The following is a 127,956-nucleotide window of genomic DNA, read 5'->3' as shown; positions in this document are numbered from 1 at the left end:
TGCTCTCTCTCTGCAAATCACAGGGGCAGCTTCTGGCGTGGCTGTTAATAATCCTATTTCTGGTCATGCCACTCCAGGCCCTTTTGTTTGTTTTTTTTGCAGGGATACTTTGCAGGAGCCATTTGACTCGTACCATTGTCTTTCCATATTCCTAACAGCCTCACCAGCCCCCAGACTTGCTTCTCCTCAGGTCTTGCCTCAAACAAAACCCTCTTTCTGTTTAACAGCGTGAATTTTAATGTGACATTTCAGCAGCAGGGCTGTCACTCGGCCGTTGCCAGCATTGCATGCTCATAGTGTGAGCCCCAGTCAGAGCAATGCACAAAAAGAAGTGTAAAAGCATTAAACCTCAGATGTGGCAAATTTATCACTTCTGTGTACTGTCACAGCACGAGCATAAAACTTGACAGTAAAAAATAAAACAATTTTGTCGCTGGCGTTTTTTATTACTTTTAGTATGCTGCTTTTTTTTTTTTTTGTTACTGGAAATTTAAATTATAATGGCATGCTTCACTTAAAAAAATATATAAAAAAGTATCCATAGCAACAGGAACATCTAAATTATTGTAGGCTGATCACTTCTCTACTTGAGTCACATTACGTGCCTTTCAAAGATAGTCCCAGAGGTGCAGGGTTTTAATTGATTTTTTTTTTATTATTATTATTTTTTCAAATAAACAACTGTATGCACAGCACTTTCCCCATCAATATTCTCCTTACAGAAAGATCCAATAATTGCCAGCATGCTTCATTACACAGAGAGTTGGGAATTCAGGCTTGCTCTTACAATCCTCACTTCATGTGAGTTTTTTTTTCAGCTGAGTCGGAGCCTTCTGGTTAAATCATGTAAAACTGGAGAATTTCCATCAAGTTCAGCTGATGTTAATTCTGCCTGAAAGTGTTCAGGGAAAGTACAAGGGGAGGGGAAGGGTTCCTTGGCTTGCTCTGATGGGAGTCTGCCTGTTAGACTGCAACTAGAGTCGACCTTATCTGTGTTCTCTTCTTGTAGAATTCTTATTGCTATCCCTACAAAGTCACACCATCAGAGCTGATCTTTAAAAGCCCATCAGTGTAAAACTGCACCCAGTCATTTTTTGGACACTGTCCCTTCATCTGAGTCTCCTTGATCGCTTCTGATCTGACGCAGCTCTAGCTTTCCACTCTTCAAAGATCCTTACATCTTATTTGGGAGAAAAGCCCCACCAGTACACACTGATGGCCTTCCTCTAAGCTCATCATTAATTTATAATTAAAATTGTGGTAGTAAACTGTGTTTACATGCTTAGAAATCTCAGGCAAAGAATCAAGACTTAGTAAGTGCTCACGTACACAACAAGAAGATCTTAAACCAAAGCTTTGTATGTATCTGATGTTTTTCTCGTGTTCAGCAATTTGCTTTTGACGTCTTTCATTTCCTATTGTCGTGCAGTTTGTTCCTGGGTCATAATTTCCTGCATCTTTCCCCAGGGGAGGCTGCAAATTCAAGGATGATATATTTGCAGAGCAGAACATGCAAATTACTGTTGAATTAGGCAATCTTTCGACACATAGAATGTTACTTACCATTTAACCTCTGCAGAAGAACAGCTGATGTGCCAACGAGTGGATCACCAAAAGAAACAAGAGAATGTGTTGGGGTTCTTTTTCTGTTTTGATTTACCTGTAAGGAAGTGTCATGTAAGCATGAAAATGAGCAGGCTCGGAGGAGACAGCTTTCAGGTTTTGAAGATGGCTATCATCAAGGTGATGCCAAGCAAATGCTGTTACAGGAACTCGGTGTCGTGGCTGTCAGTGACTTCCAGATCAAATTGGTTTTGTATGCAAGTTTAAAAAAGAAAGAAAAGGCAAGGTGGGTGGTTAAAGAAGGCAGAATGATGCAAAAAATATGTCAGACCTGCAGATCTGGCTCATATTTTAAAATCGCATTCTTTCCTTTATGTCTGCTATGAAATCACAGGACTCTTCAATGGTCTTAAACAGAAACCTGTAATTTTGTGATTGATGCACGAGCCAGAAGATAATCCAGTTCACTCTCACGTAGATTTATTACAGCCCTGGGTCCAGCAGGAGTCAGAAATATTCATTTCATGTTGAGGATACAAAGTCATACCGAAATTCTGAGCCCTGACCTTTACCACCAGACCTCAAGTTAAAGCCATCAGTTCTCTGGTCTCACCTCTCAGCTGTGCAGCGTTGGGCATAGGATCCAGCAGGATGTTTTCCCTAATCTGTAGGTGGAGCTTATTGACTCAGAGTTTCTCTGAGCTCATATTCTCATTGCTCAGAGTAATTAAATGAATCCCAGAGGCTGTGTCCTCAGGTACCTGGGAGTACCTTTGCTGGTAAGGTGGGTGTTAGCCAGCAGGACATGACTGTCCATGGCTACAAACAGCACTGAGAGGGCAAAGCCTTTCCTTTTGAGGGTGACATGCAGGTGGGCCTTGCTTTTTTCATGTTGATTGTAACTCTGTGATCCAATTGATAGCTGGCATTGTATAAATTGAGACTGAGTTGTGGGGGAGTTGTCAGAATTGAGTTGCTTGCTCTGCTGTGGCCTCGCATTTATGGTATTGTGCTGACCTGACACCTGTGGGATGTGATGGGAGAAGATTCTGGTAAAGCTATTGAAGGACTTCAAGTAGGTCCTAAATAGGGTAAGCACATATAAGTTGCTTTACAACTACAATGGGAGAATCTTAGCTAGTGCAGCTCGTTGTATTTCACAGGTGTTTCCCTCTGCCCTTGATGCCATGTGCCTTTCCAGTTCTGCTTTTTATGCTCTGAAAATGAGGGCACAGTCTCTTGGGACCAGGAGTAATGAAGAGACAGTAGAAGCTGGAGCAGAACTGTTCAGTTACAGGCGTTCTCTTGTCTCATTACCCGGATTGCATAAGGAGGTGCATTCCTGCTGAGCTCAAAATTGCATCTTTTTACTTCCTACCTGACAGCAGAGTCACAGAGATAGCTGCAAACAAGCTTAAAACTATAGCATCCTCAGAGCAAAGCTCAGGATACAAAACATCAGGCTAACCAAAAAAACCCATGAGGAGCTCTGGGTGCTTCTGCCCAACATCTGTGACTTGTGACAGTGATTCTGAGCAGGTCCTGCTTTGAAATAATGAATTTCCTTCCTTGCTTTCAGCCTGCCAGCCTGCTCCTTGGCAGCACAAGATGATCAACAGATGACGACAAGGTCATTTGGAGGGGCAGGTAGAGGAGGGCAGCTCCAAAGCACCATGCATTTGAAGTATCCTACTACATCTTTATCAGCTATTTTATGTATTGGTTTTCTTGTACCATGCATGGGTTGGTACTCCATGCTGTTGTTGGAGGGAACTTGTGCTGTTGGCTGAACTCGGTGTGTATCTGTACCGCTGTGGTGACATTGCCATGGTCTGACAGTGTTACAATTTAACCTTTCTGGTGCCTTTTAGAATAGCTCCTACCAAACCAATCCCAGCAATGCATCATTACGTAACACAACCTAACAGTGCTGTTGTGCTTTGTGCCTTAAGGTAAAAGCAGACTCCGCTGGCACTCTACTACATGTATTGTGCATCTGCAATTCCCATTCACAAAGCAGGTAACAAAGTTTCTAATTATCTAGGCTTCTCAGGAACCTTATGTCCTCACTGCTTGCCTTTTTAAAACCTCGGAATAATCAATAGCAGATGGATTTCTTCTGTTCTGAGTGATTACAGGCCGTCAGGGATTACTGTGCTCATTCTCATCACGTGCAGATGAGCCCCACTTCAGGAAAGTTTCGGGCTGTTGCATGCATAACACACCTGCCAGTTTGACTGTACAGATTCTCCCTTTTCTGATCACAGCTAGATAAAGTGATGAGAGCTGCAACAGCTTACGCATAGCTAAGTGCTTAAATAGACACCAGCCTCGCTGCATGCAGGTGAGGACAAGTGGTTTGAGGTTAGGTTTTGTTGTTGTTTTGTTTGCTTCCCTCTGTTTTGTTTTGTTTTTTTTTGCAGAGCTAACCACGTTAGCTCAAGCTACCCACCAGCAATACGGAGCCTCTCTTCAACCTGCCCGTTCTGACCTGTCATTGCTGTGATACTAAAAATCACAGAGTTTAATGGCTCTTCTGAGTTGAAGGCTTTCTGGCTATGGATGAGTGCTGTTGCAGCCCAAGAGAGGCATCCCAACCTCCTGTAGCCAGAAAGGGGCCATTTCCTACAGTAAGAAGAGGGAGAGAAATCAAGCCTACTTTAACAGACAGGCAGGAGGCTCGAGCATAATTATTTTGCCAAACTTTTGCCTTCAGTGTTACCTATTGCTTTGTGCTCTTCTTCCTCACAGAGAAGGAGATGCTATATTCTCTTTTTTCTTATGGCCATAAGAAGTGATTGATTTTCTCAAAAATTATTTCTTCTAGCCCTGCTAAAAACCAGAACCAAAAGGCAGCAGGACCCCTATCTCTCCAGTAATTACACTCCACTCTCCTAGCTCCTTCAGCACCAAGTCCTGTGACTGTTTTGCTATGTCTGGAGCTCTTCTTGTACACGCAGGCTGAGTTTTTTGCCTCATTACAATTTTTTTAAAGTAATTAAACATTTACCTTGAAGACAATGCTTTGTTTTCGTTAAGAACAACGATATTCTAATTTAACCTCATTCAGAAAGCCTTTAATGTGTAAGCATTTGCCTTTAAGACAACATCATGCTGAACACAAAGAAAAAAAATCTTAATCTAGCATAATCATAATATAAGCCTTCAACCTTTCTATTACTGCTGCCTAAAAAGAGGAGCTCAGCACACTCCCTTGGTTTGTTCAGAACTGTTTTACTATCCCTTTGATTTCTTCTCAGCTGTGTATTTTCTTATCCTCCTTGATGCTGCCAGATCCTCTTAGCAAGCAGTGCTATCTGACCTTTATGGTCCTGGGGCCATCACTAAGAAGATGAAGGGACCACCACAGTAGTGGGAATGTTGTTGTTCTGTTTGTTTGTTTTGGTAAGGCTGAGGCAAATCACAGTCTTGTGGCCTCTCCAGGGAAGAGATCTGGAGGTGAATGCTTTTTTTTTTTCCTCTCTTCAGTGTGAGGCTGAAGCTGGGTGTTAAGAGATCAGAGAAGGAATGATGGAAGCTCATGGAGCAATAGTCCCTAGAGGAGTGCTGGTAAGTGGGTCTCTGATAAAGGCAAGAGGCTATAAAAGCCTTCCCAACTGAACCAGTGCTGAAAATAACAGAGCTGGCAGGTGGCTGGCAGGTTTCCTCCCATCTTCTGAACTGCATTATGAAGGTGTACAATGAAGCAAAACCAAAATATCCTTTGCACAGAGCTCCTCTGCTGTTCAATGAGCCTTTGGAGTGTTTGCTGCACTCAGCATGCAACCTGTCCAACATGTACCCCCCCTCTCCCCAGTATAGCTATGGGGCAGGGAAGCAAGAGCACTGAGCACTCCTCAAGCAGCTGCTCCAGACAAAACAGCCTGCAGGAAAGTGGCCTGCATGCGCTCCTTGCTCAGGCTGAACTGGTCCTGCCTGTAAACCACAGGAGATGGCACAAATTCAAAACCAAATCATCAAGATGCAGTTTTGCCTCTGAGGCGGGGATGAGTCCAAGGTTCACAGGGCAGCCACCAGAGATCTAAAAGCACAAGAGCTACTTATTATTTTTATTTTGACTAGATGAAGACCTGCGGTAGTCGTGTGGGTGTAAGGAGGTTGGTAAAGCAGTGTGGTTGCAGGCCTTGGGTCAACAGCCTCCTTGCAGCCCTCCTAGAGCTGCTCTGCCTGCCTGCTTCATAGCACCGTCAGCACCTTGAATAAGAAGATGTCAGCAGAACCAATTATTGGTTGAACAGCTTAAAACATGGGCCCCTGCTAGACCCAGAAATCAAAGTGCTACTTTTTCTCCTGTGGTTTTAGTTATTCATGAGGAAGGAACGTGCTCCTGTTTCCCTGAACACAGGAAGATGCAAACAGCAGATGATTTTCTTTCCTCACAGCTCCTCTGCAGCCTACAAAATGTTCTCTTTTAGCTTTTCTAAGTTTAGTCGCATCAATACTTCCGTGGCTGTGGTTTAGCCTTTCCTGGGAGCTGCTCTTACAGTCATAGCACAGAATGGTTGGGCTGGAAGGGACCTGAGACCCATCCAACCTGCCCTTGAGCATCTCCAGGGGTGGGACACCCACATTTCTCTGAGCAGCAAAGAATAGCAAAGAATTTCCTCCTAATGTCCAACTTAAGCTTTCCCTCCTTTAGTTTAGAACCTTTCCCCTTCATCCTATCACTCTTCACCCTCTGGTGCTGCTCCTCAGCAGCCTCAGAGGGCTTTGGGTTTGAGTGGGAGCCTTTTTTCCACTCTCACTGCTCTTCCTGTGACAGATGTGTACTTTTTATAAGCATTTATGAGCAGAAACATTTCAGCCTGCTGCCCTCAGTAATAGCTCACAAGGTGACCATCAGACTGAGTTGCTGTTTGTGCAGCGTGCTGAGAGTGAGCACAGAGCACAGTGAGGATTTAAGGATTTAGGGCTCAGGTGTGTTCCATGCTAGGAGTTGATTTGGGGTTTATGGAAACGAAAAAAGGCAAATGTGTCTATAGAAAGGTGGCTGTCAGCCCATAGAGACAAAGCTCCTTCCAGGGGTGCCTCGACCAGGACAGGCTGTAATGGTCGTGCAGCCCCTCAAGCATCGAGCCCGCTTCCCCACACGTGTTCCCTCAGCCTAAGGTATCTCAGAGCCCTCCGCCACTCGCAGCCGACACACAGCCAGCAAGAAGCTCAACGGGACAACCGCACACCGCCCCTCCTCGACCCCAGCAACTGTGGTAAACAAGCGGGCGGGCCTCCCGGCTTTCCTGACGTTCAGACGAACCAGTGGACGAGGCCGAACTCCACTCGTTAACCAATAGCAAGCGAGGGCGGGGCGAGACGGTGGGCGGGGCTAACGTCACGGCGGGCAGGATACGGGCTGCTGATTGGCCGGCTCCAGAATGGCCGTTGGGCTGGCGCGGTGACCGAGGGCGCGGGCGGGAGGAGGGGCGGGGCTGCGGGAGCTGTCGCAGTGAGCGGCGGTGGCGGCGTGCGGTGCTGCGCGGCTCTGCACGGATCTGCACGGCGGAGCTCCTCGGGAGGGACGGGGCGGAAAAGTCCCCCCGAGCGGCTCGATGCGGTTATATCCATCCTGAGCGATGGGTGGGCGGGAGAGCGGAGCTGCCCTTGTGAGCGGCGGACTGCCCCGTGCCTCCTCCTGATGTAACGGCGCCCGTCGGCGCTGACAGCAGCGGGGCTGCGCTCGCTGTCACTCGGATCTGTCGGAGGGGTGAGTGAACGGGGTGCCCAGGGGAAAACACCGTGATGACAGGCTTTAAAACGCGTTTTGGAAACGCTCCTGCTTGCTTTCGTGGTCTGAAAGTTAAGCTTTTCCCGTAGACCCAGGAGGGAGCGAGGGGATGTGAGTAACAGCGAGCAGAGATTGGAGAGAGCGATGATGCGCCGGGATCTGAGCGAAACAAAACGCTTCAGCTCCTGCCCGGAGATCCCAGCCGGAGCGCCAGAGCTGAGCGATCCGACGGCTGATGGGAAGCCCGGAGGGAGAGGGCGAAAGCGAACCGGTGCTGCTGGAGGGTGGGGGAACAGCCGGGGGGGCCGCAGCTCCTCCGTGGAAATAACGCGTTCTTACGCTCTTCCCCCCCTTCCTCCCCGCAGAAATGCCGCAGCATGAACCCACCGCCTAAAGGGACGGGATCGCGCCTGCCCGGCACCTCTCCCTGAGCCGAGTCTGGAAGCCGCCGTCCGGCGTCCGCCCCGGGATGCGCTGCCCGCCGCCTTCATGCCGGGCGGGGGGACCCTGAGCCGCCGCCCCGCGAACCTCTCGGGCAGCGCCGCCGCCCCGCCCCGCAGCGCCCGCCCGCCCGCAGGACCTCCGGGCAGCGGCGGAGCCCCGCGGCTCATCGCGCCCCGCACCCACCCACGTGCGGCCCCGTGAAGGCGTCCGCGGCGCCGCGTCTCTGAGCCCTTCGCTGCGGTGGTGGCGGCGGAGGGTCCCACCCGTCGGCCGCGATCCGCCGCCCCATGGTGCTGCCGCGGAAGCTGCCGGGGATGCCGGGCTGGCCGGCGGCGTTGGGGCTGCGGCTGCCGCAGAAGTTCCTTTTCCTGCTCTTCCTCTCCGGCCTGCTCACGCTGTGTTTCGGGGCCCTTTTCCTCCTGCCTGACTCTTCTCGTTTCAAACGCCTCTTCCTGCCCCGCCGGGCCACCTCTTCGTCCTCCTCATCCTCCTCATCATCATCATCCACGCGGGACACCGAGCTGCCCCGCAGCCCGCCCGCCGCCGCCGAGCCCCGCCACGCCAGCCCCGCCGCCCCGCGTCGCCTTCGGGAGAAGCTCCGAGCCCGCAACGCCGCCCCGGCGGCACACACGGCCCCGGCATCCCGCCCGCAGGGACCCGATGGCGAACGCCCGGCCGAGGTCGGCACCGGGGCTCCCCGCGAGTCGAGAGCTCCGTTCCACTTCGACTATGAGCGGTTCCGTCAAAGCCTTCGGCACCCGGTGCGGGGCGAGCGGCCCGACCAGGACCCCGACACCCGAGCCCGAAAGATGAAGATCAAAGAGGTGAGGACTGCACGAACCGCTCTCCTCGCAGCATCGTACCCCAGCCCTGCCCTCACCTCAGAGCCTCGTGTCCCCTGTGCTGGCTCCTACCCCTCATCCCCCTGCCATGGGCACCCTCACAGCCTTGCTTCTCCTCCTTCTCCTCCATCAGGCTTCCTCCTCACCTCACAGCTGCGTTGTCCCACTCACAGCCCTGCCCCTCTCACTCACTCCATCCATCCCCTCACAGTCCTGTCCTGATCACCCCTTGTCAGCCCACGCTCCTCACATCTCTCATCTTGCAGTTCCCAAACCAGTCCCCATCACCTTCACTTCTCCATTCTCCATCTAGGGAGGATGATGAGTTAGGGAAGGGAGAGCATCTCTGCCTGTGGGCTGCTCCCGTGACATGTTGGCAGGTGTGATGTTTGTGTACACACACACACCTCTTGGTCTTAGGGTAACGTAGGGTAATGTAATAGCGTGAGGCTGGAAAGCACTGAATTCAGGCAAAAGGGAGATTTCAGCTTTAGTGTTATGCCAGGGAAAAAAATGAGAAGTGCTTGTGTGGTTGTTGAAGAGGTTCCCACCCGAGATGTGGTGTTTGAAAACGTGAAAGCTGGTGGGAGATGATGGAACTGTGCCCGACTGTGGGGATGTGCAGATGGATGCGCCTTCGTGGTCATGGAGAAAAGGCTTTGCTGGGAGATGAGCTCCTTGAGAGCAGCCCTGCGGAGAAGGATGTGGGGGTTCTGGTGGGGGAAAAGCTGGATGTGAGCCAGCAGTGTGTGCTTGCAGCCCGGAAGGCTGACAGTACCCTGGGCTGCATCAGCAGAGGGGTGGCAATGGGCAGGGGAGGATTTACCCTCTGCTCTGCCTTCGTGAGGCCCCATCTGCAGTACTGTGCCCATTTCTGGGCCCCCAGCACAGGAGGGATATGGAACTGTTGGAGCGGGTCCAGAGGATGCCAGGAAGATGATCAGAGGGCTGGAGCACCTCCTATGAAGGAAGGCTGAGGGAGTTAGGCTTGTTTAGCTTGGAGATGAGGAGGCTGTAGGGGGACCTCGCTGTGGCCTCTGCAGTATTGAAAGGAGTACAAGCAGGAGGGGGACTGACTTACACAGTCTGATAGTGACAGGACAAGTGAGAATGGCTTTAAACTGAAAGATGGGAGATTTCGGTTTGGTGTTAGGAAGAAATTCCTTACTCAGAGGGCAGTGAGGCGCTGGCATTGCTGCCCAGAGCTGTGGATGCTCCATCCCTGGAGGCACTCAAGGCCATGGAATGGATGGGATGGAATCCTGGGCAGCCTGAGCTGGTGGGGTGCACCCAGCCCATGGCAGGGGTTGGAATTAGATGATCTTTAAGATTCCCTCCAACCTCAGACAGTCTGTGATTCAATAAGGCTTGAGGCTGACTGTCCTGTAGGCTGTTCTGTCGCTTGGTACTGATGGAGTTGTCCTCAAGGCAATGCTTGCAGTCCTGAATCTGTGCTCGTTCAGACCCCGACGAGGCTGGTACCATCGTCAGCAGGGTGACGTGGGTGTGATGGAGGGGAGAGCTTGGCCCCGTGCCCACATTTGGTGCGTAAAAGCCTGGCAGCCTTACAGACATTGCACTGCAATCCGTGACCCAGTTTACCAAGAACTATAGATTCTGTTTTTTCACCACAGTGGGGGAAAAGGGGGAAGAAAAAAAAAAAAAAGAAAGTGATAATGCATGCTTGTTCTTGTTTCTCTTTCCTCTGTAGATTTCTTACCGATATCCAATTCCAGCATTCCCATTCTGGCTTGAGATGAACAGGCATAATGACTTAAGGCTACTGAAAACTTCCATCAGGTTATTCTAGTCCATTGAACTGAAGAGTGCAGCCACGCACACGTGTGATTAAGATAAAAACTCATTGATTAAAGGTATTCTGATAGTATTTCTTCAGGAGGAAATGAAATGTGATGATGAAGCTTTGGGCACAGGAAATATGCAGGAAATGTGTTCAAATTGCTGGAAGAGCAATTCTGTGTTAGAGGAGCAGGGTAATTTATAGCAAAAAAAAAAAAAAAAAAGTACGTGTTAGGTTACTGTGTTACTGTCTCCAGAACATGTTGTTATAAATCAAAGTCATGGACAGGCACAAAGCTGTGATGCAAGAAGTCCTGGGAATTCATCAGTAATGCAGCAAGGAGGGGTTTGGTCCCTTTTCTCATTTATCAAGACCCAATGAAACAGCTTCAGATTGCATCAAGGAGCTTTGCTTTGGGTATCAGGAAAGATTTCTTTGCAGAATGGGTGCTCAGGTGTTGGAGCAGCCTGCCCAAAGAGGTGCTGGAGTCCACCCAAGAGACGTGTGGCCACGGTGCTCAAGGATATGGTTTAGCAAACTGGGTAGCGATGGGTGATGGTTGGACTTGATGATCTTAAGGGTCTTTTCCAAGCTGGATAATGATGTGATTTAAGAATGTCCTCCTCACCACCCCACGCCTAAACTTCTTGGTGCTCTACCAAAGAAGAGGATGTGGTTGTAGTGTTGAGGCTATGTGTAAACTGCCAACTAATGTGTTACTGCTAGATTTCATTCTGCTTAAAATATAATGTTGTCTGGAGCGTAAAATTCACCTCTGCAGCATCTTCTACTTGGCTGCTGTCTGGGAGAGCTCCAGGCAGCAGTAGGAGCAGCAGAGCTGTCTGCAGATTGATTCTGAGTAGGGGGTACGTATCCTCTTTGACTCTGTGCTTTGAGTGCTGTGTTTTTAATAGTGGTACAGAATGGAGAGGAAGTAGATTAGTAAGTTTAAATGAGGTGTTGAAGCCCTGTTAGGAGAAAGTACTGCAATTAGCTGAGCTGACATGTGCATGTAAGTGTTCTCGTTTGCACTGGAGGGTAACTTAGCAGAGTTGTAGGCTTCTTAGGTTCAATTTGTCTTGTTAAAGACAAGTCTGGCATCAATAAGCAGTTGTTTTTCCTGAGAAGGAAAATGAAAGCACCTGTATTGCACAGACTATTTTCTGCAAAAGGTTGCTGGTCACCTGGCAGAGTGCCTGGGAGGTGCAGCTGTGTGTGACTGTGGGCAGCTGAGTGAGGTGGGCACTCTTGCAGAAAACTTCAATAGAAGCAAATAACCATCTCCCCACCTTGGAGGTTGGGAAATTTTGAAGAGGTCTTTGATTATTCACCTCTTAAACTGATGTCTGAAAATGTGTTAGTTCTGTAATCAGTCGTGCATGGCTTCAGAGGGGATTGTACATCATACGTGTCAATAGCACGTGCCAAAAACCAGCTAATAACTGGTATTCAAAAGACAACAACAACAACAGGCTGTTTGTAGTCAGAAAGTGACTGCAGAAACGCCACAGTGGGATTCCATATTTATTCACTCTCAACAATTTTCAGATCAAATTGCTTCAGTGAAAAGTCAGAATGATTTCCCCTCCAACTGCCGCCACTGCAAACTCGGCCTCAGATCTGGGAAAATCATACTGTGTGGTTTCTGCCTTTCGCATCATAACAAGTAATAAAGGTTTTGCTGTTGGAACTGAGCTGACAGTTTTGCTGATGATGGATGAAGCAGAGCAGACTGTTTCCTGCAGTCCTGCTCCTGTGCGTCTCGTAGGTGAGGAAGCAGTGGGGAGAGAGAACAGCATTACTGTAAAGTATTTTTATACCAACCCTGTTAATACCATCTAGTGCTTAAGAGCAACCACTGCAAGCAGCTGGACCAGAAAGTGTCTGTGGATGCACTGGAACAAGCTGCCTTTCTTCCAGTCATGAAGATGGAGGAAAAAAAATGTGAATGGTGAAGTCGATTTAATGATTCTTTTACTCTTCAGGTACAAGAGGAAAGTTTCTTTGTCTGATGTCAGAACATACCTCATACTTTAACCTGGCAGTGTCCTTTGTCCCTTTGGAATGGGGAGATATGCCAAATTTGGTCAGTTTTTCTACTCCTCTGGAGTAGTGCTCTAGGGTTTGACACGTGCCTTCATGTCCTCCAGGACTGGTAATACTGAAACCCATTTGTTTTACGCAGCAAGTCCTTTCATCCTGGCTTTTCTTCTCGTCCTCACCTGCATTTGCCTCCCCTTGCTGTCTGCTGGCCTCTTTTAACGCTGCTCTAAAGATGTGTTTGCTTTTGATAATCAGATCCCAGGGGAGAGAAAGCTGTCAGAGCCCATGCACGCAGTTATTCTGCATCGCTGCAGATTAGCAAGCACATACTAAGGTAGATCAGTCTTCTAAACGCAAATATCTTGACAGTTTGTCACTAGAGGTAATTGACAAAAATAGAAACGTTCTCAGGACTTGCATTTTGATGGGAAGCGATTTGCTGTTGCTTTGCTGCCTTTCCAATGTGTGGTTCTGACAGTCCTGAGCAGCATTCCCTTCCTCACCGCCGAAGAACGTAAAAGAGGGCAATGTGTTGCTGTCAGGTGCTCCTTCAGCTGTTGTGTTTTTTTTCTTTTTGTTTGTTAGTGTGTAGAATGATGCAAGAGCAAAGCTGCAAAGAGTAATTGATGGAAGAGAGTCTGAAATTCTACAGCATTTCTCTCTCCCACAGCACTTGCATACTTGCATGGGGTGATGCTGTACAGTGAGGCTGTACGGTCAGTTCCTCCCAGAGGACGTCTCCTCTCTAAGAGCATCTACAGAAATCAGTGACCTAACTCCCACACATTTATGGAGCAAGATGGCTCTGGGCAGTCTGTGCTTAGAATTGGAGCCATAATAGTGTCTGTGCAGTGCTTCAGAACAGGTTGATTTCTCTAATTGCATTAACGTGATTTTTTTGGTGCTGTTTTGGCTTTCTTGAAAGCCTTACTTTCCACATTAAGGTTCCTCAGTCTTGAAACGTCATAATTGCGTTTGATTATCTTATCTATCAGACATTTGTTCTGAGTGTTGTGAGCCTTCCAACAACCAGGAAGTCGTTGCCTGCTGAGTTAATGATGCTCATGTGACAGCTGACTGAGGCAGTGTTGGAATGGTGCTGGGGCCAAATTCTGGTCCCTCTTGTGATGGGAGGCTGTGTGTAAGTGATTCCTCTTATCCTGCCAGCAGCATTCTAACATCCACTCCACCAACTCTGTTTCTATTAAAGATCCAGTCTTTGTGAGCTCATTTGTGTGATTTATTGTTCACTGAGGGTCTCTTGAAAGAGTTTATCAGCTTCTGGCTAATCAACTTGCTACCGTGGTTCAAGAATTTCTTCAAGTACTTTTGTACAAGAGGCTATAGGAAGGCTGTGACTGAGTTTCTTGTACGTTTTATTAGCTATTACCTTTGATAAATCATTGGACTAATCTCTACTGACTACTTAATGCTTAAGAATTGCTCTGTTCCTCTCTTCAGAAGTTCAAATCACAAGTAGCTCTTGGAAGGGGAGGAGGACGGCAACACTTCAATCTGTCCCTCTGAGCAAGGACTGCAAAGACAGATGGACAGCAGGTGATCAAGCAAGAGATGATGAAACTCAACTCTTCTCCCAGTCTCTCCTGTTAAGCCATCCCATAGTGAGATAAAGCACCAGGTGTGCCAGCAGCTCTGCACTTCCCTCTTCTCTCCTTTTCCAGTGGTTGGGCTGAGACGAAGACAGTTTTCAAACACGTTTCTTCTGCTCCTGTGTCAGTTCTCCCAGTGCAGAACATTGTGTGCAGTGATGCAGGGTACCTCTTGTATTTACCCTTTGGTTTTTTTCTTTCCTCCTTCAGCTCTCTCATCTGCTTATGACTCTGTGCATTTTGGGCTTCTGAGTCATTTGTGTGTCAAGCAATTCACAACTTGCTAGTGCTGGGAGGAAAGATCAAATACTTGGTCCTGAAATGGAAATAATGAAATGTGTGTTGAGCCATTGAGTGAACCTGTGACTGTGCTAACCTTTTTTTTTTTTTTTCCCTCAATGTAGAAGGACTCCTTTCTTACAGCGTGGATCAAAGCTCCATTCAAAGCTGTGATTTGCGTTTCCTGATTAAAGGGTGTGAAAGGTTCAGTTATTTTAGATTGTCATTGGCTGAGACTCTGCTTCAAGCTGTGGTGTAAATCAGTTCTGTTTATCACCTGGCTCCCTATGCTGACTTCCACCTCTTTCCTGTTCAAAAGCGTTTTGTTGTGTCCCAAGCTGAGAATCTCCTCTTCCTGAGAGAGGATGTGCTAAATTGTAAGGATGGGCTTCACTTTTTATGAAAACACTTTGGATATGTTGGCTTCAGCTGCACTAGAGCTCTGGGCTGCTGATTTCAGAGCCTTCTGGCGCACTGTAATTTTCATAACCATGCTTCACAGTGACTATATGGATATTTTTGCTGTGGGCAACGAAGGCTTTATTGACTGACTTCAGTATGGCTCAGGGGCAGATTTATGCACAGATGCTGGCCCCTGTTCAGTCATTCTGGTGGCAATTATATTCCATACCAACAACGCACGCCAGTTGTGGTCGCACATCCAAAGCTCGGGAGTACAAAGCCTTGTGTTTTCTGTTTCTTTTTGTAATTTGTCTGTTTGACATCTGTCCCCCAGGCTGTCCAACAGACAGCCCGGTACCTTCTACAGATGAGTTTGGTTTTTTTTGTTAGTTTTATTATTTTCCTTCTAGAAAGGAAAAAAAAGCATCCCTGCCATTTTTTTCCCTTGCAATCTGCCCATTTTTGATTAGTGATGGCAGCAGCATCTTTTAGAGCATCCCCTTGGGCTCTGTCTCTCCAGAAATGAGAATCTCTTTCAGATGGTGTCTTTAGGGAACGTGAAAATGGCTTGCCTTGTTGTAATGCATGTCTGGAAAAGCAGTCTTGCTCAGTGTTTGTGGTTCCACCCACCTTGCCCACAAATGTGGGGATACTTGGTGAGGAGCAGATGGATTCTGGCTTGGTTCAGCTGCTCGTTGTACATAATCCATCTGGAATGTTGGTCACTTCTGAAGAGAATTTGTAGTCTTTGCGTGTAACTGGGATTTAGGAAGACTTTGTGTGTGTGAAGAGATGAACTTGAGATGTAGGAAGCCTTAGGGCAGCCTGCGGGTACAGCACAGGGCTGGGGGGTTCCTGCATGACTTGTACTGCATGCAGAGAGCTCTGGAGGGGAACTTCAAGGTGACATTTGTAGAAGTACAATTACTGCCTAACTCAGTGCTCAGGTATTCCTCAAAGCATGCTGGAATGAAGTAGTAGTCACTAAGAAAAGCCATTACCGAACGGTCCAACCTATAGTTAAAAAAGAAACCCAGGTAACATCATCACACAAAGCACATTGCTCACTTTTGGGTTCTGCCTGCCTGCTTTCGTACATCCACCCCAGCAGCAGCAGTGGAAATAATCGTTGCTTGTTTGACAGGCATCTCCTGACACGTGACTGTTAGCAAAATAAGCTTGTGAGGTGAAGCATCACATTAGCCTGTAAAGGTAATGGTTTCTGACGTTGCAGTAGTGCTGGGCAAAACATTTGCTTGCTATGCCTCTTTGTGCATGAAAGTCTGTATGCATTCATGTGGATATACGGCACCTTTCCTCTTGGAAACAGCAGCACACGCAGTAATTCCTGAGCCTAGCATCACAGGGAAGCATTGCACAGTGTGGTGTGGCTCATAGGTATGTTCTCACAATTTAAAATACCCTCTTGGTAATGGATGTCCTGCTTTCTGCTGTTACTTCTATGCATTCTGCTATCTTCTGCCTCTGAAAGCATTTTGTTGTGCTCCAGATGGGCACAACTAAGAGAGTTGGTTCCTCTGGGTGCAAATTGTACATCACAGAGTGCGATCTCATGCGAGTTCTCTGACATCCTGACAGCAAGTGTCTGAGCAGCAGCCTAAGTGTAGGGCCAGAGGAATCTTCATCACTGCTATTTTTCATAGAACGGCCTGGGTTGAAAAGGACCACAACGAGCATTTAATTTCAACCCCCTGCTGTGTGCAGGTCACCAACCAGCAGCCCAGGCTGCCCAGAGCCACATCCAGCCTGGCCTTGAATGCCTGCAGGAATAGGGATCCACAGCCTCCTTGGGCAACCTGTTCCAGTGCCTCACCACCCTCTGTGTCCAAAACTTCCTCCTCAGATCCAACCTAAACCTCCCCTGTCTCAGCTTAAAACCGTTCCCCCTTGTCCTCTCACCATCCACCCTCATAAACAAAGTTTGCCTTTGTTATTACAGCATCAGCTTTGATTGCATTGTGGAATATCAGGTGTTTGATCTGTTGTAGAAGCTTGGAGGAAATAAGCTGGTGCTATTGGAAGGGCCAAGAGCACAAGTAACTTTTGTTCCTGGTGGACTTTCTTACAAGCTTTGATTCTGTGAAGTGAAGAAGATGAGACTACAGCTTTTCTCTTCTCTGTACAGTGCCCTGTGCTTTGGTCCAGGCTTGCAAATTTGTTTTCAAACCCATTGTCATCCTCTCACAGCCCAGCACCTCGTTAAGGGACTGTAACTGCAGAATCAGCTGCTCTTGCTGAGATGCTTCCAGATTTAGATGCAGCTGGATCCAGCTGGGTCTTAATGCCTGAGATAGTCCCATCAAATGATTATTATTTTTTCTTCCCTCTTGACATGGTTAAATCTAGTTGCATTAAGAGTTTAATTAGGAGCTAGTTTGGTTCTGTTTTTCTGTTCTCTCTCCCATTCAGCTTTCCTAGCAGCAGAAGCTGTGCGTCAGGAAGAGACTCTTGAGTTCTATTTCTGTCCTTGTTGCTGACAGTAACAGCACTGGGCTACTCTGTGCTGTTCTCCCTTTCTTCCAGGGCAGAGCAGCCTGCTGGCCTTGCCTTTGTCCTGACTTAACAAATAAAATAGAATATCTGTTTACCATCCAACGTGAAATGATAGGCAGATAAATGTCCCTCGGTGGAGAAGGGTTTGAGTTGTGCTGTTGAAGCTGTTAGGAGGAGCTGGAGCACCTGGCTGCAGTTGTGTGCTCAGGTTGGGGCTCTGGTTATGGAAACGTGAGGATTTAGCTTGTGTTTAAGGAAAAGCTGGGTAGAACGATGGCAAAAGCAGCTGTCTGAGAGGTAGCTCAGCTTTGTTGCAGATTTGCAGATAAATTCTAGCTGCCTTCTAGTGTTCCAACGTGGTTTTTATGTGGGTATTTTAAACTCGGAAGTAATACTGAAAAAACAGCAGATAAAAGTGGTCCCTGGAGACTTTCAAGGCTAGGTTGGATGTTCTCTGAGCAACCTAATGGGGCTGTGGATGTCCCTGCTCATGGCTAGGGAACTAGATGGCTGTTAAAGGTCCCTTCCCACTCTAAGGATTCTATGAATCTGACTGTTGTCATCAGTCAAATGATCTTTTTAACCCAGTTGAATCTATTTGACATTGTATAGCAGGGTTTGAGCAGGGCTGTGGGGCAGCTGGCAGGAAGATGGGGAGGAAATAGGAAAGAGCAGGTCCTGGGTTTGGAGCTGGTGTGACAACTGGCCTTCCTGCAGCTGCAGAGAAGGAAAGAAAAGCTGAAAGAGGGTGGGTTTAGGTTAGATGTTGGGAAGAAACTCCTCTCTGTGAGGATGGTGTGATGCTGGAGCAGGCTGCCCAGGGGATCTGCTGATGCCCCATCTCTGGAAGTGTTCAGGGCCAGGTTGGATGGGGTGTTGGATGGGCAACCTAATGGAAGGTGTCTGCCTAGAGCTGGGGGTTGGCACAAGGCGATTTTTGGAGGTCTCTTCCACCCCCAGCCATTCTCTGATGATTCTGGAAGCTTCTGCAATAAATCAGCTAAAAGCTGGGACTACTGCCTGTTAGATGGCAGGCAGCATAGTAAGAACAGAACCTAAAATTACAGATCAGTCTCTGTGATATTCGTGGTTCTGGTGCCTTTTTTCACATCTAAAATGGCATCATGTTAATGCTGATGTGTGGTGATCTATCATGATTAGAAAGGCATAAAATATGCCTTGTTTACGAGGATGTACCATGCAGTTTTCCATCTTGCACATCTCAGCTCCATCCCCTTCTGTTTCAGCTTGATGCTTAGAGACTTGGCAGGAAAAAAATCCTGCAAAACACATCTCAGTCCCCCATACAGCTTAGAAACATGAAGTCCCCACTTCTATAAACGTGATGAATCTCTTTGGTGGTTTGGAAGATGTACTCCTGAATTTGGAATGGAAAGACAACTGCAGAAAGCAGAAGGAGCAGAATGACACAGATGCTTTTGTGCTTTTTAACTTCTCCAATTGCTGCTTCTGGGTCACTTTGGTCGCAAAGTGAAAGCTGGATCCTGGAAAATGAAAGCACCGTGTTGTGCATCTTGCCTCTCCAATGCATGGGGTTAAAAAGCAGTGAGCAAAGGAAAACTGACAGCCCCTTAGTACGAGTAGGCAGCACATCCAGCCTCATCCATCTCTGTGTGCCTGATCAGCAGTGCGGGACAGAACAGGGCAGGAAGGTTGAAGGCACTACAGCCAGCACAGCCCAGGGAACCATTTCATAGTGGGACTTTTTGTACCTGAAAAACGCAGCTTGGGCTCATTGTGTGCTTTGAGGAAGAGCCTTCTGACCTTCTCAAATGAAGGGGTTAGAACTGGCGAGGGAAGGAAATAATTTGAAATTTCCTACTTGGCTTAAAATGATGCTGACTCAGAATTACAGTGTGAGGAGTTCTGTGCAGCAAAGTAGTCGTTTCCACATCCTGTCCATGTGCGGGAAGGGTGAGTCCTCCCTGGGCTCTGATTTAGAAGAAAAATGACCCCAAAAGATTGCCCACCTATTTCCTTTCTTGTCTGCAAGCCCCGTCAGTCATTTCTATGGAAAAAAACAAAACAACTTTCCTGCAGAAAGCTGCAGTGTGGAGCTGAGTCCAGGGTCACACTTACAATCCTTACAGATTGGTTCTGTTATGATGGTAAAGAAAGAAAACTCCCCATTTAGAATAGTGCTGCCACTGAAGAAAAAAAAAACAACCAAAAACCAACCAGATCTATAGGAAATGAAATGAATATCCTGAGGCAGATGGTTGGTGTATATTCAAGTGCATTTTATGGAGGGTTTCTTCCTTTCCCCACCATTACTTCTTTTCCTCGGGGCAGTGAATGTGAGCGACTGATTCACACCCCCTGTGAGTGCTCAGAGCCCAGGCTGACTTGGTTTGTCCCCCATTCCTTCTCCTGGCAGCGTGGCAGTCTGAATGTTGTCCATCAGTGCGTGTTTTCCATGAGTTCACGTCACCAGCTGGGTGGAATTCTGCTATGAAACCTGGAGATGGGCGTTCTGTGCGTGTGCTGATGAGGGAGGGCTGTGCCTGAGGCTGTGTTGGGTTTGTAGAACGCACAGCCAGAGAGAAGGACAAATGCAAGAGCTGAAATGACAATGAGAACCTCAGACTGAAGTAACCTGTGTATTCTGGTCCTGAAATAAAGCAGTGAATGCTGTTACAGCTGCTGGGCAGCATCACTCCAAGGTTTGTTTTAAACTGTTGTGTTCTCTCACGTTTCCTGTTTGCCCGAAGGATTTTGGAAGACTCTTTAACTTTGTTGAGTGATGCTGGAGAAGAATGTAGTTGGTTTTCTGAAGCTGCCTTCTTCCCTTTGCTATCTGAATCAAAGAATACGTGGGTCAGTGAGATGCTGGGGCTGAACTTGCTCAGAGCTGGGCTGTGTTATAAAAGGGAGCTTTATTTGAAGCAGTCCTTAAAAGCTGACAAATCCTGGTCTCTCCTAGCTGAAGAGAGGTTTAATTTTTTCCAACGAGAGATGAAGCCAAAGGGGCAGGAGGAGAGGAAAAGCTGTGCTGGTGCGTGTGTTGGAACACACACAAACCTTGCAGTCCTCCAGGGAAGGTTCATGTGCTGAGCGTGGGCAGGATGGCTCATATAGCCCAGAAGGAGTTGCTTGAGTTGGAAGGGGTCCTCAGAAAACACCCAGCCCATCTGCAGGCCTCTGGTAAGAAAACACTTCTGAGTTTTGACAGGGAGATGCCCAAATGCCCTGGATTTCTCCTTTCTTCCTTGTGAAGGTGCTCTGTTAATAGAAGGAAAGCTGCTCTGCAGTCCTTAAAGACCATTTTAGTTTTCTGCTTGCTCAGTATTGATCACATTGTGTCCCTCTTTGCCAAAGCTGTACATGTCACTGCTGTCAGGAGGGCAGGGGTTGGGTGGGTTTACACCTCAATTGACTTTTGTTGTCAGTATCATAAAGAAATGTGAAAGCTCAGAAATGAAATCTCTGTATTTAGGTGTCCATCAGGTTCAGCCTTCCATTTTTAGCCCATTTTAATTACCATTCCAGAACGCCAGTGCTCCTCCAGTACACACTGACCATTGAGAGCCTGAGGCACGTTTACAAAATTCCTGCTTGGTTTGCATGGCGTAGGGTAAAAGCAGGCTCTTGGTGTGTTAAACACTGCAGTACTTCAGAAATGCACCAGGAGAGCTGAGTTTGAGACCACTCAGCACAGTGCTGAATGCAGCCCCATTCATTCGGTGTTCCGTGAGGATTAAGGATGTTATAATTAACGAGCCGTCGGCTGCCAGTTCTAGCAGCATCTGGGAAAATATCATTCCTTCCCAGAACTGTTCTGAAAACTTTTAGTTCAGTGCTATAATTCAGTTTTTATTTTTGCAGATGATGAAATTCGCTTGGGATAACTACAAGCAGTATGCACTGGGAAAGAATGAGCTGCGACCGCTGACTAAGAATGGCCACATTGGTAACATGTTTGGTGAGTTCTGCATCCATTTCAGTGTGAATTCGTCTCGTTTTTAAGGTCACACATCCACGTCACTCCTTCCTCAGAGATACAGTGAGGTGTCTGCGACAGATTTGATCTTTCTTCTTCCATTTTTATAGAGTGATGCTCCTAGGAGTTCCCTGCCGGTGCCTTTTTGCTGGCAATCTCCTTCCTATAAGCAAAGTGCTCAACCTGCATCATCTCTGTGTGCAGATCTGGCACCAAACACATCCAGGAGTAATGTTAAAACCAAGCTGTATGTTTATTAAAACATAAAGTCGGTACAAATCTGTCACTGTTGCTGTTTGCTTAAGTTTATACACATCAGGACCTGACCAAACTGAGTGTTTCTTCTGTCATTGCTCCACTGCTGAGCAAGATGTGAATTCCATGAAATATTGAATGAGTGAATGAATATTTCAGGCTCTTTATGCCATGTGGTTACTTGCATAATTCTACTCTTTAGCAAAGTACTTTTTTTCTTTGTGAGCCACTTGCATAACTGCAGTGCTGTTCTTATGCTCATTCTGACATGATGCTCTCCAGGTGTCCCAGCCCTTCTCTAATGTGGGTCGTATGACATGCAGCCTCCTGGAGGAGCCTCATTAGCTTAGGGGAGCTTGAGATGTGTGTGAGTGGATGTCTGAAGGAGGAAATAGTTTCATGTGTCCCCCATGGTGTTCTTGAAGAGCAGCAGTGCTGCTTGGTTGAGGAGATCCCCTGGGGAGATGGCAGAGGAAGAAGGGCTGCACTGCAATTCAACCACAGCTCTGGGAGGAGAAACCCGTGGGTTCTGCTTGTGGCATCACTACCAAGTCCTTCTGTTGCCGCAGATGAGGCATTTGTCTCTTTTGTTCCTGCAGAGATACCAGAAGAGTTAATTACATCTGGTTGTGGTGTCTGTAAGTTGCATGGAAGCTGTGTTAACAGTTGCTGGGGGGCCTGAAGTATGCAATTTGGGAAGTGAGCACTGTGTTGCACAGGCTGCACGTGCCCAGATGCTGCACTTACATAGTCTCACTTCTGTCAGGAGCAGTGATTTGGGGTTTGTTCTTCCTTTCCCTTCCTCTTTTTCCATACCAAGAATACCCACAGTTGAGAATTTGCATTAACTTCAGCTCTTTGCAACTTCTTTCTAGTAAGCATGTCAAAATTCCTGAAGAGCTTGAAGACAAAATAGTGAAAGCTTTTACGTGTTTATTACAGCTTGAAATGCTCATTTGAAAAGTCGGAACAGGAGAAAAACAAAAGCACTGTTAATGTCACATCCTGCCCTGTGGGCTTCTTCAAACACCTTTGCTATTAACATCCTTATTCTGGGGCTGACGTAGATCAGATCTGCTTTGCTGCGTTCAGCAGTTCCTGAAAACGTTTGATTTGGACCAAATAGATTCAAGTCCCTTCAGAGTTGAAGATTGAGATTTAAGTCTTGGAAAAGAGAAGAGAAGAGAAGAGAAGAGAAGAGAAGAGAAGAGAAGAGAAGAGAAGAGAAGAGAAGAGAAGAGAAAAGAAGAGAAAAGAAGAGAAAAGAAGAGAAAAGAAAACAAAACTTGAGGGAAGAGTCCTGGCCTAAGATGCAAAGCACAGATGCACGTTCCAGTATCTGTGTTTGCATCTGCAGTCTCTCTTCAGCTCTTTGGATATGAAAGCAGCTGCAAAGTTTGGATGGCAGGGGTTTGATCTGGGCCTGTCTTTGCTGAGAAATGGAACAAATTTCACATTACCTCAGTAAAGCTGTTAATCATCCCGTGCTCCTTCACGAATTTAATGAACTTCCCATTGACCCCGAGCACAGTTTTGAGTTTAATGAGGCCTGAAAGTAGGACAGCGTCTTGGGATCTGTCCGAACAGCAGGAGGGAGGATAAGGAAACAAACAAACAAACAAAAAATAGGAAAAACGGCCAATAGAGCATCAAATAAAAACAGAAGGGAAAAAATCCTCTGGAGTTGATGTGCTTAGAGAACGTTCTTTGGGCCTTCTCTTCAAGATGCTGGGGAGCACAGAGGAGCTGTGGATGCAGCTCCCTCTCACTGTGTGGATGGGCTGGGACAAATTCTTGTTTGTTTTCTCCTTTTTTCACTCACTGGGGAACATATTTAAGGATACAACGAGCTTGTCTTGAGGCTCTTTTTTAATGCTGCCCATATATGTGTTGTTTGCGCCTCGTTCCAGGCATTAATTATGCAGAAATAATTGTCTCATCTGCAGAGTTATTGAGCGTGTGATTAAAAGGCGGCCAACTGAGAGTGAGCATTGCTGGCCTGCCCTGCTGCTTCTCTGGGTTATGGAGGTGTTGGTGGCAACCCTACAGCAGATGCAATGTGGAGGTTGGCCTTTCCAGCTGGCTTGAGCTGACATCCAGCATCCAGCCCAGGTATTTCCATGGCACCTCTCTGTGCCAGCTGGGTGATGATGCTATACAGCATTGAATACAAACATTGCAGCTCCTCTGCCTTGGAAAGAACACGTCTTGCAGAAGTGCTGAGGACATTTAGTCATCTTAGTATCGTCGTTAGATACTACGTGTAATTCCTCCTGCAGACATGAACCTGCAGACACGTTGCCACCAGCAGCAGAACGAGTTAAAAATTAAAAGCCATGTTTTCAGTGGCATCTCTTTATGTTTGAAGTATCCAGAGACTTCTGGCTTTCTTATCTTATCCTCCTGTGTTTGGTTTTTCCTCATTTATTCAGAGGGGATGGGTAGCTCTAAATTGTGTGGCAGAAAACCCATTTATTTTCTTTGTTTTTAATTCACTCTTGAAAGTTCTGCAGAGATTAGACAGGTTCAGACCTGGCTTTGCTGTGTTGGATTTCCCACTTAGAACTAAACTGCTTTATCACACACTTCCTCGTGCTGTTGCTGAAGTTTCTTGCCGCCTTTGTTTCCTTCTCATTGGTTACTCATCCGGATTACTGCTAAACCTTGACAGCTTTCTGTTTGCCTTTGGGAGATTGCATTTAAAATAGTTTCTGCTGCAGAAATTCCTTTTCTATAATTTTGCCAAGTTCTCATTTCTGGTATTATTAGTTTTTCATCTCTGCTGCCTTTTGGGACGAGGGAAGTCTCTTACCTCTCTTGATCAGCCCATCATCTCCTTACATCATCCCATAGGGCATCAGCTTTCAGGTTTCAGTGTTCTCAGAGTTGGTCTGTGTGTCGGGGTGGGCATTTTTCATTTGAGGACCTTTATAATTTTTAAAAATATTCTTTCAGCCCTCCAGATTGTTCTTCTCACCAGGGAGGATTTCTTTTTTGTAAGTTCAGGAAAACTGCTTAGCCTTTGCTGGAGGCATCAGTGTGCAAAAACTGGGAGGATTTTCAGGGCTTAGTAAAATCATTCATCCTTCTTGTGATGTTTTATGATCCAAAAAACCCAGCCTGCTACACCCCGAAACTGTATTTGCAGCTCCCAATAGAAATAATGAGAAAAAGATCAGTGCTGGAAAATAAAGGTGTTTCGTGAGAGAGTTCTAAAGGCAGAGATTGTTTCCATACTAATTTAAATGTGCTCAGCATATCCTTGCTCTGATAGAGCCTCGCAGTTAAGGACACCGAAGTTATGCTTAATTCTAGCCACAGTGCTTTAATTTGAGTGTCTGATTACATAGGAATACCCTTTCTTCATGGAGCTGGAGGACAGGAAGGCACCAGACAGTGAGCACTGCAGAGTAGCGTGGTCCATGAGCACAGCATTCCAGGTGATGCTCTTCACACCAGCCTTGATTTCTCTGTGTCGTACCTTGATTTCTAAACTCAGATCTGTGCTGTGTTCTGAAAGCAGGAGCCGATAATTCGAGATCAAGGAAACTAAGGATCAAGCTTTTCCCGACAGGTGAGAGTAGAGAACTTGCATTGCCCTCATTGAGACCCTCTTCAGGCACCTGGAAGTGGAAGCTGCCCTGTGTAGGTGTTAAAATTAGCGCTTTCTGACTAGGCTGGAACATTCCTTCTCTCTTGGCAGGCTGCATCCTGGTTGCTGTGGGAACCAACCCTTTTAATTTCCTGACTTCTGTGTACATCCAAAATTGTACTGCAATGTGCTCTGTCACTAAGATAGCTTTGGGGGTTTGCAGGGATCAGAAAGCATTCTGTGTAGCACTTCCTTTCTTCAGCATCGCTTTGGTGCATCTCCAGGAGGGCACCTTCACGAGGTTTCCTGCTCACCTGCAATTCCCATTCACCTTAGTGAGTAATCACAGGATGAAAAGGAACGTTTAGTTTTTCCCTTCTTAAGCCATTCCTAAGATACCGGATGTTGGGAACTCAGTAGAGCCATTCTACCTCCATGCTTTAGTTTTAAGACCCGTGCTGGTGTCTGACCTTGCTCTCCTGCTCTTTTGCTTCCCTCCAAACTCTCCACATGAGCCCATGTGTTTCTTGACCTGGCTTCTGTTCCAGCTGAGGCTCCACCAGCGTGGTGTGTGAGAGCCCTTCCATGTCTCACTTGCAGCAAACACCAGTTACCCATCCTGAGGTTTGTTCCTTTTGCAACATTACAACGTTGACTTGAGCTGAATTTGTTATTTGCTGTAGTCCTGGCATCGTTCTTTGCAGAGTGCTGTCTAACCATTTATTCCTTAGGCTTTGTTCTTCTTCCCTCTGGGTGAAATATTTTGTGTTCCAATTGGATTGCATCCTGGTTATTTCAGAGGATTTTCCCAGTTTTCAGGGCTGTCTTGAAACATAATCCTGTTCTGTAAGACACTGAAGAGCATTTGGAGCCTTTCAGCTGTAGACTTCTTGGTGTGACTTTCTCCTAATGGGAGAAGAAAGGAATGTGGACAGATGGTTCCAAGTTGAAGTGGCTTCGTGTGTTTCTGCTCATCAGCTTAGATGTGGTAATGGGCCATTTGCATTCTCCTGACCCACTGCACTCACAAGCAGTATGTATTTAGATCCTTTCCTTGCTCACCTAGCTCATCTCATGACCGGTAATGAGAGCTTCACAGTATCTGGTCTGAAAGCAGGTGTCCAGGTGCAGATCCTTGCATTCAGTTTCATAACGAACAGCATAAGAAATCCTATTAAACCCAAGTTTGAAGCAAGAGGCAATTTCTTATCTCTCTGAAGCATGCTCTCACAACGGGACTTTGTTAAGGGCCAGAGCATTTCTGTGAACACACTATAGGAACCGACGTTTCTTCACCTAGACTGTAGGTGAAAACCCAAACTATAAGATTTTAGAGCCTTACCCAGAAAGGCAGTGTCTGTTTTGCAGAGCCTCTCCAGGACGAGTCTCATCTGCTGAGGGGAAGTGCTACCTTGACTTATCTCTGATCATCTCCCTCTTGTGTTGTCACAGTGCATCTGCCATAGACACTTTCTGGGCTGTGTGATTGGAAGGTAGAAGGGCACCTTCTCCTTTATTACAATGAAGTGTCTCACCTTTGAATTCTAACATCAATTAGCAGTCTCTGCTCATTAACTGCTGCCTATATCTCTGAAGGTTCATGGATAATAGTTGCAGGTAGAATGTGTGTGTTTATTTTAATAGGCCTGTTGGGGCCCCTCATGTAAAATGATGCATGTCCTCAAGGAGGTACATGACGAAGCAATAAATAAAACATAATCAGGTTACCTTTAACCAGCCTGAAATTAATTTCAAACATCCAGAAGAGAAGAGACTGACAGTGTTTTGCCCACTGATATTGCTGCTGTCATCTTCCCTTTAACCTCTTTGAACTGTTTTACCCAGAATTACTCCTTGCTTGTCAAATTTTTCCCCAAAACAATCCCTGCTGGATCACCGACAACCAAAACAAAGGAGAAAATCTCTTTTCCCAAAGGGGCATTTGAGCAAGTATTGCTTTCCATTTTCCACTGAGCTCTCCATAGCCAACTTAGTCTGCCTGCAATGGAATCTGTGCCATGGGAAACTGAATACACGCAGAGAGTGGATTTGCAGCATCTCTTCTGTATTGAGAATTATATTCCTGAGGCTCAGGCAAACCACTTCTTCCTCTGTGGCACTCACAAGCAGACACAGTTTGGTTTGAGCACTGGGGAATTTGGAGTTGCCTGATGATGGGATGTCACCTGTTGGTGGAGGATCACTAAATGTCAAAAGGTGGTTGGAGAAATCAAGGGAAAAATATTAACTGGGTGCTGCCAGGTATTAAATGCTTAATAATCAGTTGGCAATAGATGCTTACTATGTCATTCCTTCCACTGCAGTAAGTAACTACCTGAAGGGCTGTTACAGTGATGAGCAATTCATTTTCGTGCCAAACACCTTTATTTTCTTCTCCTCCTTTCTGTGAAGTACAGGTGCAGTGCTTTATTTGAAAAGCAAAGAAACATGAGGTTGTCTGAAGGCCTGAAGAACCTTTCATTTTTAAGCTTGCTTGACAACGTGCTGATAAAAAACAGATCGTTTCTAATTCTTGAACTAATTTCATGTCCCCTTTCTCTCTCTTTGCTGCTTCCTTGTTGCTCAGATTTAGTTCACCTTAAAGAAAATAGAGTTACTCTGTGTTACAGCTATCAGGTTTACAGGTTAAAAAATAACAGTGGATAATAAGAGTGGTCCAGAGTGGGTAGGGAGCTCTGACCTAAATACAGATCAATACCTCAGAAGGACCAGGCTTCCAACCATTCATTTTGTCTGATCCAGAGCAACCCCACAGAGAGGACTGGCAGATCTGCACCGCAGAGCACATTTCCAAGGAACTGTTCACCGTGGACCTTGTTGCTGAGATCACCTTGAGGTGTGTAGAAGGCTGCACGAAGGTTCCCCCAGAAATTCTGCCTTTGTCCACCACCCAGAAGCTGTCTGGTGGGGGAGTCAGCATCCCTGGAGGTGCTCGAGATGTTGTACTGAGTGAGGGATGTGGTTTGGTGAGGGGATGTTGGCGGTCGATGGATGGTTGGACTGGGTGATCTTAGAGGTCTTTTCCATCCTTTGTGACGCTGTGTGGCCACAGCTCCCTGCCAGCACAAACCTCCATACAGATGTCAGACGTTGAGTCTGGTCTCCAAGCTGTATCAGTGTTCAAAAAGAACCAAAGGGAACGAGAAAAGGAGCGCTCAGAGACGGCTGCTTGTCAGACTCCTGTTTTAACAAGGCACTGATTTTAATCAAAGCTGGTTCAATCTTTTGAAGCCTTCACCGCCAGCATGATGAGAAGAAGGGATCTCAGTGTTTTTCGTTCTTGTTTTGCCCTGCGTTGCCAACCCTCCGAGAGGTGGAAATAAATAGCCACTAATGACTGGAGTCTTCTGTGCCCGAATAGTTAACAGGTTTGTCATACTTGGTAAGGACTGAATCCTAATTTTTATTCCTAACAAGATTTCAGCACTAATTTTTGTTCTGACAAATGTGATGTGACATGGGAACAGTGGGAGTCGGGGCCTTTCGTTTTCGATCTGGGTCTGCGTTGCACTGATCTGAGTTCCATCCCCTCTTCCTCTTGCCTTTCACTTGCAAACTTGGTGATTAAAATTAGCAAAAAGCTTTTTGACACTCTCTCCTGTAGCACTTACCCAACTCTGCTATATGCAGGGTGAAGTACGATGGCTTCCTCACGATTTGTACCTTTCATTTTAAGCATTGGCACAATACATTCCTGTATGGATATATATAATTTTAAATGGCTTTGTTGGAAATGATCTGTTTTTTCTTCACTGAGAAATTTCATAACGAATGATGTGCCACATGGCATGGCAGGGCCCCCTGGGTTCTGTCTCCAGCACTTTAGAGACAATATTCTTTAGCTTCTTGGCTTGCTGTAGTGTCTTGGTGCATTGGCTCTGCCTCCTGGGTGGTTGTGATGCTGAGGTTAGCTGGGGCTTCCATCTGTCTCACAGTTTGCAACAGTAGGGTGATAGTAGGATGGTTTGGGTTGGAAGAAACCTTAACCTGCTTCTGCTCTGCCCCTGGCAGGGGCACCTTCCACTAGATCAGGCTGCCCAGGACCCCTCCAACCTGGTTTTACTTTTAATTCATTATCTTCTGTTCCATCCTTATGTTCCCTGAAAAAGAGGCCCCTACTCAGCTTTCCTGTATGCCCCATTGGACCACACCACCACTTGTTTGGGCAAATGGCTGCTGTTTGACCCCTGAATGCACAACTGCAAAGTGATGTCCGTTAGCTGGGAGAGCCTTTTGGAGCTGGGAGTGCCCTGGGGAGGAGAGCATGCAGGAGTGTTTTATGCAATTCTGGAGTGAGATCCTGAAATGTTAGCTGCTGCACCAACTGTCCCTTCTCCTTGGGCCTGCTGTTGTCCATCCTGCTTAATACCGAGTCTCTGAGGATGGGTGAAGGTGAATGAATCATGCTTTGTTGCTGGTGAGTCACTCTGTTGCCTCAGTATCCTCTCTTCCCTTCTCAGTGAGTCACTGACACCTTGTTAGAGCAGCCATAGGCCACAGGCCCTGCTCCCACTTGCAGGTGTGCAATGGGGCTTTTTTGGGATGGCAGCTGACAAGATGGGATGAGGCTCAGGGTCCAACACCAGCAAGCTGAGAGGTTGCCTCGCTTACAGGCAGCACTTGGCAGGTGGAACTGATGGAGCAGCAGCACAGCCAGAAAAGGTGAACCACTTTCTGAACACGGTCAGAATTGCTGTTTATTTCCTGGTGCTAAGGGAATGCATTGAAAATATCCTGGATGCTTTTGCAAGTGCCCTGCAGTCTGTTGGTCATTTTTCTTTCTTCGCAGTCCACTTCTGACCCTCTTCCCTGACTTTTGTCCTTTGCTCTCTGCTCCTTGGTCACAAAGTTGCTGTTAAATCTGCGCAGTGCTGTGTGCTTCACCTTGCACTGTAGGGTGCAGAAGTGGAGACTGAGGTTGTTCTGAGCTGAAGGTTTTCGCCTTGGCTGCAAGAAGCTGTATGAAAACTCGTGGCTGTCTCTGATGTGACTGTGTTCTGTTCTGCATAGCTTGCAGTGAGGCTGAAGGAGAGAACAGCCGAGGGTACATCAAAGTCTGCTGATAGGAGGTGATTCTTTGCCTTCTGTACAGCGGGTTGTCTTGCCTCTTAAAAACTTTAATCCTGTCCTCTTTGCAATGGAGCAGCTCTGCTGTGGTGTGAGAGCAGCACTTGGACCTCTCCCAGCACAAGCAGCAGCAGTCCCACGGTTGGTCAGCACGGGCAGGTGGGATGTGGTCGCTTCAGTTGGATGACACGTGTGGAACTGCTGGTTTTTGAAAGCTTCACCAAGTCAGATGTAAACCCTCATTAATCTGCTAATGACCAAACGTGAAGTTTCCGTTGTGGGTGTGTTTCACAGGTCTGTTTGTGCCTGAGTTGGTGGGTTTGATTTGCTGATAACGGGTAGCTGTAAGGAGGTTCCCAGATGCAACAGCAGTTGAGTTCCCACCTTTGGTGTAAGTCCCAGCTTGGTGCTTTGCAGTGCTTTTCAGGTCGTAAGTGGTGTTTGCATGCTTGGCAGGTGGTGGGCTGGTGTTCTCCACCTCTGACTGCCTCTCATGGCCTCCCTTTAAACTACACGTTGAGAAGAAAGGTGTTGTTTCCTTTTCTCTTCCCCACACGGGTTTGCTGGGAGCCTGAAAAAGGAGCAGGGCTGTGGGATGTGCAAGTGGGTGAAAACCTGTGCGTGTGTCAGGGGAGCCTGTTTGTTGAGATTTGATGCGTGTCTTCCAAAGCATTGCCCTTCTGAGCGTGTGTTGATCCTCATAGTGAATCTTTGGGAGCGTGCTTTGTCCTGCAAACTCCTGCTGCTGGTGGCTTTAATGGGTACCTGAGCTAGCAGGCACCAGAAAGGAGTTAGGGATAGAGTGGGAGCAGGGGATCCCGAGACCTTCTATTCAGCTGATGCACCTCAAACTGGAAGGAGCTGCTGTGGGCTTTATGGGTGGTTTCTAAAGGCCCCCCTGAGATAGAGTCAGTTGAACAGTCTGGCTTCTGTGATGGCCGACATCACAGTGTGTTCCCACAGAGGCTCCAGGGAGGACAGCATGCATACAATGCCTCCTCCTCTCTGCAGCACGCTCCACTCCGCACCTTTCACAGGCGTTATGTTAATTAATGTAACGTTTGTTTGTGATTTCTGTGGCAGTGCTCACAAGTGAGGGGATGGATGGCGATCGCCCTGGGTGGGTGGGAGTGGGAACAGAGCGGCCTTGTTGCATACATGGCTGTCTCCATTCTTCTCGTGCATAAAGGAGCGAATGCTCGCAGCTTGGGACGCGGTGGTACGGGACCTCCTTCAGTCTGAGGGGCCACAGAGATGAACGTTTGTGTTACTTCCATGAGCTGCTGCATTCTCCCACAGATGGAGCTCCAGGCAGAGCCCCCGTTGCTTGCTGCCATACTGCAAAGTCCTTCAGTTAAAAATACCGTGATGCCCATGCAAGCATCACCGTGTTCTGCCTGTTTTCCCCAGTTTTCCCTTGGTCTCACCAAAAGGTTCCTCCTCCCATTCACGATGGCCATGCACTCTCATGGGGCAATGTAGGAGCTCATGAGGATCCCAGAGCTTTGTCTGCTGGGCACTTGCTGTCCTGTTGGCCACCAGCTATGCCATGACCTGCCTCTACCAAGCAAGGTGTAGCTCTGCTCTGAGCCAGCTGTGCAGCAGGATCAGCAGAGTGGGAGGATTCTATTGGCACACAGGACCTGAGATTCATAGAGGCAGGCAGAAACTCAGACACAGAGTCTTGTTAAATGTCATTGCTACCTTTTCTGGGCACTTTTGGAAGGTTTGCATGTGAGGTTTGTACTTCAGAACTCTCTCAGCGGGAGTGCAGTGAGGATGGAAGCAGCTGCTGGGCAGGGGAATGTCAGCAAAAGTCAGAAGTGATGCTGGGTTTTGATTCCTCCTCCTTCCAAACCTGTTTCCCCTTTGGTTATATCCATCGCATTGCACTGTACAGATCTTGAAAGGGGATTCTTTTTTAACATCTCTCAAAGCAATCAGCACGGCAAGCAAATATCCCTGTTGTTATCAATGGCTGAGTGTGTGATCTAACAAACGTGCCAGGATGTGTACAGCACTGCCCTTGGACAGCCGAGTGCAGTCCCAGCCATTGGACGCTGTGTCGTGAGCTCTGTCGTGATCTGATGAAACAAAGTCCAAGCAGAGACCTGGAAGGAATATCATCAAATTAAACAGCCCCAATTAGTGTTATTAGAATTGTCGCAGTAGCAGGCTGTGCCTCCAGCAGTACTGTCCTTCCTTCTCTTTTGCTTGTGTCCATGTTGTTTTTCTCCTTTATATATATATATATCTTTATATAAAGATTTATATATATATTTATATATATATAAAGACATAATCCTTAATACTGAAGAATCAGTACGGTTGATAAAGAAAGCTCTGACTGCAGCAATGCTCTCATCACTGCTTTTGGAGAACACACCACAGACCTCAGCTCAGTTGACTTTTTTTGTAACCATCAGTTGATGTAGTGGCTATTTGATTCCATCTACTGCATGCTGGAAGATAGCTTCAGTTAGATGAACATTTTGCAAGCCTGGTAGGAATAAATGGATTTCTAGAGGCTGCCTTCATCTCTTCTCCACGGTCCCTGTTTTTTCATGCAGACAGCATCCGAAATCCAGCAATCTGTAGCTGAGCAGTGAAGTCTTGGTTGGGTTTTTATTAAAGCAATGATGTGCTGACTGGCTGAAAAGTGTCAAAACTGCAGGCTTGTAACATCAACAAAATAAGGCAGGATGCCTTCTGCGCAGGAGACGAGTGCTGAAAGCATAAATGAGCCCTGCAAGAGATGGGTGGGTCTGAGCCAGTCTTTGGGTAAGGGTATGATGTATATCAGACACTGTCCCTTTTTAATGAGAAAAGCCAAATACTTAAGATTTATGACGTGTCTCACCTTTGCCTTCCTCTCTTCTCTGCGGTAGTTCCTTAGTCGGGCTTTTCTCTCAAACAAAACTACAGCTGAAGAAGAACTGAAGGTGTTGCAGAAGTGCCAGCCTGGTGTGGGCAGGCTGGGATTGCTGGCAGAATGTGGGCTGGTATTTTAAAGTCAGGTAGTGAGACAAAGGAGCTGATGCGAGCCAAATAAAAACATCATCGTGCCTATGGCCCTGCTGCATTGCATCCACGGGGGGATGCCAGCAAAGCTTCAAAGTGTCCAAACTGCTGTCTTCCATGTGCCATCCCAGCTCAAGCTGTGGTTTGCATGTTGTGCTAATGGGAAACCCTGGGTTGTGACGTGGTAGAAAAGTACTTTGTGCCCTGGATAATGAACACTGCATCAGGACACAATGATCAGAGTCCTGTCCTGGTGCTCCTGCACAGTGCAGATGTGGTTCTTTTCCCTCAGAAGAGGGCTGTGCTTAGGACTGAATTAGGAAGAGGCTGTATTTGGGTTTGTAGCTGGGCAAAGATTAGAATCGGAACTGCCCAAATGTTTTGTCTGAGACAAGAGCTGAGAAACAAGTCCAAGGATTGCAGTCATTGCTGATGTTTAAAGTACGGATCTTGAGCTGTTCTTTGGAGGTATTTCTGAGCAGTATCAGGCCTTTGAAAGTTGGCTCCTCCAGAGCAATATCTTTTGGGTGGCAGAGCTCATGGGTCCTCTCAGAAGATCTCAGCCTATGCTGTGGTCACTCTGGGTCCCGTCCAGAGATCCCCATTATTGGGACCAGGAACACCTGCTTATCTCAGCTCCTGCAGAATCATGTAGAGACAAAAAAAAGTGCTTTCATCACACTGTTCTGCTTGCACTGCAGGAGGTCTTCGAGGAGCTACGGTGGTAGATGCCTTAGATACTCTGTACATCATGGAACTGGAGGAGGAATTCCAAGAAGCAAAAACATGGGTGGAGAAGAGTTTTGACTTGAATGTGGTGAGTCAATTACTGGGAGCGCCCGTCTGTATCACAGAAGCCTCAGTGCATGTTTGGCCAGTTCTAATTGCAGAGCCTTTTCTAAGAGTCATTTGAGGAGGGGAGCTTCGAAGGAGGCATTACTTTTGGAGCGAGCTATGATTGCTGCTGGCCTTTTCAACCCAAACCATTCTGTGATTCCTGGGAGAGCTGATGGAATCTCATCAGTGGTATGCAGAGAGTGTTCAAATCAAACCACAGCTCCAACTTTTCTGTTTGAATGCCAGCTTCGTTGTCTGCCACGAAGAAAAATGCATGCAGCCACCTCATCATGTGGGTGGGCATGACTGGCATTCACATGTTCATAAAAGGAAGACGACATTTGATAAATTGGATGGATGCTCTCAGCACATTACTAAATTGATAAACAAGGGACAAAATCAACTGGGAAATAATTCATCTGGATCTCATAAAGGCTTTTAATCTTAGTCGGTGGAATAGACTGATCTGCAGAGACAAGGATGGATGCTGTGGGTTGATTGGTGGTGTCAGAAAGCCCAGCAGAGAGGAGCAGAGAGGTTAATTCAAAATTGTTCTGTGCAAGTGACTCTGACAGTCCCAAAGAGTGAGGCAGGGACTCCCAAGGCCCAGTTTGAGACTGGGTGCCCTGCAGTGCCTCCTGCCATTTCAGGTGTCATCTCAAGGGAGCGTTTGCTCTGGTTTGTAGCCTGCAGAGAGAACAGCCTGGTGCACAGGGCTGTGTGTCCCTTCACTTTGCCCTGCTCACAGAAAGTGCTGTGTTGGCAAAATATCTTTCCACTTTGCAGCTTTATGCATTTGCATGTGGGTAGGAATCATTTATCATGCAGACCGACCAGCTAGGAGCCCGTGTTCTGTTTTGAATGCAGTCCTTCTGACATTTTGCTGATCATCGGTTGGGTAGGTAGAGCAACACTTGTTCCAGGTGAGTGGTTCTTGAGTGATTGATTCAGTGAACCATATCCATCTCTGTCTGCTGTCTCTGGTGCAGATGGCTGTCATGCAGTTTGTCTCTCCCTAAGCATGGCCGTGACTGCATGCACGCCGTGGGCCTTTCTGATCCTGAGTCCTTGAGTGACAGAACCTTCCTTGTGCAGGAGGTGCTTCAGTCTATTGAATGCAATGCAGTCTTCACCAAAAAGTAGAGAGCGTTCTTCCATGTGGCTGTGCAATTTGGTCTTTAAAATGTACATCTCATAGAGTTTTGCAAGGTGTAATCCAAGACAGAGTTGAATGGCTGGGCAATAAATCAGCCTTAACTGATTTCGATATTGTTAGCTGGAGATTAATGGGCAGTTTGGGTGCTTCTCTTCCCCCTCGGGCTCCTGCTATCGTTGTAGAGCGAACAAAGTGCACTGAGATGGGAAGGTGTGCTGCAGTAGGACTGGGAGACTTGGGGATCTGCCTGCAGTCTGCTCACTTCAGCTGCTATTTCTCTGTGTGGACTTGGCAGTCAGGTGTGTCGTTTTGTGTTTTCAGAATGGAGAAGCATCCTTGTTCGAGGTGAACATCCGCTACATCGGAGGACTGCTGGCTGCGTACTACTTAACTGGAGAAGAGGTTGGTGTCAGCAGCTCTGTGTGTCACACTGTCAGCAAGACTGAACTGAAAGGTTTCGCCATCAGCTTTTCTCTGAGCATGGGATGATCTCACCATAACAACAGGCTAAACCTGTTGTTTTTGTGTATATTGAAACGCCACTCGTATTCTTTAATTCTCATGTAATTACTTTGTGCGTCTCGTTTGCACAGACTTTTGGTGAGCAGTTTGGATACGTTGCTCCCCACCGAAATGCCACTTGCAGTGGTGTTTGTGTTTATTGTTGTTCCTTTGTATTCTAAACATGGGCAGTATGACATCAAACATCACTCCAAGTCCTGCTCCAACCAAAGGAAGGCAACTGGTCAGTGGCAATTGCTCCAAACTTTGTCTGAACAGTCTGCAGCATTCATTTGTCAGATAAAGTGCCTTGGGACACAGGGAAGGAGGGTCTGTCAAGCTGCCAGGCAGGGTTCCTAGATTCTACCAGCTCAGGTGACAAAGTGGTACAGCTCCATGCAGTGTGCTGGTGCCCAGCAGGTGTGTGCTGGGGGGCTGAGCCCACATTGTGATGTGGTGGAGCAGCCATTCGTGGATGCTGCCTTCCTCCTGCAGTGCTGGTTAAAGCAGGAGGCTCTCACTTCCACTTCCCTTCTTTCTCTCAATCCTGATGAGGCGAGGACTTAGTGCCATAATCTGTTTTGTAATACAACCAGACTGGAATTTTACATCTGGCTGTAGAGAGATTAAGAGGTCATTGCTTTGCCCCAGAAGTCTTAGGGAAGCAACAATTCTGTTCCATGGGGGGAGTTTTGTGAGTGAAAGAGCTGTAAGACCGGCTATTAAATGAGTGTTTAGCTCTTGTGCCATATGCTGACTGTGTTTGTGTTCTGTCCACTGTAGTAGGATGGGATGGCTCATCACTGCAAAGTGGCACCATTGATCCTTGCAGCCACACTGTTAATTGGGTTGCATTTAAATGACTTCCAGGAATGACTTCTCTCTGTAATTTCTGCCCTGGGCAAACTCTCAAAGTGCCCAAACTCTCTCGTGCCCTAACTCAAGGCCATGCCCAGTCACAGCTTCAGCAGGCTTCAGGTCAACAGCAAAAAGAAACCACGTTAAACTCTAAAACTCCAGCAGTGACCTCTGGAAATGCAGTCAGCAGCCAGGGCAGTACCTGTCATATATGCACCAGGTTCAGCCTGGCAAAATTCAAGTCTCTGTCTTCTGGCTTTGACTTCTGAATCAAATCCCTACTTCCTTGTAAGCATATCAATAGGCTGATAGCCCCCAGGAGAGCTCAGGTTTCCTCAGTGCTGTAATTTTAGAGCAGTAAATTCCTTCTTTCTTGGAATTACTGTGACAGCTTGGGCTGATACAGGAGGGGGGTAGAGGTAAAAGGCTTCTGCTTTATCTCTTAAGTCACCTACAAGCTTCTCTTGATCTGGACTAAGCTCTAGAGCAAAGATTAGTGCTTACAGCAGTTTGTTCCAAAATAATTATGTATGATGATTTTGTGCTGCAAGGCACCATAAGCTGTAATTTGATTTGAAAGCTCAAAAACTCAGGCATTATGAATGGGAAGGGAACAGCTTAGCCATAGAACTATGAATCCCTCATGGAACTGAGTTGCAAGCTAAAGACTGATCCTTGGAAATGGTGTTTTTTTGTGTCTAGAGTTAACAACAGGTAGACTAACGTTGTAAATCTGACAGGGCTTCACCCTAGAAAGATATATTTTGATTTTAATTCAGCATGCACTTCCACACTGGGAGAATCACAGGATTTGTCCCAATGGAACACTCTTTGGGTCAGTTCAGATCACTGAAATTTGTTGCTGGGATATTTGGGGCATTCTGTGCGCTCTCATACAGGTTGAGAGTTTGGCAGGTGACTCGAGAACGGATTTTTTGGAGGATACTTAAGTAGACAGCTGAGTTCATTCACTTTTGGTTCAAATCTGTCACACAGTGGATCTCTGACTGAAGTGGTGGAGCTGTATGGTGCACAGTGCTTTTAGTTTTTTATAATGGTTAGTTTGAAAAGGTGGGCTTAAAAGAATCCAAGGTGACTAGTGTTCATGAGCAGTCCATCAAACACTGATCCACTCCTTTTCTTTTAACAGGTGTTCAAGAGTAAAGCTCTGGAACTCGGAGAGAAACTTTTGCCAGCTTTTAACACCCCCACTGGTATCCCACGTGGCGTCATAAATCTGGGCAGGCAAGACACGTGTCCTTACAAGCATGTCATTTTTTTATTGAATGTAAAAGACCAGCACCCAAGCAGGAGCAGCAGCAGTTTCTCAGAGCTGCCCCCCCTCTAGTGCAGATTCTTCGAGGTCATTTGTTTTGCCAACTCAGAACCAAGAAGTGCCTTGGCAGAGATTGCAGGTGACTCAAAGCCAGCTGTGTTTTATTAATTTTGGACTATCCACAGTTTCTTCCTCTAATTCTTGGCAGGCCTCCCTGCTGCAGTAGCATTTTCTTCATTCTCATTTTCTTTGAAAGGTTATTTGTAGTCAGTACATTTTGCAGTGTACCCAATCAGATGCATATGAATTTATCCAGGTTCAGTTTTTGTAGAGATTTAGAAAGAAACAGGATGGGACTGACTGACTTTTTTTGCTGACAGAAAGGGAGGAGATACTGATCCTCTATTTCTCTCCCTGCTGGCAGCACTCAGCCAGGTGTGTAGTCTTCACTTAGAGCCACAGCATTTGATTTCAGGTAGGTGGTGGCCTCTTGCTGGAGGGGAGCTTTAGGAGAACTGGGTTAAATAGCTTGTTGAAGGACGCTTGGAAAAGAGAGACAAACTTGCAGGCTAGACTCCCAGTCTCTGATTCTCACCAGCAGACATTTTCCCTGCCAATAAGGGCTCATTGGTTCTTCTTGATGCCTACTGACAAATTCCCCTGGCTAAAAGCTGCGTGCCAGCTGAGGCACAGACAGCAGGAAATGAGGGTTAACAAAACCTTTCATCCTCCCCTCTTGCAAAATTCAGAACAGCAGCCATGAAAATCATTACTCATCTCTCAGCCCAGATCTCCTGTTTGGCTCCCATCTGTGAAGTGCAAGACTGTCAGATGTTTGGCTCATGGTGATCCATTGCTTAAATCCCACTGTCACCCTTTGGTTGTTCCATCTGCATGTCATTCTACTGAAAATTCAATCCACTGCCACCAGGACTTGGTCTCTTTTTACAGAAGAGACATTTTGCTGCTTCTGTAACTGATAAAGACTCGGCATAGACTAACCTTTCACAGAAATGCCAAATCCTCCCGTGCCCTTTGTGAAGACTATTGAAACCATCTGTGTCTGGCTAGACATTCCCCAAATGTTTTGCTGATGACCTTTTCTAAGTGCAAAGAAAATAAGAATGAAACTGAGCCCACAGTCCGCATGTTACTGGCATGAGCTCTGGCATCAGGGCTACGAAACTGCTGTGAGGGCTTGGAGTGACAATTGATTTAGGAGTAATGATGATGTCAGCTAAATCTGTTGTCTTACTAGTGCTGGAACATGATGAACAGCCAGAGGCCATGAGGGAGTTATTCAGTTTGAGATAGCGTGGGGAAATGGAAACTGAGCAAAGAAGTGATGCTGTGAGAACCCAAATGTCAGGGCCAAGCCAAAGCCCAGAAGAGTTTTGCAAGAAGGGATTGCCTCACCAGTTCAACATCTCTGAGCATGTGCTAATTGCAGAGACCTCATCAGCTCGAAAGCACAGGTCTTGTAGCACGTGTAGGCTTTTGTTGGTGGTAGCTTTAATAGGTGGGTGGGAACTGTACTCAGAAATGTGAAACAAACAAAAGTTGGCTTCAAGTCAATTTTTGAGGACCAGCATAGAAAGATATCTCCGTCCCCTCTTCCTATAGCTAGCTGCCTTTCTCTGTTCCTACACCTCCCAGGGCATTTTCCTCTTGTCCCCTCCCCAGTGATGGGTTTCCCTATGGCCATGTGTTTTCACACAGGCTTCAGTATCGTATCTCATAGAGGATATTGTTTTCCATCCTGGCAGTCTGATTGCCACGTTGTCTGCCAGGTCCTGGAGTACATCATCTTCTCAAAAGCTGCTGTTCTGCACTCTGTGTTATGCTTTGATTTCTCTCCTGTTCCAGCTCCCTGGCTCCTCTTCTTCACAGCTTCCCTAAGCTCTCTGCATTCCCAAATCCTTCCTCATCACCCTCCTCTCCTGGTCTCTCTTTTGGCTTGGCACTGTTTGGCTGCTTTGAATTGAGGGAAGATGGTACAGTCGCTTTTGGTGTTGCTGCACTGGGCAGTGTTTAAAGAAAAGGGGTTAAAGAGGCATCTTCCTTTGTCTTGCAGACTAGGATCCTTGAAAAGTTCGTTTCTTCTGAGATGCTGTAAAATAGGGCATGTATGAAGATCCAGTTTGTCTAGTCTAACGCTGAAAAAATGTTTTCCTGCAAGGGGTCATTTTTAGGCTGTTCTTTAACCCCAGGGCAAATAGCAGACATACTCTGCTTCCTCCAGACCACTTCTCCCTGAGTTTTACTGTGATTTGTCACCCAGAGCTTGGATTCTTGGCAGCAGGGTCCCTGCAGGCAGTGGCTTGCTGCATTTTTTGGGTGGAAGTTCCCAGGGGAGGGTTGTCAACCACTGTGACCCCAGAGAGCTGCTGTTGCAATTAACACAGCCTCATTCAGCTGCTTTTGAACTCTCATTTAAACTAGCTCAGGAAGCAGTTTGCTTGTGAGGTCATATTTGTTACAGTCTGCCTTCAGTGCAGTAACTGGTGATACATAAGAGAACACCAGTCAATTAGGGATCAATTAGTACACCCATCCTAGGGACAGCTCCTGCCAGGTCCAGCAGATGTTTCCAACATGTCATTCACACCAGTGTTGCTCTGGGCAGAGCACTCTGAGCCTTTCAGCCCATCCAGAAACGTTTCATCCATTAACACTTGATGTTATTGGGGTACCCATTTTAGCCATGGTGTCTTCAAAGCAGAAATTGCTCATAGAGCATCCTGAGCCTTTGGAGGGAAGGCTGATGGGTGGCAGTGAGTGACTGAGCTGTCTGAAGCTGGGATTATATTGCTTATCTAATAGCTCTTTTTGCCTGGAGGTGAAACAAGCTGCTCTGGACCTGGAATGGTTTTCTTTATATGACATGGAGGAAAAACCTTTTTTGCCTCAGAAAGATCGTTGGTTTTAGCCTCTCGTAAACAACATGAGCACTTCTGTTTTCATAGCCTGGCTTTTAGATGCTATCTGCTGTTCTCCCCCTAAAACACTGGAAATGTGCTGCCTCATCTGTACCAACCACAAGCAGTTCTTGCAAAGAGAAGTGAAAATAAAAGCCATGCTGCTTCTGAGGTAGCTCAGCAACACTTCCCTCAGCAAGAACCTGCAGAGGCTATTTTGACCCACGGGCCATGAGGTCACCTTCAGTGTCTGTGCAGCTTTCTGAGAGGTGCAGAGCTGCAGTCTGGGGCAGTGGTTTGCACTGGGGCAGCGGGGTGACCTCAGGCTTTGACTGTGTTTCCCTGGCACTGAAGGCTCCCTTTTCTCTCCTTGCAGCGGCATGAGTTGGAGTTGGGGTTGGGCATCTGCCGGAAGCAGCATCTTAGCAGAATTTGGTACCTTGCACTTAGAATTCCTGCACCTCACCGAGCTCTCTGGCAACCCAGTGTTTGCAGAAAAGGCAAGTACCCCATCGTTGGTAACTTCATCCTTGTGGGGCAGGGCTGGAGTAGAGCAGCACTTTGGTTTGCCTGCAGCAGGGAGCATGGCAGCTGTCCCCTCCTCCCAACACCAGAACAGCTTGCAGAGGAGAAACCTTCCAGAGTGGGACGTGAGTTCAGAAACCTCTATCCTGCAGGGTGCAAAGGTCACAAGACTCAGAGCATCCTATGCACCGGCTCCCTAAAAGGGTCACTAATAGCTCTTCTCGTGGGTCCCATCACACTAATTGGCTCTGTAGAGCATTAACCCCAGTGTTTCCTCTGAGCGTTTACATTTGCTGCCAGCCCCTTCATCTGCCTCTTTCCATTACTTGTAAGGAAGGAGGGGAGAAGCGAGCACTGAAAACACAAGTGCAAGAAGATGTGACGCTGAAAACCAGAATTGCATCTGTATTCCAGGTTCAAACTGTGGTATTTTGAGCCAAACCAAGCCACTGTCCCCAGTGTAGCATATTTTCCTCTTTGTCTCTTACGCCTGTGGAGTTGTAAGGACAGAACTTTTCTATTGGACTCCCCTGGGCTGCCCATGTCTGCTGTGTGCGACAGAGATTGTATGCCATTCATCTTTATACCCTCTGAGAGAGAAAACGTAGGATGATAGGGGCTCAAACAGCTCATCCTGTGGGAAATGACTTCAGAGAAACAGATCAACTCATTAATTTGCAGCTTGAGACTTGTGTGATTTTAGCAGGAATAAAATCCATCTGTGTCTTTATTCAAACACCGTGCTACTAAAATTCTGTAAATATTATGCAGCCTGACAACTTAGTTGGAAGTATCAACTGCAGTCTGTAGCCAGCTTTTACGCACAGATTGTCTGATTTTATAAAAGGTTTATAGAGCATATTAGCTGCTCTGTAGGCTTTAGTAGAATATTTATGCTGCTTCTCATTTAATGATATCCCTTATGGGAAAGGCTTGTTGGATTTAATTGGGGTGAAGCCAAGAGAGGCTTCGGAGTGTAAAACTTCTCGAGCATATAAAAGGGGCTGTTGGTTGTTGAAGCTGAAGGCACCAGCTCATCTCATGAAGTGACCACATGGTGAGTGTAAGTACTGCTGCTCCTGCCCATTTGTGTCTTGAAAAATGAATTCACCTTCCACCTCCCATCCTTTGGGATTCTTTCTGACCCAGTGCTGGGAAACTGCTTCTAATGGTTGCAGAACTGGGGCCTTGCAGGGTTTTTAGGACCACTGTTAGAATCCCACAGAGCTGGATAGTGCTGAGGAGTGCAGCAGGAAGGTCTCCTCACTGCAGAGCCACATCATTAGGTTCTGCTTGCGTGGTGGTTTGCAGTGCTGTGGGCTGTGTTCAGCCCAGGGTGACACTGGTGAATGGCAGAACTCTCAGTAATAGTGAAAACTACTGATACTGTTTTTTTCCAGCGGAGAAGTAACACAGTTCCTGTCTCTGATCTCTCCTAGGTGCTCAACATCCGTAAAGTCCTGAAAAGAGTGGAGAAACCACAGGGCCTTTATCCCAACTTTCTCAGCCCAGTGACGGGGAATTGGGTGCAGCGTAGGTATCAGTTTGTGCTCAGCGTCCTGCATGGTGCATTTTGGTCTGTCCATTCTTTTTTAGGAAGCAGTTGTCAGGGACAGAGATTGGCTTGAGCAGTGTCCCAACAAAGAATCTTGAATGAGTGCAGCTGTCTAGTTAAACCAGATCTGTCTGTGAAGAAAGAAAATAGACTTCTTTGTTTGTCCCAAGGATTGACCTTCCCACTCATTCCAACCCTTTCTAAGCAGTTCAGCTTTCCCTCCACATTCATCTCTGCAGAGCTGCTGTAAGATGTTGCACCTGAAAAACCAATTTCCAGTCTTCTACTTCACCCCTGCAGTGCTGCTTCCTTTGTGTTATTCCCAACAGCTGATGTGACACCTTCCCAGAAGCAGCCCTAATGCTTCCTATGCGTTGGTGCTGAGAGGAGGAGTGCCTGCCTCTTCGATCTGCTGTTGCCATAACTCATCATGATTGAATCCTTGGGAAACTGAAGAGCTGTGCTTTTAATTCAGATGTCTAAAATACTCAGCTTGATACTCAGGATTAATCTTTTCTACCACTAACTCTATTTCTGTCTGCGAATTTGGCTTCACTGTTCTGAACTCCTGTTCCTTACTGTCATATAGAGGGACCCATTGCCTGCTGGTGCTCAGAGCTTATTAAAAGTAGCCTCAGATTATTTTTCTCTGGGGATGGAAGCTTACACAAAAGGAGTATGGGTGTTCATTCTCTTAGGCTTTCACGTCATGGGGGCAACTTACAGCACAGACTGCTGTGGCTGTTGCTCATAATCTGACATTTGTGTTCTGAATCCATATTCCAGTGAGAGAAAAGGCTAATCAGCCTCTTCTGCATCTACAACGTTGCTGATGCAAGATAGATTAGGGCCAAAGTGGGGAGGCAGCTGCTGTCTGCCACAGAGATGTTCCCTGTAGGTGCCAGACTCTCATTTTCTCTCATCATTAAAGCTCTTTGCAGGAAGATGTTTTTCTTGGAATTGCAGTGATTTTCTTAAGAGGCGAATCTTTGACCTGGCTGAGCAGCAATTCTAAATGAAGAGGTAGTGCTGTACCTGCAGTTGTTACCTTCGGGATATCAGGGTGCAGTCCCCTGCTGAAAGGAAAGATTTGTTTGTGCACAGTGCCTCAGAGGAAAATGCTGGCAGAGCTGCTGCCATATGGAAAGTAATTATGTACCAGAGCTCCTGCTTTGGTGATTTTATGAGCGACACACTTAAGATCACAGAGATCTCTTTGGAGACAGACCGTGCAGCCGTTGTTTGTAAATACTCTGTCCTCTTTTGTTTTTTTTTCCTCCTGGATCCATGTGTCTAATCTCACTGTTCTGCTATGGATTATTCCATGGATCGTTGGACATACTGTGGGAGGCATGTTTGCTTTTAAGGTCAGGAAAATGCGTGGCTGTTGATCTCTCCTATTGGTAGGACTTAGCAGTTAGAACAAGCCTCGGGGCATTAGATATGTACAATAAAAGGAGAAATAAAAATCTGAGCAGCTAATTCCAAAACTCTGCTGCACCTGCTTACGTTTAACATGAGGAAGCATGCAGGCACAGAGGTAGACACAGTTAATTAACAGGGACTGTTCAGTCCACGGGGGGCAATTTCTCTTGTTCTTCTAAAAGGGGAGTTCTTGGCTGCTTCAGAGAATTGCTGTTACTTTTTCCCCTGTGGTATGGTTTAAAGATATAAATCCATCCAGCGGTTCCCTGCCAGGCAGAAACCTGCAGCTGTCCTTCTTGTGTCAGTGTGCAGTTTGTTAGCGTCCTCTCTGCTAAGGTCAAAGCATCTAACAAGGTAGCCTTGAAAATTGGAGTTCTCCAGAAGAAAAATACTCTGTGCACATCCTTATACCTGACACTATCGTTTTAATGCTCCAGCAGCCTTTCCCATCCTGCTGTGAGACAGGAATACCAATGGCAGAACCTGGAGGTCCCTGCAGCAGTCCATTTCTGGCATCTGTAGCTGATCTTATGTGTTCTCCTTTTCCTGAGGCAGGCAGACAGCACCTGGCAGCATTGTGTAGGTAAAGGTCTGTCAATACCTGCCATTGCACTTTGTTTATGGGACGGGGATTTATGATGATTGCTTCATAAATGAGAAGTATCTCCAAGTCGTAGTACCAATAACTGGGAAAATATGACATCCGAATGGCTTCGGTGAACTTGTAAGATGTTTTATAAAGGGAAAGAATGGTTTTCTTTGGATTGCACTTTCCACCTTTCTTCCTTTCTTAAGAAGTGATGCTCCAAACTTTTCTGAGAAAACTGGAAAGGAGGAAAGAAAAAGACATCAATTAGGAAGTGGTTATTTGCCCTTGCTAGCAGAGCTGCACACTGCATGTCCTGAACCCGAGCTCTTTTTTGGCTTTCCCACTGCAGACCATGTCTCTATTGGAGGGCTTGGAGACAGCTTTTATGAGTATCTCATCAAGTCGTGGCTGATGTCAGACAAGAAGGACTCCGAAGCAAAAAAGATGTACGATGATGCACTAGAGGTAAGGAGCAGGTTGGAGCGCTCTTGGTGGGGAACATCGTTCATCAGATTGTTTCTGCTAAGTGCTGTATGTCTTTGAGTTCATCTGATATTCACTCCTCACCCGATCCACTAAGTCTCCTAAGATCTTGCTTTTCATCTCCTTAGGCAATAGAGAAGCATTTGGTCAAAAAATCTGCGGGAGGATTGACCTACATCGCTGAATGGAGGGGCGGCATCTTGGACCACAAAATGGGCCACCTGGCTTGCTTCTCTGGGGGCATGATAGCACTGGGAGCTGAGCACGGTGGAGAAGAGAGGAAGCAGCACTACATGGATCTTGCTGCAGAAATAACAAACACTTGTCATGAGTCTTATGCACGCTCAGGTAAACCCAGGGCTGCCTGAAAACCATTAGTAAGGAAGAGTCTGCAGCTTGAGAGACTCAGTTTTCATGTGGCAGAGGGTTGCAGCAGAGTGTTTTGTGCTTCAGCAACATCTCCACCCCTCCTTCTAATTTTCACTTTTTTTTATCTAGAAGAGGAAACTGTATTTTGCATAGCAGACAGCTGGAGCAGAGGGACAGACAGATGTGTGCTCTTGTGGCAGAGCTGGGAGATGAAGCCAGAGCTGAATTGTAGGCCTGCCTCCCAGAACAGTCCCAGAACAGTCCCAGAACTAACCTTCTACCAGCAAGACTACAGTTCAGTTCGAGTCTATCCTTTCACATCCCTGTGCAAACAAAAATAGGAGATTAACAGTGATTAACAGCAAGGTGTCCCACTATATGGAGCAAAGCAGCTGAGAAGACCAGCAGGAGACCTGCAGCTGCTGATAGGAACTGGAAAAATGAAATTACTTATCCCTTCCCTGCTGTCTAAGGAGAGACTAGTTAAGTCTTTCATTTTCACAACTCCAGTACAATGTATTTCACCTACACAGTGTGCTTATCAGTCAGTGCTTTGGGAGAGCAGTGACTGGCAATGAATGAGAGACTGGGTAAATTTTCTGCCTACAGGGCTTTCAGCAAGATAAGCTTGCTTTGGACTCTGCTCCTTTCTTTGAAAGCATCTCTGTAGCTCTTCTGAGCCTGCAGGCAGAAAAGCAGCAGTCACCTTTCCAAGATCTTGTCAAACACATCCTGTCTGCACTGTTTGCAAAGATTGTTTCACCAAATCAGCAAGACTGTATTGGCAGTTGTGGTCTGGCACGCTTGCCTAACAAGCTTTAGGTTAACCTGAAATTATATTTGCAAATACGGCAGGTGGTTTTTTTAGTGGTCTTTTGTTTTTTCCCCCCAGCACTCAGAGAAATAAAGCAAATCACCCAAACTAAAAATCCTCTGGCTGTGAGTGCCTGGAGCCAATTTTCACCTTTTAACAGTATCCATCAGCATAAAAGGGACAGTGGCAGGCCTGCCCACACTGATTACAGTGCTGTCATCTCTGCAGGCTCATTGTTTGCAGAGTGTTTGTGCACCAGCTCTCAGCAAATAGCACAACTAGCAGACACTAATAGATCCCCATGTAGATAGGAGGGCCCAGAGAAAGTGTGCAAAGTATGTATAAAAATAAAATGACGACTTGAAACACAGCCATGTGGTAAGTGTATAGTGCAGCACGAGAAGCCTGATGTGGCATGATGATATAAGTAGGTCTTGAAGGCATGATTTGAATAGCAGATGATGTTTGTGAGAGATTGAGAGCTTTGCATAAGGGGCACTCAAAAAAAAATCAAGGTACTTGTAATGTTTTATTCATGAAATATCCGTGAAATGGATTAAGCTTTCCCTATCCACACGTTGTCCTTTTTTTAAGGCTGTCAGTAGACAAGAAGGAAAGGTAGAGGAAGTGGTTGCAGGTCCCAGGTACTTCGCCTTACAGCTTCCATGCACCAGTGCAGCTGAAGTGTCTCAATCTGCTCTACTGGTGACTGTGAAACAACAACTCTCCAGTCTGGGAGCAGTGCATCGATATCTCAGTGGTGGCAGGTCCAGGCACAGGGTTTGACTTTTCTCTTTGAGGCGTTAGGAAATGATCAGCCTCTCTGTATGCCCTCACCTGGATCCTGAGTTTGTTTGCGGTGGTGAACTCTGCTCTCTCCACTCAAATCTGGTCCAGGTCTTTGCTTTTTTCAGTTGTATTCACCCTCAGAAACACTTCATCCTCAGCTTAAATAGTAGCCAGACTGTGAGCAGTAACTCTGACACGTGTACACAGACACGATTGATCTTCTCTACTGACCTCATGCAAGCCTGAGTCAAATGTCTGCATCCTGAACAGCATAAAAGCACCTGAACAGTCTGTTTACTTGCTTGCTCAAACTGATTATTACTGTGTGTGATTTTGTTTAGATACCAAACTTGGCCCTGAAGCCTTTCGTTTTGATGCTGGAACTGAAGCCATGGCAACCAGACTCAGCGAGCGCTACTACATCCTGCGCCCAGAAGTGGTGGAAAGCTACGTGTACATGTGGAGGCTGACACACGATGTCAAGTACAGGCAGTGGGGCTGGGAGGTCGTGAAGGTATGGCTGGAAAACTCTCTTGCAGGCTGCTGGATTCTGACAAGAATCTCTCCTTCAAGTCAGGAAAAAGAGTAGAAGTTATTTAAAACGTGAGGGACTGAGAAACATTTGCAGTGGGGCAGAAGTAAGCAAAACAGCTCAGTTCAGTGCAGCTTCTTTGCTGGTGTTAGTGAGTGTAATCGGTCAAAGCAGCAGAAGTTGATGGAGAAGAGTGCTGCAGCCAGCAAAACCTGATGTTGATGTGACAGCTTTCTGCAGAAAGGAGTCAACCTTGTATCTGGAGTGCTCTGAACCATTGGTTTCGAGTTCACCAGGGAAAATCAGCAAACCCGGCTTTGCCCTCTGTCTTATTGTCGTCTTCTCTACAACTTCCCAACCTGAAAGTCCTTCACCTCTTCTCAGCTGTTTGGCTGCTGCCCTGCATCGTAGCAGGGACTGCATTTCAGTGGCAGAACCATCATTCATCTGGCGCCCTGGAAAAGAGGCTCTGCAAGCAGCTGGAGTTGCCACTTGAGATCTGTTTTTGTTGTGTGCAATGTCAAGGTCAATCAGTCACCCAGCTGAGGCAGTTTATGTTTCTCTTGCTATTGCATTAGAGCTAGCTTTATTCCTGGAGGCTGGAGTAACCACCAGTTAACTTCAGTGAGAGGCAGAAGCTGCTACAAACCCTGAATTTGATTTGTAAAGTGGACTTTCAGTGCAGCCCACAATTAACGTGTTGCTCCATGCTGTCGTGTGTTACTGAGATTTCTTTTCCTTTCTCAGGCTCTGGAAAAACACTGCAGAGTAGAAGCTGGTTTTTCTGGCATCCGAGATGTTTACACCACGGTCCCGACCCATGACAACATGCAACAGAGTTTTTTCCTTGCAGAGACTCTGAAGTAAGTCTGGTATCACAAAGGTCATGTCAGAATACCACAATTCTTGCAAAATCAACAATTTTGCCAGCATAAATCTCTATTAAGAAAAGTTTTTACTTAGCGTGGGGAAATTTGGGCCAAGGATGTGGGTGAGGCAAAGCTTTAGTAGCTTCCTCATGTAGAACTATTGCTGTTAGAGGCAGCCTGCAGGACTCTTCTTATGTGCTAGGTTTAAAGAACTCTTCCTGCCATTCTTCCTGCCATTAGAGCTATTCTAAAAGGAGTGGGAAGCTCTGATGGTTTAAGTGACAGCAGTCCCCTCTGTCAGGTTAATGCCCCGCACAAAGGGGAGGTTTGACTGTGGCGTGGATTTGCTGTCCCTAGCTGCAGATCTGCCCCTGGTAGTGGCTTGAGGTAGCGTTTGTGGGGTGGCTGAGCACAGGTGCTCGCACCATTTTGCTGTGCTTCCTCCAGGGATGGCAGCTTTCAGCAAGAGAGTGAAGTGGGCTGTCAGGAAACCTGTCACCATGATCTATGGGAGCTGAGGCTAGCAGCAGCCCCATCACATTCTGGCTCTCTTGCGCATGCTTAGAGTCCCACCTGAGCTTCTTTTAATCTCCCTTTGTGTCCATCTTCTTCCCTCTTGCCCTGGTGGCTGCAGGTACCTCTATCTTCTGTTCTGTGAAGATGACGTGCTGTCTCTGGATGACTGGGTGTTCAACACAGAGGCTCACCCCCTGCCAGTCAACCACTCAAACTTTAAAGCTAAAGCAAGCGTGCAATAGTGAGGCCATTGCCCAGCACCCTGCTCCCACAACATCAGCAGGTTACTGCATTTCCTTTCCATTAAAGGAATTTGTGTTGTTCCTGAAATGGTATTTTGGGGCACTAGTCCAATTCCGGACAGTATTCTATTGGGAAGATGAAACCATGAAGTAAGCACCTTATTTTCCTCTGTGAGGAGCTCTAATAGCCTGATAATGAGATGTTTATTCTGGGCCATACTGAACACAGTTCATAGACATTCCTTTCTACAGAGAATTTATATGAAATCCACTGACTTTGCTTTATAGTGGCCAAAGGACTGGAAGTTTTCCTTAAAATAGACTTCCCCACAACACACACACGCTCCTCCTTTCATTTTTTCTGTTTCATTTTTGCCTTTTATATACCGTTGGATTTACCACCTTTCTAATTAACAGTTTTCAATATACTGTGCTTTCTAAGTGGTGTCAAAACTGTAACTAAAGCAAAACCTGTCAGCAAAATTCTTTATCCTACTGTATTTTTATATTCTTTTTTTTTTTTTCTGTGTTCTTAAAAGACATTTACCACACGTCATATCTCATTTAACCTTCCATTATCATTTTTGTGCTTTTCTACTTTTATTTAGAACTAAATGTTACGAATCACTTGTAATAATTCCACTGCTGTAATAGTCAAATCTGTGAAATGGAATATAAGTCTTGTAAAATAAAAAGCATTTCTGGGTTGATCCTACTTTAAAGCCATATGCCAAAGAGTTGTTACATTGTCCTTGTTGAGATGACTGACGATGCTGGTTGGTTTCAGGAATGTTTCTCAAGATATGTTGATTTCCAGTGTTTCTAGCCAGAATATGGACAGCAGTTCCCATCTGCACCACTCTTTTAAACTGCTTGTTTGCTGTCTGGTATAGGTTAGCAGGAGTTCTACTTGCTACCTTATTTTCTAGCAAAAAAATAAATAATCCCCAGGTAAGTTGGCTTCTGGGATGAAGTAATAGGAGAAAAAGTAAGTAAAAAATTGAAGGCAGATTGTTCTGCGTGTCCCTGCTGTTCACCATGTGTGTCTGCAGAGTGTGACTGAGCAGAAGATGGCTGTGCAGAGTCCCTGGGAGTCGTGGAGCCCTTGCTTAGCAGTGTGGGTTAGCAGTTTGGGGCTGGATGTGGGATGCTTGCTCCTGCCTGTCTTTCTTCTGGCCCCTGCAAAGCTGCACAACCCTCGGAAGTTGGAGCATTTTCCCCCATTTGAAGTTGCTTGGAGCAAGTTGTGGGAACAAAAAATCCGTGTTTTGAAATCCATGGTTGTGAATTGCCCAGGAGAAATAAGGTTATCAAATATTATCTCTGTTCCTTGGGTAATACTGTGGACTGGCAAGCTTGGCCTAGAGGAATGGCTATTGGTAAATAAACATCTTGGGAATTAATTGTCTTATCTGTGGGATTTGATTTTTGGGAAGTCAGCCGAGCCCAGATAATATTTATAATGGATCGAGGGAATTCCATACATTAACATATGTGCTCTTGGAGTCACTCATAACAGTTTGCTTGGTAAAACATAACTCCCTGTAGGGTATTTTTGGCTTCCTTTAGAAACAGATCCTTGGTGCAGGGTTAAAACTCTGCTCTTCTCTTCCACATAAGTGAGCAGGGATGGTATTAATAAAGTCGCACACACTTATGGAGGAAAGCTACTGCTTCTTTGCAGTTCAGTGGCTGTATTACCAATAAGAGTTTCTTTAGCTCAGGCCTGTTGATGTAAAGCTTATCGATGGATAAGTTTGCTTACCATGACACTCGTATGGAGGTTGGCACCAGTCACAAAAAAAAAAAAAAAAAGCTTTTTGTTGCAAACAGCCATCCTTAGAATTTCCACTCCTGCAGACTACAGTTCTGCAAATACCTCTGGCTGTGCTTACAGATACTCACAGTCACTCGAGCCAGTGGATTAATCACAGGCATTGCATTAGCAGGAATAAAGATTGGTTCCAAGGATCAGCTTTGTTCTAAGGCACAGCCCTGAGCCACAGCTGGGATTCTTCTGTCCTACAGCAATGCAGGTAATGAAAATGTTTGCCTCAGTGGTGTTCTGAAATGCTTCTGCTCTCTCCTCACTCCTTGGCACGCCCTGAGCCTTGGCTGGATGCTTGCAGGACCCTCAGCTCTGGGCTTCCAGCTCTTACCCTGCACCCACTCTGTCTGCTTCCCACTAGGTAGGAGTAGGAGGATTTCTTGTGTTTGTCCACATGGGAAACCCCTCGATTTTCATACTTCAGGTAGATTGATGGGGTGTTATGCTTGAACCAGAGATTTCACTTTAGATGTCTAACAGAAAAGATGTGGGAAGATGTCTTTGGGCTGCTTTCCTGCCTTTGCTTTCATGCCCCACACTGAGTCCATGACTTGGATGTGGTTTAATGAGTGTGGTAGGGATGGGTTAATGGTTGGACTAGATGATCCTAAAGGTCTTTTCCAACCATTATGATTTTGTGATACAATTATGCTGTTGATATGTGGTGTTTTGTACGTTAGAGTCACCTTAGCAGGAAATGTATCAGCCCAGGTTCTTTCCTATTTCCTCTCTTGCATTCAGATTCAGGAACTGAGATGATTGCGTTAATTTTCAGCATCAGAACGTGATCCTGGTTTATGTCTGTAGGGAATTTCCTTTAAATGTAGTTCTGATAAAAGTTCCATCACGTGCTGGAGATGAAAACTAGTAACTGGTAGAGCAGCTGGCTGTTGCCAATTACCTGTACAAAGGAATAAGACAAAGCAAACCAGAAAAGAAATGCATATCTGATTGTTTCATGTATGATGCATTGAGCTCCAGCTACCAGAGCTAGCAGTTCCAAAGCTCCAGCTGTTACTTCTCATTGCACTTGGGTCTGTGGCTTCATTCTGTATGGAGACAGGTGATTAGAATGGCACAATCAGGAATCCTTTCAAGAAAACACCCTTGCATTGTCAATGCTTTTGACTAGAGAGCCATGTGACTTGCTGGAATGGATTGAAAATGAAAGTGAGGATGCAAGCACATGGGAATTTGGGAGGTGTTGGCTCATACTCTTCTACAGAATGCTCTCTTTTGAAATGTCTGAACCAAACTTCACACTGCAGCTTCACTGCCCATTCCTTTTCTTGGGTGAAATGTGTTTCCCAAGTCTGCCTGTGTAGTTTTGTGTCACAGTGCATCTACCATGAGACGCAAGCTGCAATAAACGCATCTCAGTAATTCATATTCCCTTTGAGAGGCCCCATGTGAAGCCAGACTTCAATACTTCCCGCTCCTTCCTGCTTTCCAAAGGATTTTTTGGGCTGCAGTCTGGCCAGCACTCACTTCCTCAGGGGCTGTTCTGTTTCCACCTACTTTGTCCATTTGTGGGCAGAGCTCCGATTTTAATGCTGCCTTCCATTACGTAATGATCACCTTGACTTTAAAACAGGCCAAGTTTCAGGCTGTGGGAATGAGGCCATAAATTTAAACGAGGACGGGGTTTCTCTCCTCTCAGATCGTACCACTGTAGAACATGGAGGTGCTCTGTGTATTCTGGAGTACGGAAAACCTGTCCTACTCCAAAAAAGCTCAACACAAGCTTTCCATTTCTGCTACCAAGCTCTTCCTATTTTTTCTTACTTTTGTCTGGACTCTCCCTGCTGGGAGAAGAGGAATGCAGGACAGTATTTTCCTGCTGGGTGAATTTTCATGATGGAAAACTTCCTCATTATTTCTCTATCAGGAGGATTTCCTTTGAAACAAGGGTGTCTGGGTGGGCCACTCTGCAGATGTCTGAATATTTGAAATTCTTCCTCAGTACTGTAATGTATAATCTCAAGAAGCAGCAGCACAGAGCCAGAAGTTGGTTTTGTTCTCCTTTGAGGAGAATTGGTTCCCAGCAGATGCCCTGAATTACTTCACCTTTTGTCTTTCATTCTTCTTCCTACCAAATAATTCAACTCTGTCATTTTTTATATGCTCGCTGATGATGCTAGAAATGGTTCAGGTATAAAATGAGCCTCTCTGCTTCTTATCTGCACGATACCATTTTGGCTCTGCCAGCCACTCTATCAGGTCTCCTTTTCCATCTGCAGGGTCTGTCATTTCACGTCACCTCTTGCTCATTTCCCAGACACTCAGGTATATTTATCCTGTTTCAGAGCTGTCTCATCCTGTTATAGTTGATGCTCTAAAAGCACTTGCTAGGTTATTTGAGGTAAATTAAAGCTCTCTACGCCTCTCTGTCCAACCTTGTGAGTCTAGGAAAGTTTAAAGCACGGGTTCTTAACTGGAGACCAACTCAATCACCATCGTCTCTATTCCTAACCATTATTTCAGTGCTTTGTTAATTCTGTTCTTCCCATTTCTTCCCCACGACCTAAGCTGTGCTCTTTGACTGATGGGGCAAAAAGCAGTGATAGAGTTTTGTAAATATTTTTTTCTAAAGGGTGGCAGAAGGAGCCCTTCCCTCCCTCCCTCTGCCATGCAGATGTAACAGCACTGATCTGAGTGGAAAATAATCTTCGTTTGTGTGTTACTGGGTGCCCCATTCTAGTGCATTGTGTTTAGAATAGAATAGTTTCAGTTGGACTCAATAATCTTTGTTGGTAGTTCCCTTCCAGCTGGCAGGCTACTCTGGAACTGAACCAAAGTTAAATCATGTTGAAGGGCGTTATCCAAATGCCTCTTAATCATGGACAGCTATCTCTCTATGAAGTCAGTTCTAGTGTCTAACTACCCTCGTAGTAAATAAGTTATTCCTGATGTCCAGTCTGAACCTCCCCTAACGCAGCTTCGTGCCATTGCTGTGCATCCTGCTGCTGATAACAGGGAGGGAAGACGAACACTTCCCTTCCTCACAAAGTTGTGCAGAGCAGTGAGGTGACTCCTCAACCTCTCCTGCAAGCTTAACACACAGTGTCCTCAGATGCTTCTCATAGGACATTCATTCCTGCCCTTTTACCAGCTTTGTTGTGTTCCTCTGGACACATTCAAGCATCTTAACACCTCTTTAAATTGAGAACAGCACACAATATTCTAAGTGAGGCCAGACCAATGGTAAGTGTGTGAGAATCTCCTCTTTTGACTGGCTGGTTGTGCTGTGTTTAATGCATCCCAGAATACATAGGTTCAGACTGAGACTGCTGTCAACCAGCTCTCCAACCACTTATCTCCCAGTCCAAACCTGTGTGCAGCACTACTTTGTTCCTATGAAAACGCACTGTGCTTTTTTTGCTGGTCCTCGGGATTTCTCACAACTCCACTCTCCTGGCTTTTGTTCAGGGTTACTGGCCTCTTCCTTGAGCAGCTCACACTGCCCTCTTCATGGCTTTTGGTCTCTCTCTCTAACCAAAACACTCCTTAAACCTAAAACACAAATGATTGGGAAGGCTTAGGAAACAGCAAAAGCTTCACAAGATTAAATGCTACTGCTTCCTGCTGCCCTTCGGGAACTCAACCATCCTGCAGTGCTAACCCTGCAGCACCAAAACACAGCACTAAATCTTCCTGAGCAATGAAGGAAGTGCAGGACTGCACAGAGGGAAGAGCAGGAGACTGACTGATAGGGAAAAGATTAAAATGACTATATATATATTTATATACCTCTTGGCCAATGGAGTGCTAAGAAGCAATGTGACAACCACACAGAGGAGCACAAAGAAATCAGTGTATCAAAGTTTGTGGTGTCACTGGGTGAGGGTGGTGGGAAGGACTCAAAGAAGACGGAGGTGCAAGGAGCAGGGATGGCAGCAGCTCCATTCAGACTGCAGGTGAGAATTGTCCTGTGGCTGCAAAGTGACCGAGCCATTACAGCCATGGGTCTTAAATCTCTGTGAAAGCAACACAAATGAAATTTATAATGGGGACAGGAGCAGAGGTTTTATGATGAGCAGCTGTGGAAATTGGGATGGGTCAGGTTGGAAAAGAGGAGGCTGAGGGGAGAGCTTATATCCTCAGACACCTGTAAGGGAATTGCAGTGGGAGCAGGGCTGGGCTCTTCTGACAGCTGACAGGACAGGCCTCAAATGTCACCAGGGGAGGTTTAGGTTGGATATCAGGAAAAACTTCTTTACAGAAAGGGCTGATGAGCACTGGAACGGGCTCCTCAGGGAGGTGGTGGAGTCACCATCCCTGGACGCGTTTAAAATCCGTCTGGATGCGGTGCTCAGGGACACGGCTTGGCGGAGCGCTGTTAGAGTTACGTACGGTCAGGCTGCGGTTGGATCTGATGATCTCCAAGGTCTTTTCCAACCTGAGCAATCCTACGACAAATCACAGCAGCTGTGAAGCACAAAGTTACGTTTTTTCCTCTCGCCCCCTCGGGGCCTCGCGCTGCGGGCGGAGCCCTTCCCTCAGCCCGGCTCCTCCCGCCGCGGCCATGGCGGAGCGGCGCCGCTGAGCGCTCGGCCCATGGCGGTTCCCGGCGCGGCTCCGTCGCGGCTGGCGCTGGCCCTGGCCGCCTTGGCAGCGCTGGCCGCCGTTAAGTATTACCGAGACGCCGAGGCCGCCCGGCAGCAGGTAACGGGACGGCGGGTCGGGCTGCTCCGGAAATGGAGGGCGGAGCGCATCCGCGATGGGGCTGAGGGGAAAGTGAGGGTTCGGTTGGCCGCCCCGCAGCTGTGGTGGGAGCTGGAGTGAAGCGGGCTGAGGGGTGGTTGGACTGGAGTGAGGGAACTGCGGGGCTGGGGGGTCCGTGATGGAGGTGAGGGGGACATATGAAGTGGCCATAATGGGACTGAGGGGTCTGTCGTGGGGCTGAAGTGACATTCACACAGCTGAGGTGGACGTCATGAGGCTGAGGGATCCATCACAGCACTGGGGTGGCCATCACTGGGCAGAAGGGTCACAGAATCACAGAATGGCCAGGGTTGGAAGGGACCTCAAGGATCACGAAGCTCCAACCCCCTGCCATATGCAGGGCCACCAACCTCCACATTTCATAGCAGCCCAGGATGCCCAGGGCCCCATCCAACCTGGCCTTGAACACCTCCAGGGATGGACGGGGATCCACAGCCTCTCTGGGCAGCTGTTCCAGCACCTCACCACTCTCTCTGTAAAGAACTTCCCCTGACATCCAGCTTAAATCTTCCCTCCCTCCACTTCAAACCATTTCCCCTTGTCCTGCTGTTATCTCCCCTTTCAAAGAGTTGATTCCCCTCCTGTTTGTAGGCTCCCTTTAAGTACTGAAGAGCAATGAGGTCATTGCTCTTCTCAGTGACATCCAGTGATGGAACAAGGGGTGCAAGCTGGAACATAGGAGGTTCCACATAAATATGAGAGAAAAAAAACTTCATCACAGTAAGGGTAATAACAGGATGCCCAGAGATATTGTGGGGTCTCCTTCTCTGGAAACATTCAAAACCCACCTGGATGCATTCCTGTGTGACCTGATCCAGGTGCTTCTGCTCTCACAGGGAGATTGGACTGGATGGTCTTTTGAGGTCCCTTCCAATCCCTGACACTGAGGGCTCCATCGTGGGGCTGAGGTGCCCGCTGTGGTAGAGATGGTCACCAGGGTGATGGCAACGGTTGCCATGCTGAGGTGATTCCAGATGTGCTGTTGGCTCCCAGTGGGCTGTGAAGGCAGCCAGGGATTGGTGGCCACAGAATCAGTGTTGTGGCAGGTTGTGACTGGGCAGTGCTGGAGATGAGAAAAAATGTAAACAGAACAAAGCTTTTAATTTTTCTTCAGCTCGCTTAAAGCACGTGGTTCTGGTTATTGGAGTATGCTCTCCATTCTTATGGACTGATAGATGGTACTGTCTTAACGCCTGGCCCCCACGTTCCCTTCCTCATATTCTGCTGCCTTCACTGCTCAGAAATGTTCTGCATGTGTGGGACATAACTGATTCTCTTTCTGCCTCCAGCCCTGTTAAGCAAATTATCGTGTCGTTTTCCTAATGCTACAGCAGCAGGTGGTCTCACCAGCTAAAATCTTTGTTGCTCATTTGCCTTCCATCCCTTGAGGTCCGTCTCTGTGAAGTGCAAAAGAAGAGAGAGGCTCTGAAAGATTCATCAGCAGGGAATCATTGATGGGCCTAGGATGTGGCCCATCTCGTTAGAGCTTAGCACACAGCCTGCATGGCCTCCTTTGCAGAGGAGGTTGCCATTGCGCACAACTTATACACTTGGCTGCACTGTAAGGATGGTGCAGGATGTGCCAGGCCCAAGCAAGCTCTGGAATCTGGTCCAGCACTTCGTGACATAACCCTGTCACCTGGCTCTCAGCTAACAGGGCAGCTGCTCAGGAAAACGTTGTGTAGAGCCCCATGTATGTTTGTCCCCATTCATCTGGAGAATAAAGGCATGGTTTTGGCTTTAGAAACATGGAAATTCCTGAATGGGTTGCTCCTCTCGGTAGATAAATAACCCTCATATTTCTTTACTCCTATTTGCAGCTGTGGAGTTCCTGTGTACTCTTCTCCACATTCCATGTTCTGTACTATTGCCTTTATTCAGTCATGTCTGAGTCCAGATCTCTGGTTTGTATTCCAGTATCTTTGCTTTTTTTTATCTGCTCAGTCCTGAAATCACCCTGGGAGGCTCTTAAGTGCTTCTGTTGCTGCAGATGATGGGAGCACAGCCTTCTGGGCTGCATTACTGCTGCTTTTGACTGGCAGGTAACAGACAGGAAAATAAACAGACAGGAGCTGTGGGGATGAAAATGGTGCAGCAAACAATAAACAATTGAACAGCAGATGACAATATTTGTCCTTTAGGTGTTTACTGGTGTGGCAGGGGAAGCTGCCCCAAAATGAGAGACCAGGTGAGATCTGCTGGCTTCCAGTGATGCAACTGGTCTGTCTTGCTGTCTCTTTCCTTCACAGCAACGTGGAGCTCTCTTGCCCTGCCTGCAAGTTGTTCTTTTTCTGTCAATGATAAGTGCTGCAGAGTGGAAAAGTCTAGCAGAATCTAGCCTTTCTGGGGCCATTTCAAGTGAGACTTTGCATTTCAGTGCATGCCACTGCTGTTTGCCATTGGGGGATCTCCATGTGGGCTTTGCAGGCTGTCCCACCAAGTGTTACAGAGGGAGAGACTGAGGCACAGGGATCTTACAGGAGTGTCTGGAGAAGGTGGTTGAGTTGTGCTTCCTGATGTATAGGTAGGTAGTGATACCTGTGGAGCAAGGAGCCAAAATCTTGGCCCAGTCGTGACACAGGAGACAAAATCCTGCCAAGGGATGTTAATGTTTTCATTTGATCACTGCTTGTGGTCTGGAAAGAATGCAAATTAACTCTGAAGCTGAGATGCTCAGAATGAGCGTCTGGGAGAGGAGTGATCCTCACTTCCCCTTTCTTCCCTATGTAGGAGCTGGCGCTGAAGTCCTTGGGCAGTGAGGGGCTGTTTCTCTTTTCTTCTCTGGACACAAACAACGATCTGTACCTCAGCCCAGAAGAGTTCAAGCCGATAGCTGAGAAGCTGACAGGTTCGTTTCAGCTCTCTCTGCACAGACTGAGCAGAAGCAATTTTTATTGATGTCTTTATTTTTTCTGGGTGCTGTTTTGGGTCTTGCTTACATGAAGAGAGACTGCTCATGAAAAGGCTTAAGCATGAGATGCTACTTTCACAAAGTTCAGTTTTTGTAAGACTAAAGGTCCCATTTCTGGCCTAGCAGAGCATGTAAGTTACTTTGTCTGGAGCTTATAGGAGATTTGGGATGGATAAATGCAACAAATACAGCTCAGCCTAGGCTAGGCCAATACTGTTAGTGAATCCTATTTCAATCATATGCTTCTCTTGCTGCAGCATTCTCTCTCATAGCAGCTGTGAGAGGTCGTGTTTGAAGGCTGTGTCAGCACATAGCAAATGTCTCTTGGTGGTGCCAAGCAGGGGGAAGCGTGGTGATGATAACATCCAGCAGAACTTAACAGTACAATTGAAATACAGAGAGTTGTTTGCTTATGTTTAATGAATTGACTGAAGCACATGTCTTTTCCTTCTTAGATTAGATGAGAGTGTTTAACAGCCGTGGAGTTTAGAGTGTCATCCACTGAAAGAAGGGCTCCCCTTTAATTCATGTAGCAAAAGCCAGGTGTGGCTGCAAGTTCTGGTGGGTTCCCCATTGCAGGCAGTGTAGTGACAGCTGGGAAGCTCCCAGCGCTCCTAAATTAGTCAGGAAAAATGTATAATCACTTTACCATGGTTTAAGAGGGGAGGGAGGGGAAACAGCTGCCTTAATTTCTGTTTCCTTGTTTAGGAGTTACTCCAGTCTCAGACTTTGAAGAGGATGTGCCTGATCCAAATGGGGAGACGTTGTCCATTGTGGCTAAATTCCAGCCTTTGGTCATGGAAACGATGACAAAGAGCAAAGATGGCTTCTTGGGAGTATGTATCCTGCAGGGTGTGTAGGGCCAGAAATACCAATGTAACCATATACTATGGGCTGGTAGCATCACCAGGAATGAGCACAGGCAAGGCCTCTCTACCCTTGAGACAGTCAGCATCTTCTCTCAGTTTAGTGTCACCAGCAGACTCACTCAGTTAGCTTCAAATCCTGCATCCAAGTCATTGATGGAAACAATGAGAACTGGCCCTAAAATGGAGCCCTACCACCAGTGATTGGCCACCAGCCCGGTGTGACCCCGTTTCCTTTACCCCTTTGTCAGCCAGTTGTTCACCCATCGCATTTTGTCTAGCTGTGTGCTTTGACCAGGAAGCTTGCAGCTCTCTGCAGTGTTGTATTGTTTTCAGTGCATTCAGCCCCACTGTGTCCCAATGAATGAATGCTCTGCTCTTCCTGGGAAGCTTGAAGCAGACACCAGAGGTGGTTCCACCACAAGCAGTGATGTTGTGCCCTGTTCACTGCCTCCCATTTTGCTCACATAGTTGAAAGCTGACAGAACTATTTGATGGTGTTCAGGGTGGTGCAAAGAATTGAAAATACGATATTTTTTTTCTTTCTCCTCTTCAGCACAGTTACCTCCATCAGCATTGCTGTGTGTGTGAGGGCTGTAGGCTGGGCTCTGATGTTATCTTTTGACAGATCTCTCACGTTGCTCTTTCTGGGCTGAGGAATTGGACTGCTCCTGTATCCCCTAAGAGTGTGATGCTTGCCAGACAGTTTAAAGCCTTTCTTCCTCCAAAGAATAAACTTGATCTTGGCGATCCGTGGTGGATAATTCCTAGTGAATTGAACATCTTCACTGGATATCTTTCCAACAACAGGTTTTACCCTCCACCTCCCAAAGGCAAAGAGGTGAGATACGAAATTTGATTCACATTTATCTGAGAGGTGGCTTGTATGAATGCGTACTGCTTTAGAGCCCAGATAAATTGAATGGACGAGGCTATTGCGTTATGTCTCACTGGACTTTCAAAGGCAGCAGGGTACAGCCAGGAGCACTGTCTTCTAAACCAGAGGTAAAAACTGAAAGCAGGCAACATCTCAGGGTATCTGTCATTTGTAAGGCTGACTGGAGGAACTTCATTTTGCTTTATGACTTCTTAGTCTAGTTGTAAAGCCAGTGTGGGTGCCCAAATAGGTGTCCCTGATCACATAGCTGATACATCTTCACAGTCTGTGTTTATTGATTGCTTACTCACTCTTAAGGAGTATTGATTAGATACGGCTTCGTGGATCAGTTTAGCATGCTCATTCACCCAATTGGGATAATGGAATCTTGTGAACAGCAGGAGTAGCATTAAAAAATGTGGAAGATGGATTTATTTTTAAAGAAAGCCTCTGGCTTTATCTCCTTATTTTGTGGCTAGGTAGGACTCCAAGCTAATTTTTAAGTCACAGCAAGTCTCCTGTTTTCCTGATCTGATGGGGAGTTGTTTTGGAGCTGCATCTGACCTGTTATTATCTGCGACAGGCAAAGTGCTGTCATTCTTACTCTCTTACAATTCTTGCCATAGATCATAATCCACAGGCTTCTGAGCATGTTCCACCCGCGCCCCTTCGTCAAAACCCGCTTTGCTCCCCAAGGATCCGTGGCCTGTATCCAAGCCATCAGCACCTACTACTATACCATAGCATTCAGGTAAGGGCGTGGGGCCAGCCTGTTAGAGAAGGGACAACTTCTGTTTTGTACCATATCTCAGGGGAGTGGAGAAGGCTGCGATGTGCCAGAGAGCGTGCGTGTTGCTTTGTACGCAGTCCTGTTCCCAGACTAGATGAGATGTGCCCTGGCTGGAGTTGGATGAGAGCAGCTGTGTGTGATGCTTTCCTGAGGCCTGAAGGTAGCACCTGTGTTCTCCCAGGGTCACAGCATCCCTGGTGTTGTCCAGGTGGAGGACAGCAACCAGTATGCTGTCACACTTGACTTAGCAATGTGTTTGATTGAAATTCCGAGTAGGAAGAGGAGGGATAGAGTGTTTCTCCAAGGGAAGGGAGAATTCTGTGGAATTGTTTTCGTGTTTTACTGTCTCTGTTAAATACAACTGTTACTTGCCCAATTAGACTGGAAGGAAGACTGAGGGCATCTGAGTTTGTTTCTGTGTTTCAAGGGCTCGTAATGTAATTCATCCTTGCTGAGTGTACACTTATTGCCCACTTCCAAAAGGTATCAGTACCAGCGACACTGCTGACCCTGGGAATCTGCTCCAGTTTTACCTTCTTTGTTGTGTGACATGAAAAGCTTTTTGAACCGAACCTCTCTCCTTCAGTTGTACTTTCTGGTGCCTGCAGATCACTTCTCTCTGCTGTCCTTTGCAGTGCACGATCCCTTCCTCCCAGCTCTGGAGCTGATGGCTCCCATCTCGTTTCAGGATCCATGCTGAGTTCCAGCTGAACGAGCCACCAGACTTCCCCTTCTGGTTTTCCCCAGGCCAGTTCACAGGTTACATCGTCCTCTCCAAGGATTCTTCCCATGTGCGAGAGTTTAAGCTCTTCGTCCCTAACAAGAGGTACAGCAGTTTATTTTGTGTGCTGAACAAACCTGAGGTAAATGAAGCCCAGGGACTCTGGGATCCTGTCCTGTACAAAGCAGAGGTGGAGACAGTGCATGGGAGGAGGCTGGTGGACTCTTTTTATTTGAAAACATGGGTGCATTGAGAGCCCTGAGCAGAGCACTGCGATACATGGTTATCCCTGGCCTGTACAGGAAAGACAGGTCTGCAGCCTGATAAAGCATAAAGGCTTTATGCCTTCTGTTTTGTTTGCACATCCTTCTCTGCTAGTGTTCATCATGGTTGTCATGTTTTTCTGTAGGTAGAACTGTTCCCTAAAATGGATCCGATGCAGTTTTTTCAGGAATGCTTCTGCTTATCAACAGGTGTGAGGGGGGAGCATCAGGCCTGGGAGAGGCAGAGAAGGACAAGGACTGAGGAGGGAGGGAGGGACAAGCTGGGCAGAGATTACAGGAAACACAGGGCATGAATGGGGCTAAGGGATTGATGTCTTTGTATAACCTGACTGTAATGAGAATCCAAGTCTGAGCTGTACTGTGCCACACCACCTCAGAAGGGAGGTATCTGCAGCCACTTGGGAAGACAGAAGGGAATGGTGATTTTAAATTTTCCTGATATTGCCCTAGAGACAGACAGCAGCCTCTTCGTTATCAGCACTGCTTCAGGCTGGCTGTGATCGTCTGATCTGTCCCTGCAGCCCCTGCTTGTGGCCAGGACACTTGGAGAAGTGCAAGCTTTCTTGCAAGCTGCAAAGGCTCCTTGTGTGTCAGCTGGATGAACTGATGCTTTTCTGCCAACTCCTTGGAAAATCTGAGTGAAATGAGCTTTACAGTTGTCTGTAATACCGGCAAATGCATCTCTGCAGTTACTGAGAATCCCTGACTTATTTTAGGGTCTGATTCATTCACCAGGAACTGTCCCTTTGTACTTGGAGCGTGGAAGGGGTCTGAAGAGGCAGCAGCCCCTGATGATCTCAGTGCCTGGCTGAAAGCCCTGAAGTTCAGCAGAGTCTGATGCACATGCTTCAAAACATTTCTGCTTGTCGTTTCATTTTATGGTACAGTTTCACACCAGCTCATTCCCGATCTCTGGCAAGCAGCTGAAAGTGTTCTAGGGGAAAGGAGCCTCAATTCTCTTTGCCTGTGATGGCAGGAGAGAAAATTACATTTTAAAATCTTGGTGTCTCTGTCCTTATGGCTCTGTCAGCACATTCAGTAGAGCAAGCAGACACTTACAGCTCTGCCAGAACGCCTTACAAAAAGCCTTTTGCTTCCAAAAAAAAAAACACTTTTAAAAGTTCAGAGGGATCAGAATGTGCAAGTTAAGTGCTGGTTAAGTGCTGGTAGGGAAGGATGTGCAAATATACCTCTCTCTTCTTTACTTTGATGTTACTCAAATGTATGAATGCATTTGCCTGAAATGTTGGGTGGGTGTTTGGGCCCTGAGCCAGCAGGGATCTACCGTTGCTGATCTTGTGCAGGAAACACTGTCATCTCTAAGAACCTACAGGTTCTGAGCCTCAGTGTGGGCCAGTGAAGAAGAGCATTAGGATTTTCCATGCACAGCTTTAGCCTTGGGTGGCTGAACATTCTGGATTCAACTTGCAGGTCTCTGAATGTTGATATGGAGTGGCTGTATGGAGCGAGTGAAGGCAGCAACATGGAAGTGGATATAGGTTACCTGCCTCAGGTCTGTAACCACACTCAGTCCTCTGTGTGCATGCTGGATCTTGGCAAGGATTTATGCTGCCGTGTGCCTGAGCTGCATAACCTCAGTTATCCTTGCTACTTAGAGCTTTCTGTCGAATGCTTCAATATAATAATATATTCTCTGTTGATCTGTGTATGTCCTTTGCAGCAACGTGACTATACACCCCTCTGTTGGTCTCTGTGGGTTGAATCTTAACCTCCTGGAGTCACATGAATTTGTCTATTTTTAAAGAGTTGACTGGCAGGCAGAAGGGATGAGGGAGCCGAACGCAGGCTCTGAGCCCAGAGGGCTGTATGTACAACAGTGTGTCTGGATTTAGAAACTGCATGAGCTTATTCCTCTATTTTGTGGTAATCCCAGTTCTTGGGACAGGAAACATGAGTCAGAATTTTGAATACCTGAATTTAACAGTCCCATTTTCTCCTGAACTAAATTCCATGTTTATTTTTAATCAGCAAAATTAGTGAAAGCAGACTTAAAAAATAGTTTCCATTGTACCAGAAGTCTGAGCTACAGGGGAGCTCCTGAACAGCTTTCTTTGTTGCACCTTCTTGTGGCTATAAGCACACACTGTATAAGGGCTTTGCTGATCATGTGAACAAGATTAGCTCTGCAGATTCTAATCATTTTGAGGGTCTGATATGCCACAGTCAATAATCTCCAATCAGAAGATGGCAACACATGATGAACAAATCTCATACATTTCCAATCTAGATTGCACAGGCAAACAATAACTGACAGAAATGAAGTTGCCTTCCTGTTATTCCCCAATAAAACAAATCTACAGTTGTTCAGGTGCAACTCCAGGAGAGATAGGTCTCTATCTTCATTAGGAACTGTAAAGTCTTAATTTGCATCTTTATCCTGTCCTGGTGTATAGGAAAAACCCATAGCTGAATATCTACAATGTCTGACTCTGAGCCTCTTCTCCTGCAGATGGAGCTGGAATCCACAGGGCCCTCAGTCCCCTCTGTGATCTATGATGAGAATGGAAATGTGATTGACAGCAGGGATCCCTCAGGGGAGCCAATTCAGTTTGTCTTTGAAGAGATAACCTGGCAGCAGGAAATCTCCTGGGAAGAGGCAGCCCAGAAGCTGGAAGTGGCCATGTATCCATTTAAGAAGGTAAGGAACAGGCTGTACATTTCATTGGCGTGTTTCACTGAGGCAGGTCATTTTTACTGAGATGTTCAGTCACTTTGAGGACCAGCAGAAACCAGAGGCCACAACCTGATCAGCATTCAGAGTGGTATGAGCAACTCAGTGTGTGCTCCCTATGCTGCTGCATCCTACAGTGACCACAGATCTATAGCATTGGGTTATATAGAGAAACTATTTAATATGACAGTAGCCTGTGGAACAGATGGCAGCTGCTGTCACTCCTTCCTTGGCCAAGGAATGTTCCAATGACTGTCTCCTTGTGCTTGAGCTTGCAAATCTCACTTTCACCTGCTCAATTGGTGATAAAATTCCCTGCATTTGAGTAATCGGAACATTTTCTGTGCAGGGTCCTTCTCAAACATTTTTTTTAAGTTGTTTCAGGGAAATTTTGTGATAAATATCCCAAGTTCAGGTTTCCCAGCCTGCAGAGGCACATCTGGAGGCTGTCTGCAGTGTGTCAAGTTGGGTGTGCAAATAAAAGCCCACTTGCTATGAGGGGTTTGTTACAATCTCACTGTATCCTCAGCTGTTTGTCAGACCTGAGGGTAATTTTATCTTCCTGAACGTTTCCTAAAGGAATGATATGGGTCACATGGTAACACAGTTAATGCTTCAGACTTGCTATGCCTTGCTGCATTCTGCTTGAGCAGCAGTAACAAGATGACCAGCTGAAAGTCAGCAGGAAAAGAGATTGTTCTTGCCAAAGAAGTGCCTCCCTGCTTCGCGTTGTCTCTGTAGTGAGGGAAGATGAAAATCCCCCTTGGGGAGAGCACCACAGTTAGAATTTGCTTTGATCTATGGGAACTGCTGTGGGTCGTTGTATGCCCTCTCTGGGGTGTGGAAGATTTGGTTCCTTCAGATCCCGTTTGTATTTGGGATAGGCTGTTCTTTGTTTCTTAAGTCTCCTATCTGTCTCCAGGTCTCCTATCTTCCCTTCACAGAAGCTTTTGAGAGAGCAAAAGCAGAAAAGAAGCTGGTGCACTCAATCCTGCTGTGGGGTGCCCTGGATGACCAGTCCTGCTGAGGTGAGGGACTCTCCCACAACAGCTGAAGGAATGATGTACCTCATTCTGGGTCTGAGAAGGGCTGGGTGTCAGGAAGCTGGACAGGGAGCCAGTTGTAAATGTTATGTTACTTATTTTAGTGCTGCATATGCCTGGATAGAAAAGGGCTGGAAGTGGGGAATTACTGATCAGAGCTTAGATACCCAGTGTTGAGATTAGATCTATTAGAGAAAAGCCCTAGGTAGCTCAGTAATTTAGGTGCCTTTATTGAGGGAGAGCTGTAGATTTGATCTTCCCTCTTCCCTTCTCAGTCTGCTTAGGTAGAGGCAGCATCTGCAGAGTTAGAGACACTGCTCTCTGCTTTGTCCCTGACACCTGCATGGGAGAAGCCAGAGCCAGGCATGGGCCTGGAATTGTCCTGCTGTGTGACTATTCCTCCGTGTGCCCAATAACCTGTGTGCTACAGAAGATAGGAGTAATGTTTGGGAGAGGTGTGGATATCTTTGTCCTGTCTGCCTTTAAAAACTCTCTAAGCAGATTGCTCTGCTTAGCGTGAAAAGCAAGAGGCATTCAGGGTGAGTGTGCAGGGTCTGATCTTTTTTGAAAAGCACCAAACCAGTCAGCCCCTGTGACATTCCTGCCCTGGTCCTTGTGCTGTTTTGCAGGTAGGTGGGATCTGCTCTGGTGAGTCTTCTTTAGCAGCAGCATACACTGGAAGCAGTAAGCTATGGAAAACTGTCAACAGAGGGGAAATAAGACTGTGTGCCAGGTTAGGGGGAGCCAGCTGCTGCAATAGCTCAGCAGTGGCATGAATCGTGGCAATAATCAGCCTGGGAGTCACTGCAAACAACTGTCTGCCTCTCTTTGTGTGCCAGGTTCGGGGCGAACTCTCCGGGAGACTGTCCTGGAAAGTTCGCCCATCCTCGCCCTGCTGAATGAGAGCTTCATTAGCAGCTGGTCACTTGTGAAGGAGCTGGAAGAGCTGCAGGTGAGTGTCACTGCCCCTTCTGCTTTCTTTGTGTTTGGTGCTGGTGAACGCAGGTGGTGCTTGGCACAGAGGTGCTGGCAGAAGAGGGGAGGTCACACCTTTGCAGATGAGGGATTTTGGTTCCAAGCCCTGTGTGTTCTAGTAACCATAGTGGCAAAACAAACACCAAATAGAGGCTGGCTAAGAAAATAGCACAGTCATCCCTTTCACTCTGTCATGGTGGTGGTACAAAAAAACAAACCAGATGTTTCACTGTTCCCAGATGCTCCAAGCCCTGTCCAGGGCTTGTTGTGCTATTGGCAGGCTGACTTTTCTGTAATCCAGGAAGCAATCAAATACTGTCTGACTCCTGGATCTCCTGACTGCATCTTTCCCCACTCACGAGTCTATCCCTCGGCCTTTGCTGAAAGCAGGGGTCAGTTACAGAGCTGGAGATGCTGGGAAAAACTGGGGTTGGACTGTTCATGTGCCTGGGAACTGCCAGTAATGGGATGATTTTATTATTGGAGGAGAAAAGCTGCAGCAGAAGTGTGAGGGTAGGGGGACACTTGCAAGGGAACAGTAAAGCAGATCATGAAAATGGAGGCAGCTACCATGTTACAGAGTGGCTCTCATGTTAGGTTTATTCCTCCTGCTTTCTTCTGCTAGTTTCGGTGTATACAAAGTGTGTTTCTTTGGGGTTCCTTTACAGACAAACAGGGAGAATGAGTTCTACAGCAAGCTGGCTGACCTGCACCTTGAAAAATACAACTTCCCTGTGGAGATGATCATCTGCCTTCCCAATGGCACGGTGGTATGATCATTACCTCTTCAATTTTCTTGGTTCTCCCCACCAGAATGTACTCTCATCTGCAGAGCCTGAAGTGAATGCCATGCTCCCTCAGCCATTCTCTGGCTCCTCAATGCTTTGTAGGACTGTGTGCTGTTCTCCTGGATGACACAGTGACTCTGTGGGACCCCTGTCCTGTTTCCTTTGGGGAATGGAAGGCATTTTAAACACAAGTGCTGGTTTTGCATGTAGGCTGGTCTGATAGCATGCACCCCAGCAGTCAGCATGGCTGGGCTGCCATGTGCCAACTTGCACTCATTGCTAAGTTTCACACTTGTGTGATTTCTCCCAAATCACCTTCATATTTTTCTTAACCTAAATGAGGGGTCAGCACTCTCAAGGGAAAGAACAGACTGTTGTCTTTTGTTCATCTTTGTCTGACTGTGAAATAGAAACCTGAATCCTAGATGCTGAATTAGCATTTGCAAAGAATTTGAGATTCTTTAAGAGTTGTTGCAGTCTTGTCACCTGTGCCATGGCAGTGGATGGGAGATTGTGCTGGCCTTTAAAGTCTTCTCATCTGTTTTCTCTCCTAGATTCACCATATCAATGCCAACTACTTCCTGGATATTACTTCTATGAAGCCTGAAGATGTTGAAAGTAGTATCTTTAGTTTCTCATCCAGTTTTGATGACCCTTCTACTGCAACTTACCTCCAGTTTCTTAAGGAAGGACTGCAAAGAGCAAAAGCTTACTTGCAGAACTAAAACCAAAGGCACCCAAATGCCTCATGGAGTTGGCCAAACACTTCAGACATCCGTTTTGATTGCAGCAGTTCTTCCTCATCTTTGTGCCATGCACTGATGTTAAGATGCAGACAATTCCAGGACTGGGGCTTTTCCGTGGATGATCTGGAGGTGTTGGCTCAAGGCTAAATTTTCAAGTGACACCAGTTTATGTCATCTGCCCTTTTGAGTTCAGGCAAGTTTTTACAGGAGTGAAAATACTTGGATCTATAAACATTCTCTCTGCATACATCTTGCCACCCACCCTCATATTCTTCCTGTTCAGACTCTGGGATGAAACTCTTTTTACAGCCATACCAGGAAACATCTGATCTCAAGGGCTGAACTGTGTGTTGAGTTACAGAGAACAGCACTGCTGTGATGACTGAACAATCGTGATGCACACCCTTGCTGTGTGGGCAAATGCACAGAATCCAATGCAGACAGCAAGCTCTTCCCTGGGCAGCTGGTGTGTGCCGTGCTTCCTGCCAGCAGCACTGAGCTGTAAGCTGCTCTGTGGCGTGGATCCCAGTTCTTTGTGATAGCACTATTGACAGCAGTGGCAACCTGTGTGTAATGGGACTGTAGCTGATAATGTGTAGGCGTGGAAGTAGGAAGATCTAGCTGCAGTTTGATCTCTGAAGTAGCCTCCTCCCAGCTTCCTGGGATGGTTATCCTGAGTGACATGGTGCAAAAGCTGAATCACTCACAATCTTTGCAGCTGATGGAGATGGTGAGGTTGATGTGGTGCAATTAGGAGTGGAGAATGGGACATTAGAGGTATGGTGCAGCTCAGAGATGTTAGGTATGGATTAACTTGGGGACTAAGGGCCAGAGCCTCTGGCAGCGAGCTCCACCTGTCCTAGGGTGTGCCTGCAGGCTATGGGACACTAATGAACTGTGCCCCCTTCCTGTTCAGACCAAAGCTACTCCCACCCCACCTGTTTTGAGAGCTTGTTCTCCCAGTGTGTCATCAGCAGTGACAAAATACTCAGTGCATGTTTGCTCTAATTTTCCAAGTCATATACCATGATAAAGTTACCTTTAGGAAGGGGAGATTCAGCCTTATCCTGAGAGCAGTGACTGGTTTAGAATGGATCAGTTTTAAAGAAACTGCCAGGAGCATTTCCCAAGGAAGGAACTGTTTGGACAGAATGCCAATTGCTCTTATCTATAAACATCCTGAGCAGTTGTTCCTCCTCTGTACCAATGGCTGACTGCACAGTGAGTGAAATTTAGGGAAGGAAAGGTAAAAGAAATGGTGTGTTAAGCACATTCCTGGAGATAGGTGAGACAAAACATCTTCAAAAGATGGCTGCAAGCAGCCCTTTCTATTGATGCTTTTTCTGCTCTCTGAAGCACAGTTTTGTTGGACCAAATCCAAAGTTGGGGGAAAGGGGGGTACTTTCATTTGGGCATCAGGACCTGGAAGGGATGTTGGGGTCATGATTCACAGAACCACAGAAGGGATAAAGTTGGAAGGGATCCCTGGAGTTCATCAGTCTGAGTTTAGATGGACCTTTGAACAACTTAGTGTAGTGTAGCTAATTGCCCTAAGTGAGATTAATTACCTGTGGGATGTTTCCTAGTACTGGCTTTTTAACTATGCATTAGTTCCACACTTTTCTAGCCCTCCAAGTGGCCTGCAGTTATTACAGGTTTGGATTACATACGGGCAGTGCTTTTAGTGGTGGCTGTGGAAAGTGTCAAATCAGCCTCCAGACAGCATTTAAAGAGACCAAGCTCCTGTCACCATGGCAGCTCAGCCCCCTCTGACCTTTCTGGGGACTTTGAACCAAGGTAAGAGTGACAGAGCACAGTGCCTACCTCCATCCAGCACCTTGGGAAGCACTGCTTTAGTGTTATCTTTTACAGAGTTAGTGTTAGCTTTTACAGAGCTTCACCTGAGGGTTTTTGTTCATTTCTCACTTTTTTCTTAGCTGCAGACTTCAGAGCAGCATATGTGTTTATTCATTCCATTTATGGTTTTGCATGACTGGTTTTGCAGCAGAAGGGACCAGAGAGAGCAGTGGCTGAGCACTCAGGGTTGTCTCCTCAAGGCTTGGAGAATCGGGTACAGGAGCAGTTCTGCAAAGCTAGGGAGCAGCAGGCACAGGAGGGACCGGAGCCCTTCTCCCTGGTGCTGTGAGCACAGCAAGAAGGGATTCGGCTGAATTGAAGCAGGAGGAGCCCAAACAGCCATCCTTTGCTTGGAGCAATCTGGAGAATCCTGGATACAGCAGTGTCCTCGTGTTAACTCACGAACCACAAGCCATCCCAATCAACCTGTCACCTTCCATCCACTGCTGTGAGTGGGCTCTGGACAGAAACTGTTACCTGAGGACTTTTTTTTTTTTTAATATCTGCCAAGCGTTTTCTCTTATATTTGTAATCTTACTATATTTTTCAGTAAGCTTGTGATATTCCAAAGGGGGAGGGCGATGCTGCTTTTCACGATCTCCTGTGCTTCGTGACGCTCTGGCCTTAAATCCACAAACGGGTCAGAGCCGATGTCTGCCAGCAGCATTTCGTGGGAAAGCAGCGCTGCTCCCCTCTGGATCTGCGTGCGCCGGTGCCGCTCGGTGCGCCGGGCTGTCGGGCCGCCTGTAGCCGCGTTCCTTAAAGCGATCCCACCAGCTCAGCCTCGCTCAGTCCTTGCCTGCAAAACAGCGGGTGGGGCGGGGTGGAAGGGGTGCGCTCCATCCCACGTGCTACCTACGGGCTCACGGCGCATGCGCGCGGAGCCGCAGCGGAAGTGCGCGACGGACTTCTGCTTCCGGTGGGCCTTCTACTTCCGGGCCGTGGAGGGGCGGCGCTGGGCGCGGCACGGCTCTGTGCTCTCAGGTAGCGCTGGGCGAGGGCGGGGCGGCGGGGGGGAGCGGCGCGTTCTGCTCCATCGGGTTGGGTGACCTCAGCGCTCCGTGCCGGCAGCGGCCGGGCGGCACCGCCGGAGCTCGGCAGCGCGCAGGGGACGCTCTTGGCCCGCCTCGGTCGCTGCTGGCGCGGCCCCGGTGCGGGAGAGCGCGGCGCCGCAGCGCGATGACCGCTGTCTTGTAGCCAGAAGCCCGCGGCGCGGCCCCGAGCGGCGTGCCATGAGGCCGGAGCGCGTCCCCGGGATCCGCAGCACGCAGCCCTGATCCCGCCCCGCTGACGAGCTGCCGGTGGCCGATATGGCAGCGGAGTCCGTAAGTACCGCCATCACCGATGCATCAGCTCCGCGCTGCTCCCGGCACCGCTCCCCACGCGCTGCCCCGCCGGACGTTCAGTTCAAAGCCCAGGGAGTTTTCGGTGCAATGGTGTAGCTCCTGTCTTAAGGTTAGCGTGTAGGTTTTGTGCGCGTAGCAAATTGCAGTGATAAATTCTTAATGGGGCTGCTGGTGAGCTGAGCAAAATAAGCTGTTTGGATTCCTGGCTTTCGGTGTGGTGTTTGATGCCCGGTCCCGTGCTGCGTCCTGTCAGAAAACCAATGGCAGAGCTGTAAAACTGGGGGAGGGAGAACAACCAAAGAGAGACAGAATTCTGATTCTGATTAAACTGATTCTTAGGAATCAGTTTAATTAGTAACCAGAGATCACAAAAACGCTCTGATTCTGGAAATGCTCCCTGTGACCGTTCTCATGGGCCCTCACTTTGGATAGGCATTGAATGGACTTGCTGCTTTGTTCTTCAAGAATTGTTCACAGTTCTGTCAGCACTGCTTTTAAAGATCATAGAATTAAAGGTACCTCCTTTAAATGCGATTTCTGGCTTTGTTTTTCCTCGGGGCTGTTCACATAACAACGTTTTCCTCCTTTCAGCACGTTTTTATTTGTAGCTCAGTGTCTGTTCCTGAACGCTTGTAGCTTTCAGTCCTGAAATAGTGCACTTGTGTTTAAAATGCCCCTCAATAACTGACTCACTGCCAGTAACATTCAACTAAAGCAGTTTGATAGAATTAGAACCTTAGCTATTGGTAGGTTCTCATATTCCTAATTAAAACTGTCTTTAAGCAAATAGAAAATCAGAGATCAGATTATACATGACAGCTCCCAGTTTAATAGGTCATAAGAAGGGCGGCTGACTTTGAATATTAACTGTGTAATGTGGCTTCTTTCAGACCATCCCCATTTGGCAGAACAAACCCCACGGCTCGGCGCGCAGCGTTGTCAGGAGGATTGGATCCAACCTTCCTTTAAAGCCCTGTCCCAGAGCAACCTTTGAGGTAAGCACGCTCATAATGCTCACAAGGAGTTTGGTGATTGTGGGTAGGAAGCAAAACAAGGCACTCTCACAGAATCACAGAATGGCCAGGGTTGGAAGGGACCTCAAAGCTGATGAATCTCCAGCCCCCTGCCACATTAAGGCCCCCAACCTCCACGTTTAATACCAGCCCAGGCTGCCCAGGGCCCCATCCAACCTGGCCCTGAACAACTCCAGCGTAGTTTCCACCAAGAAAAACTTCCTTGTTGCATTCCAAAACCACTCTGCAGGCAGAAAGCAATGTTCAGTTAATGGTATCTCAAAAAAAAAAAAAAGCTAATGGAAGATATGACTTACACTATTCCCCCTCCATGCTCACTGGCATAGAAGACAAATCAAAGCAACTTCTTTTCTTCTCCTCCTTTCAAATAAATAAATAAAATAAAAATAAAACTTAATAAAAATAAGGCAACCACATACTATGGGGACATGACTAAGTAGAAGAAAACATCAGGATAATTTTCAGTCAGCATAAATTGACGTTGTGCTACTGACATAAGATAGAGCCTCTGGAAAAATGTTCATGCAACTGTTTCCAGATGTCAGTCCCCATTAGTTCTCTTGACAGACTGTGGTTTGGATCTTTATTTTTGATGTGTCTTTGTGTTCAGTGTCAGCACACCATTGAGACAGAAAAAAAATAAGGGTAGTTTGTGGAAAGCTCGCTTGCTGGGACAATATGCTTAATGTCTTCTATGTGCGGATGAGCACTTATTTACTATAAATGGAGTGTATTTGAATTACTTTTATATGTTGATCTCATTGTGTCACTCGTGAACTGCTGTACCATAAAGCAAATGTATGTAGCCCAGCACTTGCAAAACTTTCATGTAGCTGCATAGTTAACTTTAAGGTTATTTTTCTTAATTTTATTGTAATTCCTGTGCTTGTAAGTGACCATGGTAAATGCTGATGAAAGTACCTCCTAAAATAATACCTGTGCAGAATTGGAGATCTGGTAGCTAGGGAAGGCAAACGTGTTGCTGAACCTCTGCTTTGTGTTGTGGCCTTGTGCAGCTGCTGAGCCTGTTTCCTAAGCAGTAAGGAAGGTTAATGGAAGCACTTGTGTAACTGTTTAAGCTCAAGGACTTGTAATGACAAAGTGTTGCACGTGGCCTAGGCAGTGTGTTAAGCAGTATCAAATATCCCTTGGTTGCTTTGCTGTATAGACTCGCAGCACAGTAACAGTGGGGCACCCAAGAACACACGTTGAAACCAGCAGAGTGGAGCACTACATTTCCATAGGGTAAACAGTGTTGCAAATTTGTTTGCTGGCTTGGTGTAGAGGAGAAAGGCTCTGACAAACAGTACAGTAAATCCAGAGTGGCTTCAGGAAACAGGACCACCGTTTCCCTCATGTAATTTTCTTCTTTGTAGGTTCTACCTAATGTTTCAGAGCTCTATTTAAATGATGTCCCTCCTGTCCCCACCCTGGCAGACATTGGGTGGATAGCAGCAGATGATGAAGAAACGTATGCCCGAGTCAGGTTGGTTTCATCTTTGTGTCTGTTGACCCTTATTTTTATAAAGTGGCTTCTTTTGTGTAGCACAGGCCAGAAATTGATCCAGTGCTCACGATCTCTAGTCACCTTGAGGACTGATGTGATGCCTGTTCAAAGATGTTTTTCTCAAGGGACAAGAAAAATACAGAGGTTTCCTGGAGGAATTCTCACAAAGCACTTGTGCTGTGTTTTACTCACTGAAACATCTGTGCAGATGAAGCCACCAGCTTATGGTATTTTTCAGCCTAGGAAGTTGAAGGGTTGAGCTCACAGGATCACAGAATAGTTAAGATTGGAAAGGATCTCTGGAGGTCATCCCTTGCTCAGGCAGGGACACCTGGAGTTTCCAGCAATGTATCCCAGGTGGCTTTTGGACCCCAAGAAGGGAGACTCCACAAGTTCTGTGTGCAACACATTCCAGTGCTGCATCTCCCACACAGTAAAGAAGTGCTTCCTGATGTTTAGATGGAACCTCCTGTGTTCCTCCTAGTGCCCACTGCCTCTTGTTCTAGCACTGAGCACTCAAAGTGAGTCCCAGTTTTCCTGGGACTGATGCATTTAGCCCTGAAGAGTTTGGTACTGTTCAGTGGAACCTTTGTCCTTTAAGCAGGACAACAACAGTAGTTATCATGTGAGAGATTAAATCAGAGGCAGAAGTGAATGGGTAAGTGGTGATTGATCCTGTGCACCCAGCATACTGCCCAGCATGGGGATACAGTTAGCAGGAGGGATGTGATCTGAAGCCATGGGAGCACACAGAGACTTCTGTCCCTATGTCACTTCACCTTATCTTGTGCTGTTTGATTGTGATTTCTTTGACTTTCTGTTCCTTGCAACGCAGAGAGACAGCACACGTGATGGCACAGCACATCCAAACAAGGTGTAGAGCACAGCAGTGTGAGAGGCTTCATTTATTGTGTTGAACTCTTGCTGTCCCGAGGGAGGGGCAGGGAGATGCTGAGCACTGTTGTGGAGGGGCTTGGATTCATCACTGACTGACAGCTCTTTGTCTTGTAGAAGTGACACTCGCCCACTGAAACACAAATGGAAACCGAGTCCCTTCACAGTCATACAGAGAAATGCTTCAGTCCCCAACCTGAGGAAGCAGGAAGAGAAGCTGCTGGCCTTGAAGAAGCCTGGTTTACCTGCACTGAGCCGAACGACGGAGCTCCAGGATGAGCTGAGTCACCTTCGGAGTCAGATAGCTAAAATTGTGGCTGCAGGGTCAGGTAGGAGCACAGCGAGTTTTCTTTTGTCGAATGAGAAGGGCTGTATTAGTGAAGCATCTTACTTCCTCCATACAGAGCAGACTTGTTACTGTTTCAGCAGGGCTGTCACTCTCACTGGTGTGATGCCAACTGAGTGCTGGTTCTTTGTCTAGATGTCTGCATTTATTTTGTTAGAGGAATCTTGTTTGTTTTTCAGAAGGACCAGGTGTTGCTTTGTGGCTGCGTTTGTTCTGCAGGCTGTTTCATCCCAACCACCTTGTTCCATGGCAATTTATGGTGTGTTCTTGCCAAGTTGACTATTGAGTGTGAGGGCCACATCTTGAGTTGGGTAGGAGAGACCAACAGCTCTTGTTTCTGTTGTGAGCATAGTCCTATTTATGTAACAAAGAAAGTACTTGGGGAAGAGCGTGGTTGATCTGATTTATTTTCTTTTTTAATCATTATTTCTTTCAGTAAACATGCATGCAGATAAGATTCATGTTTTGGCCATGAAACTGAGCTGTGAGTTCGTTCTTCCTTTCATGGCCTTGTGTGGGTATACAGGGTGTATACAGTTTATATGAGCTCTGGAAATGAGAAGATATTTGCTGGCATCCAAATCCTAGTAGTTGTACAAGTTGTACAAGCAGTGGCTGCTTGAGTTGGAAGCTAGCAAGGCCAGAAGTACCTGGGTATCTATTTGTGGAGCAGTCAGAGTGAAATTGTTGGTCTCACAACTTGGAACACATTGAAAAACAAACAGTTCTGCAAGCTGCAGGAATTGAATTAGAGGCAGTTTTTCTTAAAGGCTGCATCTCGTGTATGCAGAATATTTTGGCCAGTGACCAAGATAGCAGTTGTGTTACAGCTGCGAGGAAAAGAAGGATCTATAACTTTTCCATTACTTTAAAGCAACAAAACAAGATCGCACACCACTTGAACTGATGTCCTGCAGCTGTTTGTGGTGGGGGACAGTGGCTACAAAACTACCCTGCATCCGAAAGCAAACAGTTCCCAGATTGCCACTCAGCACCAGAGGACACAGCGTGTGCATGGGGCTGCATCTCGTGATCTGTGGAATGCAGTGTGGCTGATTGCTGGAGCCCCTGGGACTCACAGCTCTGATGATTGGTTATTTTTAGTTCAGTTCTCTGTGACTGAAAAGCATTTGAATGTGAAGCAGAGTTGTGGTGGTTGATGTAGGTGGAATGCTGGTTTCTGTATGGGAGCAAGGAGCTACATTGCCCTCAGCTCTGCAGGGAGTAGCTGTACAACAGGCTGTCACAGATGTGTGCTTCACAGGGCTGTGTGTGTCCTCTTCTCTCATTGCTCTGCTTCAGAGCAACAAAGAAATAGGAATTAAGAGCAGGGCAGATTCCCTGCTATTCCCCTCCCCAGGCTCTCAGCTCTCTAGCTGTCCAACATGCAAGTTAGAAAAGCTCTTTTTAATTCACTGAAAGTAATGATGAGGAAGATTAGAGATCTGGAGGGGAGAAAAATGATGTAATCATTCAGTACTTCTCTGCCCTCAACTCAGCAATGTGCCTGCTTACCAGATGGCATGTGAGAACTGTTCTTACTGACTTAAGTGTCTTCTGAGTTGATATGGGGAGAGATGGTTTAGGGTTTAACTGGAGCTCAGTAATCTGAACTACATAGCAGTCTCATTTTAGAAAGATTGATGTCAAAAAAAGAAACGTTGTGCAATCTGCTTTTACACTGTTAGAGAAATCTCTCAGCTGGTAATTAATAAGTATTGACAAGCATACTGTTGAGGCTAAGGGTGTTAGGGCATTAAACTGCAGGGTTGTTTTGTGGTGGGTTTTTTTTTCAGTGCAAGAAGGTTCTTTCAGTGAGAAATAGACTAAGCACGTCTCTGTCTTGTGCTGCAGCATCATGTCATAAGCAGCAGAGTGGCCATGGGGAGCAACACACAGGCTGTGATTATTTCCTTACTTTTATTCTTTAAATAACAGAAGGGTGGATGGCTCGTGGTGCCCTTGGGTTTGTATTCTGTTCTTTTGAGATAACAAAATAAAATATAAAATATTATTTAATCTTTTCACCTGTATTGTTTTCTCTTTCAGCTTCTGCTTCCTTCACCCCTGATGTATTATCTCCAGGAAGTTCGAATGCATCTTCTCCTTTGCATTGTTTTGGACCCTCTTTCCAATCCACAACATCCTTTGTCATCAGTGACATCACGGAGGAGGAGGCAGAACTCGAGAGCCCCGAGCTTCCATCAGTCTCCATGCTTTGTTCTACATCTGAGTGCTATAAATCAGAACCAAAGGATCCTGATGAGGAAGATTCTGTGTCTCTTTCCAAGGCCAGCAGTTTTGCAGACATGATGGGCATTCTAAAAGACATTCATAGGATGAAGCAGAGCAAAGACTTGTAAGTCTGATTTTTATTTTCTCTTTCAAAGTTTGGCATCCTTTTTTTTTTTTTTTTTTTTTTCCTTCTTTTTTCTGCTTTTGTTTGTCAGATCTTTGTAGACACCTGTGTGAGGATTGCTAGGTCACAGCCAGAACCAGTGATTGAGCACCAGGTGAGAAGGCATGGCTGACACAGGGAGCTCAGGTGCAAGCAATGTGTCTGAGTGACTGGAAGGGCTGGACCCTGGGTCCTCCTTACCCTCATTTAAGTGTTAGCAGCCAAGGGAGCAATGTCTCTCTTCAGAGATTGTGCTTTTCTTGAGCTGTCACCAGTCATTAGAAAGGGTGAGCCACGTTCTCTATTGCTTCCTAGGCTAAATCTTAACAAATACCCTTATAAGTGTGCTCTTGTCCTGGTAGAGGGCATTATCATTGCCTTCCATTGCTCCCCAACACCAGATGTTGTATTCAGCTCCTTGTTGGTACTGCTGTATGCTCACGATTCAGAGAGGAGGAACATCTCTTTGTAGTTGTCATGCCCTGCCCATGAGGGGCAGGAGGGGTGTGAGCAGAGTTGTGAAGACCCTGGTTAGATTAAGATTAAGATAAAACAATACTCACAAGTCTGGAGGCCAGCAACAGCAGCTGTACACTACAGTTATCTCCAAAATATTGGCACTTTAACATGTACAATCTGTCTTAAAGCATGTGGATGGACTACATCACCTTAAGGAATCAAAATAAGCTTAATGACTTTACAACTTAATGACTTTATGAGAGATGCAGCTTTTAAGAAGCCGAAATAGGTCTTACAATTACATGATCTTTTTGTCTTTTTGTTCCTTTTCTCTTACAAAACAAGCAGCACTTGTATATTTATACTGAGGGGACATAGCTTGTTAATAATGAGCAGACTTTTATTTTACTTACCTGTTATTAACACAATTGAACAAAAATGCTGAGGTTTGAATGCTGAGGTTTTCAGAATACCCCCTTCATCCAACACAATGAGCTCCAGGTGATGGAAGCCAACACAGAATGCAGCAGAGAAATACTTGCAGGTGTCAGAGCAGGGCTGCCAGCCACCAGCTGGGCTCTTCTCCTTACTAACACACCGTGTGTTTGTCTTCCATGTAGAAACAGAAGTTCTGCAAAGGAGGAAGACCCTGCTGTTCTTATAGCAGAAGTCTTGAGAAGAAAATTTGCCCTGAAGGAGGAAGATCTGACTCTGAAGGAGAAATGATGTTACAGTCATTCAGCTCCGTAAGCAAAAGTGTTAAGCTCACAGAATTTCCTCTACAGTAGCTGCCTTCCTAAGGATTGAACCTTTTGCCACTTTTATTTATTAGGAATTTTCTGCACTGGACACTTAAGAAAGACCCTCTGGATTTGACATGTTTTCCATGTGTTGTTATATTTAAGAGAAAAAAAAAAACCCTTTTTAAGATGGAAATTCTTTTTCCTCTGTATTTTGATGTTTGACTGGCTAAGGATCTTCTACAGAGTGCAGTGAGTGCTGCTGGATGATGTTCTTTCTGCCTACTCAAAGTCACATTAAAACTTTTTTGTTGTTGCAATATAAATGATCACCATTTCCAGTATACACAGACGTCACACGTCCAATTCTTTCTGTTCTGAGCATGGTGCAGAGCTGCTGAGAAAGCTGAGCAATGCTTCCCAGGTCTTCTGTGTTTGGCAGGCTGTGGGTTCACTGTGCTGAAGGATGTCTTCCTGATAACTTTGTCTAACCTGGTGGTAGAATGAAATTGAAGGAAGTGATGAAACCCTGAAGTCACATCCGAAGGCTGCTGGCTGGTTTTATTCCTTTCTGGGTATTTCTTAGCTCACTAATTATCCCCATGATTGCATGACAGAATGGCCTTTGTTTCTTGCCATAAATTTAAGACTTCATTGATGGACCTTGTATCATGCAACGTGTTTTATTTAGCACTGAGAAGGTATTTCTCTGGAAATCTCTATGAACTCTCTTCTACGCTCTAGAATGCACTAGGGGGAACAGTGGGAAGCTGCCGGGGCACCTGAGGGCACCCTGAGGAGCTGTGACAGTGCCCTGGAACACAGTGTGTGGCTCTGGGAGGCCTCCAGGATCACTAGGACGCCTCTGGAGCACACTGGCGAGCTGTGGGAGCACTGGAGGATTTCCTGGAGCACACTGGGTGGTTCTTGGAGGTTGCTAGATTGTGCTGACGCGTCACATCTCGGGCACTGAGGAGTTCTGAAAGTATTCCAGTGGGGCCTTGGGTACCGTGGGGGTCTTGAGAGTCCTTTAGGGTACACTGGAAGGTCTGTAGGGTGCCCTAAAATGCCACAGGGAGCTCTGGGTGTAGTCTGCTGTGGCCTAGAGTACAAAGGGGAGTCCTTGGGGTACCTGGGAAGCATTGGAAAGCCTGCAGTGCACCCTGAGGCTCAGGCACAGAGAGAGCTGTGTTCTGAATGGAAGCAAGGACTTCAAGTCACCTCCAGTTCTCAGCTCTCAGCTTGACCAGTGCTTTGCTGCTAGCCTTAGATCACAAGGCATACTGAGTTTTTTCTATCACAGCGTGAAGATGGTGATGATTTTTGCTTCAGTACATTTCCAGGAAATAAAGATAAACTGGGGCTGAGCCATTGCTACAGCTCTTAGATCTGTAGGACTGAAATGGCTGTCACAGCAACAGCCAGCTGCTCCTCTGAGTCTGTGCTTTGTGTATCAGAGTATGGCTCTGGAGGATGATTGTGAGATATCATGAAAGACAGGTTTGCACTTTCTTCATTAATACTGAATCATAAAGAGCTACCTTTATACACAACAGCTGCCCGCAGTGGTTGCATTCCTTCATTCTGTGTCTTTGAGCTCTCTGTGCAGCCCTGGAGCACAGGAGTGGGTCGCAATGGTGGTATGATTGGCTGGGAGGAGATTCCTATGGAAGGTTCCCTAAGGAATGCTGAGGGGTCCCAGGACTCCCCGTGCAGTGTAGGTGAGAGAAGCTGCCTGGCAGGGATACGTGGAGGCCTTGTGGGTCTGTGCAGACAACTTTTGGGTGTTGTGGAGTTGTGGCTGAGCTCCTGATTGTGCTTTAAGCGTCCTCCCAGTGGCGGTGAGAGGCTTGGCAGGGCCAGGCATTGTAGTGTGGGACTCCCTGAAGTGCTGGCAAATGGTGAGCACCCAAAACCAAATGTTTCCTGCATGGAGATAAAGCTTCTGCCAAGTGGGGGGGGGAGGGGGGATGCTCTGCTTTAGGGGGTGCTGAGAGGGTCACCCACTGCTCTGCACACATCTCCACATCACTTTGAAAGACCCACAGCATCCCAGGGCTGCACCCCACGGCACGGCTGGCACCGTGCACCCAAACAGCCCCCGGTGCCTACAGCTGGATGGAGCTGAGCGAAGTAGGAGGTGATCCTCAGCCCCCCCTTCCCCCCCCCCGTGCCACCCATCCCCAGGAACGCCTCCCACACCCCAGGGAGGAGCAGCAGTGCCTGTCCCAGCACGCAGTGGGTGTGGGGTGGTGGGAGCCGATGGAGCCGCGGTGGCACTACCAGTTCCGGGTGATCATGCTGGGGGATTCGACGGTGGGCAAATCCTCCCTGCTGCGACGTTACACCGAGGGGGTTTTCCTGGATGCCGTCAATCAGACGGTTGGGGTGGATTTCTACGTTCAGTTCGTGGAGTTGGAGCCGGGGCTGCAGGTCAAACTGCAGTTCTGGGACACGGCTGGGCAGGAGCGCTTCAGGTGGGTCCCGCTTTGCTCGTGGGATGGCAGGGGAAGGTGGATTCCTGTGGGCTGGGATCCCGAGGACGCCCTGGGAGATGGATTCCGTGGGCTGTGTCTCCATTGCTACGGGCATTGCCCTCAGGTGGCCCTTGGGGTTGTCTTCTGAGCCCCGCATCCAAGTGCAGAGGGCCCAAAGGAGCCCGTGGGCCCCTGGAGCTGCAGGGGGAGGGGGGAGAGGCTGGGTGCTCCTGCTGGGATCAGTTTCCCTTTTGTCCCACTGGGAAACAGAGCACAGTGGTGCTGCTGGCTGCAGCCCCCCAAAAAAAAATACATCTGAGAAGGGAATGCTTCCATTCCACGTGCACCACGCTGCGGTGATGGAGCTGCCTGGGGCCGTTGGTGCAGCGAATGATCTGGTTCTCCTTAGCCATAGCCTCGGTGGCAGGGTGGTGGGGCAGGGATGCTCCAACCACAGGGGATCCCTTCAGCCCACCTCTGCTCGCACTCCAGGTCTGTCACCCGTTCCTATTACCGCAACTCTGCGGGTGCAATGCTGCTCTTCGACCTCACCAACCGCGCGTCCTTCGAGAGCATCCGGCGCTGGCACCGGGAGGTGACAGACACGGTCCAACCTTTCCACGTGGTTTTCCTGCTGGTGGGACACAAAAGCGACCTGGTGGGGGAACGTAAGGTGGGCAGGAGGGAGGCGGAACGGCTGGCGGCGTCGTTGGGCGTGCAGTACGTTGAGACCTCAGCCAAGGATGGCAGCGACGTGACGCGGGCGTTCCGGATGCTGACTGTGGCCATTTACCGGGCGCTGCAGAGCGGGCTGCTGGCACCGTGCGAGGCGTGGGATGGGGTGAAGAGCAGCGTCCCACTGCCAGCACCGTGCCCAAAGAAGGAGGAGAAGCAGAAGAGGTGCGCGTGCTAAGGAGGGCCTTGGAAGCCCTGGGCTCTGCCAGGTGCCGAGGTAGGAAGAGCAGTGAGCGATGGCATTAAACAGCCACCTGCTCACCCCACTGCCTGCCCCATTTCCTGGGGAAAGGGAGGTGCCAGGGCCCCGTTCTTCTGTTCTCCCCCTTTACAAAGCGGTTCCCAGACAGAGAGCACAGCCCCTCCCTGTGCCCTCGGGTCCCAAACCCTTTTTATTATCGAGCACAGAACTTCCTCAGCACTGTGCCCAGCTGCACACAGCCACGCTTTGGGCAGAACCCTGGGAACAGACAGCAGCTCTGTGCCCCAGGAGCTGCCTCTCCTTCCTGAGCACCAGTCAGACCGGCCTCAGCTGCACTTACTGCATGCCCTCATTTCACCCATGGGTGCTGGCAGCCTTGGAGCCCCACCAGCGAGCTCTGCAGTGTCCACAACCTCCCTTTCTTTGCAGGGAGCACACAGAGCTGCGCTCTCCCTCCCCACCACATCCCACAGCATCCGTAGTTTCTCTGATGTGTGCCAGTTTGGGCAGAACAGATGCTGGGATGTGACCCTCCTTCATGTCTTCAATGTACTCATTTCTTATCCTCAGCCACCACATCCCTCCTACCTGCAGCCAAGCAGAGGCTGAACCACATCAGGAGGTCCTGATGCAGTGAGCACAGGGTGGGCACAGCTCCATCCGCAGAGCAGAGACCATCAGCTCGAAGTCCAGCGCAGACCTCACACACAGACACCAGGCTAACCCCACAGCTGCCTCTTTCCCTTGGTTTTAGATTAATAATTTCTTTATTCATGTAAAACAAACGCAAGTATTTATATAAACACTGACATTACAAAGTACTGGAGCGGAGAAGGGCAGAAGGAGGAAACAAAAACCTCTACAGATGCTTCTAATACTGTCCCACACACACGATCAAATGCTCTGTCCCTCGGATAATCACTTATACGATAAACCACTTTCAAGTCACAAATAAAAGTCTTTGCTTTGAGATACGCTGCACTCTTATGGGGGAACGAGGACAGAATGTTTTTGGCAGATCTCCTCATAAAGTCAGATATTGCTGCACCATTAGTAAAAAATATATGCTTCTCTGTAAAGCATTAACAAAAATATCCCATGGATGGCATCGCAGAGGTTGCAGTGAGAGGCAGAGATCTCAAAATGCACCGGTGTCACCTCGAGCTCTTCCCAGGGGTTATTTCTTGGTGGTTTTGCGAATCAGTGCCATTCTCTATAAGAAGAAAGAGAAGAATGTGTGAAGCTGAGACTCAGATGAGGTTACTGCAAAACAACCTGAACAGCAGCTGTGCAGAACAACCCATCCCGGGTTCTCTCAGGGCACTGCCTGTCTTGTTTCCACACAGGTCTGTCAAGTCCATTTGAATCTCAGAGTCCTGGAGGAAAAGGAAATGTCTGCATGTCCCCACTCAGCCTCCCAGGCTGCAAAGGTGTGTGACAAAGCAGAGCAGCAGCACCAGGGGAGGGACCAAAGCCCACCTGAGCTCCAGGAGGAGAGCTGCAATACCACCCATGAACTCCAACAGCTCCTGCAGGGCACCTCCTGCCCTGCCTCTGGCCTCATGCTTCAAAAGCAATCACCCAATTCAGTTAAAGCAAAATTAAGGGGGGAAAAAAAAACAGCTGCCCAGCTGCAGTCACAGCTGAAGTCACAGACAACTGCATGTTCTCTGCTGCAACTGTTTAACCTTATGGTGCAAGGCAGCTGAGACCTGTGACATAAGGACACAGGAGGTGTCCTGTGCTGCTCAGTGTATGAGTGCAGCCTTGGCCTGTGGGTACAAAGAAGCCCAAGGAAACTGAGCCAAAGCCCGTCGTAAAGCACTGAGTCCTGTGTGTGACACCAGGACACCACTGTGACTCTGTACCATGCAGCACAGGTCTGCAAACGCAGGGTGGCAGCTCTGGTTACTCACACCATATGCTGCATCCCAGACAGAACTGGTCACAGGACTTCTCCCAAGCAGTCCCTCAGGGTATCTCAGTTGTGTTCCTGCCTCCTCCAGTCCTTCTTAGCATTCTGGGAAGGAAACCCCAGGCCTTGCCCCTTGATTTCTAACCACCTGCACAGGAAGCATCAGGCCAGGAGGGGCAGGGCAAGCGCTGCTCTCAGCACTGTGCTCATTTGTGGCCTTTGCAGACCTACAATTATTCCTAATAATGGTGTCTGTGCGATCTACAGCTGTAGTGGAAATGCAAGTCATGGCTTGAAGCAGTGATTGAGCACCTGGTGGGAAGGCAGGGCCAACCCAGGGAAGCTCAGGTGCATGTAATGCACCTTAGTGACTGGAAGGGGTGAAGCCAGGATCCACCCCTTCCCAGACCTCATTTAAAGGTTAGCAGTGCAGGTGAGGGTATCTCATTGCAGATCCTTGCATACCTGAGGCCTTCTGAAGGTAAGCAGCTTCTTTCCTTTGTTGCTGTGCCCACAGCTGCTGCATTTGTTACAGCCTAGGACTTTGCTACTCTGCTGTCATTGCTTTACACCACTACAACAACCAAAAATGCTCTCAGCTGCTTTTTCACCCTTCCCACCCCAGGCTGCCACACTCAATCCTCTCTGCACAAACCACTGAGAAAACTCCAGAAGTTACTTCAAGTCCAAACCACTTGGAAGAGGCTACAGATTCACCACTGCCAGGAGTCCAAGGGCACCTTACCTGCATCAGGCTTCTACCATGCGATTCTCAGCGTGCTCCTGAGAGCTCCTTACCTGTTTGTGAGCTTCTGTAGTGCAGGCTTTTTTGTAGGGCCTGATTTCTTCAGAACCAAAGCCCGGGATCCACATGTTCCACTGACGCTCTGGAATAGAGAGAACGTGCCAGCACACTGCACCCACTTGGAGAGGATGGGGTTAGGGGCAGATTATCCCCTTATTATGAGAGCAGTGAATCTTCTCGTGGGTTTTCTCCCCAGCAGCGAGGTGTGAGCCCACCTCTCAGGTGAGAGCAAGCTCCTTACCAAGGTGCAACTGGACATCTTTCACTTCCAGGGTGTTTGACTTGCGGTGCCGTGCGAGCTGGCAGGCAGCTGTCACCACGCTCTCTATGAAATCATCGGCGATCTGCAACAGCATCTGCCACAGAATGAGGACAAAAAGAGGTCTTATCAGTACTGAAGAGCTGAAACTACGAAACAAACCCTCAGAAGATAATGTTTCAAGGTTCCTGAAACCTTTCTGAACACTGGGAAGCAGAGACATGGATGGCTGAAGGCTGCCATGAACGTGAGAATAAGGCAGTGTAAAATACACCAACACTCCCAGCTTTGGGCAAAGGGTCACCAGACTGTGAAAAACCCCAGATCTGCTCTTTTTGCAGCCCCTGCCATGGGTTGGTACCTACTTCCTCCACGTCTTCATCTAGCTGTTCATTTGGATCCACCTCACGCACCAGGTCCTGCAATTTCTTCTTGGTTAAAACCTGAGTACGTGAGAGAGAAAAGAGGAACAATTTACTGCGTGCTTCAGCAAATAACTGCCCACCCTGCACGGCCACAAAGACCTCCTCCCCCACAAAGCAGAGACCCAAGTCACACACGTTGACACGTAGTACCAGCTCAGGAAGGGCAGATAAGAAACATCAAGTGCTAAGGAGTCATTTTCAAGCACCAGTGGCTGCTCTGAACAGAAAGCAGAGTGCAACAGGCCAGGATGACTAATTCTCCTGCACTAAATCAGCACTAAAATGCCCCTGGCTGAAGCGTGGCTGCTGGCAAGAGAGGACAAAGACATAATGAGACATCTTAAAAGGCAAATGCAAGCAACGTTCCAGCGACTAATTTTGTGTTCGGGACACAAAGGAAGTATTTCCATTGCTCTAGTGCTCATCCCTTTAGCATTTAAAGTGGCAAACAGACACACGTGAGTGCTGGATTAGCGCAGGACAAGAAGGCAGCATCCTCTCAGCTCAAATATGTCAAAAGATCGGGAATTTCACCACTGCTGAGCAGTTGTAAGAGGTGTGAGCATCTCCCCTGCAGCTGGGGATGAGTTTACCTGGTTGCTTTCAGGACTGAGCCGCCCTCCTCCGCTGGGCGTGCCGGGCATCTTTGCCACGGCGGTGCTGTTTGCCATGGAGCTCTGAGGGGGAGTGCTGGCAGGTTCAGGCTTTATGGAGGAGAAATTGGAAAGGTTGATCAAGGTAGATGAGCCAAACTGGTTCATAATCTGTTGGGCTTTTGCTTTTAGATCATAAAGCTTGTCAAGGTCCTGCTTCTTCTTGGGGTTGTGGGGACCCAAACCGATCAACTGCAGAGAGAAACAGAAGACAGTTAGCAAACAGAGCAGGAATCCAAAGGGGGCTTTGCCCTCGCTACTGATAGGACCCAGAGTTTACAGAGCAGGTCTCTGGATACAGTAAGGGATGTTTAGAAAACATTCCCTGGTATCTGGGGAATGAAGTTTTCCCTGAGAAGCACAGCAGCTGCATGCAGCACACTGACAACAGTGGCTCCTCGCCCTGCTGGGTCCTGCATGTATTCAGCCTCATAGCAGGGCCTGCCTGAACCACTTCACACGTACTGCAGGCAGCTCTGAGGGTGAAACTGTGCTCAGAGCTGAGATTTAACCTAAGGACACGGCCCAGCCTGCAATGCACAGCAGGGTTGAGCCCTGTCTGTGGTCACTCTCCATCTTCCACAAACCCAGGAGGCAGAAGCCCAAACCAGAAGACAACCATGCTCAGGCTCTCTACGCTGGAGGTCTCAGTTCCAGCAGTGCTTTGCTCCAAACCTGTTCTGCAGCAATCCCTCTCCTGAAATCCAGAACCATCTTCACAACACAGAGCTCGGCCCCAGTTCTAAGGAACGGTGACAAGAAAGGAAACACAGATGTGGCTTCCCACAGCAGGACACCAAAAGCCACAGTGAGGAAACCTAACAGGCAGCCAGAGGGGATTCTGGCACCACAACCTGCAGCTCAGATCTCCTGGGGTCACCACCACGTGCCTGTGGTTACTCACACCATCAACTGCAAGCGATTGCATGGATGGATCAGAGCTGCTGTATGCAATACACTCACATACAGACTGACGAGCAGAGTGTCTCCTGTCTCAGCTACAAACAGACATTTTCCCTTCAGCACAGCAAGCTGTTAGTTTGGATTAATTCATACAGAAATCAAAAATCAGAAATCACGCTCAGACGGTGGCTGTTTTAGTGCTTCACTGCAACACAAACCCATGCACTGCTGCACTGCAGAGCTCTTCTAGAATTTACATTGAGACACATTTCTGTAGGGCTCTCAGCAAATTCCCAGCTCACTCAGTTTGAACCCAGACAATGGCAGAAGGCCCTTATGCTCAAATCTCAGCATCCTCAGTGGTGATTCTGGACGAGGCATTTCATTGCACGCCTGGGTTTGCACAGAGGTTGACTGGAGGCCGTTTGCTCCCATGCTTCATTTACGCATCCACCAAGCAGGAATCCTCACCTGCCATGCAGGGGAGCAGGCGATGCCTGTGCAATGCTTCGAAATGCTGGGGTGAGGATGCACTTTATTGGTATAAAGTCGTTTTGCACATTTCTCTCTCGATCTTACTGGCACCTTCTGTGTGCCTTTAAGATCACCAAAGGCAAAACACCCAGGACGAGGAGGTCCCCACCAGTCCTGCATGCCAATTCAAGGCAAGCTCACGCAGTTTACTTACAGCTATCTGCGTGTCTAGATCTTTAATTACATCAGCCACTGCTGTGGGCCCAGCGAACGGAGAGGCCATTTCCCAAAGCCTTCCTGGGGTCAGCAGCCAGCGTTAACCTACTCTCTCTTCCTCCTCTTCCACATCACTCTCATTCCTACAGGAACACCAGATATTTCCCGTGTCACCCATTCCCTCGTAACATCTCAACAGGAAACAGTTTCACCACACCGCAGCACACATTCCATCCGTGAATTTCTTTTGCAGCTGCTCGGGATGTGCTGCTCATCCAACCTAATTCTCTCTTTCAGTTTAAAGCCATTCCCCTTTGTCCTATCGTTATCTACCCACGTCAGAAGCCGCTCTCCCTCCTGTCAACGATCTCCCTCCAAACACTGGCAGGCTGCACTGAGCTCTCTCCCGGAGCCTTCTCTTCTCCAGGCTGAACACCCCATAGGAACACGCAGCAGAGGAGCTCCAGCCCCCTGATTACATCAGCAGACGCTGGGCTTTGGGGCTCCAGCTGGGAGCACTGCCAGGCAGCTCCGTGCTTTCCTTACAGCGGGTGGCGTGGCCTCAAATAACACTACGATTCGCTTCCCGGCGATCCTCCGCAGCTCGTTAAGCGCGGCCGCTGCAGCACGGAGCCGCTCGCAGCTGTAATTAGCGTCTAGAATCAAACGAGGCTTTCAGTGCCCCCGTCCTGCTTTAGGACTTACATCCCCGGGCACACCGGGAGGCCAGCGCTGCCCCTCACAGCCAGCCTCAGCCCCGCCGGTACCGGCTGCAGCTCGGCCGGCTGCACCACGCGCTCACCCCGCACCGCTCCCGGCCCCTTCGCCCCGTACCTCCCCATGCCCCGCGGGCGGACCGAGGCCCCGCCGCCGGCTGCGCTCCCTTCGCCGCGCACACCGGATGCCCTTCCGGGGCACCACCCGGAAGTATTTTCGGTGCCGCCAATCAGAAGGCGAGGTGTTCTGCGCGTGCGCAACGCGGGATCTAGTGGAGGCGCCGCCGCGCGCGCGTGCAACGCGGTTTCCAAAGGAGGGGCCGCTGCGCGTGCGCAGAGTGGTGGCGGGGAAGGGAGCGGCCCAACATGCCCCGCGCGATTTGCATAATGCTCCGAGGCCAACGGGGCGGGGGGGAAAAGGGTATTTTAGGGAAAAAAGACGCAGAAACGGTCAAAAGCGCAGTGAAATACGAAGGGGAAAAGGTAGAGAATAAAGTATTAGCCTCTGCCTTCTGAAGAAATCCTATGAGACTCGCCGCTAGCTAGAGAGGAGTCTGTCGCTCCCCACCGGCCGCAGCACAGAAGCGGAGCTTTAAAAAGGGCTTCTGCCGTGCGTGGCACGGGGGGGTTTCGGCCACCCCCGCGGAATCGACATCAAGAGATTTCGGAAGCACAATTTTTGTGGGAGGGGTCGCTGGTAACCGCTTGTTCTGGCGCCCCGGGGTGGTGGTGCGAAGGGAAGAAGAAAAAAAAGGGGGTGGTGGCGTGGGGCTCTTCGAGCGGTAGGGGGCGTTCAGGTGCGCGATCGCGTTCCAGCTGTGGGTGTTCATACAGAGGGGCGGTGCTGCGGGGCGCCCCGCGCGGGGGCCGTTTGTAGCCGTGGCGCCCCTCCGTACCGCTGTATGGGATGGGTTGCCCGCAGCGGGCTGTGCGCTCTGCACCCCGAGCTTCCGCCCAACTCCCAGCTCTGCGTGAGGGCACTCGCACAGCAGCTGATGGTTTATATACATGTATGTGTGTATATACATATATATATATAAGTGTATTTAAATAAAAGTGCAGATTTAGGTATAAAACCCCTCCGCGCCCCAAGGAAGGGCTCCATCCGAGGGTGGGCAGCTCTCCTCTGCCGCCTCACCAGGCCTCGTGGTACACATGAGAGAAGGGACAGTCTGCGAGCTGCTGAGAGTGGGATCCCTCCGCAGGGAGCCCGTCCCCGTGGGGGCTGCCAGTCCGCTCCACCCGGGGGGCTGCGCTCACCCCAGGCAGCTGCAACGAGGGGGCAACGTACCGTGCTGGGGGGGAGCCTGGGGAGCCGGCACGGCTCGGGGAGGCGGGGAGCCCTGAGGTGTCACTGGGGTTCCAGCGGGTGCCGACGTGCTCGGGTTCACCAAATGGTGTGGCGTATTCGGGTTCCGGTGGCAGAGGCTCTGCGTATTCGTGGTGTTTTCCCGGCACGTCGTAGTGGCTCACAACCAGCGGCAGGGTGTAGCCCTCGTCAGGGGGAGGCTTGAAGGTGGAGGAGGCCAACTGGCTGCTGGGGCTCACCTGCACCACATCCGGCTCGGCGTAGTCTGCAGTGGGGGAACGCGGCTCTGAGATGGGGATGGAGCAGAGGGAACGGCCCCAGAGAGGTACGTGGCCCCATGTCCACCCCCGGGTGGGCACAGACCCCACAAAACCCGTGTGGGGCATGGCACCCACCCCACATTTCCCTCGGGCCACCTTGTGCTGCCTATGCTCTCCCAGGCTCTCCCTTTGCAGAGGTTCGGGATCAGGGCAGGAGCTGGAGCAGGGTGCAGTGGAAGGGATGCGGATCAGTTCTGCCCCATCACTGTGCTCCCGTGTTCCCATTACCTGGTGAGTGGGTCTGGCTGAGGTCCCCCAGCACCACAGGGAAGGAGGGCAGCGTGGATCCGGGGGGTGGCAGGCTCCCCAGGGAGCACACCTGGCTTGCCTCCAGCTTGGGTTGCCCTAGGCAGAGAGCAGAAACCCCCATTATCACACGCCTGCCTCCCTGGATGCCCTTGGGGATGGAGGTGCCCCCAGACATTAGGAGAAGCAGGGAGGAGCCTGAGCTCAAGCCTTCAACCAGCTGCATCTGACCTGAATTCAGCATCTCTCTGAGCCCCCCACAGTGAGTGGGGGTTGTTACCTTTTGTGAGCCCGCAGTTCAGCTCGGTGGCTGGCTTCCTGCAAGGGGAGAGAGCACAGCACAGGTGAGGGGCTGCCTGTGATAGAGGCATCCACCAGGATGCAGCCAGCACCTAACAGAGCCGCCCAGAAACCCCATGATTTGTGGGGAGGGGGGGACAGGCTGGGACCCACCTCCTCCTGCGACAGAGGAAAACCAGCAACAGGAGGCTGGAGCAGAGGAGGACAAAGACACCAATGAGCAGCATCACCAGCAGTGTGGAGTCTGGGAAGGGAGAGCAGCATCAGCACCTGGGTCCAGCATCCCAAACCTCCACACCTGGGGTTCCCCTGGGTGGTGAGAGAATTTACACAACTGCCCAGAGCCACTGACGGGATGAGGATCAGCCCCCACATGGCACCCACCTGCCTTCTCAGGGTCCAGGGCGATGCCAGGGATGGGTGTGCGGCCAGGCGGGCGGCTGGTGGGGATGGGGATGTGGGCAGGGACCTCCTTTGGAACGCTGGGCGCTGCAGGGCAGAGCGGGTGCTGTCAGTGCTGGGAGCACTGGGAGCTGGAGGTCCTCACGGGCACGAGGGATGCTCACCATAGGGCCGTGCTGCACGGACTCGTGCCATCTGGCAGCCCAGCAGAGCCACCTTCAAGGCAGCACGTTGATGCCAGCTCTGGGGTGTGATGCGCAGGTAGCGAGTTGTGATGGGGGGGATGAAGGCATTGGAGACCTCCCCGAGGCTGTCCACGTTTCCTTCAAAGACCTACTGGGGAGGGCAGGGATGGCCGCAGAGCTGCAGGCTGAGAGTTGCTCCCACCCTGCTGCCCCCGTGCCCACCTTGTCCTCCCGGCCACTGCTGCCCCTGTAGGGTCTCCAGTTCTTCCCATCACGGCTGGAGGACACCCGGTAGGACGTCACGTAGAAGTCATATATCTCAGCAGATCCCTTTGTGATGATCCCTGTTGGGCAGGATGCGCCCTTATGTCACCCCAACCCCCCTCAAAGCTCCTTCCTGGGCGCCCACATCCCCCACTCTGCCCCAAGGAGTCCATAAACCCCGGCTGCATTCCTCCCTCCTCCGGCCCCTGGTCTCACAATGTCCCCATTTTCTTCCTGCCGGCCTCTGCACAAAGCCCCCGTTGGCGGCGGGCTTGGCTGAACAAAAGGCGCTCGCTGGCACCAGATGCAAGAGCATAATATTGACTTGTTCATCCCAGAAATGGCTGCAGTGGGGAAGGAAGAAAATGAGGAGAGGAAAAAGCCGCGAGGATGGACTGATGCTATCTGGATCCCAATTTGCACCAGTACAACCAGAGCAGGGAATGGCACGAGGAGCCCCCAAACTCTCCTGGGAGTCACAGGTTGGGGGGGAGGGGGATCTGTAGCCTCTTTGGGCAATGTGGGGGTCCCAACTGAGCAGTGATCAAGGTGGCATGGGGACAACAACCAGCCCCATCCACCAGCTGACGTGTGCTGACCTGTGACATTCCTGCGGGTGCCCAGGTCCAGCTCCAGCCAGGCAGTGTCAGTGCTGGGTTCAGCTGCCCAGGAGGGGCTGGGGGTGCCCAGGGCTGCCCGCTCAGCTGCCCAGCTCCGCTCCTGCCCCATCGTGTCCACCTCCTGCCACCAGGATGAGGCGTTGAAGGCGGCCACCTCCAAGGCATCGCCGCAGGCTGCAAGGTGAGGTGACAGCTGGGGACCTGGACAGCACCACGGCCTCCTCGTGCAGCCAAAATGATGGCTTAATGCATGGGAAAATACCTTTGTGGAATAGGAGACGCTTCTCAGAGAGGGAGCCCCTGTGAGAAGGGAAGGGGGGGGATGTCAGGAATGGTCCCGTAGGGCAAAAGACCCAGCAAACCCACCTGGGGGGCTTTGATACCGAGGGGTGGCAGCTGGGACCCCCGTGCCCACCTTTTGGAGTGCAGCCCATTGGCGAAGGCCGACTCGTAGAGTGTGATCCCCTTCTGACGGGACAGGGTGACCTGCCCACCCACCTCGTCGGCGACCACACCGGCGTGCACAGCTGCTTTGCACAGCACTGAGGTCTGCAGGGAGCATGGGGTCAGAGCAGCCAGGCCCCCCCAAGGTGAACCTGTTCTCCCTCCACCTACTGGCAGCAGGACGGAGGTGACAGGTGACAGACAGCCACTTGCTGGGGACAGTCTCCAGCAGGGCACCCATGGGTGACACCTCCCAGGAGAGCAGGGCTCTGTACGTACATCCCGGTAGCCGTCCTTCGTGTTGCCCCAAATGTCCCCCTCGATGTCCTTGCAGCCAGCAGGGCAGTACACACTGAAATGTATAGGGTGAGTGGGATGGGGAAAGTACTGATGGAGGCAGGTGGTGATGCTGGGCTGGGGACTGCACAGACAGGCTGCTGATGGGACAGCTGCTCACCTGACGTGCTCCTGGGAGAAGTGGGTACCTCTGACCAAGCAGGTGATCAGGTCTGCAAGGCAGGGATGCCCCAGGGTGAGGGGCTGTGTGGGACCCCCACGGCACCCAGCTCTCCCTGGGGCACCCCATCTCTGTCTCCTTCTGAACCAAATCCTGTTCCAGGGGTAGGTTTTTCCCCCTGGGTCTGCAGGAACAGGGTATAGTGTCTCTTTGGTCACAGTGCTGTCTGCAGCAGAGTTTGATACTGGGGCTCCAGCTGCCCTGGGGATGCCAAGTCTGAGGGTCCCCAGTTCCCTGCCATTCCCTCTTTCACATCCACAGCCTCCAGGCAAGGAAAATGGGGGCTTATAGAGGGCTGGGGGCAATGGGAGCCAAGCTGGGGTGAACACAGACCTTCCTGCACCCCTATCTGTGCCCCTGATACAGACAGGGACACAGCCAGGGGGTTCAGCACCTGCAGGGGACAACCCCCCTCCCTACCTGGGTGCTGCGAGCTGGCATAGGACAGGAGGAGGCCTCGTCCTGAGCGATGGCTGGTGCTGTTGAACAGGATGGTGATGGCACTGGAGTTGGTGACCAGCAGCGGGGCGGTGGGGACAGCATTCCTGCAGTAGGGCCCTGCAGGAGGGATGGGGCTGTGGGGAGGACTGGGGTCCCTGGGAGTGGACACAGGAACCCGGATTGAGGGCTTCCCCTCCCCGGATGTGTGTGCTGGGAAGGATGCTCAGGGTGGCCCCATCACTGTCCCCACAGCCACAAAGTGACGATGCGGTGATGTCACGTCTGCCAGCTGGGTCATCCCCCGCTGCTTCCCAGCAAACTTCTCCTAAGAGCTTCTTAATTGCACCCAGCTGGGATGGAGCAAGCAGCCGTGTGGTCAGCAGCCCTTCTTGAGGCAATGGCTGTGGGTCTGGCACGCACGGTTCGGCTGCAGAATGGGTCCACATCCCCTCCCCACTGCCACCCGTCCCCCTTCCACAGGAGCCACCGAAGCTTTCTCCTAAATCCCCCAGAGCAGCGACCCATTTAATCCAAATTGATTTGCAGTCTCCATCTCTCTGATTAAAACTTCAGCTTAGCGGGGAAGATGGGGTCCTTGGGGACATCCCTGGGCCTAGATGGGGACAAGAGGTGTCCCTGGTGCCTGCATCACTCCTCTTTGTCCATCCTTCCCGATGGATGGAGAGCACAACAGGATAGGCTGTGCTGCTGCTCTGCACTGCTTCCATCTCCAGGCGCCCAGAGATGCTCCCAGCAGCACTGCTGTTGTCCCAGTGATGGGGACGGTCCCCAGGACCCCAGCATGTCCCCGAGGGGAGGGCAGCAGGGTCAGGCTGTGATGCTGGTTGGGCGCCAGGAGCCGGCTCTGAGTCAGCCACTTCCCGACAACCAGCTGGGATCACTCCAGGGACAGCAGCAGATACTGGTGGGACCCTGCCTGGCCCCATCCCAATGGCAAAGGCACTGAAAGAGGCTGGGGGTCCAAAATGCTGGGTGGGTGGGCAGCGTGCTGCTGGGAATGGGGCTGCGTGGCTGACCCCTCTCTGCAACCCCATCCCATCCCATTGGGGCCGTCCCACCCTACTGCCACTTCTCCCCTCTGGAAATGTTTCCCTACCGGGTGCTGTCAAATTGTTCAATCTCTCCAGGAAAATCCTGGAAACGTTTGGGCAAAGTTACTTAATCAGCAGCTGCATCTGCTCCCATCTGGGTCGCCTTGGCTATCCCTCTCCCCCCCCCCCAATCCTCCTCGGGATGAAATCAGCTAAAAAGCCGGATTTCCCCTGATCCCCTCCTTAGCAAAGGTTTTATGTAACGCGATCTGCACCCCTCTGTGCTGCCTCAGTTTCCCCCTTACCATAAGCAGTGCCTCTCTCAGGGTCGGCCAGCAGCAGGGAGCTGTGGGTGCAGTGTTCCGAGGACTCCAAGTCGACGTCCCCAAAGGCCACGATGAGGGAGGTGCCCGGGGGGGCCCGCAGCTGCCAATGGCACACCGTGTGGTTGGGGTACGTGCCAGGGTAGTTCCTGGAGCTCAACGTCCCGCTCTGTGCCGTCAGCACCGTGTGGCCACAGCCGTCCCCTAAATGAAGGCAAAGGAGTGGGGTTGCTCTCCGTGCTTCAGTTTCCCCATGCTGCACTGCCCCATAAGGATACGGGTCCTCTTTCAAACCCCTCTGGGGATGGCCCCTAAGAACACGACAGCCCCAGTTTCCCCTCTGCAGACATCATTGTGCCACCCCTTTACTTTTAGGACCCTGATTTGGGGGGGAGGTCTGGGGGAAATAACCCCACAGGGCTGTACAGCGCCCAGCCCACCACTGTGTCCCTCGTCCTCAAAGTGACACCCGCCACAAAGGGGCTTTACATGGCAGAATATCCCCAAAATCCAGATACAAAATCGCTAGAGGGGTTTTCACTGGGTCGTGTCAACCAAAGCGCTCAATTCCTGCCCCAAAAGTGGACAAAGCCATGTCTGGATGGGGCTGGAAAGCTCACAGCAGCACAGAGACCCCAAGCAAAGTCTGCTCTGCGCATTGCCTTTTTTTTTGGGGGGGGGGGGCGGCACTTCTAGGGTACGAGGATGGGGGGAGCAGCGCAGAGCCCCCCAGGGGTTCTGTGTGGGGGGGAGGAGGGAGGTTGGGGGGGGGGGGGCACCGCTCATCTTCTGGGAAACGAAACCCCAAATCCTCAGCCGTGCCAAATCCTGCGGGGAGGGGAAACTCTGCAGGACGGGACGGGACGGGATGGCAGCCAGAGCGGGAGCACCGGATGGGATGCGGGACTGGGGGAGGCGAGGAGGGGGGGCTGTAAGAGCAGCGCCATCAATGGGACCATCAATGGGGTCGTCAATGGGTCCCCCCCCGAAAAGTAAACCCCGAACCCGACCTCAACAGGAGCATCAGTGGCGGATCTCAGTGGGGACACAGACGGGCCACCCCCCAAAGAAAGAAACCCCGAAGTGCGGCGGGATCGCCGGCACCGACATCGAAGCCGTTCGGGACGGCACAGCCGGGAGTCCATCCCGGTTCTGCCTCCGCTCCCGCCGCCGCCCCGCACTCACCGTGCTGCCCCGCGGCCGGGCGCGGTCCCATCAGAAGGCAGCGGCGCAGCAACAGCACGAGCAGCGCCCGCGCCCCTCCGCCCGCCCGCATCCTCCCGGCGTCGCCGCCGCCGCCGCCGCCGCCACCGGCCGCGCCGCCCCGCCCCCTCGCTCCCATTGGCTGCCGCCCTCCAGCCCCGCGCCGCCATTGGCTGGCTTCGGCGCCACTCGGACGGAGGAGCGCGGGCATCCCGCCAGTTGGGGGCGGCCGAGAGCCCCGCTCGGCTCGGGGCGGCGCGGCCCCTTCAAGACAGGCGGCGGCCGGAAGTGCTGGCGGCCGAGGCCGCGGCTCTCAGTGCGCATGCTCCCCTCTGCCCGGCCCCGCTTCCCCCACCCCTCCCCCCCTCGGCTCCCAGCCCCCGGACTCGGCCGCTCGGGCGACGACGGTAAGGGCCGACCCGGCGGCGACGCTACGGGAGCCGGGAGGGGCCACGCGGCGGCGGAGGCGGCGGCGGCGCGACGGGGCGGGGCGGGGGCGCGTGCGTCGCGCCGTACGTGCCGCCGCCGGCGCGAGGGCGGGCGCCGCGCGCCGCGGGGGGGCGGAGGGGGGGGGGGGGAATTGCGCCGCTGCGTCCGCCTGCGGGGGGGGTGGGGGGGGAGAAGGGGGAGGTGAGGCCACGCCCCTCCCGCGGGCGGCCACGCCCCGCTGCGTCCGCGCGTTGCCCCCCAGCCCCCAGCCCCGAGCTGAGGGGCATCGCCGTTTGCAGCGGGCCCGGGGTTACCGGGGTTACCTCGCCCCGGGGGAGGCGGCACGGAGGGCTCGGCCCCGCTTGGCCGCGGGGGTCCCCGGCCTCTCTGACCCCCCCCGGGTTTGGGTGGGCTGGGCGCTGAGGGGTCCCGCGGGTCGCGTCCCCGCCTGCCCTCGTGTCGCGGCGCGGAGCCGCAGCGCGCCCTGCGTTCGTCCTCGCCTCCTCGGTGCGGATCGGGTTTGGCCCCGCGTGGCCCCGAGCTGCGACGCACCGCTGGTGGTGCTGGGGGCTGCGGAGGGAGCGCTGCCCCTCCCGCGAGGAGCTGGGCTCGGCCGTGGGGCTGTACGATGGGACGCAGCTCCGAGCCGGGTGCGCGGGGCCGAGCTGCTGCTCCCACTGCAACAAAACCACCTTTGTGCTTTGCCGTCAAGCGGTCTGTAAGAACGCAGCCAACATCCGCACCGCTCCAACCCGCAGCGGGGGCTGTCCCGGCACGATGCTCGGAGCGTCTCCCTGCAGGAAAAGCCCGGCCCTGGGGTTTATCCTTCCCGTACCGCTGCCGGGACCTCACGTGCGGTTTGCGGGGCTGGGCCGTTCCCCAGTTGGGGAAGCTCTGTGCTTTGGTGGCCGCCTGACTGCACGGTGCTGCCGGATGCGATGCTCCCAGCAACGGTGCTCGACGGGCGGGGAGAAATCCTCGCGTGCATTGACAGGCACCTGCTGTCTCTCTGGTGGTGAATTTAAAACGCCTGCTTCCATTCTTCAGGCTGCTCCGCCAGCCCGGAGCCACGCCGTGTGCTGCGGTGGGACCCGGGGATGGTGCTTACAGGGTTTTTCCCCCTTGGCACACAGGCGGTGGTGCTCGGGAGGCTGCTGCAGTCCAGCCCCCCTTTCTGCTTGCCCCCCGCTGGTGGGCTTCATGTGAGAGATGGCGAATGCCGAAGTGAGCGTCCCGGTGGGTGATGTGGTGGTTGTACCAAGTGACAACAACGAAGGGGAGAACCCGGAGGATACCAAAACCCAAGTGATCCTTCAGCTCCAGCCGGTGCAGCAGGGGTGAGTCAGGCGCCGGCGTGGTGGTGGTTGGGGTTTAGGGGGGTGTTTAGAGGGGGGGCTGCAACTCGATGCATTTTCCAGCTCCGTGCCAATAACGGAGGGGAATAAACCATCTGCAGCCTTGCCGGGCGTAACTCAAAAAGAGCTTTTGTGTATGAGCACTGCAGAGCCTCCGAGGGCTGAAGTCGTCCTGCAGAGACGCGGCCGCACGGTGCCATCCCTGCGTATTGCAGCTGCATGGCTTTGGCAGTGGGGAGCGGGCGTGGGGCACCCCAGCCCCGTGTCTGTCCTTTCCCGTCACCCTTTCTCAGCTCCAGGTGGGATTTTGCAGCATTGCAGCTGGTTTACGTGGTGGTCTGTGCCCTGTAAATCTGCATGCACCTCTGTGCTGGTTTTTATTGATCCTCTCAAATGCAATGATGCCAGGGTGTCGGGGGGAATCTTGCAGCACTCTAAAGCAGCTGCCAGCAGGCACTTCTTCCTATAGGATGGAAATACACGGATCTGGTTTGGCAGTATTTGCAAAGCAGGGTTGCTGTGGGATTGACAGCAGCCCTGTGTGATCACGGGGGGAAGTCACCGATGCTGCAGAATGTCACACAGGGTTGGAGGGGAAATCCTGGGCCATTGAGCTCTGCTTCCTGTTGTTGTGGTAACTGCTTGTGTCAGGAATCAAAGGAAAAGGCCGAGGGAAGCGTCCTGCAGGGCTGTGTCAGTGGTGCTGGCAGTGCCTCTGCCTGTGTCAGTCCCTGGGACTGTTATCGTGCCTTTGTGCCAAAAAATGACTGTGATTGAAACTGCATCAAGCACAGAATGCACGTCCCTCGAGGAAAGAAACAAGCCAGATTTTTAGCCCTGCGCCATGAATCTTAATTTTCCACGAATCTTAAATTCCCACGATTTGAATAGCTTGTTTGTCCATGGATGCTCTCCCAACAGGATTTACCAGGAGGGCTCAGAGGCAAGCGCTGCTGTTGTGGCCGTGGAAACGCACACCATACACAAACTAGAGGAAGGGATCGGTGAGTGGCTGCGTGGCGTGGGCACAATCCCTGCTTTGCAGGGCTGAGTGGGTTCCCCTGCTTTGTGGGGCTTCCCTCTGGCTCTGCCCTTGCAGATGGTGCTCCCTGGGCTCTTGTTGTGGATGTGGGTGCAGGGTCTGGGCATGCTGTGGAATAAGAGAGCTGTTACTGCTTGGGCTTGGAGCTGAGATCCTGGCTATCTTGCAGTGCATGGTAAGGGCTCCCATGGGGTCACGTTGAGTCAAGATTTTGCTGTAGCCTTGGTGTGCAGATACTAGCAGCTGGGATGAGCGCTGTCAGGGTAGTGGCTGTGTCTGCACTGCGCTCTGATTGCTGTGCTTTGCAGAACAAATACCTGTAAGGTTTGGGTTGAGCGTTCTCAAGAGGCTGTGTGTTCTCCCTGCCCTCCTGAGGAACAGTGGGAAAAGCCTCCTGGCCTTAAGATGCTGGATCTTCACTGGTGTTGTGCTTCCTGTGTGGGTGAGGCTCTTCTGGCAGTGTTAGCAAAATCAGAACTTCTGATGAGCATGTAGCTGATATCTCTGCTAGAGAAACCAGAGCTCCAAGAGATCTGTGAGATGTGCGTTTCAAATTTTGGAGCATTTTTTTCCAGATAGTTGTTCTCATTGACCTTCCCCTTCCAGATGTGATCCCACTTTTTCCAAATAGACGAGCTTCCTTTTTGTATTAAAAAGCAGGTGTCACTTGCTGTTAGAGCCAGTAACAGGAGAAGGCTAAAACAGGACTGATCCTGAGCTAGGAATGTCCCTTCTTCTGGTCACAAGAGCATAGGACACTCAGCCTGTGGGCTTTCAGCTCTCAATGTATGGGGTTTGAGCCTCTTGGGTGGCAAGTTTCATTTGTCCCTTTCTTCCCTCAGACCCCAGCACTATTGAAACAAACGAGGAAATTGAGATTGCCTATCCCATCACCTGCGGGGAGAGCAAAGCCATCCTGCTCTGGAAGAAGTTCGTCTGTCCAGGAATCAATGTCAAGTGTGTGAAGGTAATGGAGTTTTCACAGCAGATTCCTTCTCTGTTCTCCAGGTCTGGCACTGAATCTCCACAACACTTCCTTACTGTTTGTGTTTCATCTGAGCCTCGGAGCTGAGCGACTTTACCTTTGTTAGTGCTAAAATTGTTTTTAGCATGAGCAGAAGGAGAGAAAGAGTGGGATAAGGGATGAAGGTCTCATTCACTTCATATTTCTTGGCTACTGCTTAAAGCAGAGTTGTATTTGGCTCTCATTGAGGGACTTGGAGATGAAGGCAGGAATGTGTAGTGAGATCTGCCAGAGCTTTTCTTCCTTGTTCCTTTCCCTTGGTGTCCTGATACTCCACTCCTGTCAGCTCCTCAGTGAGCAGGCTGCACCAAGAAGAGGAAGAAGAAGAGGTGCTGTTACCTTTTCCCATTCGACAGTGTGCTCACATAACAGCTGATGCACCGAGGCTGAGCCACAGGGCTCTGCAGTGAGAGCACTCCAGGGCTGACCCTCACCAGGAGCTCAGGTGCTGGAACAGGATGGAGCAGATGCCCAAGCGAATACCAATTGTCTGCTGGTCGATTTGATTTCGTAGGAAGCTCCCATAACAACCTCTGAGATGACTGTATGTTCTCACAGAAGGAGACCATTTGGTTCGTGCTCTGTACAAAAGCCTGCAGGGCTGTTCCTGGCTGGGGCTGTGTGGTTTGAATGCCAATGACTGGCAGGCTGTCCTCACAAACACATCCATGCTGGAGTTAGAATCACTGATGTGTTTAGGCATTCGAAGCTGGTAAGAATTTGAAAGCAGCTTCTCTTTCTGAGTAGAAGTAAGGGCTTAGATGAGCTGGACTGGCTGTGGTTATATGCCCAGTGTTTTCTGAAGCAATGCTACCCTGAGTTTGCTGAGCTTTTGTTTTATCTCATTGTCAGTTCAATGACCAACTGATCAGCCCGAAGCATTTTGTTCACCTGGCTGGGAAGTCTACCCTAAAGGACTGGAAGAGGGCTATCCGTCTCGGAGGAATCATGCTGAGGTATCTGACTTGCCCACCACTGTGTCCAGCTGCAGGATTTTGTCAGGGGATCTCCTGGGGGCTCTTGTTCCCTGCAGCAACTCTGGGGGAGAGATCCTGCTCTACAGGGCAGGATTCTTCATCCTGAGTAATAACAGCCTCACCTGGGGGAGCTGGGAGTGGGAGGGGGAGATGGCCCATAGCTGGAGATGTGTGTGAAGCTGGGGGTCGGCTTGTGCATCCCATCTGAAAGCTCTGCAGTTTTGTGTGGAAGAGTGGCACAGGGTTCCCTTTTCTCCATCTTTCCCGTGGCCGAAGTGGAATACTCCCTTTCATCTCCAGTCCGAGCCTTTAGCTGAGTCTGATTCTCTCCCACTCCCTGCACAGGAAGATGATGGACTCGGGACAGATCGACTTCTACCAGCATGACAAGGTTTGCACCAACACGTGCCGAAGCACCAAGTTTGATCTCCTGATCAGCAGCGCCAGAGCACCGATGCCGGGGCAGCAGAGCGTGGTGCAAACCCCAACCTCAGCTGATGGTAGGCTCTATAAGAAAGGCATGGCACGGGCTAATGCTAATGACTCCAGGCAGTCTGCTCCACGTCACCTGGAGTCAGCAAACAGAGCACAAGGCTGATGGCTTGATTTGACTGACATTCCAGCTACAAATAATCACATGCTTTGCAACAGGAAATGATCTCTTTGCAGAGGTCAAAGGAGAAAAATATCACATCGTTCATCTGGGCAGGTTACTTTTTTATAAGGCTGTGGGGGGGTGGGATGGCAGACTTGTCTGTAAGCTAAGGGAAATCTCCTGGAAAGCTCTGTGAGCACGTGAGAAAACATCGCAGCGGCTGGATATTGTCCCAGGTGTCCAAAATTTGATCCAAAAACTTAAGATCAAGTTGGATACATTTCACGTGTATGAACTAGCGTGGACTCAGGCTGTGTCATTTCCTAAGAGATAAGGGCACGTCTGAGGTGCAGAGCATTCTATTGGTGATGCAGAAGGAGAAAGGTGGCTGGGCTGAGACTTGCTCCCTATCTCTCTATTCTGATCCCTTTCTCCTTTAATACTAAAGCTCCAGTTTGGTTTTTCTGGTGGTTTTCCCAGGGAGCATCACCCAGATCGCACTGTCGGAGGAAAGCATGGAGGAGGGGATCGAGTGGAACTCTGCTCTGACAGCTGCTGTCACCATGGCCACTGAGGAGGGCATGAAAAAGGACACGGATGAGATCTCAGGTAACCTCTGGCTGCTCCTCGAGTGTTTTCTCTCCCTCTGCTCACATTTTGAAGGTGAAAATCCTGGAAATAAGGAGAGCTGAGGTAGTGCTGGAGCTGTCCCACTGCCCCTTGGCCATCCCAGAATTCAAGCAGAGCTCCCAGCCACTTGCAGGCAGCGTGGAACTTCAGCCTCGACCTTGGGGCTGATCCCTCGGATCAGTTGCTACCAGTTACAGTGAGGATTGTGGGGTTTTTGTTCATTTGGAGGATGTAAATGTCTGCCAGCCTGAAGCTAGACTGAAACCACCAGCGAGCAGAGTCTTGTTAGTGCCCTGTCAGCTCTCCTGGCTTCTCTGGCTGCAGCGCTTTGCTCTCCCTCTCAGGATCAGTACAGAAGCTGCAGAGGAATTTCCTCAAAGACTTTAAGCTCTGCATCTTGGGAAGATGAATAGAAGCAACAAAATGTTGCCTCAGAGGTCTTGGTGCTGTTTGAAAACTTCTTAGTGAATTGCTTCCTGGATCTGTCCACCCCAAATGGCCAAATTAGAAGTCATTTTGCAGTTATTCTTGCCAACAAGCTTACTGCATGTGACATAGGTTTAAGGTGGTCCTGTGGGGAAATGCCAAATCCTTGTATGTTTGATTTCTGCCTTCTCTCTGTGCCAGAGGACACGCTGATGTTCTGGAAGGGAATAGCTGATGTGGGGTTGATGGAAGAGGTTGTGTGCAACATCCAGAAGGAGATAGAAGAAGTGCTGAGAGGCGTCCAGCAGAGGCTGGGGCAATCTCCCTTCCAGATGACAGGTAGGTGATGAGCCAGAGCCTCCATCACGGGGAATAATGCTCGAAAGGGAGCTGCAGGCAAACCAGTGAGGAGAGTCCAGCCATGGCATTTAGAGCTATTGAGTCGGGATGGTGAGTTCCTTCCTGCTGGCTGAGCTCTGTGAGCTGAGCCTGAGCACTGTCTCAGCCTTCCCAACCATGGGATGCATTAATTTACCCCACTGCGAGGCAGAAGGACTCGATGTGCTGCCCTGCTCCTGCAGCACACTGACTGGCAGCTTGAGGAGTCCATAGGATGACTGTCCCCAGCTCCAGGTGCTTGTTAAAGCCTGCCTGGCTGTGCTGCTTGGCCTGCAGTTAGTCAAACACTTTTCTCCATGACTGTGAATTTAAACAGGTCTTGCTGTCTCACTTCTCATTCCGTCTCACCTGTGCCAAAAAAACTTGTTTTGGGGCTGAACCAGATGAGGGAACAGGTTAAAAATAGCTTCCCTCCCCTTTTGAGGCTTATTTCTGACTTGGGTCCGTTCCCTTATCCGGTTCAGCTCGTGGTCCTGTGATGCTCTAGGAGAACACCCATGCAACCTCAAACTTCATTTTACCCAGGATGTTTTTTTGCTTCTCATGTAGCTTTGGGCTGGCGAATCTTTGTGTCTGGTAGGTGGCAGCTTTTGAAAGCTGTGAGTGATTGAAGTCAGTGGATTATAATAGAAATTTTGCACGGCTTTTGGTGGAGCTGGCACATTAATGACACTGTCAGCTGCATGGGGTGATGTTTTGTAGGTGGAGATCTGGTTTGTATCTGTGTAATTGCAAATTATGCTTTCACTTTGCAGCAATTTTGAGCTGCTTGGGTGACACATCTCTGTTTCATTTTCATTATCATGTGAATGAATTTATTTAGTCCTTGGATGTCTGAAGGATGAAGGAGATGGCTCTGCCCTTGTCAGCCAGCACATGTGGAAGAACAGAAACAGTTTTATAAAAAGCAGCAGAACATTTTTGGTTTGATTCACAGCTTTTGAGTTCCTGACTGAGGCCCTTGGCCCCTGTGGGACTAGGCACTCATTCCCCTGCGCTTTCCTTGCAGATGCTGCAGTTTTAAACAACGTTGCTCACACGTTTGGCCTGATGGACACAGTCAAGAAGGTTCTGGACAACAGGAAAAACCAGACAGAGCAAGGAGAAGAACAGTTTCTTTACACGCTTGCAGGTAGAGTCAGTGCCCTGGCTTCTCATCCTCTTGCCACCCTTGGGAACCAGTGTGACCTTTCCTCAACACACCACCTAACAAACCGTATTTGCATTCTTGTTCAACCCACGTAGCCCTCAAACAAATGTACCCAACCCCTTTCCATCCTAGGGCTTGAGTGGAATTTCTTGTATCCTTTCCTAGGAGAGATCAGATGCTCAGGGCATTCAGCAGCCCAAAGCATGATCCGATTCAGCTGGCATTAGCAGATAGGTGCTGCTGCTAGCTGCGAGCTGTGCTGCAGTCATCTGAGCTGCTGGCAGTGCAGTGCTGCACCCAAGCTAATAAAACTCTTTGTCTGCGTGGTGCTGAGCTGCCTGCTTGTCTCGGCGTGGAGCTATCCGGTGTCTCCCCTGAGCTGAAGCCAATAACCTGACCTGGATTCCCCAGAGCTGCTTGGTGGATGTGTCTCCCTCCTGTCTGTGTCCTGTAGGACTTATTCTTATCTGGGGTGTTCTAGTCCCCTACTGCCCTGGATAAATGAGATTAATGTGCTGCTTTTGGCTTGTGATGTTGATACAGATGAGGGTTGAGAGGGGTGTCTGAGCTGACCCAGGCAGCTCTGCTCCTTGTTCCAGGCACGGGGCTTGGCTTCTGGGGGACTTGGCTCAGTCACCAGTTCCTGCTGCTGGGAGGGGATGTCCATTCCCCGTGGGTGGGATTCCCCTGGAGACAGAAGTGCCTGTCCTTTTGGCAGTGGGAGTAGCTGAGCGGCGTGGAGCAGTGCCTGCTCCTCCTTGGGGTGGGCTGGCTGTTGGTGGAGCCCCTTGGGGCACTCATAGCCTGCTGCTCCCAGCCCCACGCACAGCTTAGCCGTTCTCTTTGCAGACCTGGAACGGCAGCTGGAAGAGCAGAAGAAACTCGCCAAGGACCAGAAAGCCAAGTCCCAAACCATCCAGAACGTGGTGCTGATGCCCGTCAGTGCTCCAAAGCCCCCCAAACGACCCCGCCTGCAGCGCCCGGCCTCTGCCACCGTCCTCAGCCCCTCGACCCCCATCCAGCAGCCTCAGTTCACGGTCATCTCTCCCATCGCCATCGCTCCCGTCGGCCAGCAGTTCTCAGTGGGCAACATCCCAGTGGCGACCATCAGCCAAGGCTCCAGCCCGGTGACTGTCCACACTTTGCCTTCAGGCTCTCAGCTCTTTCGATACGCCACCGTGGTGTCCTCCTCTAAGACCAGCTCCTCCGACACCGTCACCCTCCATCCGTCCTCCAGCCTGGCGCTGCTGAGCTCTGCTGCCATGCAGGATGGAGGTGCCCTGGCCAACGTGGCGGCCGTGGTCAACCCCGTGGAACTGGTGGCCATGGAATCCGGCCTCACCTCCACCATCCAGGCTGTGGAAGGCACTTCGGACGACGGGCAGACCATCATTGAGATCGACCCGGCGCCCGACCCCGAGGCGGATGCAGATGAGTCAGAGGGCAAAGCCGTGATCCTGGAAACGGAGCTGAGGACTGAGGAGAAAGTGGTAGGAGATGTGGAGGACCACCAGCACCACGTGCATAACGTGGAGATCGTGGTTTTGGAGGACTAGTGGGAAAAGCGAGCGTCAGCTCGGGAAAGAGTTGGGAATCTGTTTTATTTTGGGCTTGTTTTTTTTTGTTCAGCATACTTTCCAGCCGCCCCATTTGTTTCCATGGATATTTTCATTGTACTGTATATATTATATATATATATATATATATAATTTTTTTTTTTTTTAAACAAAAAAGCTGGAGAAACGCGTGAGACCTGGAAAAGGCTCCATCTCCACGGAGCACTGAACAATACTGCCTGTTTGTAGGGTCGAGGAGAGACTGGATCTCTGCTGAAAACCCCACCGGGAGGGATGGGACAGGGCTCCCGGTGCTGGGAGCATGGTGCTTCTGCCCCAGGGCTGCTGCAGCCCGGATGGTTTCATGTCAGAGAGACAATACCCAGTGGCTGAGTACTGGTGGCACTGTGGGAAGGGTTGGCACAGGTACCTCATTTGTATTTTTATTTTTGCCCAGGGAAGGGAATTCTTTTGGACTTTTCACTGTCACCTCAGCTGGGATTTTTATTATTATTATTATTATTATTATTATTATTATTATTATTATTATTTTTGCTTGGGGGAAGAAGACAGGAATCCTGACTTCGCTGGCTGTGTTTTCCTCCACACACGTTGTTTTTATATCTCTATTTTTTTGTATTCGTTTGCTTTCCCTTCCCATGCCCACATTCGCCAGCTGCAGAGCCCCAGTCCCGCTCTGGGGCTGCACTCCTCTCCCCGCAGCACTTCTCCCCTTCCCTCTCCCCGCCTGGCTGAGCTCGGTGCTGCAGACACTGCTTGGAGACTTCTGATCACTTCACTCGCTTAAAGGCAAAAACAACAACTCGAGCTTAAAACCACAGCCTCCCCGCGGTGGGGCGTGCAAAGCATGTCGTGCTGTCGCTTTCCAGGAGCGCCGGCCTCCGGATCGGATCGGGGCGGTCCCGTTTACACTCCGTGCTGGGGCCGCTCCGTTGCTTGTTGCTACTCGTTTGGTGGTTTTATTTTTGTATTTTTGTTTTTATTTTTTATTTTTTTTCCTTCTTCCTATAATCTCTCTGCAGGATTAGGAGCGGTGCATCGCCAGGACAGCGCGTGCACCTCCGCGGTCCCTCCTTCCTCCTCTTCCCAGCAGAAGGCAATAGGGATAGCTGGGGGATTGGAGGGAGGGGGGGGAGATGTTTGGTTGGAAATGTGAATGAAGCAAAACAACAGCGAAGGAAACACACTTGGGGGGGGGGGGGGGGAGGGGGGAGGAAGATGTGTTTGGCTATTTTTTTGCATTAAAAGGAAAAACGGCACTGGGCTCAGGTGGTTTATTTGTAGGCAGCAGCAGTGCAGAGCTTGCAGTACTCTACAGAGCTGCAGGTGCAGCACAGAGCAGCTCCTCGGGTTGGGGGAGGAGGGGGGGACTGGGTTCCTCTATGGGGCTTCGGGGCCCCTACCTGGCAGGAGGGGTGCAGCGTCTGTGTGCTGCAGGTGCAACCCATCACTGTGGGTGCAGTTGCTGCACTGAGTTTGCAGGGGCTCTGCATGCAGTCTCCCAGCCCCTTAGTCTTGCACCAAGGCCCCACCGTGGCCCCCCATCACTCACTGCCTTCCTCCCTCCCCCCAGAACCTTGGGTTGCTGCAGGAGCAGGGCTGAGAGCATTGGGCGGGGGGCAACCCCTGCACATTCTGGAGTAGGGATGGAATAAGCTCAGGGAACTTAAATCATAGGCTGATGAATCGCTGGACCGGGAGGGATGTCTGGCAGGATTTGGGATTTGCTGCTTTGGGGCTGGCAAAGCGCATCCATCCCGTCATGGCGTGCGTGGCCCTTTAAGAGCGCCTCGCGCCGCACGGCCCGCTCTCCCCCGCCCATCCACGAGGGGGCGCTGTGCCGGTCCTCCTCCCGCCCGGCATGCGCCGCGCCCGCTCCCCTTCTCCCCCCCCCCCCCACGCCATTGTGCCTGGGAGCGCGGCGCGCGCGCGGTGCCGCGTGACGCCCGGGGAGCGCGTGTGGGCGCGAGGCGGCGGGCCTGGGCCATAGACGCGGGCCGGAAGGAGAGGCGAGGCGAGGGGAGCGGGCTAGAGCGTCGCCCCAACCAGGCAGCCGCCGCGGGCGAGTCGGAGTCCGCCAAGCAGCCGCGCCGCGCCCGCTCCCGGACAAAGCCGCCACCGCCGCCCGCCGCCCCGCCCCGCCCCGCCCCGGCAGCAGCCGCTCCGCCGCGGAGCCATGTCGGCCAGCAGCCTCCTGGAGCAGGTAGGGGCCTCGCCGCCGCCCCCCGGCCTCCCCTTGGCTGCTCCGGGCCTGGCCCGCTAGGCGAGGCCGCGGCTGAGGCCTAGCTGCGGGGCGCGGGCCGGGCCTCCCTTCCCTTCCCTCCCTTCCCGCCGGCTGCGGCCGCCCCTCCCCTCACTCACCGCTCTCCCTTCTCTTTCCATGCCGCCTCCGCAGAGACCCAAAGGCCAAGGCAACAAAGGTGAGACGGGGCCGGGCGGTGCGGATGGGCGCGGGGGGAGCCGAGCCGGGAAAAGGGCCGAGAAAACAACGTTAAAAAACAACAACAACAAAAAAACACCTTAAAAGTGCTCACGGGGAGAGTTTGTGTGCGGAGGAGAGCTTGGCTTGGCTTGGCTTCGCCCGCCGTGTGGTGGCACAGCGCGGTCCCGGGGCCGGCCCGGAGGAGGAGGAGGAGGAGGCGGTCGGTCGTGTTGCTGCTTGTTGAGCGCTTCCTAACGCCGCGCATCTCTTCCTCAGTGCAAAACGGCTCCGTGCATCAGAAGGATGGGCTGAACGACGACGACTTCGAGCCTTACTTGAGTCCTCAGGCCCGGCCGGTGAGTGAGCTGAGCTGCTGGAGCTCTGCCCTGCCCGTTGCGCTCTGCTGCTTGCCAGCTTTCCCCTCGTCGCCCCCTGTTTGTGTCCCCGTGCTTCTCCCAGCAAAAGCTGCGCTCGTGGGTGAGGGCTGGAGCTGTTGGCAACTTTTTGTGTCTTCTTTTCTGGGGCTTCCTACGGTTGAGGTTCAGCCCGCTGTCGGCTGTCTTGAAATTACTGCTTCTGGTCTTTCAGTTGTGTTGCTTTGGCTTTGTTTCTTTGCTTGTGTGTGGCTCTTTGTAGAGCAGATGCGCTGTGCAGCGTTGTGAAATTGTTTCATTAGATGCAGCCGTGTTTTGGAGGCATTTGGAAGATGCTATTTGTGCTCTTCTGTCTCTGCCAAGGAAACTGAAAATGCATGTCATGGGGTTTTCTCCATTTCTCACCCCCCCAAAAAAGCCCCTGAACACTCTTGTCATAAGGGCTGATGGGACTTTCTTCGAACTTCAGTTAGGAGTTGAGCTGGGGAGTTTGTGAGCAGCTCCTGAAAGTCAGGCTTCCAGGTACTTTTTAGTTGTTTGAGATTAGCTCCATTGTTAACTGCTCTGTCTCCTGAGCAGTAGGAGAGTGACACACAACAGATGGAGTTCAGCTGATTAGATGTCACAAGTAAGCACTGCAGATAAACATCTGTAGTAAGGCTGAAGCAGTTCGTTCTCTTGGCTTCTTTTCCCTTTACTGTTGTGACTGGTTAAAAAAAAAAAATAGCTGTTTTGTTTCTCCCTTTCCGTATTTCTTTAATCACTTCTCCTAGTCGGTGTATCATTTCAGATACTTGTGATTCATGTTTTGTTGGAACACAGGAGCAGGTTTCTGTCTCAGTTAAACGCTCAACAGGTATTTTCCTTGGTTGTGCTCTGTAAGGACCTGTTAGCTGTTGCACAATCTTGGGCATTCCACCTGTCCGTTAAGTAAGTCTGCTCTATTTAGCTCCCTAAAACAAGTTACAAGCCTGAATTTGAGTTGCACGGGGAGAGAGGTGTGATTGCTTTCTCCAGCCTTGAATAAAGAGAGCTGCTTCCTTTTGCCCTTTGGTGTTTTACTCCATTTTGTGCACTTGGTACACATCTCCGTATTTCGTTTCTTTTTGTGCGTGCGTGTCACAAACTGGTCAGGGTGTTTTTAAAAAGGAGGAGGTGCACCTGAGGAGGGGGAGGAGAGCTGTGGGAATGCAGCAGCAGTGAGGTAAAACCTCTGTGTTAACGTTGGATGGAACTTGAGGGTGACTTTGCCTCCTTTTCTCTCACTGCACTGCGTTGCCTGTCGCTCTCATCTGTCCTTTGATGCCTCGGTGGGCAGAAAACAAAAAGCTGGGGTTCAGTTTGGATCACGGAGCTGCTGAGTCCACAAGCTGGGCTGTGACAGAGCAGTGTCACACCTGTGCCTTTCTGGCAAGGGGAAAGGGAGCTAAGGCTCTGAATTAAACACAGCCAACTGTTGCAGAGTAACGCAGGTGCTTTCAGAGCTGCTACCTGAGCTGTCTGCACGCACACCAGGTGACCACCTTGGGAAGTTTCTTGGCTCTTTGCTGGAGAGCTGCAGTTTCAGGTGTGACTCTTAGCTTGTCAGCCCTGTAGAATCACGATGCTGCGTGTCCTTAAAGCTCAGGAACACAGAGGTTCCTCAGCTCCAGGAGTCAGTAAGCTTAAACCCTCCTTGTCTGAGGTGCAGAAGGAGAGGAATAGTGAATTTGAGGAATTAACTGCACAAGAAGTCTTAATGAGGAGAGTTAAAAGGTTTATTTGCATACCAATCAGTGTCTTTGTGCGAGTGCAGTGTGGCAGGGCGAGGTGTTTGCTTGATAGCAAAGCATAGCTGCAGAAATTGAAAACTAAAACTGTACCCTGGGTAAGAGTTAATTGTTTTATTAGTACACTTCTGTGCCATCTTCTCTGGGAAAACAAAGGCTGCAGTAACTCTGAACTTAATGCATCCACTTAACGCAGTGCAGAAAGTTTTCCAGTGTGTCAGCAACGAACCAAACAGTGTTATCATAATTCCTGCTGGTTTTTTGGAAGGGCTGAGGCTATCCCAGCCCCAAACCTGTTGCTTTCCTTTAACTCAGTGGATGGTGGAGAGGCAAAACTGCTATTTCTGGAGGAGGCCAGAGCCATCTTGAGAGCCTCCATAGACTTCAGCATGGCGTGAAGTCCTCTGGGAGCTGCGCCTGGCACATGAAAACATGATTCAACAAAAAATGGAGCAGAGCCTGCTGCAAGCCAGGCTCTTAAATGGGAACCCAAGCTGACTTTTCATCTCATCTGCATCGGGCTGGCACGTAAGCTGCTGTGTAGCACAAGGCTGTCTGCACACCAGTTCATGTTACTGGATGACAATGTCCATTAGTGTGGCTTGAACAGCTCCCTGGGGGGATGTTGGTTTGAATGCTGAATGACAGATGTTTTTCATGTAAGTGAACCTTAGTCATGTCTGAGAGTTTCCTAATTGTAAAATTAAACATTTGTTTTCGTAACCTGAAGGCTATTTGGATGTTAAAAGGGAGACCAAAGCCTGATTTGCTGTGCTGCAGAGGTCCCTGTGCTACAGAGGGCTCCCAGTGCAGCACTACTGACTGCTCTCTGTTTTCAGGTATTTTTGAGTGTGTGCTTGCAGTGCTGGAGCAGCTGGTGTTCTGGCATTAAATCCTGTTTTGTTTGCAAGTTCTTGGGTATTTGGAGCTCTCAAATTGTAGATTGTCAGGATAAAGCTGTAGGAAGTGTAAGGAAGGGGCTTGTGCTAGGAGCAGTGAGGGATGCTTGTGATTTTGGCAGTGCAGTACCACTGGACCTTTGCCCCTCCATATTGCCCTTCTCCACCTCCTTCCTCCAAGCCTTTCATCAAACACACAGCAAAATAAGCTCTGAGATGTGCATTACCCAGGTGAGAAAAGCCTTCTTTTATAGAGAGAGGAGAAGCAGAAGATGGTATCCATATGTGAGGTAAGGTGCTGTTCTCAGAGCTGAGCAGCAGGTCCTGGGCAGCCCTGTGTGCAGACTGCATGGTGCATTGGGAAACTGTGCTCCGATCTCAGCGTGAGGAGCGTGCTGAGCCTTTGTGCTTAATACTGGGGGCAGTGAAGCCATTGTGGGGGCACCCCTAGCAGCAGAGGTGCTTGGCACCAGGCCTGTTTGTGGGCTCAGCCCCAGGGTGGGAAGGCTGAGGCCCGGGAAGCAAGAGGTGGCCCTTAGTCCTGGTCCCTGCCCGCTTGTTCTCCTCATCCTAACTGTTCAGTGCTTGTTTTTCTTTTGCAGAACAATGCATACACTGCAATGTCCGATTCCTACTTACCAAACTACTACAGTCCCTCCATTGGATTCTCCTACTCGCTGGGTGAGGCTGCCTGGTCCACGGGGGGCGATCCCCCCATGCCCTACCTAACCTCTTACGGACAGCTGAGCAACGGGGAGCCTCACTTCCTCCCAGATGCCATGTTTGGGCAGCCAGGGGCCCTTGGCAGCACTCCATTCCTCGGGCAGCACGGCTTTAACTTCTTTCCAAGTGGGATTGACTTTTCAGCTTGGGGGAATAACAGTTCTCAGGGACAATCCACTCAAAGCTCTGGCTACAGCAGCAATTACGCCTATGCCCCCAGTTCTCTGGGGGGGGCCATGATCGATGGACAGTCCGCTTTTGCCAGCGAGACTCTCAACAAGGCTCCGGGGATGAACACCATAGACCAGGGGATGGCAGCCCTGAAGCTGGGCAGCACGGACGTGGCCAGCAACGTCCCCAAGGTTGTCGGTTCGGCCGTCGGGAGCGGATCCATTACCAGTAACATGGTGGCATCTAACAGCTTGCCTCCGGCCACGATCGCTCCCCCAAAACCGACGTCCTGGGCTGACATTGCTAGCAAGCCAGCTAAGCAGCAGCCCAAGCTGAAGACCAAGAACGGCATGGCAGGTTCGAGTCTCCCCCCGCCTCCAATCAAACACAACATGGATATAGGAACTTGGGATAACAAAGGGCCGGTGACGAAAGCCCCCTCGCAGACCTTAGTGCAGAACATGGCCCAGCAGCCCCCCCAGGCCTCCCCCCAGCCCGTGGCTCAGCAGATGAACAGCAGCCCGCCCGTGGCCCAGGCTCCCAGCGGGCAGCAGTCCCAACCTCTGCCCCCACCGCCACCACAGCCCACCCCGCTGCCCGTCCCGCAGCCGGCAGCTCAGCCCACACGTTGGGTTGCCCCCCGCAACCGCGGCGGCGGCTTCGGCCAGAACGGCACGGAGGGCAGCGGGGTGGGAACAGCACAGCCCAGCGCTGGGACGGCTCCTTCGGAACCTCACCCGGTGCTGGAGAAATTGAGATCCATCAACAACTACAACCCCAAGGATTTTGATTGGAACCCAAAGCACGGCCGGGTTTTCATCATTAAGAGTTATTCCGAGGACGATATCCACCGTTCCATTAAATATAACATCTGGTGCAGCACAGAGCACGGCAACAAGAGACTGGACGCTGCCTACCGCTCCATGAATGGGAAGGGCCCCGTTTACTTACTGTTCAGTGTCAACGGTAGCGGTCACTTCTGCGGAGTAGCAGAAATGAAATCTGCTGTGGACTACAACACGTGTGCAGGTGTGTGGTCCCAGGACAAGTGGAAGGGACGTTTTGATGTCAGGTGGATTTTTGTGAAGGACGTTCCCAACAGCCAGCTGCGGCACATCCGCCTAGAGAACAACGAGAATAAACCAGTGACCAACTCCAGGGACACTCAGGAGGTGCCTCTGGAAAAGGCTAAGCAGGTGTTGAAAATCATTGCCACCTACAAGCACACCACGTCCATCTTCGATGACTTCTCACACTATGAGAAACGCCAGGAGGAGGAGGAAACTGTTAAAAAGGTAACGGGGCTGTGTGTGTCTGTGTGTGTGTGTGTGTGTGTGTATGTGTGGTGGTCCCTGAAGGCATGGGCTGGTGGGTGGCTTTGGGGTTGGCTGTGTGCTGCTGTAGGGTACCTGCTACCCAAACAGGAGCTCCTTTTTGGGGTGCAGGTGTGTGCTGCCAGAGCTGGGTGCTGTCCTGGCAGCAGACAGAGCTCATACCAGCTTGCCCTTGGCTTGCTGTAATCTCAGACTTCTCAGTGTTGCATTCAGTTCTACACCGTGGTCTGCTTCTGGTTCAGCGTGACTTAAAGTAAGAGATTGGTGGGGGCTCTGGGCAATGGCTGAGAAACAGAGCTGGGCTCTGACAAGCTGTCTGATCCCCCCCTACCTCGAGCAGGATCAGTGTGACAGATGTTTCCCACTGCTTGTAAAACCTTCAGGCACAGCAGTTCCTGTCCCTCCCCGGGCAATCTAGCCCTGCGCTTAATTATCCTTCCTGTTAGAAGGCTTTGTCTAATGCCCAACCTCAATCTCCCTTGCAGCAATTTAAGTCTGTGACTGCTCGTGCTCCCCTCTGGATGCAGAGCAGGTCATTCTGCTCCTCCTGGCAGCGAGCTGCTCGTGGCTGTGCCCTCAGCTGGGCCGCGTCGCATCAGAGCCCACCGTCACCCTCTGTCCGTTCACTGGAGGGCTGAAAATTCTGCCCAAACTCGGTGACCATTCAAACCACCTGTGCCTGATTTTCCCCCCCCCCGCTGTATTTTGGTCAAAACAGTAATTACAAATTAGCATTAGCACGGCTTTCTGGGAGCTGGCCAAGTTTCCTGATCGTCTCCTTAGTTTCAGCAGTGGGGAATTTTCCACGCAGCAGTCGAGGAACGGAGTCAAGAGCTGCAGCTGCTCACCTCAACAGCTCAGTTCTTCATTTTTATCATGTAGTTTACATGGAACGTTGTGGGCACAAACACCACCACCAAAGGCAGTCGTGTGCTGCAGCTGATACTCGAGCATTTGTGGTGTGTGAAGGAAATCTAAGAGAGGAATACACTGCAAGGTGTGCGGAGGGAATGTTCTCCTTCTGTTTTAGATGTAAACTTGATCTCAGTGTGACCTCGCATGGTTTCACGTGCTCTCCAGCCTGTCCCAAAGTGGTGATTTCTCCTTTATCAGCTGAGGTTTTGAATGCAATCAGAAATCTGCTCTGTGTGAGACGCTGGAGGAAGTGGGATTTGTGGTGTGCTGTGTATCTGAGAGTGTGAGAAAGGGGCAGATCCCAGCGAGGGGAGCAGGATGGAGGGAGGGGGGGATGGATGCAATGAAAATGGTGAATGGAAATGGGAGAGAAGAAGGAAGAGTGACAGCATGGGGGAGACATGGGGGAAGGAATGAGGCACATGGGTGGTCTTGCTGGAGAGCAAGCGGCCCTAAAGTGGGTAAGGTATGAAAACAAGCAACACAGCAGCTCTCTTCAAATGTAGAACATCTTTGCTCGTCTTTCCAGTTGTATTTTGAAGGCTCCTCCCCAACGATGCTCAGCTTCTCTGCAGCGTGCTGAGGGTCAGCAGCAGGCACAGCGTGCCCATACCTCCTCCTCGTGCAGCACTGGGGTGTGACAGCACAGCGCAGAAGTCTTGAGTAGGAAAACATTCATTCTCTCAAAGGAAACTTAGTCATACTTCTCTGGAATTCACAGGCAAGGAGGGATTCTTGTAGATAGACAAAGCAAACGCCAGCTTTGCTGTTGACTCAGTGTTACATGCAGAGGGCCCCTGCCCTGTCACATCCGCCGGGGAGGAAATGAGTTGGGCTTGCTTTCTGCTGCAGTTTGACCTCTTTGGTGGCTCTCTGAGGATGGCTGGAGTTTCTCACTGCTGTTTGGTGGCTTCATTGAGAAGCAGCTGAGTGAATGCTGCAGTCTTGGGATGGTGGCGATGCGTTCGTGCCCTGCATTCCTGTCCCTCGAAGCTGAAATGTCTCAGGGTTTGGCTTGTTTGGAACTTGCAAGCTGCAGTTGTTTCACTTGGCTCTCAGCTTGCCTAAAGCTTTGTCTGCTTTACAGTTTGGTTCCTGCTCGCTGTCCAGGCAGATGGACGAGCTCTTGTGAAAGTCTGGGAACTCCTGAATGTTCTTTTGTACTTCTCACTGTGAGAGTCACTTCTTTAGAATGCCCAGAAATAGTTCCAAGAAATCATACGAAAAATATCTCGCTCAGTGTTGTGCTGTTCCCTGTGGCCAGCAGAGGGAGGCTGAATGGTTCAGAGCTGAAAGCACTGCCGTCCTGCTGCTGTCTCTGCCTGTGCCCACGGAGACTCTCTACTTCTTCCCAGAGCCTTTCTCAACTAAATGCAGTTTTATAAAAAGTTTGGGTGTTTTTGCTCAGACTGATGCAGCTGATCGCTGGCTTGATCCCAGCTGAAGGGAATTGGGACTGCTGGAAGCTGCTGTGTGTAGAGCGTGGCACCAGTGCCTTCCTTGGGAGGACTGCTTTATCCTTGTGAAACAAACAGCCTTGGGAAGCCTGTGTGTTTCTAGGAACGTTGCAGTGACCTCAGTGTAAAGGTCCTGGATAGCAGTGGATGTGCTGCTTGCACGTGAAGGGCAGCAGCTTGCCTCTTCTGGAAGCATCGTCTATAAGCTGTGGAGGATGCTGATCTCATTTCTTGTCTCGCTGCCTCCCCAGGAGGGAGCTGGGAAGGATGCTGCATGGGTGCAGTCGTGTCCTGTCCCATCCCAGGCCTGCAGGAGCCACATGGGTCAGTCTCCTCACTGAGGTCAGACCCTCTCAAAGCAGAGATGGAAGGAATTGCTGCCCCTCGTGGGAGGTGGGATGAGGGTAAGCAAAGTGGTGCTGCGTGAGCCTGCTGGAAACTATCCACGGCCCCTGTAAAGAGGGAATGCTTTCTGATGTGTTCTGCAGAGCTCTTTTTTTCTTCTTCATTTGTTCTATAGCCCAGACTGGCACTGCTGTACCCCTCTGCTCGCTGTCCCGGCTGACACTGCACTCACATTTGATTTTACCGTACCCACAGTGTTTCCAAGCAGAGGATAACACACCTTCTTTCTCCCAGTTCAGTTCCAGACCTCCTAAATCTGCCTGTCTGTGTCCTTCTGTTTGTCACAGCTCAGTGACAAAGGAGACACAAACCGTGCTGCAAATTCCAACAGTCCATTACTGCCTTCAGCTTCAGGTTGTCCTCCCTTTGGCCTCAGCACTGCAGCTCCGAGTTGCAGGGTGCCCTGAGCTTCTCCTTCCTACCAAAGCATTGATTGCATTCGTTGTGAACAGACCAAAGACTTCAAGTGAAAGTCTTTAACAAATAAAACAAGACTTCGTTCCTTCTTCAGCTGAGCCGAATTGCATGTGTGGTTGGTGAATTCCTTGGGAACCACGTGGAGGTTTTGGTGTGCAAGGAGGGAGTGAGGAGGATGTCATCGCTGGTGGCTTTTGATGTAAGTGTTTTTGCAAGCTGCTGGCACTGGGGTTAAGAGCTGCTGACACAGGGGCTGTGTTTTGGGTTGCTTTATTAACAGGGGCTTCTCCATACGCAGTAACTTGCCTTTGAAGCAGAGCATTGATCAGCTGCGTCATTTAGTGATCCTGGGCTTTCTGCCTGCTGCAGGACGTTGCCTAAAGCTGGCCAGGATGCTGAGGAACTCTGGAGGTGCCCTGATAGTGGGCCTGGTGTGTGTGCAGGGTGTGAGGAACAGCTTTGGGCAGGGTGCTGGCACAGCCATAATGCTGCAGTGGCCTTTGTCTGCGAGATGCTGCTTTCTCCTGTCCTGCAGGGCGTTCAGTGGCAGCCGTTCCTTTAGGAAGCACCTTGTTCTGCACTGTGCCATCCTTCCAGCTGTGGTTACTGGAGTCCTCTGCCCAGCGTGGGGCTTTTAATTGGAGTTTGTCATGGTGCATTTCAGCAGTTCAAAACAGTTTAGGTTTTGCAAGCCATTCTGCAGAAAGAATTTGGAAATGGAGGCAGCATTCCTGGTTCCGTACCTTTAGAGGCTCTTTATTCAAAGCACAATGCTGGGCTTTCTTTTCTGTGGTTGACAGCAGGATCATTTCTTACAATGATACCCAATATCAGCTTAAACTTAAGCTGAAGTCTAAGTAGAACTTTGTCCCAGGGCTCCGGGGAAGGGTCTGCAGCACTTGTTTTGTGTGTGTGAGGAAGGCAGCATCTTCATCTTGGTTTTGCAGGCCTGCTGGGTGCATGCAAACTGCTCCTTGCTGCTTTTCCCCAAGCACTGAGCTCTGTGTGCAGCAAAATGAAGTGGTAGGAGCAGATCTCTGTAAGGAGAGCACAAGCACGTGTTTGTCCATCTCTGAAAGCAGTCCTTCCTTGGAACAACTTGTGTCTCAAGAGCTGCTTGACCCAGAGGACATATCCTCATCCAGGAGGAGGTGGGGAGCAGTAGGTTTCAGTGCACTCTGTGTCTGCTTTGCTTCTTCCCATGTGCATCACTTCATTTCTCTAACCAAGCAGGCCAAACTCACCGCTTTTTCTTGCAGGTTCCTCCATTTCTCTTCACACTTGACTGCTATTTTAATTAGCTTGGATGGCTTAGGGCCGTCAGCAAACTTTCCTGGTTTCCTTACAACCATATAAACCACCAATTCCAGTGAAGGCCCTCAAGTTCCCATCTGTGCTGAAGGTTATGCAGTCCTTAGCGCTGCACTTGCGTGGTGTGGCGGAGCACAGAGGTGTTGATGCATTGATTCTGCCTTGAAACAGCCAGCTGGGCTTCTGCCTTTTCCAAAGAGCCAAGGGAAAAAACAGGAGGATGATCACCTTCCTGGGAATTGGGTGCTTTGTGCAATCCAGAGTGATGGTTAAGCAAGAAGAAGCTCATCCTTTGCAATCAGTATTGTGGGTAAGAGGGAGGATGGAGCTTTCTGGCTGCAAGCAGAGCAGTATGTTTGATTTTTATCCTCTTTCATAGGTGAGGCAGGTTAGGGTGGAACTTGCCTCTGTAGCTCTGATGGCTGTCTCATGCTGGCAGGAGGAAAACCTTGTGTTTGGTTTGTAAATCAGGACTGGAGGCTGTTTGTGGAGCATAATAAAAGTGATGCACAGTCTGCTGGTTGTGGCTGTGCCTCAGGCTGAGTCTGTTGAGAAGGGAAGGCTCTGCAGGGCAACTCTGAGGCAATGGATGGCTGTGATGCATGTCCAGGGCAGGTCTGAAGCCCATCTTGGGAACGGGCACGTGGAAATCCTGTGCTGTGTTGGGATTGCATCCATTGTGCAGCAGGATTGGGGAAGCAGAGCTGTGGGCTGGGTGAGGTGTTGGTGCCAGCGTTGGATGGCTGAGCTCAGCCCTTCAGGGAGCACTGCTGGGATCATACAGACCTCATGTAGTGATAGCAGGCGTGTTGTGCTGGGAAGCAGACTGATCCCAGTGAAGCTGGGAGCCACGTGCTGCCTTCTTCTGCCCTCCGCTGCCCCATCTGCACTGCACTCTGCCACAGGAGCACTGCAGTCAGATGTCTGTTGAAGGTGAGAGCACACAAACGTTCACCTGTCAGCTGCAGAGCCTGTTGTTGCTGCTGGGGCTGCATAGTGTGATCTGCCATCAGCCTTCCACACTATTAGCAGGACAGGGCCACGATAGCCCCACAGCCCCCAAGGACATGGTGTGTGCAGAGCAGGGCCAGCACGGGGTGCTCCTGGCTGCTCCTGCTTCCCTGCAGAGCTCAGTGCCTCCAAATGCTGTTGTTGCTGCCTCCCTGGGTGCCCTCTGAGCCGTTCCTCTGCAGTGTGGGGCCGCAGCCCCGTGCCCTTGTTGTCTTTCCATCTGGGGTTTGGCTTCAGCGACCCACATGGGTCCCTTGCAGCTGGGGGGCTGTGATGTGCAGCTGCCCCTCTGCCCGCCCTCAGCCACCCCCTGGGTTCCTGTGCTGCCCACCCAGAGTAGCACACCGTGTCACAGGCTGCCCAGAGAGGCTGTGGATCCCCGTCCATCCCTGGAGGTGTTCGAGGCCAGGTTGGATGGGGTTCTGGGCAGCCTGGGCTGGGATTAAATGTGGAGGTTGGTAGCCCTGCGTGTGGCAGGGGGTTGGAGCTTCGTGATCCTTGAGGTTCCTTCCAACCCATCACAGGCCATTCCGTGATTCCCTTTGTTATATAGTTGGTTTTTTTCCTTTTTCTTCCTCCCTTCGCCCCTGTGCTGCTCGATTCTTCTCTCCCATTCCTTCCTGGGCAGAGCTGCCATCCTGCTGCCACTTATCTGGAGTCACAGAGAAGAATGGGATGCAAGCAGGTGTCTGCATCCCACATACCTGGGAGGAATGGGGTGACCCCCAGCCAATCCACAAAACAGGGAGGAGCAGCACCCATGGGTGAAAGCACCCAGCAGACCCCGCTCCTCACGCTTCCCTTCCCCACGTGGGACACGACTGATGCCTTCTCTCTTTTTTCTTTCCCCCACAGGAACGCCAGGGCCGTGTCAAATAGAAGGGCCATTCCTCCCCCAGGGACTGCAGCAGAGATTGCATCGCGCCCATCTGTCAGAGAAAGGAAAGAAAGAGCAAAAAAAAAAAATCCCGGAGAGAATTAGGACTTGGTTGGTTTTTTGGGTTTTTTTTTTTTTTTTTTTTTTTTTTGGTTTATTTTTCTTAATATCAGTGACTTCAAATGGAGAGGAAAAAAAAGAAAGAAAAAAAAAAAAAAAGGACTCTGACAAACTCGAGGAAAAAAAAAAAAAAGAGAAAAGCATTGGAATTTCACAAGACATAGGACTTTAAAAAAAAAGAAAAAAAAAAGGAAAAAATACAGAAAAAAAAAATGTCCCTTCTAGGTTATAGAGCATAGCTAAAAACCGTTCCCTTTCCTTTTGGCTTTGGTTGTGATTTCGGAGCATACGCTTTGGTTTTTGTCTTTTTACTACGTTTTTATTTTATTTTAAGGCCCATAAGTGGCATTTATGCCTTTTCCCTCCCCCCCCCACCCCTTTAATTTGTAACCCCCACCCCCACCCTACGCCTCCTCCCCTGGGTTTGACATTTGCACTTGGAACACCGAGTTGTAACACCCACTGTGCAAAGCAGAGGAACTTTCTGTTATCCCCACCTCCCACTCTGGGCCTGGAAGAGGAGGAGGAGGAGGAGCACCCCGAGCACCTGGGGGTTTGGGGCCTAAGAATGAGCAGATGTTGCCCACGAGGTTCTGTTACAGTGGTTCGTTTTCCTCTGCCCCTTTTGTTACTCAGAAGCACTCGGAGCCCAAAGCAATGCTCTGTTCTGGTGCATCGCCTGGCTCGCAGATGAGGTTTGGGTTAATTTGATTGGAAAGATGGGAATGGCCATTGGAGAGAGAGGAAAAAAAAAATAATAATAAAAATTAAAACCTCCCGTTTTGTTTATGGGAAAAAGAAAAAAAAAAATCTTTTTTGGTTTTTTTTGGGTTTTTTTTTTTTTGGACAAAAAAATATTGTAAAATGTGTAGTGATGAACATGTTCCTTCAGTTCTTGTTAAGCCAATGAGGAATGGGCGTTGCCTTTCTTTTCACCATTAATCACTTCTCAGTAATAAACGTGAGATCCTGTTGAGCATCACTGTTGTTCGCTGCTCCCTTTTTGCCTCCCCGTGCCCCTCCTGCAGGAATGCAGCCCTGAGTGCAGCGTTCAGAGCCTGCCTGGGGTGTGATGGGCTGAGGTGCAGCACCCATGGGTGCCATCCATCCCTGTTTTGGGGGCTGGGTGCAGGAAAACTGTGCTTGATTCCACTGCGATCGCAGCATCCGTGCGTGGATTGTCTTTGGAGAGAAGCAAAGAGGAATGCTCAGCATTGCTGCACTGCTTCCAGATCTCAATGCAGGGTCTGTTCAGGAGCTGGAGGGGCTGGGAGGACTGCTGTGCGCCGCAGTGCAGGGCTGTGCGCCGCAGTGCAGGGCTGTGCGCCGCAGTGCAGGGCTGTGCGCCGCAATGCAGGGCTGTGCGCCGCGATGCAGGGCTGTGCGCCGCGATGCAGGGCTGTGCGCCGCAGTGCAGGGCTGTGCGCCGCAGTGCAGGGCTGTGCGCCGCAGTGCAGGGCTGTGCGCCGCAGTGCAGGGCTGTGCGCCACAGTGCAGGGCTGTGCGCCGCGATGCAGGGCTGTGCGCCGCGATGCAGGGCTGTGCGCCGCAGTGCAGGGCTGTGCGCCGCAGTGCAGGGCTGTGCGCCGCGATGCAGGGCTGTGCGCCGCGATGCAGGGCTGTGCGCCGCAGTGCAGGGCTGTGCGCCGCAGTGCAGGGCTGTGCGCCGCAATGCATGGCTGTGCGCCGCAGTGCAGGGCTGTGTGCCGCGATGCAGGGCTGTGCGCCGCGATGCAGGGCTGTGCGCCGCGATGCAGGGCTGTGCGCCGCGATGCAGGGCTGTGCGCCGCGATGCAGGGCTGTGCGCCACAGTGCAGGGCTGTGCGCCGCAATGCAGGGCTGTGCGCCGCAGTGCATGGCTGTGCACCACCCTGCACTGCTCTGTGGTGTTGTGCATTGCTGCACCTGGTTGTGCACCACCCTGCACTGCTCTGTGAGGCTGTGCATTGCTGCCCACTGCTGTGTGTAGTCATGCATGACTGTGCACTGCCCTGCGTGGCTGTGCATCACTCTGCACTGCTCCCCGTGGGCGTGCATCGCTGTGCTCTGCTCTGCTGTATGGGATTGTGCGTTGTTTTGTACCTCTCTGTACGGCTGTGCAATGCTCTATGGGCTTCTCCCACCTGCTTTGGGGTTGCGGAGCCTTGTGCTGGTTTTTGGGGTCCCCTCTGCCTCCTGTTATTCCCCCCCTCAGTGTGTGCTGCCCCCACCTTGGGAACCAGGGGTCTCAATGGGTCCTGGGTGCATCCCCTTAGCATGGGGTGCTATGGAGCTGCTCCTTCTGGCTGTGGTTTTAGCATCTCCCAGCCTGGGCTGTCCCCCCCTTTGGCATTCACTGCGTGCCTTAATGGTGTGACATGAAATCAAGGTCTGCAGTGAACACGAAACGCTGGGGCTGATGGCTGGGGGAGCACGGTGCTGCTGGGGGGGGTCCTGGAAGAGGGGGAGATTTGGGGATGCTGCTTCCTTTGTGCTCTCCCTTGGGGGGATGATTTGCTGTGGACCTCCTGTCCCTGAGGATGCCGTGCGAGGTGGGATGGGGACGTGGGGGAGGGGGACAGACCACAATGGTGAGGGGTCTGTGGGGATCCATGGGGAATAGGAGACCCCCAGAGGTAGGGAAACATGGGGCTGGGGGATCATGGGGATGTGACCCGCAGGGGTGGGGACCTGCAGGGATTAGGGCCTGTGGGGGTTAGGAGACCCATGGGGATGAGGGGTCCATGGGGACAGACCTACAGGAACGTGGGGAATACAGGACACACGTGGGGACCCGTGGGGACAGGGGCGACGTGGGTGGGGGTCACAGCAGGACTCCCTTCCCTTCTTCCATGTTGGGGGCTGGGGGCACTGGGTGCTGGCGTGGGCTCCAGACCCCAATCCTGCATGGGGTACAGGGCGCTGGGTCTGTCCCACGGTGACCCCGGGGCGCATTAATGGTTGACAGAGGACCCGGTTTGGGTCCACTGCCCCACGCAGTGGATTCTCTGCTGTCTGTAGGGGTTGTGCAACAGCCGCTGTGCTGCATCCAACCGGGCACGAAAACCCCATTGTCCCCAAAGGGAAGGAGGGCCACGGCAGCCCCATGCACACAAGACATGCACGCTGTCCCCAATTCTGTCCCCATGTCACACATCAGCCCTTTTTGTAGCCCCGTGTGGTCACACAGCTCCCGGCTCTGCCTGCGGTGCCCCGCTCCCTCCCAGTGCTCCCAGTGCTGCCAGGGCTCAGCCCAGTCCAAAGTCACAGCGGTGGCACTGCACAGCTCCAAGATGGCCATGCTGGATCCCCAGGCTCTCCCCAGCCCCAGCACGGCTCTGCCAGGCAGAGCAGAGCGGCTGCACGTGGAGGGTACCCAGAGGGTTCCTTGGGGTTGTGGGGAGTTCCCAGATCCCAAATCCCAGGGAGAGGGGATGCCACCCCTCCGGAGAACCCTGACCCCCATCCCCACGCAGCCACCCACGCCGTCACCGGGAATCCCACGCTGCCTCCGTTCCCCCCTGAGATGCAGACGGCGATTTTTGGTGAGTGCTGCCTCCAGCCCCAAACCGGGAACCCCATGCCCTCTATGGGGTCACCCCACTGCCTTCCTCCCCCCTCCTCTCTCCCCCAGGCATGGGTTGCTTCTGGGGAGTGGAGCGGCTCTTCTGGGAGATGCCGGGGGTCTTCTCTACCCAGGTGGGATATGCGGGGGGCTTCACCCCCAATCCCACCTATGAGGAAGTGCGCTCAGGTACCGGGGGGTTGTGTTCCCAAAGTGTTCCCATTGTGGCTCTCATTTACCTTGGGTGTGCCCCTGTGATTTGGGTGTGGGGTTTGGCTGGGCAGGGGCATTCTGTGGGGTGGGGAGGTTTGTCCCTCTGTCCCCAGAAGGGAGGGACTTTGGGGTGGAGGGGACTGGAGTGTCCCTGCAGGGCAGACGGGGCACGCTGAGGTGGTGCGGGTGGTGTTCAACCCCAACAAGATCAGCTATGAGGAACTGCTGAAGGCTTTCTGGGAGAACCACGACCCCACACAGGGTATGGGGAGAAGGATGGGATGGGGTGGGATAGAATGGGGGTGGGGATGGGGATGGGGTTGGGACAGGATAGGAATGGGAGTGGAATGTGATGGGATAGGGATGAGATAAAATGGGAATGGGGTGGGGATTGGTGTGGGATGGAAATGGAAATAGGATGTGTTGGGATGGGGATGGGGATGGGGATGGGGATGGGGATGGGGATGGGGATGGAGATGGGATGGGAATGGCATGGGATGGGATGGGATGGGATGGGATGAGATGGGATGGGATGGGATGGGATGGGATGGGATGGGATGGGACTTCAGCCCTGGTGCCATATCTGGAGCCCTGGCCAGGCAGTTCAATGCCAAACACCACCACACCAGCCCCATCCGAGCTCCTTTGCACCCCCATCCCACAGTGCTCACATAAACACATTTAGCATCCTCTGCCTTCCCCATGCCTCGGTTTCCCCATCTCCTCAGCATAGGCTGAGGCCACACAGTGCTTGTCACAGTCATTGGTGCCCCATAACCCCCCCGTGTTGCCCCCCAGGGATGCGGCAGCAGGAGGACGTGGGCACCCAGTACCGCTCCATCATCCTCACACTGAACCCCCAGCAGCAGGCGGCCGCGCTCCGCAGCAGGGATGTTTACCAGCAGGTAGGTGGGACGTGGGGACACCCCCGGGGGGGCAGCAGACCCTTCCTTGGAGACACCAGACCCCCCCTTAGGGACAGCAGGACCTCTCTTGGGGACATTGGGACACTTCTCTGGGAACACAGGCTACCATCACCTGTCTCAGGTGTGGGGCAAAGCCCCGCTATGGCAATGCCACGCTATGGGGCAATGGGATGGGGAGGTCTGTCCTGGTGTCCCCAACTTGTCCCCACTGTGGGGTTGTGCCAGGAGCTGAGCCAGCAGCACCGAGGGGACATCACCACCACCATCGAGCCAGCAGGTGACTTCTACTACGCCGAGGACCACCACCAGCAGTACCTGCACAAAGTGCCCGGGGGGTACTGCGGCCTGAAGGGCACCGGGGTCCCCTGCCCTATTGCTCCCTGAATTCACTGTGCACCCCCAGCACGATGTCCCCGTGTCCCCGCAGTGCCACCCAAACTCCTTGCTGGGAGATTAAAGCTGCATCCCCTCCATCACCTGGTCCTGTGCTGTCCCACGTGTGCCCGGGGGCGAGGAGACAGTGCTGGGGGGTCCGTGTCTGTAGGGCTGGGGGGGGGTCCGTGGCCATAGGGCTGCTGCTGGGGGGCGGTGGGTCACCGTCTGTGGGGTTGGGTTCCGTGGGGATGCAGTTTCGACGTTCGCCACCAGAGGGCAGCACCAGCGCGGGTTCGGAGCGGGTGGGAGATGCGGGGGTCCCAGCTCCGCTGTCGCCGCGGTTTCTCACGCGCAGGGGGACGCGGGGCTGCGTGCGGGGGGACACGGACACAACACGGAACCGTCGGGACGGTGAGGGGATGAGAAAGGACGGTGGTAATGTCCTGTGCTGTTGGGGGGGGGGGGTACCGACGTGACACGGGACACTCGGACACACAGACACACGGACACACGGACACACGGACACACGGCCGGACTGCTGTCCCCACGCTGTCCCACGTCGCAGGGCTGGAATTGAGCCCAGCATGGGGCAGCTGAGCAGTATGTCCCTGAAAAAGGGGGCTGGAAGCCGGGGGAGGGGAGGGGGGTGCGATGCCACCTCTTGTTTAGAAAGTGAAGTTCCCGGGTCAGTGGAGAATGAACAAAAAAACAAAATAAAAGAGGAGAGAAAGCGAGGGCAGGTCGGCATCCGGCCCCGGCACCTGGCCTGCAGCTGTGGCACCGCGTGTGTGTGCTGAGAGCTGAGCTGGGGACCGGGGGGGGGCGGGGGGGGACAGGGATGGGGATGGGGACTGAACATGGATAGGGATGGGGATGGGGACAGGATATGGGAATGGGGACAGGGATGGGGACAGAGATGGGGACCAAATGGGGACAGGGATGGGAATGGGAACAGGGATGGGAACAGGATGGGGACAGGGACGAGGACAGAATGGGGACAGGGATGGGGATGGGAGCAGGGATGAGGACAGAGATGGGGATGTGGACAGGGAACCTCCAGCCTATATGAGCCCCCGGCTCGTGGTGGGGTTTGGCACACGGGGTGACGGATGGGGCTGAGCACTCAAATGCGAGGATCTTCATCCCCAGCTGCGGTGCTCGGGGGGACGGGGGCCAAAGGGATTCAGCCCCCACCCCACTGCCCCTCACCTGGCACCTGCTGGGTCGGATGGAAATTCTGCGTCAGAGGAAGCGGGGAGGGGGGACAAACCCACTGCCCCCCATCCCTGCATCCCCATCACTCCCCCACCCCACACTTTGCTGCTGGTCGTACCCTTGCCGTGTCCTCCATCTCTGCCTCTGGGGGTTTGGGGTTATGGGGTGTGGGGGGGCTTGGGGGATGAATGCAGCTCTGGGAGGGGCTGCAGCGTTATTTATACCGAGAGGAGATGCGAATGGTTCTCTCTGCCGAGTGAAAGAAATAACAATTCAGGTTCGAAAAGAGCCGAAAACCACACGACAGGAAACCCAAATTGTACAAATGCAGATGCGAGTGGAAAATGCTCCGCGCCGGGCGAGCTGCCTTTCACCTCTGCTAAAAATAAAGCTGCCTCATTAGGGTCGATGGGGCCGCGATAACGCCGTGCCTTCACCCCATCTTTTTCCATGGGACGCAGCTTTCCGGGGGGGTTCGGCCCTTTTTGGGGTGGATTCGGGTGATTTGAGGCCGATGGAGGGGTGAGTTTGGAGGTGGGGTTTGTGTGGGTGCTCCCCTCCCTCACCCATGCTGGGGTTGGGGTGATTTTGGGTGGGCAGCGTGAGCCAAAAGGGTGTTGGGAGGGGTGGGGAGGGGGAGTTTTAAGGGTGTCTGTGGGTGGAACGAGGCAAAGCCACATCCTGCGGCTGTGTGGGATGCGGGGGGAGGAAGGTGGGAGCTGAGCATGGTGGGGATGTGGGGGGTACAAGCAGAGCCCCCCCAGAGCTGCCCACCCCCTTTTCATGCCCATCCCCCTCAGCCTCAGTTTCCCCACTCGGAGCCACAGTGCCCCACATGCATGGGGATGGAGGGGGGTGATGGGGCAGGCCGTGCCCCCCCCCCGCCTCCCTCACCACCTCCCTGGGAGGATATCGTGGGAGGAGGGTGGCAGCGAGGCCTGTGAGTCACCCATGTCCTCACCTCACACCTGCAGACCCTGCTGAGTGCACCTGCACCGCCCCCCCCCCCCCCCCCAAATCCCCCACTGTTGCAATGGGGAACGATGGGCGAGAGAAAAAGGAAGAGAGAACCATGGGATGCAGGTGGGGGGGGGGGGGGTGAAGGAATGCTGAGTTTTGGGTGCACCCCAAAGGGTGGTGGATGTGGTTTGAGGATGCGCTGAGATGGGGATATCGGTGCCCGGGAGGAGGAGGGGGTTCTGCTTTTCCCTGTGTGCCACAGTGCTGTG

The 127,956-nt window shown here is 50.2% G+C and overlaps 9 protein-coding genes, 2 long non-coding RNA genes and 1 other non-coding gene across 21 annotated transcripts; 8 read left to right on the top strand and 4 right to left on the bottom strand.

Moving 5' to 3' along the window:
* The first annotated feature begins 7,036 nt into the window (after positions 1 to 7,036).
* MAN1C1 (mannosidase alpha class 1C member 1) lies at positions 7,037 to 50,138 on the top strand. The gene is made up of 13 exons (XM_085208694.1): positions 7,037 to 7,285; positions 7,672 to 8,574; positions 21,088 to 21,184; positions 33,860 to 33,975; positions 35,473 to 35,553; positions 37,661 to 37,755; positions 41,081 to 41,204; positions 42,669 to 42,762; positions 45,148 to 45,263; positions 45,410 to 45,629; positions 47,595 to 47,767; positions 48,533 to 48,648; positions 49,289 to 50,138. Exons 2-13 carry the CDS (start codon positions 8,038 to 8,040, stop codon positions 49,410 to 49,412), a joined length of 1,893 nt encoding a protein of 630 aa, XP_085064820.1. The 5' UTR covers positions 7,037 to 7,285; positions 7,672 to 8,037; the 3' UTR covers positions 49,413 to 50,138.
* Positions 49,913 to 55,698, bottom strand: LOC146542799 (uncharacterized). Its single transcript, XR_014879606.1, has 2 exons — positions 55,594 to 55,698; positions 49,913 to 52,141 (listed from the first exon to the last, which is right to left on the bottom strand). It is a non-coding gene; the product is annotated as an uncharacterized LOC146542799 (long non-coding RNA).
* Positions 55,699 to 55,709: 11 nt separating this feature from the next.
* On the top strand, positions 55,710 to 71,296 carry SELENON (selenoprotein N). Its single transcript, XM_085208695.1, has 12 exons — positions 55,710 to 55,905; positions 58,696 to 58,813; positions 59,585 to 59,712; positions 60,371 to 60,583; positions 61,246 to 61,370; positions 62,098 to 62,235; positions 63,846 to 63,927; positions 64,885 to 65,073; positions 66,029 to 66,134; positions 66,989 to 67,101; positions 67,793 to 67,894; positions 68,467 to 71,296. Exons 1-12 carry the CDS (start codon positions 55,798 to 55,800, stop codon positions 68,635 to 68,637), a joined length of 1,593 nt encoding a protein of 530 aa, XP_085064821.1. The 5' UTR covers positions 55,710 to 55,797; the 3' UTR covers positions 68,638 to 71,296.
* A 64-nt stretch (positions 71,297 to 71,360) lies between these two features.
* On the top strand, positions 71,361 to 79,901 carry MTFR1L (mitochondrial fission regulator 1 like). 3 transcript variants are annotated; one of them, XM_085208702.1, is made up of 7 exons: positions 71,361 to 71,499; positions 71,713 to 71,840; positions 72,752 to 72,856; positions 74,272 to 74,381; positions 75,414 to 75,625; positions 77,692 to 78,001; positions 79,120 to 79,901. In XM_085208702.1, exons 2-7 carry the CDS (start codon positions 71,826 to 71,828, stop codon positions 79,223 to 79,225), a joined length of 858 nt encoding a protein of 285 aa, XP_085064828.1. In that variant the 5' UTR covers positions 71,361 to 71,499; positions 71,713 to 71,825; the 3' UTR covers positions 79,226 to 79,901. The 3 variants fall into 3 exon arrangements, with proteins under 3 accessions (XP_085064828.1, XP_085064829.1, XP_085064827.1); XM_085208703.1 differs by having other exon boundaries at positions 71,373 to 71,499; positions 71,717 to 71,840; XM_085208701.1 differs by lacking the exon at positions 71,361 to 71,499 and having other exon boundaries at positions 71,828 to 71,970.
* A 1,537-nt stretch (positions 79,902 to 81,438) lies between these two features.
* RAB42 (RAB42, member RAS oncogene family) lies at positions 81,439 to 83,623 on the top strand. 2 transcript variants are annotated; one of them, XM_019622848.3, is made up of 3 exons: positions 81,439 to 81,716; positions 82,209 to 82,668; positions 83,224 to 83,623. In XM_019622848.3, the coding sequence occupies exons 1-2, from the start codon at positions 81,502 to 81,504 to the stop codon at positions 82,627 to 82,629; spliced, it is 636 nt and encodes a 211-aa protein (XP_019478393.1). In that variant the 5' UTR covers positions 81,439 to 81,501; the 3' UTR covers positions 82,630 to 82,668; positions 83,224 to 83,623. The 2 variants fall into 2 exon arrangements, with proteins under 2 accessions (XP_019478393.1, XP_010721717.2); XM_010723415.4 differs by having other exon boundaries at positions 81,440 to 81,716; positions 82,209 to 83,623.
* TAF12 (TATA-box binding protein associated factor 12) lies at positions 83,402 to 89,272 on the bottom strand. Of its 2 annotated transcripts, XM_085208528.1 has the most exons (7): positions 89,138 to 89,239; positions 88,302 to 88,446; positions 86,651 to 86,902; positions 85,998 to 86,075; positions 85,615 to 85,729; positions 85,367 to 85,455; positions 83,402 to 83,866 (listed from the first exon to the last, which is right to left on the bottom strand). In XM_085208528.1, exons 2-7 carry the CDS (start codon positions 88,368 to 88,370, stop codon positions 83,831 to 83,833), a joined length of 639 nt encoding a protein of 212 aa, XP_085064654.1. In that variant the 5' UTR covers positions 88,371 to 88,446; positions 89,138 to 89,239; the 3' UTR covers positions 83,402 to 83,830. The 2 variants fall into 2 exon arrangements, with proteins under 2 accessions (XP_085064654.1, XP_085064655.1); XM_085208529.1 differs by lacking the exon at positions 88,302 to 88,446 and having other exon boundaries at positions 89,138 to 89,272.
* Positions 89,273 to 89,613: 341 nt separating this feature from the next.
* On the top strand, positions 89,614 to 89,740 carry LOC116217442 (U11 spliceosomal RNA). The gene has a single exon (XR_004161988.1). It is a non-coding gene; the product is annotated as a U11 spliceosomal RNA (small nuclear RNA).
* A 275-nt stretch (positions 89,741 to 90,015) lies between these two features.
* On the bottom strand, positions 90,016 to 97,003 carry LOC104914310 (discoidin, CUB and LCCL domain-containing protein 1-like). Of its 2 annotated transcripts, XM_085208521.1 has the most exons (15): positions 96,628 to 97,001; positions 95,425 to 95,646; positions 94,047 to 94,184; positions 93,567 to 93,618; positions 93,389 to 93,461; positions 93,081 to 93,214; positions 92,928 to 92,965; positions 92,645 to 92,839; positions 92,004 to 92,125; positions 91,761 to 91,929; positions 91,579 to 91,683; positions 91,348 to 91,438; positions 91,175 to 91,212; positions 90,877 to 90,993; positions 90,016 to 90,593 (listed from the first exon to the last, which is right to left on the bottom strand). In XM_085208521.1, exons 1-15 carry the CDS (start codon positions 96,854 to 96,856, stop codon positions 90,154 to 90,156), a joined length of 2,163 nt encoding a protein of 720 aa, XP_085064647.1. In that variant the 5' UTR covers positions 96,857 to 97,001; the 3' UTR covers positions 90,016 to 90,153. The 2 variants fall into 2 exon arrangements, with proteins under 2 accessions (XP_085064647.1, XP_085064646.1); XM_085208520.1 differs by lacking the exon at positions 92,928 to 92,965 and having other exon boundaries at positions 92,645 to 92,927; positions 93,032 to 93,214; positions 96,628 to 97,003.
* GMEB1 (glucocorticoid modulatory element binding protein 1) lies at positions 96,922 to 106,857 on the top strand. Of its 2 annotated transcripts, XM_085208525.1 has the most exons (10): positions 96,922 to 97,052; positions 98,208 to 98,411; positions 99,351 to 99,433; positions 100,314 to 100,438; positions 101,348 to 101,451; positions 101,818 to 101,972; positions 102,548 to 102,676; positions 103,325 to 103,462; positions 104,532 to 104,654; positions 105,522 to 106,857. In XM_085208525.1, the coding sequence occupies exons 2-10, from the start codon at positions 98,284 to 98,286 to the stop codon at positions 106,226 to 106,228; spliced, it is 1,692 nt and encodes a 563-aa protein (XP_085064651.1). In that variant the 5' UTR covers positions 96,922 to 97,052; positions 98,208 to 98,283; the 3' UTR covers positions 106,229 to 106,857. The 2 variants fall into 2 exon arrangements, with proteins under 2 accessions (XP_085064651.1, XP_003212556.1); XM_003212508.5 differs by lacking the exon at positions 96,922 to 97,052 and having other exon boundaries at positions 97,481 to 98,411.
* A 1,271-nt stretch (positions 106,858 to 108,128) lies between these two features.
* YTHDF2 (YTH N6-methyladenosine RNA binding protein F2) lies at positions 108,129 to 121,436 on the top strand. 2 transcript variants are annotated; one of them, XM_085208522.1, is made up of 6 exons: positions 108,129 to 108,452; positions 108,645 to 108,669; positions 108,948 to 109,027; positions 112,316 to 113,902; positions 117,230 to 117,334; positions 120,313 to 121,436. In XM_085208522.1, exons 1-6 carry the CDS (start codon positions 108,426 to 108,428, stop codon positions 120,334 to 120,336), a joined length of 1,848 nt encoding a protein of 615 aa, XP_085064648.1. In that variant the 5' UTR covers positions 108,129 to 108,425; the 3' UTR covers positions 120,337 to 121,436. The 2 variants fall into 2 exon arrangements, with proteins under 2 accessions (XP_085064648.1, XP_085064650.1); XM_085208524.1 differs by lacking the exon at positions 117,230 to 117,334 and having other exon boundaries at positions 108,132 to 108,452.
* Positions 120,342 to 127,724, bottom strand: LOC146542798 (uncharacterized). 2 transcript variants are annotated; one of them, XR_014879580.1, is made up of 3 exons: positions 126,846 to 127,724; positions 125,615 to 126,728; positions 120,342 to 121,636 (listed from the first exon to the last, which is right to left on the bottom strand). It is a non-coding gene; the product is annotated as an uncharacterized LOC146542798 (long non-coding RNA). The 2 variants fall into 2 exon arrangements; XR_014879579.1 differs by lacking the exon at positions 126,846 to 127,724 and having other exon boundaries at positions 125,615 to 126,839.
* On the top strand, positions 123,337 to 125,610 carry LOC100548568 (uncharacterized). Of its 2 annotated transcripts, XM_010723451.4 has the most exons (6): positions 123,657 to 123,805; positions 123,910 to 123,978; positions 124,068 to 124,187; positions 124,369 to 124,473; positions 125,010 to 125,116; positions 125,363 to 125,610. In XM_010723451.4, exons 1-6 carry the CDS (start codon positions 123,727 to 123,729, stop codon positions 125,519 to 125,521), a joined length of 639 nt encoding a protein of 212 aa, XP_010721753.4. In that variant the 5' UTR covers positions 123,657 to 123,726; the 3' UTR covers positions 125,522 to 125,610. The 2 variants fall into 2 exon arrangements, with proteins under 2 accessions (XP_085064653.1, XP_010721753.4); XM_085208527.1 differs by lacking the exon at positions 124,369 to 124,473 and having other exon boundaries at positions 123,337 to 123,805.
* Positions 127,725 to 127,956: the final 232 nt, after the last annotated feature.

Source organism: Meleagris gallopavo, chromosome 25, assembly GCF_905368555.1.
Source record: "Meleagris gallopavo chromosome 25, MGAL_WU_HG_1.1, whole genome shotgun sequence".
NCBI lineage: Eukaryota > Metazoa > Chordata > Aves > Galliformes > Phasianidae > Meleagris > Meleagris gallopavo.
Note: the sequence above shows the minus strand (reverse complement) of the source record. Positions and strands in the feature narration are given on the sequence as shown.

Coding starts and splice junctions, on each gene's coding strand:
- MAN1C1 (XM_085208694.1), top strand. CDS start 8,038: ATGGTGCTGCCGCGGAAGCTGCCGGGGATGCCGGGCTGGCCGGCGGCG. Junction 33,976..35,472: donor AGAGTTTTGACTTGAATGTG/GTGAGTCAATTA, acceptor TTGTGTTTTCAG/AATGGAGAAGCATCCTTGTT. Junction 45,264..45,409: donor TGTACGATGATGCACTAGAG/GTAAGGAGCAGG, acceptor TCATCTCCTTAG/GCAATAGAGAAGCATTTGGT.
- MTFR1L (XM_085208701.1), top strand. CDS start 71,860: ATGCATCAGCTCCGCGCTGCTCCCGGCACCGCTCCCCACGCGCTGCCC. Junction 72,857..74,271: donor GTCCCAGAGCAACCTTTGAG/GTAAGCACGCTC, acceptor TCTTCTTTGTAG/GTTCTACCTAATGTTTCAGA. Junction 78,002..79,119: donor ATGAAGCAGAGCAAAGACTT/GTAAGTCTGATT, acceptor TCTTCCATGTAG/AAACAGAAGTTCTGCAAAGG.
- RAB42 (XM_019622848.3), top strand. CDS start 81,502: ATGGAGCCGCGGTGGCACTACCAGTTCCGGGTGATCATGCTGGGGGAT. Junction 81,717..82,208: donor GCTGGGCAGGAGCGCTTCAG/GTGGGTCCCGCT, acceptor CTCGCACTCCAG/GTCTGTCACCCGTTCCTATT.
- TAF12 (XM_085208528.1), bottom strand. CDS start 88,370: ATGGCCTCTCCGTTCGCTGGGCCCACAGCAGTGGCTGATGTAATTAAA. Junction 86,903..88,301: donor ATCTAGACACGCAGATAGCT/GTAAGTAAACTG, acceptor TTCTCTCTGCAG/TTGATCGGTTTGGGTCCCCA. Junction 85,730..85,997: donor TAGATGAAGACGTGGAGGAA/GTAGGTACCAAC, acceptor ATTCTGTGGCAG/ATGCTGTTGCAGATCGCCGA.
- LOC104914310 (XM_085208520.1), bottom strand. CDS start 96,856: ATGCCCGCGCTCCTCCGTCCGAGTGGCGCCGAAGCCAGCCAATGGCGG. Junction 92,928..93,031: donor TCGGTATCAAAGCCCCCCAG/GTGGGTTTGCTG, acceptor TATTCCACAAAG/GTATTTTCCCATGCATTAAG. Junction 92,126..92,644: donor CACCCGCAGGAATGTCACAG/GTCAGCACACGT, acceptor CCTGCCCAACAG/GGATCATCACAAAGGGATCT.
- GMEB1 (XM_085208525.1), top strand. CDS start 98,284: ATGGCGAATGCCGAAGTGAGCGTCCCGGTGGGTGATGTGGTGGTTGTA. Junction 102,677..103,324: donor GGACACGGATGAGATCTCAG/GTAACCTCTGGC, acceptor TCTCTGTGCCAG/AGGACACGCTGATGTTCTGG. Junction 104,655..105,521: donor GTTTCTTTACACGCTTGCAG/GTAGAGTCAGTG, acceptor TTCTCTTTGCAG/ACCTGGAACGGCAGCTGGAA.
- YTHDF2 (XM_085208522.1), top strand. CDS start 108,426: ATGTCGGCCAGCAGCCTCCTGGAGCAG. Junction 109,028..112,315: donor TGAGTCCTCAGGCCCGGCCG/GTGAGTGAGCTG, acceptor TTTCTTTTGCAG/AACAATGCATACACTGCAAT. Junction 117,335..120,312: donor CATCGCTGGTGGCTTTTGAT/GTAAGTGTTTTT, acceptor TTTCCCCCACAG/GAACGCCAGGGCCGTGTCAA.
- LOC100548568 (XM_085208527.1), top strand. CDS start 123,391: ATGGTTGACAGAGGACCCGGTTTGGGTCCACTGCCCCACGCAGTGGAT. Junction 123,806..123,909: donor AGAGCGGCTGCACGTGGAGG/GTACCCAGAGGG, acceptor ATCCCCACGCAG/CCACCCACGCCGTCACCGGG. Junction 125,117..125,362: donor GCAGGGATGTTTACCAGCAG/GTAGGTGGGACG, acceptor GGGTTGTGCCAG/GAGCTGAGCCAGCAGCACCG.